A 116,686-nucleotide genomic window follows, 5' to 3' on the forward strand; every position below is an offset into this window, starting at 1 on the left:
CCCAATATGTAAAAAAAGGAGTAGAAGAAGAAAGAGATGGGAGAGAGAGGAGAAGAAAAGATAAGAGAGAGAGAGAGAGATGCAAAACTTTTTTGAGAGTTATACATGTGAATAACACTCATAAAAATTCTTGAAAGTTTTCTTTATTTTGTAACTTCCACAATTAATTGTTTGTTTCCATTCATTATGTTTTGAATCACCAAAAAAATCATGAAAATTGGAGAAGGAGGTCTAGTTTCCTAAATTGAATTTTGACCCTAATTGAGTTTCTTATTTTAGAATTTTTGACTATCCTTCATAAATAAAAACATGTAATATTGCCATTTAATTTCAGATTTTGTCAAAAAAAAGAAATCATAGTGCATCCAATAAAAAACTTGTGTGTGTAGGGGGGGGGGGATTTGAACTCAGGTCACTCCCCAAAGAGGCAATGAACCTTTCACAATACTATTGTTCATTTCATTCTAAATTGAGTTTTTGTTAATTTATTTTATATACATATAAGCGTTATAGGTTTTCGTCAAAAAGAAATGTAGTGCGTTCTTACCAAATCATGTATATGTGTGGTGGGATTTGAACTCGCACGAATTCCCAAAGAGGCAACGAACCTCTCTACAACACCACTTTATTTTCTGTTGCAAATATGTCTTCATTAATTTATTTATATACATACGAGTTTGCTAACGGATCTCAGATTTTTGGGTTGGATCTCCAAATACCATAACTTTATAAAACTCCTCAAATGGTTTTCGGATCTTGATTGGGATTATATAATATTTGGATCTATTAAAAATCCAATCAAACTTCAACTGAGTTTTGAATCCATCCGAGATCCAAATCTGCTTGATATATTCAAATCCACATATTGGATTCGATATGACCCTATTCGGATCCAAGATCCATTTATTTCCAAGATATTTAATATAATATTATATTATCCTATCCATTCTAAACAAAATTTCTCTTTTATTTATTTCTAAAACTTCTAAAAAAATTGGGTTTTACATTCTTTCCCCCTTAAAAGGAATTTCGTCCATGAAATTCGCTACAATGACTAAACAAATAGACTGGGGTATCTTTTCCAAATTCTAGATCTAGTTTTTTCTCATCTGTTCTTCAATGAAAATCTTTCATGTAATCTCAAGGGTCTAATCTATTTCATTTATTCTATATTTTTTTATTGTTAGTTATAATACTATGAGAAGAGAAGCATGTCCCTTTTTAATAAATAATGTTCTCACTTATGGCTTACGCAAAATCTTGTAATGCCCATCTATGCAGTATCCTTATAACTATACAAGGGATCATACTATGTGAGTTATTTCAAATGAAAACTTTAAAACTAATTAAAATTTAAATCTCATGTCTTATTTAGAGTATTTAGAGTCCTATTCAGGATATCTACAATCCCTTTCTGAATCCATAATTGCATTGCTTTTATCTAACAGAAAGTTAAATATGACATAAAGATATCAAATAGGTCTGATATTATTCGGTATTTAACTCGCATCTAAATTTGATTCGTCATATCCTATACCTCTGATAGGATCCAATTAAAGTTTCGAATTGGATTTAGGATCCATCTTTGAATGAGTGGAGACTACGTTTCACTAAACTTAGATATTGATGCATAAGACTATAAGAATTTTAAATTAGTCAAATCCAAGTGCTAAGACTTATAATCACTCAATTGAAATTCAAATCCAAAACATTTATCCTTATTCCCAAAGAACATAAATAGCAAAAAAAATCTTAGATTCTATATCTATTCTAGTTCACCCTCTAAAGATTCTTCGTTATTCATCCTAACTTATCGTTGTGGTTGCTGCCACAACTACTAGCGGAGCTGACCTTCTATGGTTGCCTGCTCTCTGCCATTTGTTTGTCTTCTTTGGCTTTCAGTGCATTCAGACATATTTCATTTGGGTAACCCATGAATTGCTTGAGGTAATCCCTCCTATTGCCCATGCACCTCGGCTTTGGCAAAGCATCCTTTACTTCCCTTGTGTTACTCGGAAGGAGTTGTTCATCCATCACTTCACGTTTTGTAAATCTATGGAGTTCGAGGCTTTGGTGGTGAGGTTCTCCACCATGATCCACTTTCTAAAATTGGTCTGCTTCCTGCAACTCTCACGAATGAAGTGACCCATCTTGTGGCAGTAAAAATAGGCACCCGTGTCTCGAGGGTACACTTGTCCCTTATCGACACGATGATACTTCTAAAAACATTGATTTAGCTCTAACTGAGGTCTATCTCCCTTATTACGCTTCTGCTCCTTAGCGAATATGATTAACCTTTTACCACTGATCTTGTTATACTTGCCCTTTTTTCCTCTAAAGTTCTTCTTGTGAACACCCCCCTGCAACAATTATTGTAGGTTGTTCCCTAAGTCTCATATTGTGGTTGTCTGTTGTGTCACAGCCCTAGTTAGGTTGTTTAGCGAGTCAAGGATATCGTTACACCTAGCTTCCCAAGCCATCTAGTCGAGCAAACAAAATATCATAAGTTTCTCGATCTATCTTGACCACAATGTAAATCAAATAGTGTTCCTAGTAATATATCTAGGTTCTCAATCTTCACACAATAAATAAATAAATTTCTTAACTTAAATACCATATACTTACAAAGCTCTTGCAAGGTCACTGGAAGGACCATGAACCATATATTCTTGTCTTGCTTTAATACTATAACTGTAAATTCACAAATATTTAACTCAAAATTTTTGGAATAATTTGTTTTTTATAAACCACAGCGAAAATATTTGATTAATTCCGTAGTCAAATAATTGGACAAGTTACAAGTGATAACACAACTTCTACATCATTAGGCAAAATAAAGCCTTGTCTTAAATTATTACAAGTCATACAAATAATACAATTAATGAATTTAGTCAAAGTTTCTCAGAACATTCACAAAAGATATGATCTCATGGCATCGCCCGCTGCAATGACCGCAATTGCTCTGATATCTTTGTTTGCTACCTAAAAAATAATAATTCAGATGGGGTCAGACTACTCAAGTCTGAGTAAGAAGCATACTATCAATATGAATCTGCTCAGTGTCATGTATACAAGTATATGTGCAACACATTCGAATAATAATAATAATAAAATGATAAAATTCATATAAGTTTTATGAGATTCACCCAATACGAATAGCTTATGGTTTGGTACATAAAAAGAACATTACTGAACTATGCATAACATAAATGAACTACAACTATACTATAACATATGCAATATCAAGCAGTGTACGTACTTAAAGACAATTAAAAGTAAACAGACTTTATGTTTCTCTTGTTAACTACCCTGTGGGTGCACACAACATTCAAAATCGTAGCAAACCAAGACCACACGAAGGTCTGTTATACTTTTTTAATTAATACACCATGTGACTAGACGTACGAATACCCAAAATGGACGGTTCAAGACCAAGAGAGTACTCTCCAATGGCAAGAACTAGAAATATGATGCATCTTGAAAATTTTTGTAGAAGACTTGAACCTAGGACACATTGGTAGTCCTGAACTTCTAACTCTGATGACTAGAGACCATGTGAGACACTTCACTCTCACAAAAACATAATTGTCCCATGGAGATTGTACCATCTACCTTCTTTAAGATAGAACATGGGTCTAGTAACATATATCATCTCATTACAAGAAACCTGTGGATTAGCGACAACCTAAATTCGTCGCTAATTCGACGCTAATCCGTCGCTAAACAGTTTAGCGATGGATTAGCGTCGAATTAGCGACAGATAACTTTCATCGCGAATTTTGCGACGCTAAGTAGTGCCAGAACTTATCTGCCGCTAATTTCGTCGCTAATTTGCGACGGGTTAGCGATGGACATGATTCATCGCGAGTCCTTCGCTATTTTAAATTAGCGATGGATAATATTCGTCGCTAATCGATCATTAAATTTTAAAAAAAAAAATGCTCACTGCTGGCACGTTCTCCGGCAGGGAGCATTTTTTTTTCACAGAACCGGCGCGTTGCGACATCGGGACGCTCTTTCGCAGCGAGCTAGTTACGACGGGAGAAGGGGTCGTAGTGGAGACGAGATCTGGCAAAGGAGAGGCGGGATGGGCGGTGGAGACTGGCGAGGGGCACCGTCGGGAGGAGCGGTCAAGGCAGGCGACGTAGCCAGGGTTGATGGGGGAGAACTTGCAAAAGGCATCGGGTTGGACGATGACGCGCAGGATGGAGGTGTCGTTGGTGCCCGAGCAGAAGGAGACGGGGACAGAGGGATCGCTGCAAAGCGGCACGCAATCTGAGACGAAGCAGGGCCCACCGGAGTCGGTAAGGATGTTGGCATTAACGACGATGATGTAGGCCATGGTGAGGAACGTGGTCGTCCCTGCCCTGATCTCGGTAGTGAAGTTGGACCTATGCTCCTGGAGCTTGAAGTAACAGCCCACTCTGCTCCTGCCCACGCCGTGGTTCAGTCGGCTCAACGCCCTCTTCCAACTGCCCTCCGTGGTGCGAGAGGCTGTTGCGCGTCGTCAGAGGAAGGGTGGGGCTTCTGGCATCCTGAGAAGCGCCTCAGGTGGGGACGGTTTAAATCGAACGGGGGGAGGGAAAATTTTGCGCCTCAAGTGGGACGGTTTAAATCGAAAATTAGCGACGGAATTAGCGAGGGAATTTTTTCATCCCTAATCTATCGCTAATTAGCGACGGATTAGGGACAAAAAAAATCCCTCGCTAATTTTGTCGCTAGTTAACATTTCTTTTAGTGTTTTGGTGATGGAAAATGTTGTCGCTAATCCATCGCTAATTAGCGATGGATTTAGCGACGGAGATATTTTCGTCGCTAATTTTGCAAATATTTCGAATGTTAGCGACAAATAGTTTTCGCTCGCTAATTCGTCGCTAATTAGCATTTTTCTTGTAGTGTCTTGTAGGTGTAGCCAACACTTTGAGAAACTGGTAACATATACCGTCTTTCAGGTATACCCAGAATCTCGCGAAACCGTTAACATATATTGTCTTCTATGTATACCCAGAATCCCACAATTTAGGTTATATATGCATATATTAAATTTTGTTTGTTTGTATGAGTCATTGCACCACAAGTGATTTCCATAACCCCAAACCTACACTCGAGTGATCAAGTGTATGCACATTACCAACCTACTGCACAATAGGCACCGACAATAATTCTCATAATCATAGCTCAAATCTGAGTTGGGTACTTGTACTTGCATTATTTTAAATTTTATTTCTGAGCTAGGGTGTACATATCGTACCCCACTGATCGTGCAACCACCTAGCATGTCTCAAGTACAACATTTCATAAGTGCTCATATGGCACTATAAATGTTCTGTGAAACCGCAAGTTTAGTTTCAAATTTTTGCATAATCATAACCATGTAATTTTTATTATTGTGCAAAAGTTTATAAGAATATAAAATTTCTATCAAACAATCCATACATTGGACATGGTCAAAACATTCTCATGCAAATCACATTCATATTTTATAAGTGCCTATATGGCACCACAAGTGTTCTGCAGAACTGGAAGCGCATTTTTTTTTAGCTTTCGCATAACTCATGACCCTACAATGATCATAACTGTGCAAATATCCATATTATGCATTTACAATAAGCGGTCCATGTACTAGACGTAGTCATAGCATTCATATGTGAATCACATATTTGGTTTACATACGAAATAATTTATAACATGGATATCTCATTCTTTGTCAAAGCACAGTAATAGCATAACATTATTTTCATGTGTATGCGATAAAAATTACATTTTTGCAAAAACACTCACATGCACACTCATTCCAATAACATAATGGCAAGAACCATGAAATAGACATTATTTTACCATTTAACCAGGTTTTCAAAAGTAACAACTACCCTGTTGAGTGTGCGACAACAAATATACTAAATTTGTGTTTTGTAAAACTATGCTCATGTATGTTCATTCGATGGACATCAATCGGTTTAAATACAACCTTTCTGCATATCGATAACATTTAATTAAATCAATAAAATACATTAATTTTAAGTTATGAATGTATAGGTCATGATAGAATCCCTTTATTTATTTATTGGATTCATTCTCTAGGAGATACAGATCTTTCTCCAGAACTGGTCGAGTTAGAGAAATCTGTCCAGTCTAGCAAATGAGACAGAAACTAGTCCTCTATTGCAACAGACTTATCTCCTACGATACAAATTCAATTAAATCAAACTGATATACAAAATTCAAGTTCTAGATGTATAGATAATGATAAAATCCTTATTCATATTTATTGAATTCATTATCTCAGATATACAAATCTTTCTTCGAAACTAGTCGAGTTAGAGAAATCTGTACAGTTCTACAACATGGCAGAAACTAGTCCCCTGTTGCAATAGATATATCTCCTAGGATACAGATTCAATTAAATCAAACAAATACACCAAATTCAAGTTATAGATGTGTAGATAATGATAGAATCATTGTTCACATTTATTGGATCTGTTATTTTGGAGATACAAAGTTTCTTCCAAAACTGGTCAGGTTAGAAACTTAGTATATTCTTGCAGATATAACAGAAATTAGTCTCCTATTGCAATAGACATATCTCCTATGATAAGAATTCAAATAAGTTAAATAAATACATTAAATTGAAATTTCGGATGTGTAGATTAGGATAGAATCCTCATTTATATTTTTCAGATTTGTTGTCTAGGAGATACAATGTTTCTTCCAAAACTAGTTAGGTTAGAAACTCTATACAGTCCTGCAAACAGGACAAAAACTAGTCTTCTGTTGCAATAGACATATCTCCAAGGATACAAATACAGATAAATTAAATAAATACATCAAATTGAATCGAGCCCTCATTTATATTTTTTGGATTTGTTTTCTCAGAGATATGAATTTTCTTCCAAAACTGGTTGGATTACAACATCAGTACAGTCTTGCAAACAAGAGAGAAACTAATTCTTTGTTGTAACAGACATACCATCTAAGATATAAATTCAAATAAATACACTAAATTGAAATTCAGAATGTGTAAATTAGGATGTAGTCTCCTTTTATATTTTTCGGATTCATTGTCTAGGAGACATGAATTTTCTTTCAAAACTAATAGGATTAGAACATCAGTATAGTCCTGCAAATAGGACAAAAATTAGTTTCCTATTACAATAGACATATCTCCTAGGATACAAATTTAAATAAATTAAATAAATATAACAAATCGAAGTTTAGGATATGTAGATTAGGATAGAGTCTTTATTTAAGATTTTTGATTGAGATACGAGAGAGATCCAGGTAGTTTTCTGAGATTGGTCGGTATGAATATATAACACCAGACACACACATAGAGATATAACGCCCCTTACCAATCGATAAACCGAGATCCCGAAAAGGAGATCATGTGGGTAGATGGCTGGTCGATTGGTGGTCACCCTCCTCTGAACTATATACCTCTTTAATGTATAACTGCTATAGCTTGAACTCATACCTCCCCAATGTGTGAAAGGAGGAGAAGAAGAAAGATACGAGAGAGAGGAGAAGAAGAGATAAGAGAGAGAGATGTAAAACTTTTTAGAGAGAGTCATGCATGTGAATAGCACTCATAACAATTTTTGAAAGTTTTCTTTATTTTGTAACTTTCACAATTAATTGTTTGTTTCCATTCATTATGTTTTTAATCACCCAAAACCACGAAAATGTGCGGGCTACTTCCCACTTACTAAAATTCATTTTTTTATTTCTTTCATCGTTACCCAATCTTTCATATTTCAGCCATGATTATATGACAACTACTCTAAAAAATGTCTAGACTATCTCTTACCATTAAAGTAATTATATGTGAGTTTTCTCATTGTTGTTTAAACACTTACTTTTTTTCTTTTCACTATGCACACAAGGCAACCTTGACTCTATCCAAAAAAAATCATGAAAATGGAAGAAGGTGGTCTAGTTTCCTAAACTGAATTTTGACCTTCCACTCTCTCTTTAAATTCTAAATTAAATCTTGTACGGGAAAATGTGTGCTAAATAGAGAATTTTATTCATGTTTCAAAAATCAAGATTTGAATCTCAAAACCCTAATTGAGTTTTTTATTTTGGAAATTTTACTAGCCTTTATCCTTCATAAATAAAAAAGTGTAATCTTGTCATTTAATTTCAGATTTTATCAATAAAAAGAAATCATAGTACATCCAATAAAAACCCATGTGTGGGGGATTGGAACTTGGGTCACTCCCCAAAATGGCAACAAACCTCTCCACAGCACTATTGTTCATTTCATTGCGAATTGAGTCTCTGTTAATTTATTTATATACATATAATCTTTATAGGTTTTTATCAAAAAGGAATGTAGTACCTTCTTACGAAAATATGTGTATGTGTGTGATGAAATTTGAACTCACATCAATTCTCAAAGAGGCAACAAACATCTTCACAACACCATTTCATTTTTCATTGTAAATATGTCTTTATTAATTTATTTATATACATGTGAGTTTCTTAATGGATCTCAGATTTTTGGGTTGGATTCTCGAATACTATAACTTTATAAAACTCCTCAATAGATTTTTGGATCTTGCACTACAAGAAATCTGTGGATTAGTGATGGTCGTAATCCATCGCAAATCTGTCGTTGAACAGTTTAGCAATGGGTTAGCGATAGATAACTTTCATCGCAATTTCCTAGTCACTAATTAGCGATGGAAAACATCTATCGCTACTTCTGTCTCTAATTTGTGATGAATTAGCGAATGCCATGATTCATTGCAAGGTTGTTGTTAATCCACAAAGATTTGGTTTTGCGACAGATACACATCTGTCGCAAATTTTGTCGCTAATATAGCGACAGAATTATGACGGATTACAATCCATCGCAAAACATCGGTCAATTCAGTTTTCCGATGGATAAATATCCGTCCCTAATTCATCGCTAAATTGAAGGCCGATACTAATTAGCGACAAATAATATACGTCGCTAATCTGTCACAAAAAATAAATAAAAAATAAAAAAATTTGTTTGAAATATAAATATCAAGAAAAATTATTTTGTTATACAATTTATATATCATGTGTATAAAAAACAAAGTACACATAAAAAATACATATACAAAGCAGCTGAAATAATTTATTGATCCACTATAATCCTCGCCAAGTTCTAATTATTTATAAGTGAACATTTATAAAGAGTTTTGTTTGAAACAACAAAAAGGTACAATAAATTCCACACATGAATCTAATCATCGTCAAGATTCTGAGCATCATCTTCTTCATTGTCCCGATCTAACCCTTCATCCATGCCTCCATAAGCTCCTCTACGCTGATTATCTCCAGCATCCTACAAGAGAAAAGAAAGGTTAGTATTGATAAACAAAATATAATGAAATAAATTATATGCAATGCACCTAATCTAAGGCAATCAAAGTAACATAAATGAATTACATATAGACTAGCTAGCAATAAAGTGAAGGACATTAACAGAATTCAGATATATGTTCTAAGGCTGACAAAAAAAAAATCATAGTGATTCAATCATGCATATATGTGTTCTAAGGTTGTCATAAAAATATCATAGTGATTCAAGCATGCATATATGTGTTATAAGACTGTCAAATAAATGTATTATGTATCACAATCATGCTTATATATGTTATAATGTTGTCAAAAAACTCTCAGTGATTCAATTATGCATATATGTGTTCTAAGGTTGTCAAAAAACTTTCATAGTGATTCAAGTATGCATATATGTGTTCTAAGGCAGTCAAACAATTTCAAAGTGATGAAATCATGCTTATATATGTGTTCTAAGGTTGTCAAAAAACTTTCATAGTGATTTAATCATGCATATATATTTGTGTTCTAAGGTTGTCAAAAAACTTTCATAGTGATTCAATCATGCATATATGTGTTATAAGGCAGTTAAAAAACTTTCATAGTGATGGAATCATGCTTATATATGTGTTTTAATGTTGTCAAAAACTTTCATAGTGATTCAATCATGCGTATATGTGTTATAAGGCAGTCAAAAACTTTCATAGTGATGAAATCATGCTTATATGTGTTCTAGTGTTATCACAAAACTCTCATAGTGCTTCAATCAAGCATATATGTGTTCTAATGTTGTCAAAAAACTTTCATGGTGATTCAATCATGCATATATGTGTTATAAGACAGTCAAAAACTTTTATAGTGATAAAATCATGCTCATATATGATGAAATCATGCATATACTAGCTTGAAATCTAACGACATGAAACAAATGACATGAAACTTTCATACCTGACAGACACCTGTAGATGAAATTCTCCTGTCCCAAAAAAAGTTGCACAACTCATTATGGACAACGTCGAAAATTGCTTCAAGTAAATAGTCATGCATTGTGTCCTTAACAAGCTGGCAGACACCATCCCAAGAATTAGTCGGGTCAATCAAACGCTTGAAGTTGATGCTGGTGGGAGAATTTTGAGAGCCCTGGCTAGAGGTGGCAACGACTAGTGTGGTGTTCATATTACTCCCAAACCTGAACACACGACCTTTTTTGGGTTCATCGGTTGCAGTCACCCATGCTGCAGGATCAAAAGGCGGATGCTGAGTGAAGTCATCGTTATATCGTATAACTCCTGCAAAGTAATGATTACAGTATGGATTGATAATTAAGAATTACAATGTGCATGGTAACTTGTATATTATAATATTTATTAATATAATAAATACATACCGTTGTCGCTCTTGCCTTCTCTGATACGAACTCTCTCGTGCTCTTACTTTTATGTGTTTCAACAAACACATCCTTGTAAGGCACAATGCCTCCCTTTTATGCTTCCTGCGTGGTTAAATGATAAAAAAAATATTTAAACAGTATGCAACAATACTTATAAATTTGACATTATATATATATATATATATATATATATATATATATATATATATATATATATATATATATATATATTGATATGTTACCATTTTCTTCAGGTGGCTCCCAAAAGTCCTAGATCCACCTGTGTGTAGATGGGCATCAGGCATCTTTGCTCAGTTTTGTGCAGCCTTTGCTGAGCGGTTTCGAAATTCATGCATCACCCACTTGTCGCACATTGCATCCTCAAAATATGACCTAATAGTAGGAGGGTCATGACCCTTTCACTGCAGTGGATCATCTATCCCACCAGATGCTTTTATTGCTGCAGTCTTCATATTGTACATCATGTCTGCAAATCGACTAGCAGCCACCTTCTGTCACACCCGCCTCGCATCTCGCTCCTCCATCGCAGTCGCAAAGCGATTCGAAGCCTACAAATAATTTTAGAAAATTAATAGACATGACTATAACAAAAAATTAAATATGAAACACATTATCTATAATAAACGATTGTATACCATGAATGAGGATCACAATCTGTCCAACACCTCCTTCGAGTACTCTTTTCATTGAGAGACCGATTTTAAAAGATGTCGAATTAGTGATTGCTTAATTTCTCGTATTACTTCTTGTGGCTCAAACCTTGCACTGCACATGAATTGGTACACATTAACTATCAATATACATTATTTATAAGATAAGTATTGGATAAGTGAAAATGAAATACTTATGGTCGATTATCAATATACACTATTTGAATGAGTCATCGTGTGTCAGACTGAGAAGATCCTGCATCCGGCGTTGTCTCGTAATGTGTGTGAATAGCTGGTGTAGGTGGGTCATGTGCAGACAAAACATCATCTATAGAAAAATAAGTTAGAAATTCATACAATACACATTTAAACTAATCAAGTATATAATTAATTAAATAATATACCTATCGAAGCAGCCCGTGAAGATGAAGGCTGAGACTAGCTACCACTGGGTACTCGACCACTGTGACCTCCACGAACCATATTATAACAAATAAAATTTTTATTTTGATCAGTTACACAACTCTATATCTTCATGGATACAACTTCATGAAATACATTCAAACATTGCAATACATTCAAATCATTCAAATCATTGCAATACATTCAAATCATTCACATTAAATATTGCAATACATTCAAACATAAGGTATGTATTAGCTCGAGTATGCTTCCTCATCACTTGTTTGACTTTCATATTTTTCTTCTTCCTCCTCCTCATCTTCATCTTCTTCTTCTTCATTGGATGCTCATCCACTTGGTATATCATTTGGATCACATTTTTCCATGTGTGTGCCATCAGACAATAGAGATATGACATGCATATCATGTGCGACATCGTGACCATAAGAGAAGTCATACATATCATCTGATTGATAGTAATCACCCTCTTCAGCAATCTTGTCTTTCTGTAACTGATCATACTCAGGGTATAGTTTAGATTTCACCTTGCAAACTGCCCACCATTCATTTCTATTTGACTTCCTTTTATTCGAATATGAAGTATAGTAAATTTGTTGAGTTTGCGAGACTAATATGAATGATTCATATATTCCAAACCTTGATTTATGATTCACCTCTACCATGCATGAGGCTTTGTCGACTCTTGTTATTGTGAGATCAAATCAATGACACTTGAATAAAGTTACCCTATTATTTATGCCTAAGTCAACTCCATTATTTCTTCTATAACATCGTAGTAGTTATGTTCATTTTCATCATAGCTGCTACCCTTGACACACACATCACTATTCATCATTGTCTTGTTTACACCGTAGTCTTTTGCATGAAACTGATAACCATTTACGATGTACCCATTGTAACATTGCACAACTTTGGTCAAACCATTTTGTAAATCACATATTCCTTGGTCATTAACATTCCCATGGTGGACCTACAAGCATAAACAATGACTGTGATCACGACCAATGAAGTAACTTATTGTTGTTTTACATGGAAAGAATCTATGTCATCGTCTTTACCAACTCTTTCAATCATGCTATAAACTTATTTTCACGTTCTTTTTGTACTTCTGAATCAGTGAGATATGAAAGTTTTTTCTTTGCAACTCCAGATCAAATTGTCTGCACTTAACAAAGATTTATATTACCGAACCATGTACACACATATAGAACTTAGTGTTATATATTAAGTATACTCACTCGATGTAGGGGTCGATCACTGAGCAATTAAAAAGGATATAGATTTGTGTTGTGTCTTGCTCTCGATCTTCCAAGAGTCTTGACTGACAACTACCAAAGGCATGCCCAAGTGGTTGAAATATCAATAGTTTATCAGCTACAGTAAATTATTCTCTATCATCATTATGAGGTAGGCAAGTGTAACGTGTTGGAATTTGAGAAATTTGAAATCTCTTCTAAAGTGTACGCCTCACAAATAGAACTCGTGCATCAAAATTATTCTAAAATTCTTTACCATAAAGCGTCCAATTCTAATAATCACTCATAAAACCCTTCTTGTATAGGTAATATCTAACGCCATAAGGTTCTATAAATTGATTATTCTTACACATCGTAGAGAGACACCTGATCCGACCTGTGAGATCCACTGTATTGACACTTGCCATTGCAAATTCAATAAAACTGTCAACACCATCTATATATTCAAGCAATACCTCATTGTCAACTATCCTACGATACATTAATTCATGGTTTGTAGCCATTTTATCCTATGATGTTACGAATACTATCCTAACCAGTTAAAAGAGAATAATAAGAATGCTATGATGAAGAAAATATCTAATTTATCATGCATTCACGGTAGATGTAATGATTTGATATATCACACACACACAGAGATATATATATATATATATATATATATGATGTCATTCAATCACAAAAACTATGATGCATGCATTGATAACTTAATATTTTCATGTGCAAAACCATTCATTTGAAGCATGTTTGAAGTATTGATAACTTGTCATTCATTTTCATGTGCAAACCCATTCATAACACGATACATTCATTTGAAGCATGTTTTCATGATACAATTTTGCATGGAAGGCATAATCAAATTGAAAATAACTTCATGCAAGTATAGTTACAGTCACATCAAACATTGCAATACATTCAAATTATTCATATCAAAACAATGTCAAACATGTACCTGCAACAAAAAATTCCAATATCCCGCTAACTACTACCATGACTAGCATGGAATCTGAACTCCAAAAATAAGAGCACTTCTATTTTCATACATTCAAATCATGCTCAACATGATCTCCGAACTCCATCAAAGTGGTCCTAGATGTCCACAACTAAGTGAGTGTGTGAATGAAAAAGTATTGCATCCAAGAAAATAAATAACCTGTGATGCACTTACATCACTTACTCACCACATGTATTTACTCGATTTGCATGCTATTGCCTTTGCACTTTTTTCTTTTTTTTTTTTGCATTGCATTTTTAGCCGCATGCGATGTTTAGCACTAAGCATCGTACAATTAGCTCAGTTACGCATATACAAAGCACATTTATATATGATCACGGGCCGGCTACGGAGTGAGGCTACCAGAACAAGAGGATGACAAGGTCACTGGCGTGGGTCAGTTGCGAGGCAAAGCCCAGCCCCAACCTCAACCGAGAGGGAGGTGGGCTCGGCTACCTGGTCGAGCCTGACCCATTAGAACAGAGAGAGAGAGAGAGAGCAAAGAGAGCAGAGAGGGCCCAAAGGAGAGGGGGAGGGGCGGTATGGGGCCACCTGCCAGACCCTTCCCGCACACAGAGAGAGGAAGGAGAATGCGATAGGGGGACTGTCGACCTCCCATCGGCTCTCCAATAACCAACAAAAGGGGGAGGGTGCCGCAGGGGCCACCACCACCCTGTCGGCTATCCAGCAAACCACAATAGAGAGAGGGAGACGACAGAAGGGGAGTGTCGGTAAAAATCCACTATATAGAGTCCCATCCATGAACAAATTGATCATTAGTAAAAAAATGCCATCAATTATCATGGGTTATATATTTTAGACCTTCCTTTGATTGATGGTCCCCATTTCTTTTATATATATATATATATATATATATATATATATATATATATATATATATATATATATATATATATATATATATATAGTGCTCGAGGCTTCACTTTTTTTTTGGCAGCTACCCCAAAATCAATGGCATGTGATCATCATGCCATGTCAAAATGTGGGGGTGCGAGGGTGAAGCTCATGTGGTATGAACTAGATCAGTTTTAAGGTTTTCTTGCTTATGTAACTTTTGTGAGTTTGGGTGTTAATATTTATGTACGGTTTTAGGTTTTCTGTGAGACAACCATCATCTACTTTTGCAATCTTATTTTTTGACATAGTGAAAATCTTTGCTCCTTCACAGCCCGTGAACTCTGTAAGCCATTGACCGAAACACTTAAATAGTGTGTCATTGTATTTGCTTATTTTCTTTTCTCTCTAGCACAGCAAAATAAACAAGAGAGAGAGAGAGAGAGACTTTTTTTTATAAATTTTTTTTTTTAGATAACTTAGTCCAGGTGCTTTTGCAAGAGCACTTCATTATTTTACCTAATCTGGCACTTCAACTTTGCAGAAAGTAAAAAAAGGAGAAATCGAAAAGGAGAGGTTACATGAGGACTCCTAAACCCAGTCACCATAGATTAGTTAGGTCCAAATCCAGCTGCTAGTGATGTTAGGCAGACCTTACAAGTCAACGACTCATGTATAAAACTATTGAGTCACCATGTATGCTTTCTTCTTTTATTAGGGTGTTTGTACCTGCCCTTTTTAAACTCACAAGAACTGACCACATAGTGCTTGTGTGGCTCCACCACTACCAACAGAGGGAGCAGAAGGGCGCGACAGGGGTTGTCAGCCTCCTACCGTCCTCCCAATGACATAACAAAGGGAGCGAGAGGGCGTGACAGGGGGCCGTCGGCCTCCTGTCGACCTCCCAACGACATAACAGAGGGAGAGGTAGGGCGCGGCAGGGGGTTGTCGACCTCCTATTGACATCCCGATGAGCCCACAGAGATAAAAGAGTGGGGGAGGGTACGACAGGGGCTGTGGGCCTCTTGCCGACCTCCCGACGAGCCAACAGAAAAAAAAGGGGGGAAGAGGGAGGGCACGGCAGGGGCCATCAGTCTCCTGCCAGCCTCTCGACGTCGAGACAATAGAGAGAGGGAAGAGGGGGAGAAGAACTAGAAGACGGGGGAGAGGAGGAGAAGGGAGAGGCACGACAGGGGGTTGATAGCATCCTGCCAGCCTTCCGACAACAGAAGAAGAAGAAGAGAAGAGGTGAAAGAGCGTACTTGGGAGGGGATCGGCGTTGTCGCGCGTAGGGTACGAAAGAGGTGCGGGCATATCGGTGAGGTGGCCGACCACTGCCGCTTCATGGGTTGCGAGAAGGGGGCGCCGACGTGAGAAGAGCGAGCAAGAGGAGAAGAGGAGCATTGCTGAGAGAGAGATGAGAGAAAAGAAGAAGGGAAGGGAGGAGGTCGCCGGAGATGGAGGAGGTCACCGGAGAGGGAGGCGGTCGTCGGAAGAGGGAGAAGGGAGGGTGATCAACGAGGCGAGAGAAAGGGATGAATAAAACAGAAAGGGGGCTCGCATTAGGGTTTTACGAGAAATTTAGCGATGGATTAGCGACGACAAAATTCTGTCATAAACGTCGTCACAAATTTGCGACGAAGTAGCGACGAAAAAAATGGTGTCGCTCATCCATCGCGAAGTAGTGACGGAGTGTGAGACAAAATTCTTTCGTCGCAAATTTGTGATTGCATTTGTGACAGAATTTTTCTGTCGCAAATTCCGCAACTAATTCCAATTTTAGGAACGGATAGTTTTCTCTCGCTAATGCAAATTTCCATCGCTAAATAACATTTTTCTTGTAGTGTTGATTGGGGTTATACAATATTTGGATCTATTAAAAATCCAATCAAATCCATTGGTGATCCAAATCCACTTGCTATATCCAAATTCACATATTAGATTCAATATGGCCCTATTCGATCCATTTGGATTCAAGGTCTATTTGGATCCAAGATATTCAATATAATATTATATTGTCCTATATATCCATTCTGGAAAAAAAATCCTTTTATTTATTTCTAAGACATCCAAAATCTTTTGGGTTTTACATGATCAATCAAGGTGTACCTGAACCTGCCCAAATAACAAATTGTTGGGGTCCGGTTTTGTCGGGTTATGAAAATAAAATCCCAAACCCGTATTCATATAGTTTCATTTTACTGTTAATAATAATACATATAAAACACTAGAGTCAGGTTGGGTGCCTGAAAAAAAATCATAACCCAAACATGGTCCGCATATTGCTTGGGTTGGGTTCAGATCGTCTCAAATATTATTCGTGCCAGCACTTTTTGTTCTCATACTCAGAAATTTTGGTTGGGGTCAGGTCGAACACCCCCATACAAACCCGACCCATTGACAGCCCTACTCTTTTTTTTCTCAATAGTTTTTTTGGGCATTTATGATTATTAAAATCATAATGATTTCTTGTCAAGTAGATACCATGCACACATTTAATGTAAGTATCATGACTCCATCGCTAACTACTGCCAGTTATATAAAACTTAGAAACATTAATTTTTGTTAGGATATGTTAGGGAGCTTTGAAGTGAGATGCAAACACCATTTCCATGTGTTGCTAAAATATGGTTTTGCTAAAAACCCGGTGGTGTACAAACGGGGCTCCACTTGTTTGGTAGGAGATGTTAGTGCAGGTCACCATGTGTTGGGACGTTGCAAGTTCAAAACCCAATGGTATGTTGTGTAACTGGTGGGGGTCTGCCTAACCCCAGCTTGCCTATCAAAACAATAATCCAGTGGTGTAGACTTATAAATAACTTTGAAATGCATTGTTTGGGCTGCCAACACTATTCTCAGTGTTTTGGCAACACCTCTACTGATCCCAAACAGCAGAGAGTATGAGAGCACTGAGGAAAACTGCAATTTGCCTCCAATTCAAAGCTCCCGAACAGAGCCTAAATGTATTTAAACAATAGTGACAATATGGACCTCCCAAAGTAACTACTGTCATCTAGCTGGAGGCCATGGGTCTAAGCTGCATCTGCCTAATGTAACCTCATAAATAGATTCAGCACAGTCTGGTTGTTAGAAATCACGTGTTGAATCATGTTTTCTTGATGTAAAAACATGATTTTCAAGTTCATTACATTTTGGTATATTGTGGGCCATTGATTTTTGAAGCTCTTAAAAAAACTTGTATGCACATCACAATCTAATGATCCAAAATCCATTTCTCATAGCAATTAATTTGTGTAACTCAAAAAACATGAAAATTTATAGCCTTCACTAAAGAGAGTAGATTCTCCATGAGCACCCTATTCTTACTATTTAAGCAAAATATTACATTACACCAGTCAGCAACTAGTTGTCAACACTTGCTCTATCAATTTTATATGTAACTCAGTTGTTGGTATAAAAAATGTGTGTGTGTGTGCGTGCAATGGAAACACCATGTTCTCTCTATTGTCTAGTTAGGGTTTTGCCAAAATGAAAGGTTACCAAATGCAATATATGGAATAGTGTTACTAAAACATTCTCTTGTGAATGGCGTTGAAATGTATATTTACTTGTTAACTTCATCCCCGATATAGTGTTTTTGGCAAACATCACTGCTCCCAAACAACAAAACGTAGCAGAAGCTATTTGGAAAACAGCAATGCGCCTCCAATTCAAGCCTCCCAAACAAACCCTAATTAATAGCATTGTGTTGTTTTTCTCACATGCAATTTACTGAAAAATTTTCTCCAAATGTCTTTGCTTTTTTAAGGGCATTATTGAATGAGCAAGTAATAAATTCACTCAAGACATTTTGTTTCATTTGGATGTGGGTCCCACCATCACCATCATACACATTATTTGTTCTCCCTGTCATTTCACTCAGGCTGAGATTTTTTCTCAGGTGAAAAAAAAACTCTTCGGTTATCAAACACACCCTAAAAGTCTGTTAGAGAAAGCTGCAAAACCTATCCCTATTTGCAAAAGACTACCTAACTTTTCAGTTATTGCATTCAATTGCATGCCTTTTTAAGACAAGGTCAATATTGGTATAAGGTATAAAATTATTTGTTTATCTTTTATTTATAAAATGATTTGCATTCTCAACTAGCATAAAATTGCCAAACTATCTTTGATATTGTAGTACTCTAAAAATTAGTTGTAAGGTCAAGAGAAGTCACATTTGCTCTTATCAAACAAAAAATACCAACTTTTATCACTTTTTGAAAATTTTATTTTTTTTGTAAGGATTAGGGATAGTTTGACAATAAAATATTAGTTTAATAATTTTATTTACTAATTTTCTTAAATAAAAAACTTTTTATATATTATGGATTAGAGGCACCACCCAAAAAAGAGGCTTAAACAAATTTGAGATAGGTATGCCAAAGCTTTGCTTTTCAGAAGCTTCAAACTTTGAAACAAGTTTGATATATATGAAATATGGTTTCCGGAATCCATAGATTAATTAAGAAGCTTTCACTACACAATGAGCAACAATATATGATTTATAATTTAGCAATGGTATGGTTGTTTGCTAATCATTAGCCTTGGAAAATGAAAGATAATTATAGAGTTTTTTTTTTGGTGCAAAGCTAGCAAAACACCAAGATTCTCATCCAAGCATGATTTGTCTCCATAATGAACTTGTTTGAGCTTATTAAATGGGCTTCTATTTAGCTAAGTATATGCTTAACAAACTAACCCTAAGGCAAAGGTTGCTTTGCTCAAGTAGGCTTATCAAGATTAAATTGGTTGCATATATTTTTTATAAGAAATTATAATATTAAGATGAATTGTTACTATGCATATTTAGATACAAGAAGCAATTCTTCACTTTATCATCCTCTTAAAATAATTTTATAATTAAACAAGCTTATAAGTTCGATTCTTCTATTTGCCTCTTGGAAATATCTTTTTATTCAAATAAGCTTGTTCTGGTTCAACTCAAGCTTCTCATGAGCTGCTTGGGCTTGGCTCAATCTCATGATGAAGTGACTTTGTTTTTTAACTTGAGCTCATATTGTGCCAAAAGAAACTTATTTGAATAAGGCAAAGTTGACTTCTTTGGCTTGTTTACCAATCGTACTTACACAAATAAATGTATAGATATCTAAAATTATTTGCACAAATATGTAGAGAATTGTAAACACATCAATTTTGATGAAATAGTTTTCTGGGAAAAACTTTCTTTTGAAAACAAGGTATTTCGAGTCATTTTCAAGTTAAAATTAGATTCAAGTGTATTTTGACTTTCAAAACGATATTTTCAGAGGCTTTGACCAAAAGAGGAATTAAGCTAGAGAATATTAGCTTTTAAACAAGACAACTCTAATTAATCATATATTTCAATAGAAAGTTATGATCAAAACAATGTGACTTGTTCAGTAAAAATTTTGTTTTTCAAATATGGTCCATTTTTAGTACATTTTTACCCTTAAAATTATCGAATTTGATTTTTCACTTGAAAGATTAATTAAATTAGAAGATATTATATTTTCAACATATCAAATTGTGTCTCAATCTGACACTCGGATAGAGAGTTATGATCAAAACAATTTATTTTGTCATAATGGATTTGAAGTATGATCAGATTTGAAATGTTGACATCTGAAATTCCTATATTAAATCCATAAGAAGCCTTTAGAAACTCATTCTATGATCTTAGATCCTTATCTTCTTAAAAACCCCTAGAAGCTTTCCTTCTTGTCTTAGAGATAAGTCATTCATGTATCATGATTTCAGTAACCATAACCTCTAAGTAAGGTAACTCCAACCAATAAGAATTAGACTTGCAATATGCAACATTCTCATTTAATCATATTCAAGTTGTTGCACAAAAGATGCATTTGCACCTTTGGATCACAAATAAATAGGATTATGATTTATACCCATTTTAAAATCTATAAATAGAGATACACTCATCTAGAACTAGAGTAAGGAAGTCATGTCGCATTGAGAACCTAACCCAACCTAAGTGTCTTCACTCTATCGAACCTACTTGCCAAATCTAGGTTTAGATCACCTACCCTAGGACCCATTCTGCTGTATTTGAACCTTCTTAAGCTTGTGCCATGTAGATGTGTTGTCGAATCAAATTTCTTGCTCATCAAAGTCATCTTAGGAAGGCTACCTAAACTCATGGTGAGTTTACTTTCTTTTTATTTTTAATTTATTTAGTGTGTTTGTCTCTAATTTTGTATATTTGTCTTTATTTTATGCTTTTTCAAGTGTTGGTGATGCTCACATTATCAACCTCACTTTTTTTATAGGATTTAAGTCTGCAAGCCACGTTGTAAGTCATGACCTAGTTATTAAGGATTTTGAGTCTCTGGTACAACTAATCTCTACTCAGTATAGGAGAAAAGGCACATAACTTGAAGAGCAAAGCCCACATCTCTCTTTAATTTTGTTTTCAAAATCCAGATCCATTTTAAATTCAAATCTATTTTCTAATTTACCGGGTTTTTCTTTTTAAAAACAAAAATACATCTAATTCTACGAGTGTATATGTACTAAAATGGCTATTGTAGACAAATATGGCTATTTTTTTACTATCCTGGACTTTAGACAATAATAGAACACGCTATCAACACTTGCCCTAAATGGCTCCGCAAATCTCTCATGCAATGTCAGTATACTTCTTCCTAGTGGCACACACAAACTCGCGCGTTACCCACCACACGATAAGGTCGAATATTGAAAGACATACAATTACAATAATGCCCTTGTAGGTTAACCTAGAGAAAAAAATCAAAGTAAATAAACAAAAATGACCATTTCAAATTTTTCAACATAGAGAACATCATGGTACCTCCTCTATGTCTATTCTTCAAATACATATATGCACAACAGCACAAGTACAACCATAAAAATGCAAAAAAAAAAAAAAAACATTAGCTCACATGAAGCATACAAGGCCATGTTTGAGCATTAGGCAAACAAGAGAGAAGTGAAGTGTATTTAAAGCAACCCTTCTATTTGAATTTGTTTTCTTGAAGAGAGAGATGTAAGCAAATAAGAGAAACAACGCCCTATCAAATGTCTAAGTGCTAGCTCATACCACAACTTCAAAAAATAACCAATGGTAGCGATAGAAGAAAAGGTAAGTTTTATGTATGAGAAGAAGAAATGCAAACAAGCAAAGTCAATAATTTAATTTCCATACCCTTTCAAAGAAACCCTGGTGCAAATTCAAATTGGGCACCCTTCACACAGTTGCCAGAGTACCCCTACTGTATGCCAACCCCATTTTTGGACAACGTCTTAAGGAGGGAAGAGGCCCCCAATTATCTATATAAGCCACCTCTCACCCCCTCATTTTCTTCACTTCTCTCCCTTGGCATTGCCTCCGTCCCTCCCAAGTTTTCTTTCAGTTCTCTTTTCCTTTTTTTTTTTTTAGGTTTTGGAAATGGCAGCTGATATGGCTGGCGGGTCCAATGCTGAGAACGGTGCTGCTGCTGGTGCTAAGAAGACTAAGAAACCGAGGGAGTCAATCAAAAAGCTTTTCAACAAGAAGAAGGAGATCATCAGGCTTGCTGAGGGAATTGCTAGGGACTACGGGGCTGAAATCGGCATAATCATGTTCGGTCCGGACGGGAGCGTTCATGTTTACTCTAGCATTGGAAAGTATGACTTCTCTCTCTCTCATGGATTGTCATTATCGTTTTTCATCTGCATGGATGATGGTTCTTTTTTCACCATCACCACCTCTGCCTATCATGCATGTACTGTTTACATACCGTTTGAATGCCCGAAATTTTATAATTATTTTATCATCTTCATCTCTATCTGCTCAATGGGGTTCTGTGTCAAGCTGAAGGCCCAGGATCCAATCCTGCTGATGCATGGGGGAACTGCCGTTGCTTTATCAGGGTTGGGGCATGTAAGGATGGATCTGAGTGTCCTAAACTCAAAGCTTTATCTCAGGGGGAGGTGGGCCCATTAAGTGACACCGTTATCGTTGTTTCTTCATAAAAAAAAAAAAAAAAATCATCATCTCGCCTACAAGGGCTCCGCTCATCTGGTAGGGATGACTTGTGATTGTCACAAAGTTGACCGAACACAAGTTTGAAACCCACAGGTTGCATCCCTTGCCACAAGATCGAAGCTGGGTGTACTCGCCTTTAGGCAGAGGAGACCTTAAGGGTTTTACCAACTGGAGGCCAGCCAAGGTGCGGTAGGTGAAGGGGTTTTTTTCTTAAAAAAATCATCATCTCTCTCCCCCTCATGGTCTTACCATTGAGGTATTGTTTTTTTACCATCATCTTTCATATGGATTGTCTCATCATCATTTATCATTTCCATGTTAGACGACCATGAGACAGACAATCCATAAGAGAGAGAGATGATGGTGGAGGAGAAAAAAACATCGTACGTGCACATCATAGTCTATCTGCAGCATGCACGTTCTTTTTCTTCACCATACCATCATCTCTCTCTCTCTCTCTCTCTGATGGTCTCAGCATCATGCACGATGTTTTTTTCTTACCATCATCTCTCTTTCATATGGATTACGGATTATCTCATCATCGTCTATCATCTGCATGTTAGACGATGATGCATGAGACAGTCCATATGAGAAAGAAAGAGAGATGATGACGGTGAAAGAAATGATAGACCATTATCTTTCATCCTTTGCATGCATGGTGCTTTTTTTTAATCTTTTTCATCACCCCGACACCATCATCATCATCATCGACACAAAGTCCCATCTCCATGGGATCATCGATGCTTGACATTTTTTTTTATTCTCATTGTGTTCGATATATGAAACTTTTTTAAATATAATGCTCTGATGTTTCTGGCTGCTCTTCTAATTTTCAGATTATATTGATTTTTTGGGTATTTTATAAATATGAAGAAAAGTTTCATAAACTTTTTAGAAATAAACTCTTCAGCTTTGCTTGCATATTGTTATCAGTGATGTTTCTTTGGTAGTATATGGGAAGATATGGAAGCGATCACTTTCTTTCAGTTTTAGTTCAAGTTTATTTACATAGATCAGTGTGCATGTTTACAGCATATGAATGAAATCTTTTGTTTCTTCGCAAAGCCAACCTTTCTTGCATTTTTTTTGCTTTTTTCTTTCCGTATGTTCACAGTTGTGTCTGTAATCCACATGCATGATCAGCTTTTTTTGCTTTTAACGGGATTGAAGACCTGATCACACTGGCTCAACCTGCCATACCTATTGTCTCAAGTGCATAAAACTTCGAGGCTAGGACCCTAGCCCCAGGGGTACTCTGTACTTACATTCTTTTTAACTGTTCTAATAAAGATTCCCTGTTACTCAAAAAAAATAAAAAATAAAAAACTTTTAGACGTCACATTTTTTGGGGAGTTTCTAATTGATGCCTTACTGTTTAAGTGCCTATATATTTTGTTGTCCCTCTTATAGTGGTGTGAATGGTTTGGGTTTGACAGAGATCCCACACGTACCAAGCACTATAGGGTCAGGGTTTGGTGATGAAGAAGAAGGTCCAATTAGAATCTGGGTGGGATCCAAAAGGTCTGATTAATTAGTATATGGAGCTGGGTATGGTTTGTGAAATTTCATACCAGACTCAGCTTTGATCTGAGTTCCGGTTAAGATCCATGATTTTCAATGTAAAAAAGATTAAAAAATATATTGTTTTACTGGGTCTGGTTCATGTAATCCTTATAAGAATCAGATATTGTTTCTTCTGATGGATGCAATCTGACCCGGTACCAGCACGTCAAAGTCAGATCTGGGTTTAGACTCATCTGAGTGCAAACCAGATCCCGACCCGTTGACACCCTACCTTATTCATTTATTGGGTTGGGGTTGCCTATTAATGTTGGTTTCTTAATTTTTGTCGTCTCTCTCTATTAATGTTGGTGTTTTAGTTATTCTTGGATTTATCACTTGAGACATCTTCAATAATACCGAGGCAACCCCCAACCCTGTTCACAAAATAGAATCCTTGTGTTCTCTAATGCCCAAAAACACCGCACTTTAATCTCTTTCAAAATCATAGAGTCGATTAAAGAATCCCTTATTTTTTACTTTTGGGTTCTGTTTGTGAAACTCTCCACTTGTGATGCAACATAAGAGAATCCCTTGTTTTCTTTAAATGCCCATACCTCCATCCTTCCCCATATCACCATTACAACACTTAACAAGATCACCACTAACACTTTAACCAACACCAATACCATCTTCTGGTTGTCATTTTGTCTACTGCTATCACCAGGTCCAAGGCCCAAATTAGGACCATGTCCACCAACCAGCAACAACAACAATAACCACAATCACAGCCAACTACCCCAAAGTCTACAACCTCGCTGCCATTACCATCATCTTTACCATTATGGGCCTTCCAAATACTATCTCATACCCCTAGTAGGGTTGCAAATCGTTTGGATTCAGGAAGGGGGTTTTGCAAATTTTGGTTGTTCCGGATCTGATCTAATCTGACTCTCCAATGTATTTTCCAACTCCAAATCCAAATTGTTTGCATCCCTAACCCCTAACCATGACAACTATCACTACCGCCAATTTTGCTTACCACATTTATCACCACACAGACCATGGATTGACTCTTGGATGCAATAGGAGAAACAGGGCAACCATCAGCTGCCTTGTATTGACAATAAGTCCCACAATCCAATCCATGGTTAGCCTCACCAATTAACTCCTGGATGCCAAACTTAAACAAAGCTCTGGCTTTTGGGCTCCACTAGCCACATCATTTGGCCCTGTTCTCAAATCAGTATCTCTTTTATGAATTGTCCTAAAGTCAAAATCGAAAGGCTAGGCAGTCTGGATATAGATAAGAACCAAGTATCAACCGGTTGAGATATGTGATCCCTCCAGGCCAACCACTTTTTATTAAATATGCTCACTGCAATCATATTAGCAATGATGAAACCAATTTTACTTACTGCACATTGTGGTTGTTGTTCTATTACATGTGCTTGCACACATCATGCATGTGAAAGGAAATTACTTACTAAAATGTGTTATTGGAGTAAAGATGTGATTATTTCATCTTTTGTTCTCTCAGTTCTCGTTGAGTTCCAAAAGCTTTTTAGACATCCATATTGTTAGAATTGATATTTGTAATAAAAAGTTTGACATGCTCTTCTATTGACAGCATATATAGCACAATTAATCGCTTCTATGAATCCCTGAAAACAGAAGCCCCGCTGCATGAAGCCAAGAATGATGTAAGTCATATATCTTAACATGTTAGGTAGATATGCTTTACTGTTATATAAGTTAAATTTAAACCAAGTTCCCACTAAAAGTTTTCTTTTCCTTTTTCTTTGTAACTCTGTATGTGTGTGTGTGTGTGTGCATGCAAGTGTGAACTATAGATCTGCATGAATCACATTCAATTGGGAGCCTTTCTGTGATTAACTCCCTTACTGTCCACCTTTAAGGCCTTCCTCTTTGACATGGATGGCAGCTAACAATGTATGTGGTTAAGGGGCAATAGAAAGTGCTTGGTAGGGCATTTTCTTTCTAATGCCCCGTCATAGTAATTGCAACAAGTACCACTTAAGAAAGCACCAAGTGATGCCCGGAATTTGGAAGAACTACAGACTGTACTGCAAAATCTAGCCATCAAACACAGAAAGTGTGAGGTGGCAGGAATTAGAATGCTCAGTGTTGCAACTCTGTCCAAATTCCAGCATATCCAAAGATGCGAAAAAGGAAAATGACACAGTGGCATGAAGTATCTAAACAAACACAGTTTGGGAAAATATTGAACTCATGGATGAAAAGAGAACGGATAAACAAAGTATATGTATTATATGTATTAACATGTCACGTAATACAGGAAACAAAGACTCGAGATATAGTCCAGATCTAGGCATATAATCAAATCCAGCCTGATGGGAACTTAATATCATTCAATCCATACATGGGCAACAAGTGAGTGTCGCATCTAATATACTTAGCCCTATTGGACCTAAGTTAACACGTAGAGCAGCCTTACCTGATCCAGATCTTTACCAGTTAGCACTGAAACTCATTGCATCAGTTAGCACTGGAATGCCCTGAAGCTCAAGTGGTGAGTCCTCTTGTAATATGAATTTCCACAAAATTCAGAAGTCACAGGATAATGTATTTACAACCATTTTAGTGTCATCTGAGTCTTCCAGTTAACCAAGAAGGTTAATGACATCAATATGGTTACTGAGATGTTAACTTTATTGTGACTTCCAGTTGATTGAACTTATCCTAGGCAATAGAAGCGATACTTAATCACAAGGGAAGTAGTTTTGACAAGATTGACTCTATTTCTTGTTAGATTTTAAATTTCCTCAATATATCTTTCTTCTAAATTCATGTTGTCAATTTTCAATCTGAAAATCAGTTAACAATTAAGAAGTATTCAATGTATGCATAACATCCAAAGTAATTCAATAAACAAATGATTTTGTACGTGGAAGTTATTCTTTTCATTATTCTAAGACTAAAAGGCATAAACAAAAGGGCCAGTTTGTGATGGCAGGACAGGATAACTGTTCTATTTCTTCCAGAATTCGTTTCTGCACTTTGGACATTATTATCATGCAATTTTTTAGCTCTTACTGGATATATGAATATTTTTTAATGAAAACCAGATTTTTTATAAGAACTTTATCTATCTGCAGGCAATGGAAAATACCTTCAAAGCTAAAGAAGAGGAGAAGGCTAAAGAGGTATGTAACTCATTTTTACTCTCTGAACTGCTTGGGCAAATACTGAGCATTTATACAACATTTTCAACTGATCAGAAAACAACTCCTTTAAAACAATTGGTTTACTCCAAGTGATATCAGATTATTTTTCTTGGAGTATTGCTTTCAGTCCTATCACATTTTTGGATTAATATTCTCCACCTCACACCCATGAATTATGGATGCCCTTTTCTTCACTGATCAGGAAATCTAGGAAATTGATAATTAATCCATATGGTTCCCTCATACATGAGGATCTAGCATATTGTGCTGTCTGCATGCATTTGGCAAGAAGCCTAGTCAGGCCAGGTGAATGTTAAAATGACTTCAAGCATAATATTCTATAAGCTCATGATGATAATGAAAAACACAATATGGTTCTTACGAAAAGGTGCAAATGGATAAACAAAGAAGCATGAATAAAATTCTAACTTCCTTGTGTTCATGCAGGAGAAGGATTCTGAAGATGGGAAGATGAACTAAGCATCTGAAACATTGTCAAGAGGTCCGAAGATCATATATATCTATTGAATAAGAGAAGATGAGGAGCTTCCCATCTCCTATAATAAGTCCACATTCTTCATGATGTTTCATGAACTTTGGTTACCAGGAAATGCATTTTAACTTCATGATGATTTGTTGGCGTGTAGGAAAACATTAAAAATATATTTAAAGAAAGCTTTTATCAAATGGTGGATTGTGTATGTGCTTGTTTGTTTCTCTTATTGGAATCCTGTGATACTGTGAAAAAAAAGGATTACACCAGCACTGCCAACACATCACACAGCTCGTTCATCCTTAGCCTATCACTGTTGGTGTACAAAATTGTGTGGCTAGCTTCAAAATTCTAGGCTTGCTCAATAAATATGCCAGATATTGAGCCTACGTTTCACTGAGTGGAGCAACAGAAATGTGGCGGTTTGTCTTTCTTTTCATTGATATTATATGTTGAATACTGTGTTCACTCGCATGGTTTGCACTGGGGCCTTATTGGCCATCAGATCAGCAAGCTAGGACCTTGGACCTAATCTAACAATAAGCCAGTGTTGGAACAAAGTTGCTAGGTTAAGGCCTCTTCTCAGCCAGAACATGCCATGGCAACCTGCACACATACACGCACATCAAAAGGCAGAAAAGATGCATTCTGCTCAGAAATTTTAAACCTTATAGTAGACCTATTCAACCTATTTATGCCAACCAAAAGCGCTTTTTCTAATCTCATGACATTAATTAACCTTACGAGCAGGGTGTTCCATGATTTTCCCAGTCAAACACAATGTTGTTGCACATGAACAGGAGTCCTAAAAGAAGTCCATATGATCATTAGATATCATAATGTCAATTTTCTTAGCAATCAAGTAAGGAGTTTCTAGAGAAATTTTGATGGGCTGTGTGGTGTCTCAATTTTGCTTGATCTTCAAGGACTCAGAGATATCAGTAATGATTTAGAACAAAAAATGCACACTTTATCTTTGCGATGTTGAGCAACATACAGTATTTAGTCACATTTGCAACAGCAATGAGGCAACACAAATAACAGAAATGTAAAGTACCTACACAATCTTAAACATTTGTATCATCACCATTCTCTAAAAGCAGCACCATCACCAATAGATTCTTATACCAGAGTCATTGATTGAAAACACTGGGGGGGGAAAGTTGGTCTACTCAATTGATATCAACTGCTGCAATTCTACAACTGATCAGATATAATTGCAGAACGAAATAGCTGGAACTAAAATTCATAGTATTTTCTAATTTTTTTTCTCAAGGTGCCACATGGCTTCCATCACTGATCAGTTTTGAAAGTTGGAGTTCTCCAAGCATTAATTCATCCATTTCACAGGGCAATAATTGATTTTGTCTTTTTCTTCCCTCGTCTTTGAATTCTTCAACTGACCTATGGTAATTGGCGTAAAGCTGCACGTTACTATAGCAATTATTCAGTTAACTGACAGCAATAACCACCCATATACTTAATGGCCAAGTAAAGCCTTCATTCATGGATCCAAAAGTGAAAAATAGTGGTTTTCACTCTAACTCAAATCAAATGCCCAAAAATGGTTTTATTCACGGAAGCCACCAAGTATCTTTCTCCTTTTCTTTTTTCGCTTTTCCTTCATTACAAACACCTATACATAAATTTTTTACATTTTTCAGCTTTCTGAAATAAAGCTTTCTACTGTGAACACTGACAACAATTTTGCTTCCCTAGCTTTCCTTTAGGTAATATGTTACATACCCCTATCCACTAGATATTAATATGTATACACAACACTTGTCATCTTCATTCCATATTCAATGGTATTCCCTAATGTTTTAATACGAACCATGGAATTATCAATCATCTTTGAAGCAAAAGGATAAAGATTAGTTGTACCTGCTACAAAACAACATAGAGGGGATTTCCAATTTTGCCGAAGAAAAATCATTTTTATTTTGTCAATTGACATAGCAGCACATGTCCAAACCCCATCATAACACCAAACTTCAAAAGCGTATCTTTGTTTCCTGACTACCTATTTCTCCAAGGAAAACTTCAAACTCAGTTTTTTCTTTTATGGTCTCTTTCCTTCTCTCTTCCACTTATAAATTTTTCGTACTGATGAGCCTTTATCAATGTGGTTCAAAGGAAGTTTCCAACACTTTTGATGCACCCTTACTCTTCAGAGTAATCTATTGTTGCATGCATGAAGATAAAGATCCTGATGTACATGCAGATAAAGATCAAAACATCACTAAATCACGTCCTTGGCACTTGCAGTCTCTCTCAAAAACTGAATTGTGTGAGAATAGCATTGTCACATCAACCTCTGACATTGTCAACGACCAATTCAACTATCGTGGTGATTCACTATCTTGGAAGGTCGGATAGAAACCTTCCGCACATCAATGCAAAGTATACATAGTAAATTCAAATAATACTTATCTGAATTTGCTAAGAGTTCAAGGACTTGAAATATTTAGAATCAACTTCATCAAAGTGCACAATGGGCAATGCATGCTTAATTCATGTCACAAGAAATAAGAACTCACAGCACCTCATATTTTGAATAGCAAAGAGAAAAGTTTAAACAGCACAAGTTGTGAGACATCCTACTGTATTATATACTTCTAACCAGAGAAGCTCATTCTTTATAATTAGAAAAAAGTAGGAAAGGAAAATAGTACAGAGATCAGAACCATCATACAATTCAGAGAAGTCCACCATCACAACGCTTTAATCAGAAAGTTTATAAGTTTAATTATTCAGCATTACATCACAGATAAACTTCATGATGCCCTAAAGAACAAAACATTCAAGAATGGCCTGAAAACATCACCATATTACGGACCAGGAGAGACACCATATCCCTGCCCTTCAGAAGATTGTTGCCCACTTCCAAATGACTGCTCCTCCTGCTGGTTAGGCTGCCATAACTGCTGCCATGGCTGCCCCGGCACGCCGTACTGCATTCCTCCAGGCCGTGGCTGCTGCTGGTAATAAACTGAAGGATCCACAATCGGCATTGCAGGCCTTCCGATCGTCACCGGCGAACCCATCTGTGGCGGGTAGTAGTAGGGAACGTCCGCAAACCCTGGCCTCGCTAAGCCCAGCCCCTCATCTTTGATCTCATCCCTCGGGACTATATCGACCAAGAAATCGAAAATGTCGGTCCTGGTGATGGCCGAAGCTATGTCGTTCTTTTGCAGAGTCCGGCGCTTGTTCTCCTCGGCGTGGAGCCACGACCGGATCGTCAATTCGAGGATGAAGAGCTCGCAGGCCTTGGCGAAGAGCACCGGAGCCTCCGCGGAGATCATGCGGACGTCTTCGTCGGCCTTCATGATCTTCTTGATGCGGGCGAGGGGGAGCTGGTGATTCTTGAAGTCGGTCACCTGCTCGATCTCCTGACGTTGGTAGCTCCAGAATAGCTGGAGCTGCTGCTGCTGCTGCTGAAGGAGGTGGTGGAAGGTTTGCTGGCCCACCATTTGTGGCTGCTGAACGCCTTGTGGGTATCCTTGAGCTTGCTGTTGGCTATCCATCTGAAACAGGGGAGTGAATAACAGCTCTTGGTTCTCAACAAGTTGGTGATCTAGAACACCGAACTGGTGGTTTTGATTATCGAGAAGAAGAATAATTGGGCTCGAAATTTGTCTAAGTTATGGAGGAGAACAAGAGAATTCAGTTTAGGAACGATGGTGATGTTATCTGAAAGATGGCTTTTTGTTAATATGCACGCAGCAGTTTTGTTGCTAGACAAACAAGAAAGAGAGAGCTCAAACTACAAAAGAATGCTGGGTTTTTTTATCCCAGATATGGGAATGTGGACAATTGCATGATGAGAAAATGGTCAAATTTCCAACTTCGGAGATCTGCAAAATGCAAGTGCAGATAAAATAAAGAGAATTATACAGAACAGAGTACTCTTTTCTTCTTTTTTACTGAACACTCAGATTGTTAAAATTGGTTTTCATAAAGGAAGAGATGCTCCAAGAGTCGTTAACATATATTTAGTAATACCAACATGGTAATTTTGGTGAACCAGAAAGAATAAGAAGAAGAATAGAACAGTAAGGAAATAAATGGGTTCAGTTCAGAATATGGTTACCAGATTCATGGGATTCAAAACGAAGAAGTGGCAAAGTTGATTAAAAATAGAGGGAGAGATTTCTTCTTCGGAGCCCAGAGAAGTGGAAGATGATGTTCCTAAGCTTCTAAGTGTGGTGGTGTTGGGTGAAAGTTATGGAGATATTTTCTTATAAGCAGTGAAAGGTGGAGATGAAGGAAAGAACCCCACATCCCCCTAAACCTTATCCTTTACATCCCAAGTTTCGGGGTATCCTGAGTGATGAGGATGAGATTCTTTTTTCCTCTCCCTCATAGTTTACATGAGCATGCAGCTAAAAGAAACCACAGTAAAACCGGAGGCAGGAAACCAAAAAAGACAACCATCCTTCTTTTTCTTTGGCTTGTATTTTGTTATCCAACATCTAATCCAAACACGTTTCTGGACACCTGGCCACGTGGGTGGACTTTAAGGCATTTGAGTTGAAAGATGTTGCAAGTTCGATACCTTGAGAAGAAGGATCAGGTCCAACTGTGATTGCACACTTTTATTGTATTGGGCATTTGATCGCCCACCATCTGCTGACAGTATCCAAAAAAATGGTGAGTGATCAGGTACAGCAGCACAATTAAAAGTATTGCAATCATATTGCATTTGATCTCAATTCTTTTAGAAATTTATCTTTTGACGAAAAACTATCACAGGCAGGTAAAGAAGAATACTCATGGAGTTTTACACTACAGACACCAAAACAAAGTCATAGTCTACATAGCACCTGAGGGCTCATAATGAAAATTCTGAATCAGACTGGTGAATTCTCCTTATCAGAAAAAACAATTTCTAAAATCTAAACACCTAATTAATCTTTGTATCTTTAAACAGAGGTCAAAAAAAATTCAGCATGCTTCATCAGACAAGCTCAAACGAAAAGCAAGACATGTAAACGAGCGGGAATCGGATTGTTCGGATGCAGGTGTTATAGAATTCAACCTGACCGGATATTGTTTACTCGGACACCTTGTGGAATTTGGACTCTGATAAAAAAACTAATACTGAATTCGTGAGTAGGGGTTAGCTACCTATGCCGATCTGTGCCTACCGTCAATCTATTGGGCTTCAAAGTTCATGTTTTTTTCAAATCTGACCATACAGGTGTTCTACATGCTTGATTTTATCCTAATAGACTTTTGGATCATCCTACTCTTACGGGATTTTATAAGGTTTGAAAATGGATGATCTATAATGTTTATAAATTAAGCAAAAAATTTATACATGGTTTAGTTATACACTGTCGGTCCCAAGCCTGGATAAAGGACCAGGGTTGCGGTAGGCCAGTGACAGCCAGCATAAAAACTTAGTCATACCTTATGAATATGAACCAATATGAGAATTTTGTTGGGGTGTTCCCTACAGAGCGACGCGTTGTACTCTATAGGCCCGGAGGCAGTGATAAATGGGCAAGGGTTGCTAGGTCGTCGTCCGGAAGCGACGCGTTACACCGGCGCCCGGGTGTGGTGTCAAATAGGCAAGGGTTCCCTCACTTTGTTGGACGGGTGGGGGTAAAGAAGTTAGTTCAAGACCATAAAATTAGGTTAGCCACTTGGAACATAGGGTCTTTAACTGGTAAGTTGGTAGAGTTAGTAGATGTTATGTGTAGGAGAAAGATTGATATTTTATGTCTACAAGAGACTAAATGGGTAGGTAAGAAGGCAAAAAAAATAGAACCTCAAGGATATAAGATTTGGTATACAGGAATAAATAGAAATAGGAATGGAGTAGGGATTGTTATGAGTCGTGAGTTTATAGATAAGGTAGTTGAGGTTCGTAGGATGGGTGATAGGATTTTACTTATTAAATTAGTATTAGCTACAGATATTATTAATATTATTAGTGTTTATGCACCTCAAGTAGGCTTAGATGATTGCCTTAATCATTAATTTTGGGAAGATTTAGATGGAGTAGTACAAGGGATATCTTATGGTGAAAAGCTTTTCATCGGTGGTGACCTTAATGGACATGTAGGCATTAGTAGGGATGAATTTGAGAGTATCTATGGAGGCTATGGTATAGGAGAAAGAAATGAAAGTGGAGAAAGGATTTTAGATTTTGGTTTGTCCTATGATATGATCTTAGCAAACACTTGGTTTAGGAAGAGGGAGTCTCACCTAGTAACATTTAAAAGTGGGGTTAATACGAGTCAGATAGATTTTTTTCTACTTAGAAAGAGAGATAGGGGTTGTTGCATCGATTGTAAGGTTATACCGGGAGAAAGTGTAGCTACACAACATAGAGTCTTAATTTTAGACCTTAGAATTAGACAATGCCGCAAAAGGGATAGGCATAGGATAGATCCTAGAATTAAGTGGTGGGCACTGAAAGGAGCTAAACAAAGAATGTTTGTAGAACAGGTAGTTAAGGAAGTTGATTGGTGTCTCGAGGAGGATTCAGACTCAATGTAGAATAAGATAGCGGGTGGCATGAGAAAGGTGGCTAAAGAGGTATTTGGGTGAGTCTAAAGGCGGTGCACCGCTAGGTAAGGATACATTATGGTGGAACGAGGATGTCAAATTAGCTATTAAGGTTAAAAGAGAGTGTTATAGAAATCTAAGTAAGAGTCGTGATAATGAGAATTTGGAGAAGTATATGATAGCAAAGAAGGAAGATAAAAACATAGTTCGAAACGCGAGAGATAAGATATATAAGGAGGTTTATGACAAATTGGATACCAAAGAGGGCGAGAAGGATATTTATAGGCTTGCAAAGATGAGAGATAGGAAATTGAGGGATTTGGGTATGATTAGATGTATCAAAGATGAAACACAAAGAGTTTTAGTCAAAGATGAGGAAATTAAGGAGAGATGAAAATATTATTTTGATAAGCTATTTAATGAAATTCATGCTCAAGATCTTGGAGACTTTTTCATTCCTTTTCATGAGATGAATTGTGACTTCATGCGCAAGATTCAAAAGAAAAAAATTGCAGAGGCTTTGAAGAAAATGAAATCAAGAAGAGCATTTGACCCAGATGGTATACCTATCGAGGCTTGAAAATGCTTGGGAGAGAAAGGTTTAGAATGGTTGACAAATATTTTTAACAAGATTTGGAAGACAAATAAGATGCCTAATAAGTGGAGAAAGAGTACGGCGGTGCCTTTATATAAGAATAAGGGTGATATACAAGATTGCACAAACTATCGTGGTATAAAACTCATGAGTCATACTATGAAACTTTGGGAGAGGGTGATTGAGTCTAGGTTGAGGAAGATTGTCATGATATCGGAGAATTAATTTGGTTTTATGCCTGGAAGATCAACTATGGAAGTTATACATCTTCTTAGACAACTTATTGAGAGAAATAGAGAGAGGAACAAAGATTTACATATGGTTTTTATTGATTTGGAGAAGGCATACAATAGAGTACATAGGGACGGTTGGGTTACATCAAGGATCTGCTTTAAGCCCTTTCCTATTTGCTATAGTGATGAATGAGCTTACGAGATCAATTCAAGAAAATGTGTCGTGGTGTATGTTGTTTGCTGATGATATTATTTTGATTGATGAGTCTAGAACTGGAGTTAATGCTAAGTTAGAATTATGGAGACAGACATTGGAAGCAAGAGGTTTTAAGTTGAGTAAGAGCAAGACATAATATATGGAATGTCAGTTTAGTAAGCAACGAAGTAGTGATGGGAGTGTAGTGAAGCTTGGTGAGGAAGAAATATCGGTGGATGATTGTTTCAAATATTTGGGATCTATTATTCAAAAGTATGAAGAAATTGATGGAGATGTAAATCATAGGATAGAGGTTGGGTGGATGAAATGGAAAAGTGCAACTGGAGTATTGTGCGATCGTAGAATGCCATTGCGGTTGAAGGAAAAGTTTTATAGGACGACTATTAGGACCGCTTTACTATATGGTAAAGAATGTTGAGCTGCCAAGAGATATCATATTCAAAAAATGAGTGTAGTTGAGATGTGTATGCTTAGATGGATGTGTGAAAATACAATAAAAGATAAGATTCGGAACGAAGAGATACGTAAGAAAGTAGGTGTTGCACCCATTGAAAATAAGATGAGAGAGAATCGTTTACGGTGGTTTGGACATATTCGGCGAAGGCCTAATGATGCTCTAGTTAGAAGGATGGAGAAATGGAAAAATATATTAGTTAAAAGAGGTTGGGGTAGGCCTAGGAAGACTTGGATGAAGATGATAGGAAAGGATATGAATGCTTTGAACCTCACCGAGGACATGGCATTGGATAGAAATGATTGGAGGAGAATGATTCATGTGGAAGACCCAGAATGATTTTCTTTGTTGGTTCATATCGCTGACCCCAATTGTTTTGGGATGAAGGCGTAGTAGTAGTAGTTGTTGTTGTTGTTGTTTGTTGTTGAAGCAAAAAATTTACCTTTTTTCATAAAAAATAAGATTCAAGTGTTGTTTTCTAGCAAATCCACCATGCCGAACTTATCTGCTAAGACAGGTTTTTGAAAAACAACATGAAAACCCCTGTTCGCTCACGTAGGCTCCTAACTTGGGGAGGCACCTGCTCCCCACTCCTGAATTCGGATTTGACCAACTTAAATAGCTTATAGGGTATATTTTTCACATGTAATGGCATGAGATTTTATTCAGAAATAAAACTCTATAGCAAATCCAAGCCCAATTATTAATTAGGTGTTGCTTACTCTAGGTAATTCCACTAGACAGATTTAGATTGGGTCTCCTTTTTTTTCTCTTTAAGAGGAACGCTTGTTAGAGAAGCCAAGAAGTTTTGGCAATGTTGTCAGACTCAGTTTGAATCAACTGGTTCAGATCAAATCAGCCCTTAACCAATTTGAAACAGGGATCAATTCAACCCCCCTCCAAAATTGACCAATTTTGGCTCGAATAGGCTGAATCAACCAAAATTGTTCAATTTGAAGTAGAATAGATTTAAAATTGGCCAATTTCTGTTTTTTTTTTATTTTGTGAATAAAAAATCTTCCAATTCAAAAACAGTCCTATTCTATTTTGTGGTCTTTTTAAAGAAAACCGATTCACCTAGTGAACTGATTTTAGTGACAGTGGTTTTTTGGGTGCACTAAAGTTTAGAGCTTTGGTAAGAGACTTTTATTACGTGTATTTCTTTGCTATTGATAATGGATTTTTTGCACTTCCTTTGCCTTGGACTAGAAGACGAACCACATAGAGTTTCATCCCTTTTGGGACTTGGACTTTAATATCTTCCTTTGTTAAGAACAAACTTGAGCAGAACTTTTTATGAGCATTTCTTTTCATCATTTTGAAACAAAATAGTCTCCACCCATAACCCTCGCTGAAGCGAGTAAAACCCCAGATTGGATAGGGTTGTCAATGAATCGAATTTGTATGAGATATCTGATTCGAACCAAATTCAAATCCAACGCAAGTATCATCAGAAATTACTCTTCAGTATGCGGTTTTACATCCAAGCCCAATCCAAATCCAATGGATAATCCAAATTGATTGCATATAAGATGCATCTGATTAGCTAGCCAGAACTGGATTTGGTATCATCTTTTTATCCTCTTAATCCAAATCCAAATCTGAATCCGATTAGGCAACATTCGGCTAGTTGAAATTCAGTAGCACCAACATCTGAGCCGAATCCAACCCGTTTATATCCCTAGTCTTGGGTCATTAAAAGAGTGGGCACTGAACTGGTTCAGCCCATAAGCAGACCGACCGAATGGCCATTTAACTGACGACCATCCCCACCAAAGACCCAAGATGTGACTGGGGATAGGTCAGATTTCATGCAAGGCTAGGCACTGTTTGGTTGCTAACAAGTAGTTCAACTAAAACTACCATACAATGCTAAAATTATCTCTCGCTAAATGGACTTCAAATCGTTTTTTAAGGAACCAAACACTAAATTGCAAACCAAAACACAAAACTTGAAAATTAGTTCATGTTTCAGGCATCTGCTTGGCCATTGAGCCAAGCTGAGCTCAGACAGAAACAGGTTGTGTCACTCCATTTGTCATAGCCAGATCAAGAGAGCCTTGTCACAGACCCAACTAAGGGATTTGAGGCAGTCTTGGGCCCTGTTTGGGAGATGGTAACTGGGATGGGAGTTGAGAATTTGGACTTAAATTAAGTCAAGACTGTAATGAAACAAGAGTGCACTATTACAAAGACAATGAAAGGCTACACAAGTGCACAAATATAAAATGGTGACAAATAACAATATCACAAAGGAGATACTGAATATCACTTTCACAAAATAGCACAAGGCTCAAAGCCAAAAAGAGAATTTCATATATTCACATAAAATGCTTCCAAAAGCATGGCTTACAATAAGAAGTGAGGCTCTATTTATAGAATCTCACTTGCTCTCACAAAAGGGGGGCAGTTTGGACTGCCTCCAACGGTCAGTATTATTACCGTTCGGGGCAGTTCAACGTCTAGTTGGACTGTCAGCCCCCCAACGGCTACACAAAGTACAAAAAACAAAAAAAACAAAATAAAAGATAGAAAAATAAAAGTCTTTTCAGTCTCTAATGGACTATGCTAAAGTACAATATATGAAATAACCAAAAAAACCTTGATATACATATATTTATAAATATACATATATCAAGAATTATATATTATTTCAACACTCCTCCTCAAACTTACGGTGAGATCATCAAAAGTTTGCTAAGAAGATACTGAAATCTTGATAGAGAAAGAGCTTTGGCGGAGAAATTTGCGATCAGAAATTCAGACTGAACATAGGGTTAGATAATTGTCCCCTTCAAATACTCTTCACGAACTTAGTGACAATCCATTTCAATATGTTTTGTTCGCCCGTGAAATGTATGATTGCTGGCAATATATATGACACTTTTGTTGTTGCAGTATAATTTTGAACGCTCTGAAATATCAACTCCCATATCTATAAGTAATGCTCGCATCTACACAACTTCGATGGTTGTTATAGCCATTTCTCTATACTCAACTTCAATGAAGAATAAAGACACATTTTGTTGTTTCTTGCATCGTCAAGAGATGACAGAATCACCTAAAAAGATACAAAAACCAGTAGTTGAGTGACGGTTATTGGGGTCTCCTCCCTGTCAGAATTAGTATAAGCAATAAGATTTAAAGATGAGTAAGAAGATAAGAATAGCTCTTTAAAAATAGTTTTCTAGATGTATCGAACTATTCTCAATACAACACTCATGTGAACTGATATGGGTGCATGCTGAAATTGGTTGGCATTGTGTACAACATGTGTGATGTAAGTCTAGAAATAAAAAGATACATTAGCGATCTGATAAGTTGCCTATAGAGAGTTTGATCATATAATAGTACTTCATCTTCAGCTCTCTTTTTTGCATTTATCATCTTAGGTGTGTTCGCACTCTTTGTGTCAGTGATTCTCCAACGCGCAACAATATCTACTACAAACTTGATTTGAAATAAAATGTATCTACTTGGCGAGTAAGCCACTTCAATTCTTAGAAAATATCTCAAAAAACCAAGGTCAGTTATATCGAAAGACCTTTTAAGCATAACTTTAATTTTTTCAATTTTCTTTTGATCATTGTCAGTAATAATCATATCATCAACATACAAAAAAAGAATAATAAGTGAGGTACATGTAGATCCTACAAACAAAGCAATGTCGGTGTAACGAGATTTAAAACCAAAGTTCAATATAGTATTATTAAACAGATCATATCATACTTTAGGGGCTTGCTTAAGCCCAAACAAAGCCTTTTGAAGTTGAAGAACCATACCATTTTCAATAGTCAAACCGGAAGGAGGATCCATGTATACTTTTTCATTTAATTTTTTATTTAGGAATGCATTTTTAATATTTAATTGATAAATAAGCTATTTTCTAATGGACGCTACTACAACTAAAGTCCTAACTGTGCTACCGGAGCAAATATCTCATCATAATCTATTCTATATTCTTGAGAATATCTTTTTGCAATTAATCGTGCTTTATACCTTTCTAGAGACCCATCACCTTTTGTTTTTATTTTAAAGACCCATCTACACCCTATAGTCTTTTTTCTCTTGGGAAGAGGTTGAATTGTCTAAATATGAGCTTTATGTAGTGCATCTAATTCTATCATCATGGCTTTTACCCACTTGTCTATGTTTTTAGCTTCATTGTAGTTAGAGGGTTCATGATTGAATAGATAGCTAGAAGGTACGCTCTATAGTTTGAAGTAAAAGATTCATATGACACAAATCTAGTTGGAGGTCTATGAATTTGTTTAGATCTCCTAACACTAGTTTTCTTAATATTTGTTGATTGATTATATCTTTCAAAGGCACATCGATGCTCCTCATTACTTTATCTAGAATATTGTAAGAGATTTTGGGATGGTTCTTTTTTTTCACTAAAGTCATTAACAGACTCGACATTTTTAACGTCATTAATAATTTCATTATTTGATTTAGGTAATAAATCAAATAAAAAGGCATACTCGGCTTCTTCCTTGGGTTTTTCAAAATCAAATATGTTTTCTTTTTCAAGAAAAGTGACATTTCTGGACACATAAAGTTTGTTATTTGTTTGATCATAGCATCGATAACCTTTTTATTCTCTGCATATCCAAGAAAGACACATTTTATGGCTTTGGGAGAGAGTTTGTTATATTTTTCAAGAAGCACAAAATACTTACATCCAAATACCCTTAGTCTTTTCAAGTCAGGAGAAATTTTAGAAAGTTTTTCAAATGGAGATTTATTTTCCAAGACATGAGAAGGCATTCTATTTATTAGGTATCGGCCCAAAATTATTTTGGAATATTCTTTGAGATAAGAAGGGTTCTGGCAATCTCAATAATGTGACGATGATTTCTTTCAAAAATATCATTTTGTTGAGGAATCCTTGGACAAGATCGTTGGTGTAAAATTTTATGAGTTTTTAGATATGATTGAAATTCATTTGAGAGAAACTCTCCCCCTAAGTCGGAGCAAAAAACTTTAATATTTATTTTAAATTGGTTTATAACAAGGTTATAAAAAATTTTAAAACACGAAAAACCTTTTGATTTAAGCTTGAGGAAGGAAATTCAAGTATGTCAAATGAAATCATCTATGAATATAACATAATATGAATATCCTTCCTTTGACATAACAGGAGCGGGACCCCATACATCTGAGTGCACCAATTCAAATATTTCACTAGATGAGGAAGTTTTTTATTTAAAAGGTATCATTTGCATTTTTCCAAGTATACAATTTTCACATGCAAAATCTTTATCTTTACAAAAAAATTTATAAAAAATAAAATAATTTGGATAGACTTGGATGTCCTAATCTTTTATGCCAAAGATCTAAATCCATGTCTTTGACATGATTACAAAAAGAGTTTTTTGGTAGACATAAAAAGTTTATATAATAGAGATCTCATATTATATGGCCTTGCCCAATCAGCTTCTCTAACTGAAGATCTTGCACCCAACAAGTCTTAGATGAGAAGAAGACTTTACACTCATTATCAAAAAATTGAAAAACTGAACAAAAGTTTAAATCTAATTTTGGAATAACCCTTATGTTTTTTGGAACAATTTTTTTTTTTGAACTGTCTTTGAGATTTCTTATACTTTTGACTTTTAAATAAGTGCTATTGCCAATTGACACACATGAAAAGTATGAATTAGTGCAATCGGATAGTAGGGATTCATTATATGTTATATGAAAAGCCGCACCCAAATCCAAAATCTAAGTGGACTTACCTGGAGAAGAGGAGGAAGAGATGACGGCATCATATGTAGGAGTAGCCTTAAGGATGTGTGAAATAGCCTCCACTATTTGAGTAATTGTTAAATCATTGAAATTGTCTTCTTTCTTGATATCTTGAGTTTTTTTACTTAGAGTGGCTACCTTCTTGAATTTGGGGCAATCCGGTCTTATGTGTTCTTATTCCTTACAATGATGATAAATGATTTTGCCCTTGTATCCTTTATGATGTCCTTTCCCATTAATTTTTTTTCAAAATGAAGGGGTTTATATGTTTTTACAAAGTTTTTGGGTCTTGCCATGGCAAGAACCTCATCATTGACTTGTGCATGCTAAGTCTTGTTTCTTCTTGGCAAATTTGCACAAGAGCATCACTTATACAAGAAATTGAGGTCCTATAAAATAAAGAGGACCTAACTTATTCAAATTCTGACTGGAGGCCATAAAGAAAAGAGAAAATATTTTCTCTTTTTATTTGAGTTTTTTTCATTTCAATAATCGAACATTCTCATGTAGGTTCTAACATGGCTAATTCATCCCAAATAGGAGACAAAACCCCATAGAAATCTCTCACTTTTGTCTTCATGTTTAGCATTACATACATTGTCTTGAAGGTAATATAGTCTAGCCATATCGTTTTGAATGAAAAAATTCTTTAAGAAGATCCATGCATCGCATGCCTTCTTGAACTTGATGATGTTGGTAGCAATCTTAAATTTCATGGTATTCATAAACCATGAGAGAATTTGAGCATTGCTTGCTTTCCCATCTTTCAACTTATCTTGGGATTCTTATAAAACTTTTTCTTTTTCTTCTTCGAACAATACTTTGACTTGATCTCCTTCTTTTCTAGTCAATTTTAGTTGGAGTTTAGTGGAGCCACTAATAAAACTCCATAGCTTTTTGCCTTTGATGTGATTCTTCGTGAACGTCGCCCACATCAAATAGTTGTTCTCATTTACCTTGTATGTGATGGCTGAGGCAAAATCTCTTTCTGTCGTAATGAATTGCAAAAAAATTGATTAGAGGAGCGGCTAGCACGAGCGTGAAGGACACTACCACACGAAGGATCACTAAAAAAGCTTTTTCAAAGACCTTTGCTCGGATACCATGTAATGAAACAAGAGTGCACTAATAAAAGGCTACACAAGTGCGCGAATATAAAATTGTCACTAATGGACTAATAACAATCTTACGAAAGAGATACCGAATATCACTTTCACAAAATAGCACAAGGCTCAAAGCCAAAAAAAGAATTTTATATTTTCACATAAAATGTTTTCAAAAGCATGGCTTACAATAAGAAGTGCTCTCACAAAAGCTCCAACGGTCATTATTATGATCGTTGGGGGCAATCCAACGTCTAGTTGGACTGTCATCCCCCAATCGGCTACACAAAGTACAAAAAACAAAAAATAGAAAAAAATAAAAGATAAAAAAATAAAAGGCTTTTCAGTCCCTAATGGACTGTGCTAAAGTACAATATATGAAATGACCAAAAAGCCCAATTACATATTATTTTAACAAAGATTACTTCAGTGGTGGTTGTTTGGGAGAATGACGTTGAAAAGCTAGTTTATGGAAATGAGAAATGAGGTGGGGTGATCTCCAATTTGCAATTGTATTAAAAACTGGAATTGCTAAATACCAACCACCACCTCTTTAGAAGCTGTAGCTGCCAATTCCAACAATTGATGGCTTCTCCTCCAAACCCCTAAACCCCATCTGACTCGGAGCTCCCAAGTCCCAAACAGAGCCTTGGTCAAAATTCCAAGCTGCCCCATGATCAACTCAGTTGATTCATCCACATCCCTAGGTCCAGCCAAGTCATCAGGCCCACCACTGTTCAAGCTAGCCGAATTTGTGGCCCAAAAACTGAGAGAACCAAAGAGTACCAAGACTATTTTTGCTGATCCACATGAGCTATAGACATCAAAACTCAGCCTTCCTGGGGCAGAGATCTTTACCATCATCTTCATCGGATGCAGGTCATTTAGGTGACAAAATTGACATAGATTTAATGTATTTGACAACTACAGAGAAAACCAACATCCATGCTTAGATTTCTGATGCACAATAAGTTCAAATCAATTGTATGGGATACTGGGAAAGAATCACCAAGTTTACAATCTGAAAGTCAAGCTCAAGCAATTTCCAGACTTGCTTTCCGAATTCATCCAAGAGGGAAAATTATGCTAAACTGCAAATAAGACGGGCACAGTTCAAATCATGGTAGACCCAAATCTGAGCAAGCAGCAAATCCACATCCTAATTCAGATACTAACTAAATCCAATCAGGATCCCACTGAAATATGGTTGCATTAAAAAATTTATAAATGTTACAAATCCCGCTAGTTTCCAACCCCCCAGCGAAGAGGTTTCCAAGGGGAAGGATTCAAATGGATCGACGCAATGGGAAACCTGCCAAATGTTCTTGAAAAAACTAGATCTTGCCCTCCATTTCCACAATACATACAAGACTACAAAGTTAAAATTTTTACTGAAAAGTTAAATAAGGAAACCAATAATCAAAAGACAAGGGGAGAAAAGAGAGAGAGAAGTTGGATCCAAGTTCAGGTCTGAGTTTGACAGAATTGGACAGTAGCCATGGTCGAGTTGGATGTAAGTGTACCTTGGTACACTAACATCAATGATTGAGGTTCAAGTTTGTATAGGCAGGCCAAAGTTCACTAAAACTAATCTGTATATCACCATAACCATCATGCTTTGTAACATTTACAGGAATCAGCTTTATGAGTCATATTTCTCCACAATCAGATTTGTGAGTCATATTTCTCCACCACTTCCTATTTAAAGCTAAAACATAAGATCTCCATTTTCATAATTTATTCTCTCTCTCAAAGTCGTTGTTGGTCCACCCCTTCACCCAAATCTTTCAACAATTATATTATCCTCCCGGTCTTGTTTCAGATATATTTATAACAAAACTTGCCATTGAGTCCTATAAACAAGTCCCAACCTAGATAAAGCAGGAGCTGCAGATCATGTCATCTGGATAGTTGGTCTTTTAAAACAAAATTTGCCAAATCCCAGGAAGAAAGTGCTATTAAAGACTAGCTTGCACATAATATATAATAGATAGAAATACATAACATTTAAAAGACTCTGATAGCTGATGAGAAACTAGACGAGTTGCATACTTAGAAGTGCAGAGGTGGTCAAAAAGAATTGTCTGAATTATCTAATTAAGACAAATGAAAATGGATAATAATTAAACTTCTTCTGTTTAATTGAGATTTTTTAACAATGATATATTGGACAGCATAACTATGGTTACCTCTCCTCATTAAGATGAATGAAAATTAATAAAGATCATCTCAATGTTTATACTATGTTTCAAAGCTAATTTATGACCATCCTATTTCATTGACTGATCGACAAAGATGGATAGTGCCTAACTTTTTACTTTTTGGTGTGCGCATAGTGTAAGGGAGGGTTCAGCCAGGCTATACCTAATTAAATGAAAATAGCATATAATAATTATTTATTTAGTTATTAAACTTAATTGTCACTGTCTATTTTGGTAGCATTAACCCAATGCCCTTGAAACCAATTTTTTCCCAAAAGGGACACACCCAATAGCTAAAAATCATTAAAGCCATAACGCTCACAGAGAGGGAGGGAGGGAGATGATGACCACAATGCACTTTAGGCAGAGATTTGGGAGGTCAAATTTGGGGATTTACTTGCAAGCATGGAGGGACAGGTGAGTACAAGGAGAAGAGGGTCCTGGCAGATCTTCTCTAGTTTTGAGCTTCTAAAGTTGATTTTTCATCAATGGTAGAGGAAATGGCTTTTTAAGAGATTATGATTCCCCTGGTTCTAGCAAGTCATGGAATTTAGCATTGCATTATACATTTCTCATATTAGTGACTGCAACATGTAAAGGATTTTCTCTGACAGACTGACAGTTTATTAGGTAACTTACTATAACTAGAACTTAAGACTGGCTCATGGCAAAGTGTGGAATGTCTGTTTTATAAAGAGATTTTTTCTTTTTGCAGCTAGGCCAAGGGATAAACCAACCACCACCACCACCAATCATCGACAACACATTGGCATGCCTCTGGTTGGTAAAGCCCTTGAGGTCACCCCTGCCTACCAAGTACACCCAGCTTCAACCTTGCTGCAAGGGTCGCCCCATGTGGGTTTTGAACCATGGTCTTCCTATGACAGGTGAGAACCACAGTTGCCGCTAACCAGGAAGGTGAAGCCCTTGTGGGCTCTTTCATTTTATTTTTTGTTTAGAGCAGGAAAAGTAGAGTTTCCTTATTGGCTTTTCATCAAAGTTATGTGACAGATCTAGATTGGTTAAACCTTTTCACAATGTGGTTTACCATTTTTTACTTTCTTCCCCCTCAGATGCTATTCAGTTTATCCTATTTTGGCATTAGGTGAGGAAGAAAATTGCTATTACTTTTAAACTTTTATTTATTTGTTTATTTGCATATGTATTATGTGTTAGCCTTCATATTCAAGGTTGAATAATTGTTCTATTCTCTTACATATGTAGAAAAAAAGGATCAATCATATTTTTGCATTTAATTGTTTAATGCTATGTCACATGGGTGCGGGTGCGGCACTTTCAAAAAACTTGGGTGCGGGGATGCGGCAAAAATCTCTCTCTCTCTCTCTCTCTCTCTCTCTCTCTCTCTCTCTCTCTCTCTCTTTATATATATATATATATATAGTGCAAAAGTTGGACATAAATGACCCTGGGTGCAGTCAATGCACCCAGGGTCAGGTTGACCACACCGAGTGCCGCACCCCCATCGCGTCGACGCGGGTGCGGCACCCAGTTGGCCGAGTCCCTGTGACATAGGTTTAATGTTGTTACGTATGGCTGCCACTATATATTGTGGTTTGCAAATTAGTGGTTGGTAACAGTGGATGGTTTCCTACAGTTTTACCATTTCATGAGTCTATGATGCAAGACATGTTATATTGAATGCATTATGTTACATTATGTTATTATCTTAACGTTTGGTTGTGGATAGCTTGAAAGTTCGTGATGAATTAGATGGATTGCTTGCTATAAAAGAAGGTGTTCTCTTTGAGTTTTGGGCTTTATAAAGGAAGTATACAGAACGATAACTATTAGAATTATTTTTCTACTTACACCGTCCATTTACATGAGAAAGAGAGGGATATAAATTGCAGGGCAGGGAGCTCAATAAAACATGTAGTTTTCCAGAATTGGACTATGACCATCTCTTTGAAACCTCTATAAAAGATTATTGCATTTATGAAAATAAAATAACTATAGTTAGAAATACTAAGTCTGGTCTTCTTGAACAAGCATGTGTGCTTTTGTTTTTTGTTTTTTTTTTGTGTGTGTGTGTCACAAGGAGGCACTAACAGTACAGCAAAAGGTAGAGGAGTGTTAACTATTGATCATATAACAAAACTAGAAACATGTGAAAGAAGAAACCAATAAGAAAACAAAGTACCCATGTTAACAAGGTTTCTCCAAACTAAAATGATATATACCTTGCAATGTTCGGTGTTTCTAATCCAAGCACACTTTTCTGATGTCAAAAGGATGAAAACTTGTAAGAAGAAACAAGAAGGAAATAATCAAAGCAAAACCAATGTGGCAGAAAGATAAGGATAGACATATTGGGTTTAATGACTATTTCATTGTTAGACCCCGAACTCACATGGAAAAGTAGAAAGGAACCCAAATTAGTGCCTCATCAGAAAAGTGTAATAACATTGGAATATTTCCAGTCCTTGATTACAATATTTCTCAAAAAGGAGGCCAAGAGAAGAAGATGAAACCAACTTTCAGTGTTGTTCAACCACCAGACAACTGAGATCAAGCATAAAAAGTCTTGAATATTTGCATGTGCCTTTCTTTTTTTTCCTGGTTTGTTGGGCAAAATGATCTAGTTAAGTTGCAAATATAAAGGTATAGAGACAAGGTAATGATATGGTTACAGGAAAGATCCTAAAAGTTTCAGAAGCGTGACCATGAACACATTCCAACATGTTTGGATATGCACAGAACTTTTTAATAACAGTAGCATAAGTTTCCCCCAAATGTCAGGGTTCTTCCTATTATAATGCTATTTTTTTCTTTTAAGAAAATTAATGGCCTTGGAAGGTATCATTCCCCGTGAAATATCAAGTGATATACCATACATATATTCGCCCCATGCCTAAAGGCACTTATATTTTGAGAAAATCATCAACCAAGTAATTTCATACAAAGAAACTTCCAGACCAACATAAGAGAAGCTTTTCTCTCTGTTAGGCAATCCTAGTAAATCGTTAATAGTTCAAAAAAATTTTTAAGTTCCATCTTATGAGGTTAACATTTACAAACATGTGTTTGCTCCAGCAAATATATATGACCATTGAAAGATCATGCATGTGATGAGCAATAAAAAAGAAGTTAAAAAGAACAGAATAACATGGTGACATCTCCAATTAAGAAAAACAGGCACTTAATTCAACAAATGAACTTACAGGACAGATAGTTGGAACCCTGTAAGACTGACAACCAAAATATGTATTCAGTAACTGATTGCCTCATTGCTACAAACAGAAAAAGGAAATTAGAAGGCCAACATATAGATTCATTATATAACAGAAGAAACCCAACAAGCACATCATAGCACTATGTTGTCCCTTAGATGGCCCTATGATTGTTATTTAGAAGACACAATCTTCTATTGAACGGTTGAATCATACATGCAAACGAATAATGCACTCATCTCAGCATTAAACACAATTCAGGACATATAAATTGCCCACAGAATAAAAAAGCAATACCAAAATATGTATTCAGTAACTGATTGCCTCATTGCTACAAACAGAAAAAGAAAATTAGAAGGGCAACATATAGATTCATTAGATAACAGAAGAAACCCAACAAGCACATCATAGCACTATGTTGTCCCTTGGATGACACTATGATTGTTATTTAGATGACATAATCTTCTATTGAATGGCTGAACCATACATGCAAATGAATAATGCACTCATCTCAGCATTAAAGACAATTCAGGACATATAAATAGCCCACAGAATAAAAAAGCAATACCAAAATTCTAGCCAATGTTAACCAAAATCATGTTAACTATTTTGAAATGACATCGTCTTGTAGACAAATTTGAGGTTAGATCATCAGAAAAGGCCGTGTGACAATATTTGAAATCAATGACCAGCTGTCATGGTGAAATGTCCACAACATAAGCTAGTCAATAGCAAAAAAGAAACCTCACAGAGGTGCTCTGATTATGTCAAAACCAGCAAATGCTCAAACTGCTAGTTCAGCATTATGAGAGCAGTTAATCCATCCATGACCATCCGAGCCTCTGAAGAAAATCATGTCCAGGCAATCCGGTATTAGATCAAGCTGTCACTGTTTGGCAGGTTCCCCCATCTCATCATTCTTAGCTTCTGTTATTACCTGCAGAAGTTCCATAGGTGTTGCAGCTGGATCCAGTTCCAGGCAAGCCTTTGGTGCATTTTCAGCTTCTTCACCAGTCAGCAGCCGAGAAGGAACCTGGTGTGAAAACCGAAACAACTCTTCTCTAGGAATTTTTCGAACTTTCTCAGGATCCATATTCCTCTGAAATACTGTTTTGAAACCAGGAACCTTCACTAGAGGAGCAATAGATACACCGCAGTCTTCTACAAAATCATCAAGCACCTCCACCATGTCATACTTATGTACCACCTCATCCGGGGTTGATTCATTCCAGTCCTTTGACCAGTTTCTGTAGAGGGCACACACATCGCCTTTTCTAGGAAATATTCTGATGACCCCTCGTAACCCTTTCTCCCATCTGACCTTGTGAGAGAAAACATTGACGTTATCATTTACCTCATACCTACTCACCCTGAACTCTCCGTTGGTCTTGGCAAAACCACATGCAACCCAATTCATAGGGCCCAGTTCACTGTTGCTTTTGGAGCTGAGCCAACTAATTCGCATCTTGAAAGGGTGTACAGATATCACTTTCTGAACAAACGCATAAAAACGAGGCATGCCATCATCATCATCATAAGCTGCCCATACCTGATTAGCTTCAAAGGATTTCTCACACCGATCCTTGTCAAAATCATGAAAATCAGGATCAATAACATTGATTGACGACAGTCCATCTGGTTCTTCATACGAAACATCCATAGAAACATTGCACTCTTTTGATGAATTCCTTTTCTTTCCCTTTTTCGAAGACCCATCAGACTTTCCCTGATCATGCACATCACCATTGTCATTCGACATGCCTTTTTCCTTTGCATTTGGCTGGGCTTTTTCGCTTTCTTTGGCTTTTGCTACAGCCCCCAACTTCCAATCTTCTAGTTTTTTTTTAATTTCATTTCTAGCCTTCACCATTAGTATGCTGCGAGTATCCTGCACTGTTGAGTCCCTCAGAGAGCCGCTATACTGTTTGTAAGGAAACCGAGCCTGCATGCCCCTTGAGATGCCATTCAGCTTTTCTGCTTCATAGGCGTCCCTGCTAGAATTAGAGGTCATGTGGAAACTGTCTGCTCTATGTCCAGATGCATTCCGCACACCATCTTTGCCGTTGGCCATACCCATATATTCATTATCGTCACAATCACCAAGACTGTCTCTGTCCATGCTTCTTCTTTTCTTATCAGGCCTTTGAATGAAACTTTCACTTCCACCAGGGTATGCTTGGGAATTCCCTGGATATAATCCACTTGAGGTGCTCTTAACGTTATGGCTGCTCCTCCGAGCTTCCTCCCTTCTAGCTGCTGCTTGTGCTTCCTCCCGCTCTCTTTTGACTTTCTCATATGTTTGATGAACCACATTGGCAGCAGCAGCAGCAGAAGAAGATGATGCATTAGCGCTCGCAACACCGGCTGTTCTAGAGAATGCACCCCACTGGAAGTTCGGGTTATGAAATGATTCGGTACCTTGACCTGGAGGGAACCCGCTTGGAAGGACGCCATCCCTTCCTGGAACATGAGCATTATTTCCATGCATGTTTTGATTCGGTTGACCATGCTGTTGCGAGATCGTCCAAGGAAAAGTGCCCGAAGCTCTCGGCACAGTACCTGTCTCAATGGCCAGGAATGGTTCATGGCAATTGGGACACAACAGATTGTGATTAACGTACACACGAAGATACTCATATTGCATCTTGCACCGATTGCAACTTGTCCAAAATGTGCTCGGTTTCGATTGACGATGAGCTGGAGGGGGTGCCGGAGGAGCGCGTGGAGCTGGCTTCTGTGTTCTAGCATCAGAGCCTGTATTACCATTACTGAATTTGTATAAGCCGTTCACACCACTACCAGAGGCACCGGCTCGTGGAGCAGTACTATCTGTTATAGCATCAGAACTTGCATTACTATTAGGTATATTGTATAAGCCATTCACACCACGGGCAGCTGCACCCCTTCGCGGAGCAGCAGCAGCAGCAGCAGGCCTACCCGGCTGCGAAGCCTTCTGCGGGAACCCCTTAAGATTCCTCTTATGGTCGTAAGCCGACCTCCGAAACTTGTCCGATAGCACACTCCACGCCTCTGAAACTAGCTTAAATGCTCCCTCTGCCCCCACAGACTTGTTCTTATCAGGGTGCAGCTTAAGAGCTAGCTTTCTATACTGTTTCTTCACAGTCTCATCGTCCGCCATAGCATTCACGCACAGAATTTCATACCAGTCCGTCTCCCCATTGACCTTCTTCTCCGCTGCGGCATACACGTCGAAGGTGGCCAACATCTGATTGATGCCCTCCAATGTGGGGTACAATTGTGATGCCTTCAACGCGAATTTCTTCGCCCCCTCGAGATCTTTCGCCTTGAACTTCCGCTCGGCGATATCCTTCGCCCTAGTGGCCTCGTCCTTGTTACACTCCATCACTCTCCTACTCCTATAGCCCTACCGACTTTCAATTCTCACTGTACCCACCTACAATTCTGAAGCCAAACATCGGAAACCAACTCAAAGCAACTCAACCACCTATCAGAAATCCCAGAAATCCCCATATTCTCCGATCATCTGATCCTTTCTACCACTATCAGAAACCCTAGAAGGGAGGGGGAGAATCCAAATTCGGACGAAAAACTATCAGAATCACAACGCTTCTACTCGATCGAACAAAACTAAAAGAAAACCCTAATTTTCTCCCTCCCAACCAATCAAAACCCCAATTTCTTCTCGCTCTTCCCCAACTAAGTTGAAAATACAAAACAATCACAGAAAACAAAGGAAAAATCAAGGAATCGAGAATCGGAAAAAGGGGTGGAAAAAACGACCTAGATACGATCAAACGGCCAGAAATCACACCCGAGAATTCTCAGATCGGGATGGAAATCCAGAACCGTTTGATCTAGGACATAGGAGGGCAGTGTGAAACAGAAACTAAGGCAAATAAAGGACTCAAATGCAAACACAAACTGAAGAAATTAGGGTTTACCTGATCACAGAAACAGATTGAGGAAGAAGATGAAAAACTTTTAGGTCAATTCCTCCATTTTTTTTTCCATCCCATCACAAAAAAAAAATTTGGTGTTTTTACAGGAGACCTAAACCAAAAGAATCCTTAAAATAAAAGACCCTTTATTTTTTCCTTACCCCATCATACATAAATACGTAGATTGGAATTTTTGATTGGTTGGAATTAATATTTAATTATTTTTTGTATGCCCAAAACATAACTAGGGTTAGTTTTTAACCCTAGGTGTGGTTAGGGCATTAAGGCTAAAAATGGAAAAAAAAATTAGTGGAGGGATTTTAAAGGGGCTTGATAATGGAAATTTTTGTTTATTTATTTATTTTGTGTTTGTATATATTTTTATAGAATTATGAGCTAGGGCTGGATGTTAAAGTATGCAAAGTTATATGTATATTTTCCTATTAATTATGGCCGAGGAAAAATAATACTAGGGGTGGGATCCAGGTCTTAAGTTTAGGGTTTTGCCCGTGAGTAACCATGGTTACCAGCATGGTTAGGCTAACTAGACCCATGGTTAAGGAGAATTACATGGACCACCCGAAAATAAAACCTATGTGATCCCCTTCATTGTGGGACCCACCACCTAGCATTTTATAGAACCCCTCCAACCACAAACATAAACCCTAACATATACAATGATAATTAAAGCTAAAATTTACAGTAATTCATACTTAACAACAAATGTCAAGTAAAATGACTAGGCTTATATCTCTTCTAACAATTCTCTGAAATTGCTCTCTCTCTATATATCTATATCTATATATATTGAGTTTGTTAATGTTTCATTCATTCAAATGCAGATTCAGTACATCATACTAGAAATTGGAACTTGGCTTGATCCAGATCTCTTGTTTCATGTTATCCTTTTATTAGTTTCAAGTCATCCTTTATTCTAGCTGTATCTCTCAACTTGATAACCAGCATAAATTTTATTTGGATGGTGAAGGAAAACCCTAACCAGAACTGGGACACTTATTAAGCCTGCCTCTACCTCCAGGTTGAGAAATCGACCACCCAACCTTCCATGCCCCAACCGTGACAAAGCAATGGCAACCCCCATGTGCCAGCCGGAATTGATCCCGGGGATAACCAACTTAAAGCTGGCCATGATGTTATCCTTAGGGGTTAAGACTTATCCATGCAAACAAAGGTTATGAGCTTGTTGTACAAGGCATTCAACTTTAGCCAGTTGTTACCGATATGAAACAAGCTCTCTTAGTCTCAATGGAATATGCAGGGTATTGATTTTTACATGCATCATGATTAAGAGAAAATTGATATTTCCTGACTTTGGTTTGTCATCTATGAAACATAATAGAGTGAATTAGATTAGATTATTGTCACGGGCCTATTTCCTTCAATGGGCCAGCGCGGCGCGACGATCCTTCCTTACCGCCGCAAGCCTACTCGTCAGCTCGCTTGCCCGTCGCGGAAGCTTGTAATCAGAGTGCAAGAGAGCAAGAGAGAATAGAGGGAGAGAAATTGCAATCACAAGAAGCAATCACAACGAGGGTGAACAAAAGAAAGCTCAACGCATTTAATTCATTCACAATTTTGCCCGCAGGCTATTACAGTTCAAGTATACGGGCTGCCCCTTCGGGGTATTGATTCACCTGAACCGGGCAACTTACATCAGACTCAACAAAAGCAAAACAGACTCTAAGTGCAACTGTACACTGTAAGTCGCAAGGGAACATGCTCCCCCCTTCAAATCATGCGCCGTCCTCGGCGCCATCTGTTTCGTGGTAAGCCCTGACTTCAGCCGGGTAGCGGCTATTCATTCGAAATGCAGGCTCCCACGTTGGTTCCGTTGTTTCCTCCCACTGCACCAAGTATTTCTTCGCTTGCCCCAAGTAGTTGACCTTGTGGCGAATGATCTAACTGAGGTGTTTCTCGGCCAGTTGTGCTGCCGGGGCCCTCTGCATGATGGGAGCGCGTTGCGGCACATTGCGTTCCGGGTCTTCATCATCTGGATGGAACTGCTTGAGGTTGCACACGTAGAACACCGGGTGCACCTTGAAGTCTGGGGGCAACTCCAGCTTGTATGCCAGCTTGCCCACCTTCTTTGTGATGGTGAAGGGTCCCTCATACTTTCTGAGTAGTCCGCGGTGCCGCCCGCGGAAGATGCCTGTGCGACCAGGATATAACTTCACCAACACTTGGTCCCCAACTTGGAACCCTGCGGGCCGACGGTGTTTATCCGCCCACTTCTTCATTCTCTTTGCCGCTTTGTGTAAAAATGCCCTCGCTAACTCATTTTGCTCGTGCCAGTCGCGAACAAACTGATAGGCGAATGATGGCCTTCCCTTTTCCTGTGTGGCAAGAGTGTGCGGGGTCAGTGGCTGCTGCCCCGTGGCTATCTCGAATAGACTGTGGCCTGAAGACTCGCTCTTCTGCAGATTATAACAAAACTATGCCACATCAAAGAGCTTCACCCAATTTTTCTGATTGGCACTAACAAAGTGCCTAAGGTACTGCTCCAGGATCCCGTTGATACGCTCTGTCTGCCCATTTGTCTGCGGCTGGAAGCTAGTTGAAAACAGCAACTCAGAGTCAAGTAGCCGAAATACTTCACGCCAGAACTTGCCCGTGAAGCGAGCATCACGATCACTCACAATGCTCTTTGGTATGCCCCAGTGCTTCACCACATGCTTTACGAACAACTCTGCAGTCTTCTCTGCAGGGCACTCCTTAGAAGCTGGGATGAAGGTGGCATACTTTGAGAAACGATCCACCACGACCAGAATAGAACTGAGGCCCTCTACCTTTGGCAGACTAACAATAAAGTCCATGGAGATGCTATCCCAAGGACGTTCTGGAATTGGTAGAGGCTCAAGGAGACCGGCAGTCTTCTGATTTGTCCCTTTATCCTGCTGGCAGATGAGGCATGTCCGCACATACCCCTCAACGTCGTCTCTCATCTGCAGCCAATAGTAGCCGCGCTCAAGGAGTGCTAAGGTCCGCTCCTGACCAGGATGGCTGGCCCATAGTGTATCATGGCACTCCTTGAGTAGCTCTCGGCGAAGGCTTTCCCACCGTGGTACAAAGATGTGTCCCCCTTTTGTTACGAGGAGGCCATCTTGTAGCCAAAATCGCCGAGTCTTCCCTGTCTGCACCAGAGAAACAAGGTGTTGTGCGGTCGGATCCTGCTGCGTACCCTCGCGGATGCGGCTCAGCAGTGCACCCTCCAAATGCACTTCAGAAGACTCCGCACGCGCAGTGGCCAGTTCAGCCCTACGGCTCAGGGCATCTGCCACAACGTTGGTCTTTTCAACCTTGTACTCCAAGGCAAAGTCGAACTCAGCCAAAAACATCTACCATCGAGCTTGTTTAGGCGTCAACTTCTTTTGTGTCTGAAAATAGCTCGTGGCCACATTGTCCGTCTTGACGACGAACTCGGCACCCAAAAGGTAGTGCCGCCAGGTCCTGAGGCAATACACAATGGCGGTCATCTCACGTTCGTGCACTGTGTAACGCCTCTCTGCATCCTTCAGCTTGCGACTCTCATATGCGATCGGATGACCATCTTGCATAATAACTCCGCCAATGGCAAAGTTTGAGGCATCAGTGTGGACGTCGAAGGGTCTCGAATGATCAGGCAGTCGTAACACTGGCTCCCTCACTAAAACTTTCTTCAAGCCATCAAAGGCATCTTGGCACGCTCCTGTCCAGAGCCATACCCGATTCTTCTTTAACAAATCCGTGAGGGGCGCAGCAATGAGGGAATAACCTTCGATGAAACGCCGATAGTAGTTTGCCAAACCAAGAAATGACCGCAATTCTGGCACTTTGCTTGGTGGAACCCATTCCTGGATGACCCTTATTTTCTGCCCATCCATACGCAGCACACCACGCCCCACAACGTGGCCAAGGAAGCTGATCTTCTCCTGCCCGAAGAGACACTTCTCTCGTTTGACACAGAGGTCATTCTCCTTCAGCACCTGAAACACTGTTCGCAAGTGCCCGACATGTTCCTCCATGTTACTGCTGTAGATTACGATATCATCCAGATAGACTACCACAAACTTGTCTAAGTAAGGGTAGAAGATCTGGTTCATTAAAGTCGTGAACGTGGCTGGAGCATTTGTCAACCCGAATGGTATTACTAGAAATTCGTAAGCACCATAACGGGTGACACAAGTTGTTTTCGGCTCATCACCTTCAGCAATCCTCACCTGCCAGTAACCCGATCGCAGATCTAACTTGGAAAAGATATGAGCACTGCCTAGCTGATCGAACAAGTCCGCTATCAATGGCAATGGGTACTTGTTCTTCACCGTGACCTTGTTCAAAGCACGGTAATCCACACATAACCGTTTAGAGCCATCATGTTTCATCTGGAAAAGGACCGGGGCACCAAATGGGGCTTTTGATGGACGAACAATGCCTGCGTCCAACATCTCGTCTAGCTGCCTACGCAGCTCCTTCAACTCTGCTGGCCCCATACGGTATGGAATCATTGCGGGAGGCTTTGCTCCTGGGGTCAACTCAATCTTGTGGTCGACCTCGCGTCTTGGCGGAAGACGTTTTGGCAATTCCGGAGGCATCACTTCCCGAAACTCCTCCAGTAGAGGGGCTAGGGTCGGCGGCACTGCTGCTTCTACCTTCCCTTCATCTGCACGCACTGCAACTAAGAATGTCTGCTCCCCATGCTTGACACCCTTCTTCAGTTGCATTGCTGATAACACTGAAGACTTGCCTTTCTGCGTAAGGCACTGCACTGTGTGGGACAGGTCTGATCCCATGATCGTCAACGTGTTAAACTTTGGCAGCATCATCACATTCTGGCTTCGCAGAAACTCCATACCTAGAATCACCTTGAAATCGTCCAGGGGCACCACAGAGAAGTTGGCTTTGCCGACCCAACTCTCCACTTGAGTAGCCACATCTCTTGCTTCACCAAGGATGGGCTTGGCCTCAGAGTTTACTGTTTTGATAGTCCTCTGCTTTGGCCCAGTTTTCAAGCCCAACCGCTCTGCCTCTTCCCGCGAGACAAAGTTGTGTGTGGCCCCAGAGTCTACCATTACCGAAGTAGACTTTCCATTCATAATGACTTCTACGTACATAAGTTCCTTACTGACCTGCATGTTCTTAGCTACGCAACTTTTAGCTGCGTTAATCGATCGCATGGCGCCCATCCTCGGTTGCATGGTCTCAGTGTCGCTGCCTTCAATATCGCTGCATTCTTTCTGTGCAGCATTGGCTTGCCCGTCGTCCTTTACAAGGCGCTTTGGGCATTGCTGGGCGATATGTCTATCACCACAGAACCAACATGTCACAACTGCACCCTTGTTGTTGTTGTTATGCTTTGTGTAGTTCTGTTTCTTTTCGAATTGATGGTGTGTCGACGTCTTACCTTTATCGTTGCGCTGCTCATCCTTCTTGCCTTCGTGGTCAGGCTTCTTCCCAACTTTGGTTGATGGGGTGAAAGGCTTGCGCTGAGTGTCAACTAAGCGCTCAGCCGCCACATATGCATCTTCCAAAATACGGGGGTTGCACCTTTCCACTTCAGACTGTGCCCATGGTTGAAGTCCCACAATGAACCAGTTGAGCATGTCGTCTTCTGGCATGTTAGGTATCTCCAGCATAAGCTTCTGGAACGTTCTGACATAGTCTTGCAACGAACCAGTATGTTTGAGCTCACGAACCATCCGATAGGCCTGTCTCTGCGCATTTCTTGGCATGAAGTAGTTGCGCAACTCTACTTTGAAGTCGTCAAAGGTGTCTATCACACATTGACCCCTCTCCATGTCATTGCGCTTCCGCCTCCACCAAGCGATAGCATCACCATCAAGTAAGGCCGCTGCAGCCTTGATCCTCAGATCTTCGAGGGTCACATTCTAGATATCCAAGTAGTCTTCTACTTGGAACAAGAAGTTCTCAATGGCCTTGCTGTCGCGAGAACCATTGAATTTTGTGGGTCTAGGTACATCAATCCTTGATGGTCTCTCACCATTTCCGCCATTCAGGGTCACCGTCCGCTGCAACATACGGTTCCTCAACTCAAGATTGGTCACTGTAGTCGTCAACGAAGTGACCTGCCCCATTAGTAAGTTCACCTGCTCTTGCAGGCTCGCCACCACATCATTCAATCCATTGAATGATTCACATGCGCGTGAAATCACTTCATCATGCGAAGTCACATCTTCCACCAGCTTGTTAACAGTTGCAACCAACTCTTCTTGGCCCCGAGGTGAACCCATCTCCTCAGCTTCGGCAACTGCCTTGCCTTTGGTGTTGCGCAAGTGTTGATAAGGCGCCACGATGTCTTGCTCACAAATCGCAGCCTGTCGGCGTGTCTATCGACACCGACTCCGGAGTCCCTTCCCCAGCACGAGAACGGGCTCTGGTACCACTTGTCACGGGCCTATTTCCTTCAATGGGCCAGCGCGGCGCGACGGTCCTTCCTTACCGCCGCAAGCCTACTCGTCAGCTCGCTTGCCCGTCGCGGAAGCTTGTAATCAGAGTGCAAGAGAGCAAGAGAGAATAGAGGGAGAGAAATTGCAATCACAAGAAGCAATCACAACGAGAGTGAACAAAAGAAAGCTCAACGCATTTAATTCATTCACAATTTTGCCCACAGGCCATTACAGTTCAAGTATACGGGCTGCCCCTTCGGGGTATTGATTCACCTGAACCGGGCAGCTTACATCAGACTCAACAAAAGCAAAACAGACTCTAAGCGCAACTATACACTGTAAGTCGCAAGGGAACAATTATAGCATTGAGTATTAATGATGTGAGTGATAGTAGTAGAACAAGTATTCATTGTCAAGTTAAACACCTTAGCAAACGGTAGCAATGATGCTTCATGTGTTTGTAGGTTGCCATATTAATAGTTTTGGCGTTTCACATTTGGAGGTGCACTACAACCACTTGGGATAGAAGAACCTATGTGTTTTTTATTCTAATAGATGAAAGAATTTTCATGCCTCAGTCACTTGGTACTCTCTCTCTCTCTCTCTCTCTCTCTCTCTATATATATATATATATATATATATATATATATATATATATATATATTGCGAGATGGGAATTGTCATTTTTTCATCAATTTACTATTACCAAACTCTAAGATAAGCAAATAACAATTATTGAACCGTCAAATATTTACTTAAATGACTATTCTTTGATTAAACATTGATAGGTTAGTATTACTTCGAGCAAGCCATGATGGTGAAATCAGTAGAAACACTGCTCTTAGAAAATAATGCTAAAGCATATCAGTTCGAGTATGAGTGGTTGCATCCTCTAAAACTAAATAGAACACAATAGATCTTAGAATTTGATCCCATATTTACAACCAGTAGTTAAGGGACTCATTTTTTTATAACAAAAAAAGTGATTCTTTTTTTATGTTATTTGGAACTTTAAAACATATATTAACTCACATAACTCTTTCGATAATTTCAATTGTGATTCCTATTTATATGGTGACCTTGGTCTATGAAATTGTAGGATTATGTGATTCATAAAAAAAAAGTCTTGATAGCTACTTTTTTTTGTATAAATTATTAGTTACCCATTGGATTTATTTAAGACATGGGCCATTAAGTGATTTATATGAATAATGTTCCTTTCATGGAGTTTCTTTCATATTCATATATATAGTTTCATATTTTAGAAACTATAAGAATTGTTTCAGAACAACAACCACTCCAAGCGCATTTGTATGATTAATTTGATTTAAAACTAGTTATATAAATATTAGTAGCATTCAACTAATTGAAATACTAATGACATTTTATATTGTTACTTATTGAAATCAAATATCATTTTCTCTTTTCAAATTAAGCATAACTTATTAATTTTTTAAAAATACATTTGATTTTTTATTTTCTTCCATAACAAAACACACTTTACCTCTAAAACATACAACACCACTTTTTGTTCGCCATATGTATATCTCTTGAGATTTTCTATTATTGGACTACCTCAAGATTGCAAGTCTTCTATTTACTTCGACTAACTTATGTGATGATGAACCCGCTCCCTTGATCTACGATTGCGTATAAGTTCGATTAAGGATGTAGGTGTAGTTGTTCCATATTTGAATCATTTGCATCTCTAAGTCCTCTAGATATAATAAAAGGCACCTTAATTTGACATTCATCTGTCCAATGGTCATTCAACCGATCTAACATTATTTGTTGACCCATATGCAAAACCAGATAACTCTTCCAACACTTTTTGAAGATGTAAAATGAAACCAACAAGAACCCAATTAAGGGGTCATCAATTAGTGAGGTAAAACAACTTTACTTTCAAAATAACCTTTTATTATCAAATTGTAATAAAAAATTGTAAATCTGGTATTCCAATGCTAGACTTTAGGTAATGTTAACCGTTAAAATAGTTTAAACAAACTTTATTGATATTTTCAAGTCTTACCACATATTATACTATGTGTATAGATAAACTTTAATATCATAATAACCATTATTTTGCAAAAAATGAATTTTCACTCTATTTTAATGTCATGCAATTATATTGCTACCGTAATACTTGGCCGGTTTTCAGCATCCTCATTTGATACACTTAGGCAGGTTTGTGTTTGAGTCGAGTACTACCAACATGTACTAATCATCTCTTCATAAGAACCTTTATTCTTCTTATTATTCCTTTCAGTAGCTGCCTTGCTGAGATTCAAACTCAAATCCCTCAATTAAAACAATGCAATTATAAGTTGTGTTTTGATTACTCAAATCTCAGATTTGAGAGAACGGTTTCCCAGTGAGGCCCACACAAATCTAGGGGCCTCATAATCTCCCTCCCTAACACAAGGATCTATTATCTCTAAGACATGAATTTCAAGATCAAATCTCTTAAATTTGAGACCCACTGTTCACATATCCCTGTGTTTAAAAGATGGAGGGAAGGGCATGACACTTGTCTGCAAGGACTAGTACATCTAGGCAGTCAAACACTCTTTTAAGGCATGTTTGATGCGCCGTTCTCAGCGGGATTCGGACGGAAATTCCGCTAGGAACAGCGAAATCAGACAAACGTTGGACGCGGCGGATGACGTTCTGCAAGTCCGCCGCATCCATAATCGTATGTAATTTTTTATCCACCTCCCCCCCCCCCCCCCCCCCCCCGTTACAAAAAGAACAGGAACGAAAACGAAAAAAAATGCATCGACGGGTGCATCGCGCCTGTCGATGCGTCTCTCTCTCTCTCTCTCTCTGTGCAAGGGCTCCGTCGGGTGGCTTCTCCTCCTCATCTGCCGCTGGCCACGGCAACTCCGCTGCCCCATCGACGCCCCTCGGCCCCTCCCTCCATGTCCAGAGCCTGCCCGACCCTCTCTTCACCGTGGTGGAGCTCGATCGATGGAGTCTGGCTTCCCAACCTCTCTCTCTCTCTCTCTCTCTCTCTCTCTCTCTCTCTCTCTCTCTCTCTCTCTCTCTCTCTCTTCACCGCAGCGGAGCATACCCGATCATCTATTCAACAAGTTGAAGCTTGGCTACTCAAGTGTAAAAGATAGAGGAACTTCGAAGTGAGGAAAACGAGAAAGCACAATGGTTCTCCTGCTCCTCCTCTTCTGTGAGTGCTTTTTTATATTTGAGTGAGCACTTGGTGAATAAGCATTGTTGGTTTTGTTTTGGGGATTTCTCTTCTGGATTTTTTTTTTCATTTGGCAGATGTACTCGTAAGAGCTCCTACATAGTTAATTTTCTTATGCTCTGTTTAATTGGATTTTTTTTTGTGTTCATTTCAATTGAAAAAATTGTGTTCCGGTTGGGTTTTGTTTTGGTTAGAATCATGTGATTGGTTTTTTTAATTCTCTTTCATCAACCCGGGAGATTCTTTTGATGAAGATTCTTCTGTCATTTTGTTTCCAGGGGCTATGGTTTGCTTGGGTTGAATGGATGTGGAAAGTCCACCCTTCTTACAACAATAGGCTGCAGGGAGCTTCCAATTCCTGAACACATGGATATCTATCACCTCAACAGGAAAATTGAAGCTTCAGATATGTTTGCCCTTGAGTTTAGTGGATGGATTTGATATTTTATCTTGGTCATAGGATAGGGTTAAAAATATCAATTTCAATTTTGTGTTGGTGGTAGGAAAATGTTGTGAATGGCATTGCAATGAATTGCGGGATACGGGAGAAGTTACTTTTTGAAGATGTATCATTGAAAATAGCAGGATGAGAATGCATAGTTGCCAATGAACCGTCATTGAAATAAGAGTGTTATTGTTTTTTTATAAATGGGTGGTGCAGAGAGTTGGTGATATGGCAAACCTTTGGAAATTGTTTGGGGTTAATAACAACTCTCTTTGATTAGGTTGGTTGTTTGCCATTCTTAGAGCTGCCAATGAGCCATCATTGAAATAGCTAATATTTGAGTGTTATTGTTTTTTTATAAATGGGTGATGTGGGGGAGTTGGTGCTATGGCAAACCTTTGGAAATCGTTTGGGGTTAATAACAACTCTGTTTGATTAGGTTGGTTGGTTGTCATTCTTGTAGCTGCCAATGAGCCATCATTGAAATAGCCAATATTTGATTGTTATTGTTTTTTATGAATGGGTGGTGTGGGGGAGTTGGTACTATATGGCAAATCTTTGAAAATCATTTGGGGTTAATAACAACTCTGTTTGATTGGGGAATTAGTTATTTTCCATTCTTAGTTGATTTCTATCATGCAGAAAAAAATATGAACAATATTTCTGTCTTTGAGCATGGTTGGATAGACCCTCTATAATTATGCTATAATAAGATATTTAATTGGATTTTAGATCTAATTTCGTAATTGGATCTATATCCGGGCAAAAAACCATAATAAACTTGTTAAAACATGTTAAATTGTGAACGGATCGGGTCATACAATCCAAAATGAAGTAATTCAACCCATTATCCATGACTGTCCAAGTTGTCCGCACATCATCATCAAACAACGGACATTTGAAACATAGCATTTGAGTACGGTCCAAACAAACATTGGACTTGGAACAGTTATTAGAGTTTTTTGCTCATTTTGTCCAACCTTGCACAAGCCATCAAACGTACCCTTAGGGCACATTTGGAAGTGAGAAAATAGTAGGAAATGTGAAAGTAGAAAAGAAAAAAGTATATCTTTTTCAACTGTTCCAAACGAGAGAAAAAAATTTAAAAGAAAAGTTTTTCTAAAAAAAATACTATTTTTTATAAAAAAAATTCCTTCACCCTTTTGCATCCGATGGATTATGCGTCTATCCCACCCGCCACCATCATATGGATTATGTGTCCGTCCCACCCACCACCATTGGATGGCTTATGCGTCCGATGCCCGATTAGTCCTCGGGAATGAGATGTGGTTTTCGAGCTCCAAAATCAGTATTTATATGGATCTCTTGCAGAAACTCATGGCTGGAGATGGTTGGAATGTGGACGCTCCTGCACCATAGAAGAAACACTCAAAAGATCTCAAACTCAATCTTGGCCTTTCATTAGATGGTTGCTTCTCAGCTGAGCAGAAGCTCCCAAAACAGTGTCCATTGCCAATCTAGCCATGGTTCAGTCTGCTAAGCCAACATCCTCCCACACAAAAAAACTCAATCGGTAGTCCTCCCCCCCCCCCCCCACCCACCCACCCACACCCCGACAAGGAAATCGTGAATGAAATATTCTCTAGAAACCAGATTTTTGTCACCAGAGGCAGAAAATGATGGAGTTTGGTGCTTTTGAGAGAGTGAAAGCCAAGAGGCAGAGATTGGGAGAAAGTTTGATGAGTCCCTGAGAGTATATTTGATGGTTTGTCTAAGATTAGATGGAACAAATGAACAAAACAGACAGAACACCAGTTTTGTCTGTTCTTTAACAATTGTTCTTCATCTAACGTTTGTTTCGACTGTACACTAAATCTGTGTTCTAAAGTCCAATGTTTGTTTTTACGTTGTGCAGGCAACATAGACACACATGGATAATGGGTCAGATAACTTCATTTTAGATCGTACAACTCGATCGGCCCAACTATATAAGTGTTTTAACATGTTTATTATAGATTTTGACTTCGGATATAGATCTCGGATTGGATTTAAAAACTAAAAAATATTTAAAATTTGGGTAATTTGATAAAAAAAATAAGAATTGATATTTTTTATATATAAATGCTTTAACCAGGGTCATATTGGATCTAATTATAAAATTTATCAAAAAAAATATGGATTTTAACCCTAAATATGGATCTCAAATTGGATCCAAGTACAAAAAAATATTTATTTTTTGGGTAATTTGAGAAAAAAATAAAAATTCATATTTTTTTATATACAAATGCAAAAACCATAAATAAATTACAAAGACTTTAAATGTAAGAAAATAAATCATAAAAGATAAGGTACAGGGCCATATCATTTACACAATCTTTATGAACAAAATAAAATATTCAGAAACAATGAAAACATCATCTGTGGTTGATGCATTTATCTCGATGAAATGTATGCTCTGTTCCCTTTCTCAATAGGACAGACTTTGACTTTTGTTAGACAGCTCAAACAGAATAAATCTATGAGCAATGTCTCTGTAGGTGCAAGAGCTGTCAATTGGTACTTATTCCAGTGAAATATCATAGTGCAGGTCACGTGATTGATTGAAGCAACCTCAACTTCGGATTAACTCAATTCAATAGGTATGCTCCTGTTTGTTCTTCCTCCACCAAGTGCTTCATGAACGTGATTTCCCATAGAGACTAGAATACACAACCTTGGTCCCATAGACAAGAATCATGCTCAAGATAACAGCAACAATGCATAGTCCTGACATGATTATTGATGCAAGGAAGAAACAAACATCACCATCACATTTGAGCAACTCTTCTACATTGAAAGCACCAAGCAACATCTTCACTAGGATGGCTGATGAACCCCAGGGATGGTGATGCATGTGAGCCTGCTTCTCTGCCTCAGAATCATAAATATTGCTTGCGATCAACCCAGAAAAAACCAATGAACCCGCAGGATTTGCCAAGGTGAGGAAATTGTACAAGGCACCAAAAATTTTCAATCCAAATAATTCAGAAGCAGCAGCAGGCACAATTGCCCAATGGGCTCCATACCCAAGACCAATCAACAAAGTTCCTGCATACATGGCCCCAGGCCATGCCATTCCAACAGAAAAGTGACCAATTGCCATTACTGTCTGTGATACACCCAATGCCACTGGCCTTGGATATGCATAGTCCCTGCAATTCATAACATTAGCTTAGAAAAGGAAAGTATCGATAGATATGGATGCAGATAAGCTGATAATCCTATAACAAAAATTAATGACAAAGATCTTGAACAGTAAGCAGTGCACAATCTTAAGAAAAACCATCACATTCGTCTTAAATAATATATGCAGTTATTAAATTTCTCACTTGCATGAACGCTTGATACAGAAGAAAGATATTAAGAAAAGCACGCAAAAACCATCAAGTATATAATTGCATCAGCAAAAAAGTTGAAATTTGTTTTGCATGCTGGTGGATAGAGAACTTGTAAATGTCTATCCTAGTATTGGAGTTGTCCAGGCAAATCAGTTCAATAAACTATAGAGATGAACAATGAGATTTTTGCAAAATATACTGATGGATCAATGAACTTACCTAGCAATTTCAGAGAAGTACCCTCCACCAACACGTCCAATAAAGTTCCAGATGCCAATCATTGATACAAATTTGTGTATTATCGTAACCCAAGGACTGGCTCATCTGACCCAGATTATTGATGACTGTCAAACCTGATCCTGAACCCAGAAGAAGATAAAACAATATCAGCCAAAAAATCTGCCTTGATTAATGTCTGCATCAAGGTAGAGTCTTCTCCTCTCTGTGGCACTTTTCTCCTCTTGACCCTTACAGCCCCATCAGCCGCTGACTGAAGAAGACGTGTCTGCAATTGCGCAATTCTCTTTTATCTCTCCAATGTAGGGAGCAAATCCACCTCCCTAGGCTTTTCATCCTCAACCTCACTAAGTATCGCCTCATTGGCATCCACAGATTGCCTTGCATTACCAGTCTTCTTTCTGAGGCTGTGTCAGTAGACTTTCTTCAACATCTGATCCTATCTGTGAGTAAAAGCTCAACGACAATGGTATGACAACAGTAAGCAATAGAAGCACGAACAACAGAAAAGTGAATATAATCACTACCAATCTACTCGCATCCACCAAATCTTCCAAGAGCATGACACCCATCAAATAAGCTGCTAGAAGCACAAGCTTGTCTGTGCCCTCGAACAGGCCGGACAATGAACATTAGGCCAATGCTTACCATGGTAGGTCCAACAGCAACCATAAATATCATTGTTGCTTTATCAGGAGAATTTATCAATGCATATATCTCAGTTAAAATAGCTCCGCTTAGGCCTGCAAATCCTTTCAGAATTCCAACTATCGGACCTCTGTTCTTTGGGAAGTTTTGTACGCAAGAAACCAATGCCGCCGTATAGAAATGGGTCTCTCCATTTGTTCCAATGAATATAAGTGCATATCTGCACCAAGCGAGAGGCATCAATGCCAAAGATAACCAATCAACTCTCTTAGACCAACCACGTAAGATCTTACTGGATCACACCACCTTGAAACATCACAACACCTTGATCATGGTTCACAAGCATCAAGACAATTAAGGCAGATGCCACTACATACGCAATAGGAGTGAAACGGGCTAATCATAGTAGCAGCATAAATGAACTCTAACAATCCAAACATAGAGAGAAGGAATCTCTACATTGAGCTCCCAGGAAATGTGCATTTCATGAATCAGAGAATGTAATAAAACACTAAATAACTACCACCGAGTATTTCTACTGATCCTAAACTCAGAAACACCAGGTAAAATCAAGCCCAAATGTTACTAGATATAACAGAAACAACACCCATTTAAGAATCTAACTTTGTTCATCCCAAAATCGGTAACATAACAACGACTGAACGACGGGAACACACACACACACACACACACACACACACAAAGTTTGTTCAATATTAACATGAAAATGAGTCCAAGACCCCCAATCAAAATCTAAAAGAGCCCAACTCCTTCAGAAATCACACGTCCCATTTCACAAAAATCTACTGAACAGCATGCAATAAAAGAATCAAGCACTACCCAAAGAGTGGGAAGAAAAAAAACATCAAGTACCTTACAAACACATTGATGCAGCTTACCTGGTCCCCATTTTTATTGGATCCCTAATGATCCATATTATTCTAGTTTGGATATTTTTTTATTTTTTAGATGATGTGTTGGATATTGAATTATTATACTTGATCCATATCTTAATTAAGATAAGTTTTATCTTTTTAAGAGTTTATCAAATTAGGTAGTTTCCTTGAATTAGAATCACTACAACAAAGCAGTAGATTAGCGACGACCACCTTCCGTCGCTAATCCGTCGCTAACCATGTTAGCGACGGATTAGCGACAACGCGGCGACAGTATGCTTACGTCGCGAATATTTCGACGCTAACTGGCGACGGAATAATTCCGTCGCCAAGTCCGTCGCTAATTGCGACGGAATAACGAGCGCTATATTCCGTCACCAATCCGCCGGTACTAAACGACGACCACGGCGTGGCGACGGATTTAATTCCGTCGCTAAGCCGTCGCTAGATTAATATGAATAGCGACGGAATCATCCGTCGCTAATCCGTCGCAAAAACGAAAAAAAATCAAAAAAAAATTATTTAAAAATTAATTACGGAGAACTGTACAATTTATATTTCCTGTACAATTTATATTTCCTGTAAATAAAAAACAAACCACACAAAAAAATTCATATAACAAGTATCTATAATAATTAATCGTTCCACCTTAAAACTAAGAAGTTTAATTATTTACAATTCAACAATTACAATTAGGAAAAATAAAAAAAATAGAACTTCTTCAACAAAGTCCTCTAATCATCGCCAAGATTTTGTGCGTCTTCTTGTTCATTGTCTTTATCTGTCCCTTCAGCTCCACTACCCTGATTATCGCTAGCAGCCTACACAAGAAAAGAACAGTCAGTATTGATAAACAAAATATAATGAAATAAATTACACACTATATGTGATTCTATCATGTGCTCATGTGTGATCTAAGGCAATAAAAAAACTCTATATGTGATTCTATCATGCTCATATGTGTGCTAAGGCAGTCAAAAAATTGAATATGTGATTATAGCATGTTCATATGTGTTCTAAGGCATCTAAAAAAACTCTATATGTGATTCTACCATGCTCAGATGTGCTTTAAGGCAGGCAAAAAACTATATATGTGATTCGATCATGCTCGTATGTGTGCTAAGGCAGTAAAAAAATTGAATATGTGAATATAGCATGCTCATATGTGCTCTAAGGCAGGCAAAGCCAAAAATTTTATATGTGATTCTATCATAAATGATATATAACATGTTCATATGTGTTCTAAGGCAGTTAAAAAACTCTATATGTTATTATAGCATGCTCATATGTGTGCTAAGGCAGTCAAAAAACAGAATATGTGATTATAATATGCTCATATGTGTTCTTAGGCAGTCAAAAAACTGAATATGTGATTATAGCATGCTCATATGTGTTCTAATGCAATCAAAAAAACTTTATATGTGATTCTATCATGCTCATATGTGCTCTAAGACAGACAAAAAGTTAAATATATATATATATGTGATTCTATCATGCTCATATGTGTGCTAAGGCAGTCAAAAAATTGAATATGTGATTATAGCATGTTCATATGTGTTCTAAGGCATATAAAAAAACTCTATATGTGATTCTACCATGCTCAGATGTGCTTTAAGGCAGGCAAAAAACTATATATGTGATTCGATCATGCTCGTATGTGTGCTAAGGCAGTAAAAAAATTGAATATGTGAATATAGCATGCTCATATGTGCTCTAAGGCAGGCAAAGCAACTTTATATGTGATTCTATCATGCTCATATGTGTGCTAAGGCAGTAAAAAAATTGAATATGTGATTATAGCATGTTCATATGTGTTCTAAGGCATCTAGAAAAACTCTATATGTGATTCTACCATGCTCAGATGTGCTTTAAGATAGTCAAAAAAACTATATATGTGATTATACCTGAGAGGGACCTGGAATCGAAGATCCCCTATCCTGAACAGCGGCCTTGATCTCATTTCGGAGAAAGGGGGCGACGGTGTATTGGAAGTAGTTATTCAGTGATTCATTAATGATCTCGCGTACATCATCACCGGAAAGAATAGTCGGCTGCTTGGAGCTTATGTCGGCGCAAGAAGTTGGTGAGCCGTAACTGGAAGAACCAATAACTGGTGAAGTGTTCATATTACTCCCAAACCCGAACACGCGACCTTTTTTGGGTTCACCTGCTGCAGTCACCCATGCTGTAGGATCAAATGATGGATGCTGAGTAGCGTCTTCACCATATCGCTCTACCATTTGTTGCTCATATGCCTCCTACAAAATAATGTTTAAAGTATTCATTAATAATTAATGATAACATTATGATGACTTGCATATATATTGCAATGATTATTAATAGAATTAATACATACCGTTGTCGTTCTCGCCTTCTCTGATACGAAGACTCCCGTGGTCTTCCGTTTATGTGTTTCTACAAACACATCCTTATATGGTACACTGCCTCCTTTTTCTGCTTCCTGCGAAGTTAAATGACAAAAGATTTAGTACACAAATTTGCAACTATACTTATAAAATTAATATTATATATTGATGAGTTACCATTTTCTTTAGGTGGCTCCCAAATGTCTTAGATCCACCTGTGTGTAGATGGGCTTCGGGCATCTTCGATCGATTTTGTGAAGCCTTCGCAGAGCGATTTTTAAATGCATCTCCCGCCCACATATCGCACATTTCATCCCAGTAATCTCTCCTGATAGTAATAGGACCATGGCCCTTCCACAATAATGGATCATCTACTACGCCAGATGCTTTTTTTGCTGCAGTCTTCATAGTGTGCAGCATGTCTGCAAATCGATTGACAGCCACCTTCTGCCACACCTTCCTTGCATCATTTTCTTCCACCGTAGTTGCAAAGCGATTCGAAGCCTACAAATATTTTCAGAAAGTTAGTAGACATTGCTTAAATAAATTAAATATGAAACACATTAACTATGAGGAACAACTGTATACCATGAATGAGGACCACAATCTGTCTAATACCTCCTTTGGGTACTCTTTCCATTGAGCAACTGGTCCTGGTAGATGTTGAAGAAGTGAATTCCTAATCTCCCGTACTACTTCTTGTGGCTCAAACCTCGTGCTGCACATGAATTGTTACACAGTAAATATCAATATAAAATATTTAAAAGATATGCAATAATTGAAAACAAAATACTTACGGTCGATTATCGATATACACTATTCGAATGAGTCTTCTTGTGCCAGCCTGTGAAGACCCTGTTTCCTGTGTTGGCTGTTGACTTGTGCGATCAACTGGTGTAGGTGGGTCGTGTACAGGCGCAACATCATCTGTAAAAAAATACACACCAAGTTCTCAGAATGTGCATTTGAACTAATCAAGCATCTAATTAGTTATATGATATACCTATCACAGGAGCCCGTGAAGATGAAGGTTGAGCCTGGCTACTACTGGATGAACGACCACTATAACCTCCACGAACCATATTCTAACAAATAACATATGTCATACAATACATTCAAATAATTCACATCAAGTATTACAATGCATTCAAGTCATTCACATCAAGCATTGCAATGCATTCAAATAATTCAAATCATTGACATCAAGTATTGCACTAATTCAAATCATTCGTTAATTGCATAAATTATAATACATTCAGATAATTGAAATCATTCACATCAAGTATTACAATGCATTCGAATCATTCGTATCAAGTATTACAATACATTGAAATAAAATTTTTAATCATTCACACCAAGTATTGCAATACAACTCACATCAAGTATTACAATGCATTTAAATAGAGGTTTCTAGTATAAGATTTTGCTCACTAGCTTGAGAATTCTTCCTCGTCACTAGTTTGACTTTCTTCTTCTTCTTCTTCTTCTTCTTCTTCTTCTTCATTGTTTGCCCATCCACTTGGTACATCATTTGGATCACATTCCTCTATGAATGTTTCATCAGCCAATGGAGATATGACATGCATATCATGCGCAACATCGTGACCATAAGCGAAGTCACAGACATCATCTGATTGATAGTAATCACTGTCTTCAGCTAACTCATCTTCTTGTAACTGATCATACTCGGGGTATAGTTTGGATTTCACCTTGCAAACTGCCCACCATTCATTTCTATCTGACTTTTTTATACTCGGATATGAAGTATAATAAACTTGTTGAGCTTGCGAGGCTAATATGAATGGTTCATATGTTCCAAACCTGGATTTATGATTCACCTCCACAATGCCTGAAGCTTTGTCGAGTCTTGTTGCAGTTGGATCAAACCAATGACACTTGAATACCGTAACCCTGTTATTCATGCCTAAGTAAGTCAACTCCATTATTTCCTCTATAACACCGTAGTAATCATGTTCATTTTCACCGTAGCTGCTACCCTTGACACACACGCCACTATTTATCGTTGATTTGTTTATACCGTAGTCTTTTGTATGGAATCGATAACCATTTACGATATACCCGTTGTAGCATTGCACAACTTTGGTCGGACCATTTTCTAAATCACATATTCCTTGATCTTTAACATCACCATGGCGAACCTACGCACAGACATAAACAATTATTGTGATCACGATCAATTAAGTAACTTAGTGTTGTTTATAAGTACAAAATTTATGTTAGCTTCTTTACCAACTGTTTCAACCACTCCACAAACTTAGTTTCACGTTCTTTTTGTACTTCTGCATTAGTGAGATGTGAAACTTTGCTTTGCAACTCCAGATCAAATCGTCTGCAAACCACAAATACTTATATTACCGAGCCATGTATCCACATATAGAACATAAAAGGATTTATAATTGAGTTGCATATACATATACTTACTCGATGTATGGGTCGATCGCTGAACAATTAAAAAGAATATAGATGTGTGTTGCATCTTGCTCTCGATCTATCAATAGCCTTGATCGGCAACTACCAAATGCATGCCCAAGTCGTTGAAATATCGACAGCTTGTCAGCTACAGTTACTTGTTCTCCATCATCGTTACGGGGCGGGCATGTGTAACGTGTTGAAATATGAGGTTCGAAGTACATAGATGAGAAATTTGAAATCTCTTCTAAAGTGTACGCCTCACAAATAGAGCCTTCTACTCTTGCTTTATTACGAACCTTTTTTTTTAGGTCGAACATGCATCTGACAAGAATATACATTTCAAATTTTAAATATCTGTCATTAAAGAGACAAATATAAAAAAACATATACCTTTCAAATGGGTACATCCATTGATATTGCACAGGGCCACCAACCCTTAGTTCATATGGCAAATGTATGATCAAATGTTCCATAACATCGAAAAATGCTGGCGTAAATATCTTTTCTAACAGACAAACAGTGGTGATGACAGAGTCCTCGAGATTCTTTACATCTGATACAATGACCTCCGATGCGCACAATGTTCTGAAAAATCCGCTCAACTCAGACAATACCCCCCATATAGGTTTGTCTAACATATCATGGAATGCTAGGGGTATCAATCGTTGCATAAAGATATGACAATCATGGCTCTTCAACCCATATAACTGTCCATCGTCAATCTTCACAGCCCGAGCAATGTTAGAGACATATCCATCTGGAAATCTCAGTTGTCTCAACCATTGACATACATGTTTTATTTGATCAGGTCCGAGCACGTACTTCGCCTTTGGTTTCAGTACTTTGCCATTATACTCTTTGAGTTCCAATTCTGGTCTTTTACATATTAATTTTAAATCCATACGGGCCTTCGGATTATCCTTCGTTTTTCCTTTAATATTCATTACTGTATTGAACACATTATCAAACACATTTTTCTCTACATGCATCACATCCAAATTATGTCGTATCAATAGGGTCGGCCAATACGGTAGTTCCCAAAAAATAGATTTTTTCGTCCAATTGTGTTCCTTCCCAAATCCACGGAAGGGTGTAGGACTGCGGGCATCTGTTAATACATCTGGAAAGTATCGCAATCTTCTTAAAATCTCTATGCCAGACAATCTTGAGGATGGACCATCCATTTCAGTTGTGCCTGCTGTAAATGCATTCTTTTGACGTCGGAACGGATGATTGCTGGGTAGAAATCGACGATGGCAATCAAACCAGCAAGGCTTCCTTCCATGCCTCAATCTAAAAGCTTTGGAATCCTCCATGCAGTACGGACAAGCCAACCTCCCATGTGTGCTCCAACCAGATAACATACCATATGCAGGGAAGTCACTGATTGTCCATAGAACAGCGGCCTTCATGTTGAAATTTTGTTTTTTGTGGGCATCATACGTGGTAACACCGTCATCCACAGTACTTTTAATTCATCAATCAATGGCCTTAGATATACATCAAGATTTTGGCCAGGTGAGGTCGGACCAGGGATCAACAGAGACAAGAAAAGATTTGGACGTTTCATACACAAGCTTGGTGGAAGGTTGTATGGAGTTACAAATACTGGCCAGCATGAGTATGGAGTTGATCTACCCCCAAATGGATTAAATCCATCTGTACATAGACCGAGTCTAACATTTCGCACTTCCATTGCGAAGTTCTGATGAGTACAATCAAAGTGCTTCCAAGCTTCAGCGTCAACAGGATGCGTGATCTTGTTTTCATCGTGTCAAACTTTATTTGCATGCCATCTCATGTGTTTAGCTGTCTTTGAAGACATATACAATCGCTGCAATCTAGGAGTGATAGGAAAGTAGCGGAGCGACTTGTATGAAACTTCCTTTGATCTCGTGCTACCATTGCCTCTTGTCTTTGGCTTGAACCGAGGATGCCCACATGACGGGCATGATATGTCGTTTTCCTGCTCCTTGAAATACAACATGCAGTGATTTGGACAAGCATCAATCTTTTTGTAACCCATACCTAGAGCGTTGACCATAACTTTCGCACGATAGAAATTTTGTGGCAATTTCTCATCTTTAGGCAACATACTCTTCACAATCATGCACAAACGGTCAAAACATGATTGACTCAAATTATACTCGGACTTCAAATTCATTAGTTGAAGAACTGCAGACAAGATAGTGTGACTCTCACAACCGTTCCAAAGTGGCTCATCAGCATCTTTAAGTAAATCATAAAATCTACTAGCTGCATCGTTTGGTGATTCTTCATCTACGCCAGTTCTTACATCACTAGAACTCATAGCAGAACCCAGTTCTGTTCCTGCAGCATCAAATATCAAATTCGTATATGGATTATCGTGCACCACATTCACCCGTGCATCAAAATCGTTTCTAAATTCTTCTCCATGAAACGCCCAGTTCTGATAATCACTCACAAAACCCTTCCTGTATAGGTGATGTCTAACGCCATGAGGTTCGACAAATCGATTATTCTTACAAATCTTGCAGGGACACCTAATCCGACCTGTGGGATCTACCGTACTGACACTCGCCGTTGCAAATTCAATAAAACTATCGACACCATCCATATATTCATGCAATAACTCATTGTCCACTATCCTACGGTACATCCATTCACGGTTTGCAGTCATTCTGTCGTATGATGTTACGAATAGTATCCTAACGAATTAAGAAAAAAAGAATCAGAATGCGACGATGAAGAAAATATCAAATTTATCATGCAATATACTATGTCAAACAATAACAAGAATTTTGATGCATGCATTGATAACTTAATATTTTCATGTGCAAACTATTAATGACATGATACAATCATTTGAAGCATGCTTTTATTATAAAATTTCACATGGAAGTCAAAATCAAATTGAAAGTAACTACATGCAAACATTGATACAATTACATCAAACATTGCAATACATCATAATCATTCATATCAAATAAATGGCAAACATGTACCTGCAGCAAACACACTTCAATATCTCACTAACTACTACCATGCTTAGCATGGACTCCGTACTCCAAAAATAAGAACACTTCCATATTTCTACATTAAAATCATGCTCAGCATGATCTCCGAACTCCAACAAAGCAGTCCTAGATATCAACAACTAAGTGAGTGTGTGAACAATAAAGTGCTGCATTCAATAAATTAAATAACATGTGATACGTTTGCATCACTTACTCACCACGGGTATTTACCCGATTTGCATTGTTTTTGTCATTTACTTACCACAGGTGGCCGAGCACGAGTTGGTTCCGTTGAAAAATCTGCACAAAAACAAAACAAATTAAGTAACAAACTAACTAATCATGAAACAAGATGAAACACTAACTAAAAAAATTAAAACAAATTAAAACAACTCTAACTAATTGAAAGAAGAGAAAAGAAAAATAGTATATATGTTAAGCCAAATCTAACTAGAAGATGCTAATTTAACAAACCAGCTATAACATGTTGAACCAGTCGACTAACATAAAGTCATAGACAATTTCTAATCTGAACTACTTAGCAAAGGAATAGTAAATCAATCAATTAGTTTACTAGAAAAGATGTGAACTCCGTTTAACCACCACTATCATAAAGAATTCAAATAGCCCTAATCTAACTAACTGATTGTGAGAACATTAAATACCAATCTATCTAAGAAAAATATAATTATAAAAGACTAATAGATTGAAATACTCTAACTAACCAGATTTCAAGAAAACAAATTGAAGTAAAACTAACTACCAGTAGACATTAACAAACTAACAAATTGAACAACATGGACAACTTGTATATATACATTACAAAAAAAATTTCAACTTAAAATCCATATGGACAACATATATGCAAACTACACTTAAAACCATATGGACATCTTATATACACATATTACAAATTTTTTTTCAAGCTAATCACATGGACAACATAGGGATCACATAATAACTTTTTTTTTTTTTAAAAAGAGATCACATGGGCAGCATAGGTATCCATAACAAAAATTCTTTTCAAAACAGATCACATAGGCAACGTAGGTATCTCATAACAAATTTTTTTTCTAAAAACAAACACATAGGCAACATAGTATTCCTACTAAAGATTTTTTTTTCAAACTGATTTACATAGGCAGCATATGCATTAAAAAACAGATTTTTTTGAAATCAATTCACATAGACAGCATAATATATCTCATAACAGATTGTTTTTTTCAAAAGCAATACACATCGGCAGCATGTTATTCCTACTACAGATTTTATTTTTCAAACGATTCATATAGGCAGCATAGGCATTCAAAAACAGAAATTTTTTTTTGACAAGTCACTTAGGCAGCATAACGCAGGGGGTCGACCCCCCCTGCCGGAAAGCACGGCAGGGGGTTAAACCCCCTGCCTTTCCGGCAGGGAAGGGGGTTAAACCCCCTGCCGGAAAGGCAGTTCCGGCATGGGGGGTTGACCCCCTGCCGTGCCTTTACGGCAGGGGGTCGACCCCCCATGCGTTTCCGGCAGGGGGTCGACCCCCCATGCGTTTCCGGCAGGGGGTCGACCCCCCATGCCTTTCCGACAGGGGGTCGACCCCCCTTGCCGGAAACGCAGGGGGTCGACCCCCCCTGCCGGAAAGCACGGCAGGGGGTTAAACCCCCTCCGTTTCCGGCAGGGAAGGGGCGTACCCCCTGCGTTTAGAAGAAGAAGAAGAAGAAGAAGAAGAAGAAGAAGAAGAAGAAGAAGAAGAAGAAGAAGAAGAAGAAGAAGAAGAAGAAGAATATTACCTGCGCTTCGCCGGACGGTGGCGGGAGGTTGACGGGGAGCGGCAGCTGGCGAGCGCCGGCTGGCGAGCGGTGGACGGGGAGCGGCGGTGGCCGGACGGTGGCGAGAGCCGACGGGCGGCGGGAGGGAGCAATACAGCGAAACAGGGAAAAGAGAAAGAGGGATGGGATTAGGGATTTACGCGACATTTAGCGACGGAAAAATTCCGTCGCTAAGCCGTCGCGAAACCCAAATACCAAAAAAGCGACGGAATATATTTTGTCGCTACGCCGTCGCTAATTAGCGACGGATTAGCGACGACAGAGTTCCCTCTCTAAATCCGTCGCTAAAATGGTGTTCTTGTAATCAAAAGTAGCGACAAAAACATGCAGTCGCTAATCCGTCGCTAAGTAGCGACAGATTAGCGATAAAAGTCGTTTCTTCGCTAATCCGTCGCAAATTAGCGACAGATTCTATCTCTAGCTAATCTGTCGCTAAGTAGCGACGGAAAAAATCCGTCGCTAATTTCCGCTAATTAACAATTTTCTTGTAGTGAATTGGGAGACCTCACCTATAAAAAGATAGAGCCCCATGTAAATCACACTTTAGAGTTCAGAGAATTAATGGATATTATTATTTTATGTTTTTAGTTAAATTTTTTAGCATTTTTGTTATTTTTTCTGTTTTTCTAGTTTCTTAGTTTCGTAGCTACGTTAGGGTGTCGAATCTTGTAGGGGACAAGAGAGATCCTTATGTCTATTGCATCAATTTAGTATCAGAGCCTTAGGTTGTTCTCCTTAATAATCGATATTGTGAAGTTCGAGGAAAGATCCTTTTAAGAAGGGGAGGGTTCACCTCGATTCATTCAATCCAACATTTTTAAGGAACAGTCCTGCAAGATCCTAGATTTATCAATGGATTCAACTCAGAGAGCAGTGAAGGATGGTTTTCCCTACCCCATGTCAGATCGTTGGAGTGCTCATGGTCAACATGCTGAAATCCCCTTCGATCGGACAACACCGCAACTACAACAAGCGGTACCTCTCCCTCCTCATCTTTACTTTTTTCGGCAAAGCGGATGTAACACCCTAATTTTTATAACTTGAAAAATAGTGGATTTTTTTTTTTGAAATACTTTAACAAATACAGCGAAAAAACTCATCGGGTCTAAAATTTGGCATGCTACTTCACATGAACATTTACAATCGTACAATTGTGGAATTAAAAATTTAGCGAATGATTAACCATGCATAAAATAACTTAAAGTCCACAATATCCATAATTCATTACATTCATCCTTAAATTAAAATTTAAGAATTAATCAGAGTCCAAAATCTTCGGAGGTATAAGAAAGTAGGCTCAGTTCCCATCGCAACCTCTTGCCTTCGCATGTAAGCTTCTACTCATCACCTGAAAAACATTAAACCACATAGGGTTATACATAAAATGTCTCAATAGAGTAAAATATATTAGACTTGTAAAATAGAATACGAGGTAGGTATTCCATTAGACTTTTCATAATTTAAAATTAAAAATTAACTAAAACACTTGCACAACTAACATACGCATTCAATTTACTAAATTAAACAAGTGTGTGTCAATCCATTAATCCAAAACAAATAAAATGCATGAACTTACCAAATACAGAAGCCATTGAATGCATGCATAAATTTTTATCTTTAATTAAGTATTTTTTCTTCAATGATGCATGCAATGCCTAACTAATGCACATACATCTTAAGTTATCACTTCTTAGCTCCATGGGTATAACACAGGCAGAAAACTAGTTTATGACCATGGCTCATGCAGTGTTTTACATATAGGGGTGGCTTTGGCCTGGCCAGGCACCTTTCACTAGTATCGGGTGCAGGACGACAAGAGCGAGAGAGACATCTAATACCACCGACCCAATGCGTCAGACTTTCACTCATGAGTTTCTTACCCTCTTCGTTGCAGTCTACTGCAAAGGTTTCTCCTAACTTCGTGGGTGTGGAGGAGCAACCTTTTGTGCTAAAAATAGAGTTCCACGAAGCCGGATGTACAACTTGCCCTCTCTTTGCAAGCCCTTACTTTAATGTCACATGTTTTTCTTAATTACCATAATGGCTTACATGCAACATCATGATAGAATCAGTTATAAGAATTTGGCCACTTTTGGGAAAATAAATGCATTCTTTGAAGTATTGTATTCGATTAAACTTTCATTCTCATGCTCGGGCTAACACATGTGCATGTATATGATAATGCTATAAAGAAACATGAATTTTATGCATCCACATAATTACAATATCAACATCATCGTTATCATCATAATATGATCATGCAAGCAGCCAACACAACCTTTGAAATTAAACAATATGCCTTGCATGTTTGGACCCTTTGGTCCCTTAATTAGCGCTTAGCCCCCTTTTATGCAACATATTTAGTCTTTTCAATATTCATCAATGCCTTATGATAGGCATGTCATGCCCTGCATAAAATCAGACCTAAATATATACATACACATTTTGTATGCTAATTATAGGGGAAAAATTATGCCAAATACATGCACACTTTACAAATGTCAGGATTCGGTCCTTAGCTCAGCTCAAATTTATGAAACTCCTAACTTTATCCGACTATTATAGGATTAATAACAAATTTTATAATCGGTGAACATAGCTAAAATTTTTGCAAATTGAATAAAACTTTTTCAGCTTTTCGTAGCCATAAACTGTTCGTAAAAGTTCTTCCATATGAACAAGTTATGAACGTTTTACCATAAACATGTCCTTTTTTGTTTCGACTGCCATAGAGCCATGCTTATTTCATGAACAAAGCTTAAAATTTCACAGAAAGTAGGAAAATTTATTAGCTTTTCAACGCAATAAACCGATCATCAAAAATTTTTCGGACAAGAGAGTTACGAACATTTTACTAGCCGAATGTTTGGACGAAAGACAATAATTTCGAGTCTATGCATTTGGGTGGGCCCAAACTGGGTCACCCGAATCCATACACCAATATTTATTTGATATAAATTTAATTAAAACTAAAATAAAAATATACATCTAAGTTTGATATACTCTAAATGAGACAAATCATGTTTTTTCCTAGTCGTTTGACCAGAAAAATGTATTTGTCTCACCCATGCCTTATTTTCTCAAAAAATAATTTGGTAAAATACATAATTAATTAACTAATTCATGGAATTTACATGCAAATAAAATTTATAAAAATCTACAAAAAATATAGAATATCTACATAAAAATAATATACCAACTATAATTAAAAATTGCATGGATCTAACTATGAAATTCATGATTTTTCCTAAATTTACCAATTTTTTTTCTTAAAAACCCGATATGACTAAAATTGCGATATCTCAAAATTTTGACCATGGAAATTCACCAAATTTTTATAGAATATCTACAACAACCTACTCTACTAATCCAAATCAATATTTGCTGAAAACCCATAGCATAATTTATGTATTTTTGAAATTTATATATTTTTTTAAGAAATCGGTTTTTGAGCAAAACAAGTTTTCAAAAGAGGTTTTCTCTCGAAAAACTATTTTTTTTTCTTTAGTTTGATAGCCCTAAGACAAACCCACATATATGAGGGTTTTTTTAGGGTCTATGCTTATGAAAAACTCATGGAATTCATACCACAAATTATGTTTCATAAGAGGAGTATAGATCACCTACCTTTTGTCAGAAAAAACTGTTCCTACGCGAGTTTGTGGGTCTTTTTATATGATCTGGTCATTCCACACGTGCCACGACCTCGTATACACCCTCCTTAAGCATTCTCAAACTACGTGAAGCCCTCTCTTGTTGGCTTAAAAGAGAAAACACTAGGGATCGAGTATGAAAAGGAGAGAGAAAGAGGAGAAGAGGAAGGGTTTTGAGAGTGAAAACAAAAGGCTATAAAAAAATCTCAAATAGGGGGGCAGCTTGAGCCCCTCCTCTATATTTATAGGGTTTATATTGAGGTCAAGAGATGGAGTAAATCTCAGCTCTTGATCTTAATCAAGGGTTACCTTCCTAAAAGAATTAAATTTATTTCCTTTCCTTTATTTTTTTCTAAGCTCTTTTCTTTTTTTCATATCTTTTTTTTGTATTACATTTAATTTACTTAGTTTAATACATTTGTTATGTATTATATTATATAAATTACCTATATACTGTGTAATATGCTCTGCATGGGCTGGTCGACCCATGTAGTCTCCCTCTTTCCTAATTTAAAAATGCCAACTTGCTTGCCAAGCAAGCAAGTTGACTATTCAACCCCCTTCTTTTTCTTTTTCTTTTTCTTTTTCTTTCCTAATCCCCTCATGGGTCCAGCCCTTGCTGGACCCTTCTAGGGTCTTCCAAAGTTGTCTCTTTTCTTATGGGGTTCATTAAAAAAATAAAAGGTTTTGACTTTTCAACCCTTGCTTTATTTTTTGGTAACTTTGATTTTAACTTTTTTTTTCAAGTTTATTTTTGGTTTTTAACATTTTAAACTTTAAATTAGGATGCCACATAGGATGTGATGGCCCACCTATGGACTCCTATCATTTTATAAACTCTAGTTCGTTTTTTAAATCCATTCCATGAAACTCAAGTTAAATTCATTCTAAATTAAAATAAAATGTATCATAAATTAATTTATAATCTATATGAAATGCTAATAAATGAAATTTAATAATATCATGCCTAATTAGTTTTTATTAATATATTTTTAAAGTCTTAAGCATTTTAAATCATTTATTTTTAATTAATTCCACTAAGGCTAACTCCAAATTTTACAAAAACATATGATTCAAAATTTTAAATTCACCTTAAATTGTACTAAAATTCTAAATGTCATTTAAGCCTAAATTAACTTTAAATTTTAATTAAATTTAAATTCAAATCTTTACAAATTCAAATGTAAACATCCATTTATGTAATTATTTATATTTCTTAAGGGTTAATTCAAATTCTTCAGAAATTATTTCTGGAAAATTTGAAACTCAATGGGGTCGATGAGACCTCGGGAAGTGTAGGGGTTCTTTTCGACATTTTTAATTTTTTCTAAACCCTACAAACCCTCTAGTGGATTTCTTGGCTAGAACTTGAGAATTAAAATTAAAATCCAAGAATTTTAGAAAAAAGCCTTGAAATTCTCGGGTATTACATCCAAATTCAAATCCAAATCTACCCTAAATTCATAAATCGAAATCCACTTTCAATAAACTCTAGAAACTAAAATCAAAATTTAATAAGACTCCTAATTCAAATTCAAATTCAAATTCAAATCCGATCCGAATTTGAATTCTCGAATCGAAATTCAGATTGATAAAACTTCAGAAATTAAAATCGAAATTCAATAAAACTTAAATTTAAAATACACACTTATTTTGAAACCCGTTTAATATTTAAAACTCAAATTATGATTCGATAAAAATCAAAATCCTGATTCAGAATAAATTCTCAACTCAAACTTTATTCTGAATCCCAAATAATACTTGAATTATAATTAAATTTATAGCTTAATTTTAAATAATATTTTAGCCTTAATCTATTATTATTTCTCATAAAGTATCAAAAAATTACAGGTTTTAAAGCAGGGGTCAACCGTTGGCACGAACCCATCTGTTGACCAACCTCTGGACGTTATGGATCAGTAGAGACCAGGCCCATCGATGGTGAGCCCTTCCTCGATGCCTCTCAGCTCTGTCATGTTCAGGTTAATCCCCTCCTCGCTCAAACTCACCAGCCACACCGAGACCTGCACATCTCATTTGCCCTACCTCTCCTTTTTTTTGTTGGCCTAGACATTGTCGCCCAATCCTCTGTGCTTGGCCCTTCCTCGCCTTCATTAGACCCTACATATTACTCATCCCCACCTCACTGGACCTCCAACTTTGATCGCCCTGCTCGACATTAGCCATCCACCATTGAGCACCACCTACCTTCATCCATCCCCTTTTCCCTTCTGGTTATCATTTCTTATTCTTCCTTTGGTTCCTCTTGCTCGACCACCACCATCGGCCCTGCTCCTTCTTCCTTGTTGTCCACCCTTTTTTCCTTCTTGACCACCCCTGCTTCTGCTTGATCCTCCTCTTTTCGGATGGTTGTCAGCATCAAAGGACTTGTTGAGAACCACCTGCTTGTTGTCCAGCATTGGCTGAGTGGTACCTAGTTAGCCAGACGACCCCCATGATATTGATGCCATAGATGGCTGGGAGGGCCTCTTTGTGCCCTAACACTTGTGGGAAAACCCCACCTGATGCACATAGTTGGGGGAACCGGTTTAAATTCAAACTGGTTCCATCTAATGACTCGATCAGAGGCCAGTTCAAGAGCCTAGGCCCAGTTCCAATAGGTTTGGACCTAGTTTCGATCTGAAGCCCACCATTTGTTGTTGGGTTTGATCTGATTTTTAGTTTGGATTCACCCCAACCTAACTATTTTGGTCCTAATACATTAAATTCAACCCAAATCAGACCTTATCGGACCCACACCAACTCTAATCTTGTTTTGGGCCAGATCAAGACCAAACCCTTGCAACTTATGGATCTGGATTGGATTTAGACCATGCTCATATACCCCAAGATCCATTCCAAGGTCCAACCCATCCTTATCTAGGTTTAATGAATAACTCAATACCCAATCTGATTGCGGTTCAACTAGATTTTAACCAAGTCCGGTATTATCTAAACCTGAACCCTAACCCAAACCAAGACCCACAACAAAACCAAAACCAAAATTTGAACTTAACCCAAACCCAAACTCCTTTCAACCACCCAAAACATGTCCCAAAATTTTCCTCTAGCGAGATTCAACACCAGCATGCCACACATGCATGTTAAAAGTGGAGTTTCTAGAGTTCATAACCCATTGGATGTAAAGATATTCTTTAATTGAATCTATGTAGTGTGGCCATACTTTGAGTACCATCATATTCTAGAGCATTGCAGAGTTTTGTTGGCGGCAACACAATTTTGAGATTCAGCTCAAGTATGGTGGGATGAGTTGTATAAAGATCATGAGAACCATGGTTTGGAAAAAGTTTAGACATGGGAGGAGATGTTGTGTCTGATGCAAACCAAGTTTGTTCATTCTGATTATGCCCAAAAAGCCTTAAAGAAGTATATCCAAAATAGCTCACCTATTCTAAAACCCATTACTCAGACCCAAGTAGCTGAAACCGATTTAGAATTTAATCCAGGTAGATATTCATTAGAGTCTACCTGAAATGAGTCATCATTTGAATCCATTCAAAAGTCTATCTTAGAACTCATCCAGTCCACTCTTAAAGACCTGTATCCAATTAAAGAGGATTTGGACCCAAATTCATATCCTAAATTCAAATATCGTATATTGGATTCTCCTAAACCCATTTTGAGCCTGCAATACTTGCAAATTTTCTGGAGTCACAGTTAGTATGATTTTAAATTTTGATTCAATTATTTAATTAGGTTTGAAATTAAGGGAAATTACATTTGGATTTGAATTGCAATTTTGAATTTATTTAGTTTGAATTGGAATGTCATTTCATGAGAATTGAATTTAAATTTTTAAATTCAAATTTCAAGGCTCTTGGTTTTAAATTGAGAATTTAAATGGATTTAATAGGCTTGAAGGTGGGACCCAATCCACGGGGGATGCCCCACTCTCTTCCACAAGCCTAGTTATGATGTAATTATATCACCTTTTAGCTTAATTGTAGTGGCTCAATTTAATAAGCTTGTAATTAACCTAAGCTAGTAAGGGTGATGCATATTATATATGGTGTAAGAAATATTCTATAAGAGGGTACAAGGTGGCACATCCCCACCATCTTCCTCTCTTGTGTACTATATGGTAAGGTAAGGATTAGAATTTTTTATGTTTGGCTTAGTTAAGAATGTTAGAAATAACCTAGTTGATAAATTACCTAATATGCTTGGAGAAATGTATATAGCCTATTCTATACAAGATATAATATTATATAATATATATTATATTATGCTTATGAGAAATCATCATGCATATATTTTTTCATTTTATTCACACTATTTTATACACGATTCATAGAAAAATCACATTAAAAACTCATTCTTATTGTTATTTCGAAAAACTGCATTGAAATAAAAAATATGGGAAAATTGCACATTTCAGAGCCTGCCATGCGTTTTTCAGTGTTTTAGTTAGTTTAGAATTTTTCTAATTTGTAGCCTAATTAAATTAGGAGTGTATTACTAATTTTAATTAGTTTAGAAAAAAACTTAAAAACTTCTTTTGAAAAACACGTTTTTAAGGAAGACCTATTTGAATTTTTTTTAAAAAAAATGGACTTTCATAGAAAATTGTGTTTTGACCTAGGAATTAGTATAAATAATAATTTTAGAGCTACAGTCCACATTTTTTTTTCCTGACAAAATGCAGGCCTCTTCTCTTCTCTTCCGGTTCTCCCTCGATCTCTTCCTTTCTCCCTTTGATTCATCTTGCTTTTAACATTTTTCTATTGCCAGTTCTTCTTGCCTTAGTCGATAGAGGCACATGCAGCTCAAGAAAAAATCATCTTCTTCTTCTTAACTCCTCCATTGGAGGTAAATCATATGGTTTGCTTCTTCTCCCCTGTTTCACCATAGTTTTATAGTTTTAGTTTTCGCATAGCAAACATCATATCATTGCATGTAGTTTTTTCTTATTCATGGCATATTCATCACATCTAGTTTAGATTCATCATCTGAAAATATAAAAATAAAATATATATATATATATATATATAATATTTTAGTTTAATCAATTTTCATGATTTGCATATAGAATAATAATATTTTATTTAAATCGATAAATTTAGCATAGCATTTTCTGATATTTGAGTGATTTTTAATTTAGATCATGTTAGATCTAGGTTTAGATCGAGTTTAGCTTAATTTAAATTTAGTTTTTAATATTCTGTTTTGCATAGTTTTAATTAATAGAGGTTAGTCAATAAATCGTTTTAGTTTTCTTTTATTTAGCCAACTAGAATAGAGTTAATTATTGTTTTTGTTGATTAGTTAATGTTAGTTTTAATTCCAGAATTTTTAATTTCAATAGCTAAAGTAGAAAATAGTTGCTTAGTGTTAAACATCGTTATTTTAATTAATTATTTAACGGTTAGTTGCATTTAGTCAATCAGAAATTCTATCTTTACTCATTTTTTTTACATCAGTTTATGTTTTCAAGTTAGTTAGATCAGTATTACAATTAGTTTAAACACATTAGAACGTGAATTAGATCATTTAGTTATTTTCTAAATTAGATTATCTAAATTATTTATAGCCGAATTTGTTCTCTTGATCAATTATCGGTTTAACTTTTGTTCAATAGAATAGTTAATTTTTTTTAGAATAATTGTATTTGTTGTAATTACTTCTAGTTTAATCCTTTAGTTAAATTTAGTCAGTCATTGACGTTAATTTTGCTTAGATTTAATTTTAATCTGTATTTATTTGTGTTAAATAGACATAGTTTGATAATTAGCCAATAGTCAATTTCTTATACAGTGTTAATTAAATAAATTAGTTAGATTAGATTTTTTTATTTTATGGTTCCAAATTAATGTAGTTCAATTCATTAGATAGCTTAGGCTTAGGTTATTCAGTGGTTTAATTAGTTTAATCTTAACCTTAGAAAGTAGTTTAGACTATAAATAATTAATCAGCCGATTCTTGTTTCTTGAACTAGATCAATTGATTTTTGTTATTTCGGCTAGTACTCTTTTGATTAGTTTAGATTATATAATATAGTTAGTTTGTTCCAAATTTTGTTAATTATTTAGTTTAGATTTTCGTACAACAACTTGTTAAATTAGTTATATTGTTGGTTAGTTAGTTAGCATGTTTCCTTATTCATTAATTTGTTTTACTATTTTGTCATTTAGTATTTAGTTTTTTCATGTTAGTTCATGTTTGTTACATGTTAAGTTAGTTTGTTAGTAATAGTTAGATTCTTGTTTTGTGATTTTTCTTCAAAATAACTTTGAACTTTTGTCTAGTTTTCGTTGTTTTGTTTTTATTTTCTGTTTGTGTTTTGCAGGGTAGCGACTGATCATGAGATGAGCCCTCAAAAGTACCCTAAAAGAGACCTCCGAAGCCCCAAAAAGGTCCCCTCAAAAAACCCCTCAATCCCTTAGAGAGTCCCTCAAACAATCCCAAAAAGACTAAAAACTAAATGGAAGGGACTAGAAGCTCGATCACTGAAGACATTTTCTTTTCTTTTTAGCTTAGGGTTTATTTTATTTGATTCAATTCATTGGGTTTGTAATAAGGCCACTCATTATTATTTTTATTTGTTTAAGCCCTCCACAGAAGGGCCACACTCTCATATATTTAATTAATTATTTTTATTTTCAATGCAATAAAGAGTAGTTTAGCTTTTGTGGAATACAAAGTACTTCCTCCCATTCTCTAAGATCAGCCCGGACTCCATCACTCATGCGAGCCAGTTTTTAGTATTTGGTGTTGGGCTTTCACACTATTTCTATTAAAAATATTGTTTTAAAAAACTATTTCATAAAACTTACACCAAAATTTTGGCGCTGTTGCAGGGTCCCTTGTTAGGCAAGCCCGCAGACCCGGCCCCATGGCTGAGGATCAGCAATTGACATGTCCTTTCAGGGAGTACTTCATTCCCAATGCTTACACTCTCGTCTCCTGCATCACAAGACTTGATGTAGGATCAAACTATTTTGAAATTAAGGTCAGTGTCATTCAAATGCTTTCATCTTTTTATAGCTTTAGCAACGAATACCCCTACAGTCATCTCGATGAGTTTCTTGAGATCTGCTCTACAGTGTGGATCAACAATTTTGGAGATGACGCATTGAGGTTGATGTTGTTCTTGTTCTCCCTCAAGGATAAAGTCAAGCATTGGCTGAAGGTCTTAGATATGGTTTAAATTACCACTTGGGAATGGATGCAAAGAGAATTTCTCAAGAAATACTTTCCAATTGGTAAGACGAATCAGTTTTGAAAAGTCATCACCAGTTTTTTACAGATTAAGAGAGAGCAATTTCATGAAACATGGGAGAGGATGAAAGATCTTTTCTGAAAGTGTCCCGACCACCAGGTGCCTCGTTGGCAACTGGTATTGTATTTTTATGATGGGCTGACCAAGAAGAACCATCAGATGGTTGATGCAGCCTGTGGAGGCACTTTTATGCTGAAGAGTGAGGATGAGGCATGGGCCTTGTTTGAGACCCTGAGCGAGAATTTGATGCACAACGCTTCAGCCTCACGATCTGAAAGAGTTGCACCTGCACAAGATGGAGCAAAAAGGTTGGCATTTACGAGATAGGGACACACCTTGAGTTGCAAAATAAGGTTGACATGCTGACCCAAAAATTGGGTCAGTTATTATCAAATCCCTCACTAGTCGTGCAAGTATGTGCTTGTTATCGTCGCAAAAATTTATCTTCCCTTCCCTGCGGGAGAGAGGGTAAAACGTTTCCGCGAGTCAAACTTTGACCAGAGTTTTGAAAATTGTTTTGAAATACTCGCCTCCGTTTTTTAAAATAGCGGAAAAATCCATAGGATGTGGCTCGACCTGTCGGTACGAGGTTCGATCGTTCCTGCCACCTTTAACAAGGGTAATCAAACCAATGATCAAATATGCGCTTGACTTAGTTAAATTATCAAAATCATGTTCTATCCTAAATGCATAGAGAATTCAGGCATGTGCTATGAAATTTTGTAAAATGCGGGTTGAAATACATGATGTATGCTTGAAAATGCTTTGGAGTTGAAAAATGTTTCTAGGGCAAAAGATGGAAATCAATTTCTCAGGAAAACTCTGATAAAAGGATTTGAAATCTCAGGAAAGTTTATAAAGATTTGGGAAAATCATGAAGGAATGAGAATCTTGAGAAAATAGAAAGAAATTTTGAGAAAAGGGAAACACTTGAAGGGAAAATGCTTGTCAGAGAAAATTCCAACTTTGAAAATTTTCTTTGGAAAATGATTGAAATTTATTGGAAAACTCTTTAGAGAAGGGAAATCAAAACTCAAAAAATTGAAATTCTAAGAATCTCAGCCTTGAAGTTTTGAAAATCAACTTTGATTCTTGAGAATGATGAGAAACTCCTTTTGAAGATGAATCTTAAGAAAAGAACATTTTCTAGGGAAAATCGTGGAAAACTTAATTTGAGAAATCCAACTTTGAAAATTTTCAGAATTTCTTGAGGAATCGATTTCCTTGTAATGAAATTTTCTTGAGAAAAGTTTGAGAAATGCAGATGATTTCATGATGCAAATGATTTGAATGGATGAATGTCCTTTTGTGAAAACCTCTTTCCAGGAAAATATGCAGTTTTAGAATTAAACTAAGTAGAATTACCACATATTCCGACTATGGCCGTGAATACACTTGTAATTTTCTTGGTTAATTCTAAAATAAAAATTGAAGATATGCAGTGAATTTTGGAAGATAGCCTAAGAGTGTAAGCTCGGTGTGACTAGTAGAAAGATGCTGAATCCGGGTCTCGTCCATATCCCGACTAGGGCCGTAAATATGGACTCCACCGAGTTCATCAACTCCCTAAGAGTTGGTGCATGTGCCATTCGTGTACATCCATAGTGATTTTCAAAATAAAAAAAATGCATAAATCACATGATATTTCAGAAGTTCAAACTATATGCATTCTAATCTAGGCGGTAAAAGTAAATATTATTCCAAATTTGATTATTACATCTCTGACATAAAGTAAAAATAAATGAAAAAAAATACATAGTTAAAAGAATCAACATCCTCCAGATTTTCCCTGCAAAAGTGGGTTAGTACAAGGAATGGAAATACAAGATACACGAGGAAATAGATATATATATACATGTACAACGAAGATATATATATACATATACACACACATATATATATATAAATACATTCCTATAATAAAAAATATATGTGATGGTCAAATTTGCGCCTAAATACACCAATGCAATGTACAATAATACATAGGAATACAGAGGGCTGGGAATATGCAAGTGTGCTATGGAATGCACGGATGACTATATCAAGGTGGCAGTAAGTGCATCAAGACTGTGGAGGAAGGTGCAATTCGTTCTCAATGGCTTCAGTAGATGAACTGTATTGTGGCAAACAGTGATGATCATATGCTATAGACATACCGCAGATAAAATGTATGTATATGTTATTGATAACATGAGACATAATATCAATGTACAAGTGTAACAACAGCTATATAGCCTACAAAGGGGAGATCAAGCTGACTCACTGGGGATTAATGGAATGCTACGGGTGGATTAAACAATATGATGCAATGAGATCTAACCTAATACACATATGCAAGGGGTTGTTATATTATGGGAAAATGGAGATGGCTCTAAGTCTAAATGTAAAAGCCTGTATGCAACCTTCAACACAGAAAACAGGAACCAATAATGGTGATAAGCCGCTGAACATGAGGGTAAACAGCAGGAAATTGTTGATGCTTCAATGTGATAAATGGCAATATGAACAGATGAGGGTAAACATGTTGCAAACGTGTGGGGGTATTGGGATGACTAATGTGATAGCTACTATATGTAATGAATTTCATATATAAATGTAGAGTCTGGACTAATATGCAGGTGCATAGACACTATTACATATATGTATATATATATGATGCAGGAACAACGTACAGGAGGGAGTGCTAATGTGGTGTAGTGAAGACGTCAATGCTGAAATTTTGCAATAAATGCAAGAAATGACAGGTAAATGTGTAATGATAAACTTATTAGTCATTGTGGAATGCGTGGGTGGCTGCTGGGCACGATTCACATGAACTACCGCCTATGAATTGGTTCATGTTTGCAATTTTTGCAGGTTACAGTGCAGACCTATGTCCCTATTTGCAATTTTGAAAAGCCATAACAGGCTCATACGTGCATTTCTATATGCAGCATAATCTCTTGGCTTTTAGCAGCTACGAACAAAGATTCAGTAACGTAATGACAGGTAATGGGAATGCAATGGTTCGGTGAAACAGAAATAGGAATATGATGAAGTATGCAACACGCAGAAGCTATGCCTTATATGAGGATTAACAAGTGAAAGACAGTAAAAGAAAATGATACAAAACTATCTTGACTGGGTAACTGTAAATGCTTAACATCTAGATATTAGTATATTGCCTAAATGTTCACACAGAAAGGTTTGAATGTTATATCACGACTGAAAGTTCCACCACTCTGAGCAAACATAAATGCTATTTTGCCTAAATAATTATCTTTGATGGGTCAAACTCCCACAGCAAACATTACAGTAACACAATTTCATACAACAGAGGTTCAAACAATAACAACCCCATTCATCCAAAGTTTTGCAGAAATAATTGTATCTAATGTTGTAATTGATCTGATAAAAAAATGGCTGTGGAAATTGCCAATAAAACAAACAAAAAAAATTATTCTTCATATAGCTGATAACGGCGTGCCTGCGCCACACTAGCTACTAGTGAAAGCTGGAAACAGTACCCCTTTATATATCCCTATGAGAAGAGTAAGAACAGGGGCTGCACAAATGGTAAAAGGTAACATTATATATAAAAGAAAAGTGAAAGGTGTAAATATATAACAGGGTACTCCACCATAAAGCAAATAGGACATGATGCTACAGGTAATAGGACTTAACACAGGTAAAAAAAAATTATGATAAGCTAATAAATACAAAACATATGCCGAGTAAAAGAAAAATGTAAAAGTGCAGGGGTTATGCCTAAGTTGATAATACGTGCACATTAGATGGTATATCGTCAGATAGTTTAATGAACCTAGATCGTGAAGCTCATCCAATGTATATACAGATGTCAACACTGATATGATATTATGAGAAACCAAACTCGAGATTGACACCGAAATTATATATAGTGCCCTGGTTAAAGGTAACATGATAAGCCTTGTTGGCTATCATTTTACTCCATTATATGGAGACATTTTCAACGAAAACCATATAAATCTGCGAAAACTAATGACATACCGAAGGTTTTAAAACTAACTTTAAGTAAGAAAGTCATATGATGATGAGAAGGTTATCACAACTAACACATGAAGTCTTAGCTGCTGCACTTACAAAAGACTGAAAAACTGAAATTTATTCTAAAAAAAAAGATCTTCTTAAATAAGGATAAATCATGGGTGTGTAACATGATGAGTTAGATATGCATATGAAAATCTTGAATTGAAGTGAAGAGGTTACTTTGAAATATTTATGATGCCGTAATGAATCATATAAGAGTCTTGAAGGAAAATAAGGATTCGATGAAACCATGCTCTTCAAACTGAATTGAGAATGGCATTGAGAGGCATTATCACTTCTTGACGCATTGACTAAATTGAGATGTAAACCACGTCAGCCATTGAAACGGGTTTGCAAGGCATATGACATGAACATGATGTCTAATTCCTATAGATGCAGAGTAAAACAAAAAAGGGGGCCTTTACCTTGGCTCAATGGAAGTTGATGATGGTGTCTCCTTTGGGGGTGTGTCAGGCCTCAAAAAGAGGAAGGAGGACCACACACTCCTCGGTTATCCTTTGGATCTTCCTTTTGCTGGCTGATAGAAGAAGCCGACTATCCCCAATCAGAAGAATGGAGGGCTCCTTTAATCCCTGCTGAAGAAGAGAGTTAAAAGGGGAAGATACAGGAGGATTCAGAGAGACTTGATAGAGAGAGAAGAAGTCGGCATTCAAGATCCGCCCCTTTGGTGATCAAAGGGCCTCTTTTTAAAGATCCGAAAGGCTTTCATCCGAAAGATCGGCAATTTTGAAGCTTTTCAACCTAATCTTTTGAAAACATTTGAAAACTTTTAAACAAATTTTTGAAAATTTTTGAAACTCGTCAATCCTTGAAGAAAAAGGGGACGGCTGGCTTATTTTGAAGAAGGATTCTGAGTTCACTTTACCTAAAACTTAGGTAAAGTGGAAAATTTTGGGTAGGGTTTCACGGTGGCTCCTTTTGGGGTTAAAAAAAAAAGTAAAAGAAAGAAGAACCGGGTAAAACGAGTTTTGTTTTCCTCTTTTTTTTTTAAGGTGTTGCCACCTCAGCCGGTCTAAGAGAACTTTTTGAAATAAAAATATTTATTTGTTTTTCTTAATGGGGAGTTCTAGTGTGGCGCCACCTATGTGTGGGCCCACTGATTATTTTATAAAATAAATAAATGGAAAATAAAAAGAGGGTTTTATAAATTGGCGCCACCTCCGGATGGGCATTGTTTGAAAATAAGAGAAATACTTGAGAATTTGAGTGTGACACCATTTCAGGGTGGGTCCCACATCATTTTGAAGTAAAAGCGCAATAAATTCTTTTTGGGATTTTTATAATTGTAGGCTAGTTTAGAAAATACGAAGTAAAAATTGGTTTGGTTTCAAAATTTTAGAAAGAAAGTGGTCCTTCGTGGGAAAATTTAAAAAGATGCAGAGATTTTATAAAGAAATTCATAGCCCTTTTGCAAAAGTTTGAAATAAAGTCTTCTAAATTTAAAGTTGCATCCCCTTCTTTCCAACTGACGAAATTTTAAAATCAATATCAAAACTATTCAGATTGTTTTCTTGAGAAAACTTTTGTAATTCGGAGTCCTGGGGGTTAAGACGAGGGAAACTGACTATTTTGAAAAACCCAGGGATTTAAAATCAATTTTGAAATATTTAAAACTTGAATCCGGATTGATAATTTTGAAAATCAGGGGTTCTGGATCTCAAAATGACATGTTGTGCAGTGAAATGATATGGAATGCTTATGCGATGATATGCAAAGACATGTCTCCTGAAATGCCACTCTAAATCAGGAATTGGAAATTCTAGCTTCTTGTCAAGAATAAGATTTTGAAAATTTGTAGTTTGAAGACATTTATGAGCCTAAATAGAGAAAATTTTGAGAATCGAGAATGAATTTTGGACTTTCTGCAAGGTCCAATCTCAGAAAATGACCATTTTGCCCTCTGGTGATTTCAGAGAACCGAAATGTGAGGATTGGTGGGGATGTCAGGGAGGTGAGTGAAAATTTGGGGTGTTTACATTGCTTTGTGTGCTAGCTTAGCACACCATGTGTTTGACTGCTCTGCGGTTCCATGATACCCTAAGTTTGTCTAGAAGCAAGCTCAGATGGTGCAAGGTTTTGCTAAACCCATGCCCAACCCATATTCTAGTACTTATAACCCAGGTTGGTGAAACCATCTCAATTTCTCATAGTGGAATCCATAGCATCTCCCTGTACCTTTCCAGAACCCGCCTAGGTAAGGCGATTATGTGTCTGGTTTTCAGCGGTCTAGTTTTCCTTCAACCCAGCCTTCGTTTAGTCAACCTTCATCCTAGGAGCCTGCATCCAGTCAGTCCTTTTAGGACAAGATATTGCAGACCTTCTCAGATATCAAGGCAAATATGAGTTCTCATACGCAGTCTAGTGCCAAATTAGAGACGCAGATATGATAGCTCACCGAGGCGCTTAGCAGGCAAAGCGAGGGGACACTGCCTAGTCAGCCGGTGGTTAACCTTAAGGGTAAGGAGCTAATGCATGGCCTACACATGACAGGTGCCCATCAAGAGAAGGCTCAAGCAGTTATAACTCTTAAGAGCAGGAAGCAATAATGCGCGAGGGAAGATGCAAAAGAAAGCGCGAGATCTAGTGTTAAGCAATCGATCCCTACTGTTATACCTCAGAAAAGTGGGAGGGCTCTCTTATCTGAGCCTTCCAAGTCCTATATACCCAAAGCCACATTTTCTGAGGCACTAGAGAAGCCAAAGTCGTTCGGTAAGTAGGGAGTGAAAATGCTTGAGATACTCAAGCACGTTCAGATAAACTTTCCTCTGCTTGATGCCTTCTAGTAGGTCCCTGCATATGTAAATTTTTTGAAGGAGCTTTGTATGCAGAAGTGAAAGTTGAGGTCCAATGTACCGAAGAAGATTTATTTGACCGAGCAGATGAATGCAATGCTACAACACCAAACTCCACCAAAGCTCAAGGACCCAAGGGCTCCTATTATCTCTTGCGTCATAGGAAACATTATAGTTGAGTGTGCTTTGATCGACCTCGAGTTAAGTGTGAACATCTTGTCGGGTTTCTTTTATAATGCATTTGGATTAAAGGAGATGAAGTCAACGTTGATGACCCTGCAGCTAGCAGATCGCTTTGTCAAGGTCTCGTAAGGAATTCTTGAGGATGTATTGGTCAAGGTGGAGAATTTCTATTTCCCTATAGACTTTATCATTTTGGATATGGAGAGAGTGGATGATGTGAGGCAGACACTCATTATTCTTGGTTGCCCCTTCCTATCTACTGCCAACGTGTGCATCAATTACCGCATTGGTGAGATGGATATTCTGTTTGGCAACATAAAGATAAGGTTGAACATTTTTATTGTTGTGATGGGCCCTGCAGGAGCGGATACTTCTTTCCAGGTCAATTTTATTCAAGACCTAGTGAAAACAGAGCTGGTATGGATGTTGAGTAATCCACCTTAGGACGAGGATGATGATTCACTCATGGGAGAGGACCATGGTCTGCTTGATAGATTTACTGGATAAGTGCAGTGGACCTGGCAGTTCGAACCACTCTCTAATTTGACAGAGAAGCTTGCCCGACCTTCCATTGAGTGTCTGCCCGAGCTTGAGTTAAAGCCCTTACCGGCTTCGCTTAAGTATGTCTTTTTAGGCAAGTATTAGACTCTCCCCGTCATCATTTCTGCAGACTTGACTGACACTCAGGAGTGTCGGCTTCTCCAGGTTCTGCATGAGCATAAAGTGGCGATTAGATGATTGGTGGCGGATCTGAAGGGGATAGACCCCTCCTTTTGCATGCATTAGATCATCATGGATGAGGGTGCCAAGCCCTCAAGAGAGATGCAAAGGAGATTGAATCTCCATATGAGGGAAGTAGTGAAGAAGGAGGTAGTCACGTGAATAGATGTCAGGATCATTTATCCTATCTTCGATAGTCAGTGGGTGAGCCCCACCCAGATTGTCCCCAAGAAGTCTAGGCTCACTGTTGAGATGAATGAGATGGGAGAGAGCATTTCCATGAGGACTACTATGGGGGTGACGAGTGTGCATCGATTATAGAAAGTTAAACAGTGCAACGAGGAAGGATAATTTTTCGTTGCCATTTATCGACTAGATTTTGGAGAGACTCACAGACCAACATTATTTTTGCTTTCTGGATGGTTATTCAGAATATAATTAGATGGACGTTCACCCCAAGGATGAGAATAAAACTACCTTCACTTGTCCCTATGGCACCTTTGCGTTCAGGAAAATGTCGTTTGGGCTTTGCAATGCCCGGCTACTTTTCATAGGTGTATGATAGTCATTTTCTCACATATGATTGACGACGTCCTAGAGATATTTATGGACAATTTTTTGGTGTATGGCTTTTCATTCTATATTTTTCTTCAAAAATTATCGCGAGTGCTTAAACGATTTATGGAGACAAATCTCGTGCTTAGCTGGAAAAAGAGTCATTTCATGGTTCGTCAGGGGATTGTTCTTGGATATATTGTATCCGATAAAGGGATTGAGGTCGATAAAGCCAAAGTGGAGTCGATTACCAAGTTATATCCACCAACCTTTGTGCGGCAGGTGCGTTCATTCTTAGGGCATGCAGGTTTCTATCGATGGTTCATCAAGGATTTTAGCAAGATTTCTAGATTGTTATACAACCTGCTTTCTAAAGACCAGTCATTTTGTTTTAATGATGCCTGTCTAAAAGCATTTTTGTCTCTGAAGGAGGCCCTGACCACTGCACATATTCATCGATTTTCTGATTGGTCAGTACATTTCAAAATTATGTGCGATGCTTCGGATTATGCGATAGGAGCCATTCTGACCCAGAAGATAGAACGGAGGTCTCATGTCATTTATTATGCTAGCAGGATCCTCTCTGATGCTCAGATGAATTATATGACTATTGAGAAGGAATTGCTAGCTATAGTATTTTTCCTCGAAAAGTTTCATTCATATTTATTGAGCTCCAAGTTTATCATTTACTCTAATCATGCCGCTTTGCAGTATTTGATGAGTAAAAAGGATGTTAAATCGCGTCTCATCCGGTGGATCCTTCTGCTATAAGAATTTGATCTCAAGATTCGAGATAAGAATGGATGCAAGAATATTAGAGCAGATCATTTGTTCAGACTGACTGTGTAGACATCCATTGATCAGGGACAGATTGATGACTCATTCCTAGATGAGTAGCTTTTTCATGTCAAGTGTCTGCTATGGTTCACGCATATCATCAACTTCTTGGCGACAGGAGAGTTTCCTTCATATTAGAACATGAACGAGAGAGATCACTTTATGTCGCAGGTGAAATATTATTTCTAGGAGGATCCAGAGTTGTTTTGATTATGTCCTGACCAGATAATTCGAAGGTGCATCCCCGAGGAGGAATTCATATCTATTCTGGTGTTTTGTCATTCTTTGGTCTGTGGAGACTACTTTTTTAGCCAGAAGACTGCTGCAAAGGTCCTCCAGTCTAGATTTTGGTGGTCGACACTATATAGAGATGCTCATGAGTTTTGTAAGAGGTGCTTACGCTATCAGTAGACATAAAGCATTTCCAAGCGCGATATAATGCCCCTTCTCATTCTTGTCATAGAGATTTTTGATGTTTGGGGCATCAACTTTATGGCCCCCTTTTTCGCCATTGTTCGGTTTTGTTTGTATTTTAGTGGTGGTCGATTATTTGTCTAAGTGGGCCGAGGTCATGGCCACCCAGACCAATGATCATAAAGAGGTGCTTTGATTTATCAAGTATAATATCATTAGTAGGTTCGAAGTTCTGAGATCAATGATTAGTGATGGGGGTAAGCACTTCAAGAATGTGTATATTGCTTCCTTACTCAGAAAGTACTCTCTATAGCATCGGATTGCTACACCATACCATCTACAAACGAGTGGCCAGGAAAAGGTCTTCAAAAGAAAGATCAAGCAGATTCTTGAAAAGACAGTCCGACCATACTAAAAGGACTGGTCTCAGTGCCTTGATGATGCATTATGGGCTTATAGGACTGCTTTCAAGATTCCAAATGGCATGTCCCCTTATCGCTTAGTTTTTGAAAAGTCATGTCATCTTCTTGTTGAGTTGGAGCATAGGGCATATTGGGTGATTAAGAAGTTCAATTTTGATATGGCCCAAGCTGGCGCAGAGCGCAAACTGTAAATGAGTGAGCTTGAGGAGTTTCAAAATGAGACTTATGAGAGTGCCAAGATCTACAAGGCTCGGACTAAGCATTTTCATGATCATCATATTTTGAGGAAATGGTTTCGAGCCTGGTCAGAAGGTATGGCTTTTCAATTTGCGACTCCACCTGTTTCCAGGAAGCTGAGGTCCAGATGGGATGATGTTCTCACATGGCACAATAGTTATTTATGATCCTCGTACAAATGAGACCTTCAATGTCAACGGGCAATGGCTGAAGCCCTATATTTTTGAGGTCGTAGTTAGTCTGGACATTGAGGTCATTGACCTCATTGATGAGTGAGGCAGTGCACAGCGTTTGTATGTTATATTTTTAGGATTAGATTTTTTGTTCTTTTATAGTTTTCTTAGGATGTGTTTGTTATTTTGTTGTTCATGAGCGTGAATGTTAGATCATGTATGCATTGCAATTTGTGCATTTTTATGAGTTATAAGCATTGAGATAGGTGGAATCTCTGTAGAGTTAGTATAATGCCACATCATGTAAGATTTCACAGTATGAATCACGTGATTTCTATTACTTTTCTCCTATTTTTTTCTATTTCTCATATGCATTTGTATAGTTTCATGCAAGCATGGAGGAGTGCTACTGAGAACAATGTCATTCAAGCATAGGGGTGGGTGTAGTTTGCACACCAAAATCTTTTTTTGTCTTTAAATTTGCACATTGATGAAAACTCATAAAAATTGGGCTTTTAAGGAATGAGTTTGACCTTATATAAATGCTTTACATAATCTAATGTTTTTAGAGAATTTTTAAGCCCTATAAAAAAAATGCTGACACTAATATAGAAAAATGTAGTTATTTATATGAATTTTAAAGAAATGGCGATAAATGCATGTTAGAGTTTATTTTGAATCACAAGTATGAATATGGACAATTTATTTTTGAAAACTAAGCAAATAAACAAACATTGAAAATTAGAGCTTAAAAAGTGAAAAATAACATATGTTTAGTTGTTTGATCTCTTCGTATTCCCTAGTAGCTGGGCTCAGACACAAGTTGAAGCGATTGATTTCCATGTCAAAAAGGATAACGAAGAAAATCACTTGTGTCTAAGTTAATATTAGTGGCCTATTTGGTTCGAGCAAGTAGAGTCTAAGGGGTGTTTACACTTGGTGCCTTAAAGCCATCTAGTTTAAGAGCCACCGAACCGAAAGCCCGTTATATGGATTTTATAAAGAGTCTAATAAATATTGACATTGCACATGACATGAAGTAAGATATACGTAAAACTATAAAAATAGAAGGTCTAGTGACTCAGGCGATTAAGTCCAAGAGATACTTTGTATCTGGTACCCTAAGGTCGTCTAGCCTGGGAGTCTCTGACCCAAAGCTTGTTACATGGGTCATGAAAACTGGAAATTTGATATAGTACTCAACAAAAAGAAAGAAAAAAGTGTGGAAAAATTGAAAATCTAGAAAAAAAGAAAGAAAATCAAGAGTATAAAGATAAAGTTCACTGCTTAGAAATAAGTATTGAGAAAACCTGTGCAGAAAATATATAAGTGAAGATAAATAAACAATGACATGTGTGTACTTGATTTTTCAAAAATAAAGCATAAATGATTATGGTTTTTCTTAGAAAAATAAAAAAAATAGTTTTACTTTGTGGTGGCATGTAAAAGACTCTAAATATGTTTGGAAAGTATAATGGCATAAAATATTCGTGAAAACAAACTCCTTAACTGCCTAATACTTTTTGAAGTTGATTTTTTATGCATACATGACAGAGCTGTTTGTGGGTAGCATCACGACAAACCTTCATGAGGCCTTACTCATCCACTGGGGTAACTCAGGGGTTTAAAAAGCTTCTTGCATATGCTAAATGCGACCATGATTCCTACGAAAGTGAGTTAGGTTTTTATTTATTTTTAGTTTATTTTTGTTTTTTTTTGTTAGACCGGTTTGCTTGAGTACTAGCAAACAATAAGCATGGGTGAATTTGATCATGCATATATTTTTGTATTTTATTTACACTATTTTATGCATGATCCATAGAAAAATTGCATTAAACCCCCATTTTTATTGATATTTTTGAGAAACTGCATTGAAATAAAAAATATGGGAAATTTGCACATTTCAAAGCATGCCATGCATTTTTCAGTGTTTAAGTTAGTTTAGAATTTTTTTAATCCGTAGCCTAATTAGATTAGTTATGTATTTACTAATTTTAAATAGTTTAGAAAAAAACTTCTTTTGAAAAATATGTTTTTGAGGAAGACCTGTTTTGAAATTTCTAAAAAAAAAAAATAGACTTCCATAGAAAATCATGTTTTGACCTAGGAATTAGTATAAATAATATTTTTAAAACTGCAGCCCATGTTTTTCCCTTTTGAGAAAATACATACCTCTTCTCTTCCCTTCTCTTCTCTTCTCTTCTCTTCTCTTCTCTTTTCTTCCTCCTTCTCCTCCTCTTCGTTCTCAGCCGGTTCTCCCTCGATCTCTTCCTTTTTCTCTTTGATTCATCTTGCTTCTAACATTTTTCTATCGCCAGTTCTTCTTATCTTGGTCGACGGAGGCACATGCAACTCAAGGAAAAGTCACCTTCTTCTGCTTAACCCCTCTATCGGAGGTAAATCACACGGTTTACTTCTTCTCTCCCGTTTTACCGTAGTTTTATAGTTTTAGTTTTCGTATAACATACATCATATCATTGCATGTAGTTTTTGTTTATTCATGGCATATTCATCACATCTAGTTTAGATTCATCATATTTTTCATAATCTGAAAATATAAAAAGAAAAAATATATATAATAATTTAGTTTAGTCAATTTTCTTGACTTATGCATAGAATAATAATATTTTATTTAAATCGATAGATTTAGCATAGCATTTTTTGATATTTGAGTGATTTTTAATTCAAATCGTGTTAGATCTAGGTTTAGATCGAGTTTAGCTTAATTTAAGATTGGTTTTTAATATTCCATTTTGCATAGTTTTAATTAATAGAGGTTAGTCAATAAATTGTTTTAGTTTTCTTTTATTCAGCCAACTAGAATAGAGTTAATTATTGTTTTTGTTGATTAGTTAATGTTAGTTTTAATTTCAAATTTTTTAATTGCAATAGCTAGAGTAGAAAATAGTTGCTTAGTGTTAAACATCATTCTTTCAATTAATTATTTAATGGTTAGCTACATTTGGTCAATCAAAATTTTTGTCTTTACTCATTAATTTTTTTACGCCAATTTATGTTTTCAAGTTAGTTAGATCAGTATTATAGTTAGTCTAAACACGTTAGAATGTGAATTAGATCATTTAGTTATTTTCTAAAATAGATTGTCTAAATTATTTTTAGTCGAATTTGTTCTCTTGATCAATTATCGATTTAACTTTTGTTCAATAAAATAGTTGTTTTTTTTAGAATAATCGTATTTGTTGTAGTTACTTCTAGTTTAATACTTTAGTTAAGTTTAGTCAGTCATTGACGTTAATTTAGCTTAGATTTAATTTTAATCTGTATTTACTTGTGTTGAATAGACATAGTTTGATAATTAGCCAATAGCTGATTTTCTATTCAACGTTAATTAAATAAATTAGTTAGATTAGATTTTTTATTGTATGGTTCCAGATTAATGTAGTTCAATTCATTAGATAACTTAGGCTTAGGTTATTTAGTGGTTTAATTATTTTAATTTTAACCTTGGAAAGTAGTTTAGACTATAAATAATTAATCAGTCGATTCCTGTTTCTTGAACTAGATCAATTGATTCTTGTTATTTCGGCTAGTACTCTTTTGATTAGTTTAGATTATATAATATAGTTAGTTTGTTCCAAATTTTGTTAATTATTTAGTTTAGATTTTCGTACAGCAACTTGTTAAATTAGTTATATTGTTGGTTAGTTAGTTAGCCTGTTTCCTTATTCATTAATTTGTTTTACTATTTTGTCATTTAGTGTTTAGTTTGTTCATGTTTGTTACATGTTAAGTTAGTTTGTTAGTAATAGTTAGATTCTTGTTTTGTGATTTTTCTTCAAAATAACTTTGAATTTTTGTCTAGTTTTTTGTTGTTTTGTTTTTATTTTGTATTTGTGTTTTGCATAGTAGTGACTGATCATGCGGTGAGCCCTCAAAAGTATCCTAAAAGAGCCCTTCGAGGCCCCAAAAATGTCCCCTCAAAGGCCCCTCAGACCCTTAGAGAGCCTCTCAAACAATCTCAAAAGGACTAAAAATCAAATACAAGGAAGAGACTAGAAGTTTGAGCACTGAAGACCTTTTCTTTCTTTTTAGCTTAGGGTTTATTTTATTTGATTCAATTCATTGGGTTTGTAATAAGGCCACTCATTATTATTTTTATTTGTTTAAGCCCTTCGCAGAGGGTCGCACTCATTTATTTAATTAATTATTTTTATTTTCAATGCAACAAAGAGTAGTTTAGCTTTTGTGGAATACAAAGTACTTCCTCCCGTTCTCTAAGATCGACCCAAACTCTATCACTCGTGCGTGCCAGTTTTTAGTATTTGGTGTCTGACTTTCACACTGTTTTTATTGAAAATATTGTTTTAAAAACCTATTTCATAAAACTTATACCAAGGAACAACTAGGTGGGACGCTTCCACCATCCTCATCTCTATTTGGATTATGGTAAGTTAGTGAATGGCTTGAGTTGCAAGTTTAGTAAGGTTCTTAAGAACAAGTGTTAAAAAGGTTTTAGGAAAAAATATTTTAGAAAGTAAGTTTCGAGAGAGGTTTTTGGAAACTTAGAATTTCAAGGGATCTTTGTGATTTTGAAAAACTAGGGAAGTATCCCCCCAAGGGGGGGCATCCCACCCACTTACCATTTTATGTTTGGTCAGCTAAGGCATGTCATTGCCTTAGCTTAGAATTAGCCCATGAGCCTATAAACTGGGACCCCAAGAAGGGCGTCTCACCCTTTTGGCTCTTCTTCTCTCTTGTTTGGGCAAAACCGCCCCACCCATTTTGGTGTTCTTCTTCGTCTTCTTCCTTCACCAACAAAAAGGTTGGTCTAGCAGCCATTGAAGATGTACCTTGAAGTTGACCAGCTGCTACATAAATGTACCTTGGTCATGTGCAAAGCTAAGAGACGAAGGACCTCAAACTAGAGCATCGTACAATATAAGTGCATCAAACGCACAGGCGTCGGTAAGTCTAGACGCATGGGTTATGCGTAGGGGTTGTTCCAAGATTTGAACCAAGGGTGGTTTCCATCCTAAAACAACAAAAAGGGATTGGTTGTTGGCTTTCAAAATCGTTTTTGGTGAATCAATGTCACTACATTGGAATTTAGAAAACCGGTTTAACAAAAGAAAAAGTAAAAAAAGAACAAGTTTTGAAGCATTAAAGCAAAAATCAGTTTTGGAGAGGAGTAAGATATGTGATTAGGTGTTAGATTTCAATTATTTTCAACATATTTAATGTGTGAATGATGGACTTTTTTTATGCTGCAAGCATGAGTTATAAGTTCTAAAATTTTGTTGTGCTTAAATCTATGTATAAAACCATGCGAAAATGTTTTAAGGCAAAATCATTTTTTTGGTTTTTGTAATATGTTAGATCTGAATCGTATTAGCATGTTAGATATTAATTTCATGTTATTTAAATATTACCTCGCATGAATATATGTCTGCAAATTCGTTTGAGAGTAAATAGATGTGTATCTTGTAGGACGATCTTGTTTGAGTATGGATCATGAATATTTTTATGTATGTTGTTCATGTTTTTACCCTGACCAATTTTAGAATAAAATTTGGTTCTCTCATACTTTTTGTCTAGTAAATAAAAAGAAAATTACTACAGTATTCTACATATCTGGGCATATTTTAGAAATCTAGAGTGAGTCAATTCGAGTCAGATTTAAGAGAGATACATTCATTACAACAAGACATAGTATTTTTGTCCTATTTGCAAGATTGTATCGACCCACATGTTTTGTGAAATTGAGAATCCTATGAAAACAACTCAATTATGATTGGAAAAATTCTAAGAGATAGCTCTCATATAGGGGAACACCCAATAAATAGGGCTTTGACTGATTCATTACATGTAAATCCCATAAATTCACCCAAGTTAGGAGAGTTTTTATAATTATAGAAAATGGATCTGTAATTTTTGTTGAATTGGGGCCTGATAAAAGATTTTTTTGAATTTTTAGAACAAGATTTTAGTATTGAGCTTTTGGGGTTTGGCTGTTGACATGATTGGGCAACCTGTAAAAAGGAAAAGCCAAATTTGTTGGATATGATGTTCGACAGATGTTACAATATCTGACAGAAATAAAAATAGGAAGCTAAATTTCTCTAAATGCATGTATTAATGCTTAAACATTTTTGTTATGTTTCTAATCATATTGAGTGATGGCTATAACCTACTCAATGTTTTTTTATACATGTTAAATGAATGTGTATCACGTTGAATTATGCATGCTTAGAAGCCATGTACATGTCACTTGAGAATGTGCATTATGTATAATTAAGCATGACCTTAAGATATGATGGATGCATATATGGCATTATTCAACAGACATGATAGTGAATGAAATTATGCATGTTGCCTATATCTTATTGTAAGCATGTGGGCATTTAAATTAATGTATGCACGATGGCAATGTAAAGCGGTATGTATGACTTGAAAGGTGTAGCATGTTCAATGAACCTAATGAAGCAAAATTTGCATATGAGATGTATTGCTATTCATTAATGGCTCAAGTTGTGATTTTATAACGTCATGCATTGAATGTGTATTATGTGGCATGATATGTGATGTGTTATAAGGCATAAAAGGTTATGGATGTACATGGCTCGTGGGTGGGACCGGGTTCAATGCAACCCAAGAGTGCTTGTTGGGCACTAAGCAAAAAAAAAAGAGAAACATAGTCAAACATGCACATATACGCATAGGCCTCGAGGAAGTAGAGCTCAAAGTTATCCAGAGGTGGGGTATAAACTACGACCTATCTGAATGGGTTAGTAAACGGCCTTGTGTTATGAAAGCATCCTAGAGTATAGCTTGAGCTAGGGAGCCCATGTGCTGAGAGTACTTGAATTTAAGTTATGAGCCCAATTTTAAATAACACCTAGTGCCCTATTTAAACTTAAGGACCACCTTGGAGAGGGTGGAGGTACACTCGATCGATCGATTGTTTATTGTTTTGAAGAAAAAAGTGTCTTCATGAGTCTTCAATCGTCAGTCGTAGGGGGTTAGACTACCGTGTGACCTAGGTGGTATGTCCCAAATCTCTCAAGAGTAGCAATTGATTTTGTATGGACCACTAAGAGTTTATTCGGTCACGGACCGGTCGAGTGGGAAGCTCCAAGGAGAGTTTGTAAGTTATTTTAATCAATGGGTATAATGAAATACATGACATAATAGACACCCCCATTGGATTGGTTGAATCAAAATTAGAATCCCTATGTGTATACCCTTCAGGGCAAGAAAAAAGACACAAAACATTATAATATAAATTCGTTGGCATTAATTCAATTTATACATGCATGGAGGGTTTATTCTGAATTGTGTTTACCTATGAAAATTGGCATAGTAGGATACTTATCATGTATATTACCTGTAAGCTTAACTTGGTTAGGGATTTATGAAATATGCTCATGTTTATGTATTATGTTGCACGATTTGATTATTTATATGTACATTGACATATGTATATCTTTTATGTTTAGACTCTATCCATGTTTATATCTTTTTGGTGTAACCTATGGGGGTCATAGTTTAATGCCCCCTATAAATTTTTATAGATAATGCATGAGCTGGCATGATGGCGGGTTGCTCAGTGGCGTGATGGATCATCATCATTCTCTTTCCAGAAGATCCAACTTTGTTTTGGATATTTTTATATTAAGTTGGATTGTTGTTTGAGAGTTGTAAACTCTGATTTTATTTGGGTACTGGTTTGAACTAATCTCATAAATTAAGCTCTTTATATCCAGTTGTGTGTGTATTTGAGTTTATTATAACTCATCCAAAATTTGAATTGGTTTCAAATCAACTATTCCGTTGTGTTTGCAAATAAATAAGTCAATTTTTTTTTAAATTCCTTAAAAAAAATTGGTTAAAGTTTGAGGCATTACAAAGCCTAAATCTAAGTCCATTGGATCAAATATCAAGTAGACCTCCTCAAGACTCACCCATATCTAAACCTATTTTGGTAGATATATTAGAACCCACCAGAGATCCCACAGAACCAACCATATACCCACTTGACTCAATTCAAAGTGCCCTTCCGCTTACCCTACCCATTCTCAAACATACTCAAGATCCAAATACTAATACCCAAATTTAAGATTATCTTGTATCCCAATTCTATAACCCAAACTCATTTAAGACCTTGGACTTGCTCAAATTGGGTTAATATGAGCTTCTATAAACAACTATGGATAAGATTCCTTCAGAGTGGGTTCACATTTTATTTCAGCCCTCTTCTCCAGATCCAGTTAACTTGTTTCACTTTAGAGGCATCTCATATGACTTTGGTTTGTTTGGAAAGAATGATTATGGTTTCAACATGCATGTTCTGTAAGATCTTCCTCAGTCTATTCAGTTGATAAATCAGCAACAATATCAAGTTTCATATTGTGGGCCCATAACCCATAAAGTGGAGTGGAATTGGAAAAGGCGTAAGCGAGATCCATACTTAAGAGCAAGTCATCTCCAACCTAGGGAGAATAATATAGGAGATGATCCACACATATCCGGGTCCCTATCCTTATTGGATTCCTAGTGATCCATATTATTCTAGTTTAAAATTCTTCTTATTTTTGGATAATTGTATTGAATATTGGATCCTTATGCTTGATTTATGTCTTAATTACGATAAGTTTTACTTTTTTAAGAGTTTATCAAATTAGGTAATTTACTTAAATTAGAATTGGGAGACCTCACCTATAAAAAGATTTGAGCCCTATGTAAATCATAGTTTAGAGTTCAAAGAATTAATGGATATTATTATTATTTTCATTTTTAGTTAAATTTCTTGTAATTTCTGTTATTTTTTCTACTTTCTTAATTTTTTAGTTTCGTAGTTGCACTAAGGTGTCGAATCTTGCAAAAATAGGAGACATCCTCATGTCCACTGCATCAACTAATGATGTAAGAGGGTAACTACATATATGTGTCTCCATCCTTATTAGATCCTTAGTGATTCATATTATTCTAGTTTGAATATTTTTTTATTTTGAGATCATTGTATTAAATATTGAATTCTTATGCTTGATTTATATCTTAATTGATAAGTTTTATCTTTTTAGGAGTTTATCAAATTAGACAGTTTACTTAAATTAGAATTAGGAGACCTCACCTATAAAAAGATGACAGTCCCGTGTAGACTACATTTTAGAGTTCAGAGAATTGATAAATATTATTATTTTTCCTGTTTTCAGTTAAATTTCATACAATTTTTGTTCTTTTTCCTGCTTTCCTAGTTTCTTAATTTCGTAGTTATGGTAGGTTGTTGAATCTTACAAAGAACAAGAGAGATCCTCCTGTCAACTCAACTGCATCACCCATTAAGGAAAAAGGTATCATCTTAACAAATTGGCTAAGAGAGAGAGAGGGAGATTGTAACGATGCAAGGATGAATGTAATACGTTGTTTCTCAAAAAAAACTAACAAAAAAAAGGATTCACACAGCCCATATAGGCAAGGTGGGAAGCCTTGTGTGACAACCAGCCAAACCCACCACCCATACCCAATGAAATTCTGAAGGGCACCAATGGTGATAACACCCCAAAGCGGGAAATAACTCTCATAAGCTCTCTGCAAGGAACCCCACACTATCCCCCAAATCCTTGGGGTACCCAACCTGGCAATCTGCCACTGGTTGTAACACAGAGAGCTCTTTATAACCGGAGACAGACTCCAAAAGAGGTAATTGAATCCTGCACAGGACTTCTGCCACATCGACGTTACAAAAACAAGCCATCTGATGTTGAAGAAACCCGCCACTCTCCCCTCCCATTCATCTCTTAGCCGTTCTAGAGGGTTAAGAATATATAATCTGAAAAACCAAGACCGTTCAAACGAAAATCTCTGACCGTTTGATAGTGACGTTGATTGCTTTTTTAGATAAATCATGGTCTCTCTCTCTCTATATATATAGAGAGAGAAATGGATGGTGCCAAATTGATATATGCTAAATGGGTTTTTCTGCAATTCTAGTGTTTTTTTTCCAGTTCCGACCCCATAAATGTGTTGGGCATGGTCAATTTACGAAGAATCCACCTGGATCATGTGTTTTCTATGAAAAAAATAATATTTAGAGCCTTAAAATTTTACAAAGATTTTGGACCATTGATTTTTTGAACCTTATAAAAACCCACCCATGTGGGTCAGATTTGAACACTTCAAAAGCTGATCCTTATAAAATCAAGCATATAGATCACAACTGTAAGGTCAAAATTTAAAAATAAAACAAAAAAACCCCTGAAAAACTCATTTAGCAACTATCATTTAGAACTTACCCATCTCTCTCTCTCTCTCTCTCTCTCTCTCTCTCTCTCTCTCTCTCTCTCTTTAAGGATTTATATTCTGCTTCGTTAACTGTGGAGGGTGTCTTTGGTAATATCCTAGTTGGGTTAATTCAGCATGAGCAAGCCAGATCTATACAAGGGAGGTTCTCTGACGATGAGATTTTTAGGGTCATTAAGGATCTGTCGGGTTGGAAAGCGCCTGGCATTGACATGTTTCATTTCGACCTTTTTAGAATCTTTTGGGATTATGTTAAATCGGACGTAGTGATCATGCTTGATGAGTTTTATCATAACTTCAGGCTGCCTTATTATTTTCATGTAGCTATTATTTCGCTCATTTCGAAAGATGATGAGGCCACTGATATTTCTCGGTTTCGCCCAATTTCATTTATGTGTGCTCTCTATCGGATGTTTGCCGAGGTTTTGGCGAATAGGCTAAAATTGGTGGCTAACCAGATTTTTTCAGGCTCTCAGTTCGCCTTCATCCGTAATAAGAGGGTCCAACACTCGTTCATCATGGCGTTCGAGGTTGTTCATTCCTTGCAGCATAGCGGTCAGTCTTACTTTTTCCTTAAATTAAACTTTCATAAAGCTTTTGATTCCATGCATTGGCCATTCTTATTTCAAATGTTAACAAATTTCGGTATTGGTCATCATTTTTCTGGTTGGGTGAGGGAGCTGGTCTCAAATGCTCAGGCCATGTTAAATATCAATGGTGTTAGAGGAGACCGATTCAAGCTGGGGCGGGGTTTGCGACAAGGGTGCCCTCTCTCACCTTTGTTATTTAATGCAGTTGTTGAGGGTCTTGTGGTCTTGCTTAAGCGGGTTGCGGTATCACGTTTCATTGATCCTTTGCAGATTCCAGACTGCCCGGATCATATTCTTACTTATGCTGATGATATAATCATTTTTTGTCGTCCAAATGTTCAGCAGATGCTTAGGTTCAAGCTTATCATTCAGTTCTTCCTCTCCCTATCTGGGCTTTCTCTAAATGAGACCAAATGCTCTATTACCATGTTCAATGTTCATGCCAATATGCTTGCAGCTGGGAAGAGAATTTTTAATTGCACTATTTCTAACATGCCTATTATGTACATGGGCTTGCCGTTACAAGTGAAGCACCTCTCTTCTGCTGCGTGGGCTCCGATGCTTCAAAAAGTGAAGCGCAAATTGTTTTCGTGGCAGTCGTCTTATCTCTCCATCGCTGGTCTTCTAACCTTAGTCAAACATGTTCTTTCAACTATTCAAAATTTTTCATGTCTATGTTTGTGATGCCTGTGGGAGTAAAGAAGCAGCTGACGCACTTGCTGACAAGTTTTCTATGGTCTGGGTGTCAACTCAAGGGTAAGCATCACTTGATTGATTGGCGTTCGACGGTCTTACCTCAACGTATGGCTGGTTTAGACATTCTTGCGCCCAGACTGTGGAGCATTGTTCTTATCGCCAAGCAATATTGGTTGGCCCACCAACCGGATAACCATTGTGCTCATTTGCTTCTTGCTAAATATGGAGCTTCTGCTCTTATCCCAGTTCGTCTGGGAACCCGGGGTTTGGCGCTCTCACACTTGCGTAAATCATGGTTGAGGGCTTTAGCCTGCTTTAGAGACCATTTTGAGGACTCTAAAAATTTTGGTCAGTGGTTAAAGTGGGCGCTGGCGCCAAGCAGAGAGTTTCTCACCTCAAAAGTCTATAGATTGTTGCTCCCCTCAGAGGCTGATTAGTTGCCCGAGAATGTGCTTTGGGCGAAGGGTCCTTCTCCCCGTTCTCGAGTCCTGGCTTGGTTAATTTTGCACGATAGGATCCAGACCCACAATACTTTAAAGAAGTGGGGCATTCAGCTCCCGAGTTGGTGCATGCTTTGTCAAGCTGCAGAAGAATATACGTTTCACTTGTTCTGGTCTTGCCCAATATTTGTGGAACTCTTTAGCAGGACCTAGAGGCATCCAGAAGTGTTTGTTAAGGAGGAGTCCTTTGCGCTAGATCTGATCCTGGGCCCGGTTTGTATTAGGCGTAGCACGAGGTGGAGGTTTATCTGACGGATGTGGTTGCTTACTTCTTGGTGGTTTGTTTGGATGGCGCAAAACGATGCTCATTTTCGTCAAATTTCAGTTAACACTCAAAACCTGGTGCATAAAATCTTGGTAGATGTTTATGCGATCTTGCGTATGCATCTTAGTGATCTTCCGCTCCCTCCTGCTGATGCTACCTCTTTTTTGCCGCAATTTGGGCAAGTGGCTCTTGCGTGAGCCCGTTTTATCTGTCTAATCTTCTTTTTCTCTTCTGCTTTTTTTATTTGTTTTGGCTTTTGCTCTTGTTTAGTTCATGGGTTCAACATTTTGTTGATCTTCATGAGTGGTAATGTTGAATTTCTTTGTCTCTCTCTCTCTCTCTATATATATATATATATATATATATATATATATATATATATATATATAATGTGTGTGTGTGTATGTGTGTGTGTGAACGTTCTGAGTCACCTGAAAATATAAAAGGTATTCAGATGGTTTATTTACTATTTAATAGGTAATTCCTGATAGTCCCGATTTTTACCTGAAATTTAATATTGGGTATCACATTTTAAAAAAAAATTGGTAGTCTCAGGTTTTTTTACTAGAAGAAACTGCCCCAGGTGCAAAGACCTAGCCACCCTAGCTCAGCCCACCCTACTCATGGTTTATGTTCATGTCCGAGTAAAATTCTGAGGGGCTACCCTTCTATCCCAGAGAGTCACCAAGTTTCAGCTTACATAAGAGGGTGACACCCATGAGATTTGAACCTAGACTGCGTGTCAAACAAACGGTCTACGCCTCATCCCACTACGCCAAACCACTTGGGTCTGGTAGTCCTAGGTTTTGCAATATGGTTATGTCACAAAAACAGGTGGGCACCAAGACGCGTGATGCTGGTTTGACTCTCATGTTCTAAATTTTTTGAAAATAGGATATGAGGCCATGAAATTTATTTTATTTTTTATTTAATAAAAACTAACTTTGATATGTTAATGTTGAAAATATATTTTTTTTATTAAAATAAAAAATAAAACATTAAAAATATTAAAATAATATAAAAATATTGTTCATACATGTCAGTGTCCATGTCCATGTGTCGGCTTGGGTCACCAATGACGTGCCCTTGTGACATGAAAATAAGGACATACATTGATGTACCTTTACTTTCACTTAGCTAACTTGAGTTGAATATGTCAAAATATCATAAATACCCTTCAACTTTATTCTCAACTCGTTAACTTGGGTTCAATATTTTTAAGCATTTTAGTTGGAGAGATTTATCATCGATTTGACTCCAAACATGAATATATGCCATCTAAAGCTGAAAATATGGGCAAGAACTATTTTGAACTTGGATCATAACTCTCATCCATTTTAGTTATTGGTAAGTTAGTGAATAAAGGGAAGCGTGATGACTCGCGGGTGGTGAGGGGTAAGCCCTCAGAGTTTTACGCCTAACAGGATAGTGATCGTAAGTAGGACAGGCAGAACCAGCGTTAAGATGGTTTCTTCGATTAATAAAAAAGTGAATAAAGGTAAAATAAAGATTTTAGAACACTTTAAAAACATTCTCTATGGTTGTGTGTGAGCAAGGTTAACTCAAGGTTAATTTTTATTTGACAATTGTGAAGAAAATTTAAGATTAAGCAACTCTCTCTCTCTCTCTCTCTCTCTTTATATATATATATATGAAAGTGGTAACTGCCTAACAGCTCTTGAGCCAACCCAAAACACACTTCTTCTAGCCTTTGGATTTTATTTGGATCTCAATGTGAGAATAAATGCTATTTAAATCCCCTTTTGAACCCTAGTTTTTCTCTTTCCCCCCTTTGACACCTTGAACAAAAGTCACTGTAATTTCCAGAAGAAGTGTCAAGTAGGGGAGGGGTGAGGAAAAGGATTTAAATAGCTTTTATTGTATCCGTTGAATCCAAATTACATCCAATGGCCAGAAGAGATGTATTTTGAGTAGGCCAATGGGCTGTTAGGCAGCTATCACCTTCTCATGCATATAATTTTTAAATATCTAGTTTTTGTTCTTTTCTCTTGAATCTAATTGGTGACGATTTTGAAAAAAAAAATAAATCAAGAATTGTGCACCAGATAATAATTTAAAATCCAGTTCTTGCACTCGTTGCAAAGTAGCAAGTCAGATCGTCTCCACAGGGATAACTCTGAGCTTAACTTTATTAATAACTGAGAAAAGAAAATTACGCTATTTCTTAATTATAAGCTAATACAAATAAAAAAGAAACAAAAATAATAAAAATCCTAATTATGCTCGGGCCTTCAGATGAAATTCAGGAAACTTTATGATTATCTTCTTTGTTTGTATCCACCTCAGCCCACCCTTCCTCTTTACGCTGACATAGTAGGGACCTGTAATATAAAAATAAAAAGCCAAGCGAACTACTACCTAAGAGGTTTATAAAATTAAGAAAACTATGAGGATTATAAAATAAAGGGGCTACTAAAGGGCCTCTGAATTAAAAAAGAAAACTATGTTAAGGAGACCATATAGAAGGTTTACAAAATTTTGGAAAACTAAATTAAAAATAGCGCTTAATTAAAAAGGGACATTAATTATTCTAATTAACTACACTATTGAAATTAACTAAACTAACTAAATTCAATCAAATAAATTAAAAAAATATGAATTCAAAGAAAAAATATAACTAACACTTTAACAACTAAAAGCTAAAAATTAATTAACTTGAATGACACTAACTAACTAACAAATCAAGAAAGAAATCATGCTAACTTATGACAAGAATTAAAATTAACTAAAGCTACTCACTAAATGACAAAAGCAAATAACAAACTAACTAAGCTAACAACTAATATATTGTACGGTTAACAAACTAATAACAAAATAAAAACTAACTACCTAATCTAACTAATTATTTAACTAATCAAGAAACTAACCGAACAAGCAAAAGAATTAATTCTATCTACTAAATAACTAAGCAAGAAAAAAGAATAATCAAAGCAATGAGTAACAAGATTGAAAGATATAAAATAATAAATTAACATACTAGCTAATCTAATGAACAATGAGTAAACAAAAAAAAAATAAGGATCAGCTATGATGTATTTTAATTGACTAAATAAGACAAAACCAAAAATCTGAACTAATCAATCAAATAACGTGAATTAGTTTTAAACTAAACTAACTAAATGAATAAAAAAATAAATTTAAGCTACAACAATTCATAATTGGAAAATAATATAAACTATGCTAAAAATGATAATTGAGAAAAAAGAAGGAAATCAGCTAGACTAATTAATCTAAATTAATTTATGTTAAACAAACTAATTAATCTAATTGCTTCTAATGCAATGTAAACTAATTACAACTTATCTAATTAAACTAAAAACAAAAAATGACTTGAATTAAAACCTGTTATATTAAAAATTAATTGCAACTATTTGATCGACTAATAATTAATTCTATCTAAAAATGATAATTAAAACATCTAATTCTAATATAATTAATGAACTAAAAAAAATTGGAACTAAAAGAGTAATTAGCTATTGATAAATACAGAACAATTAAATATCCTATTTGATGCAAATAAAAATTAATTATAATATCTAATTATTCTACCGATTAATCTAATTTAATCTAATAATTAAATAAAAATAATTTAAACAATTAACAAAAAGCAAGAACATGAATTAAGCACTAACTAAACTATTATAATACTGAAAATAAACATAAGATATTCAGATCTACTTACAAAAATTAAAAAGAAATAAAAAAGATTTATAAAAACCTTAAATCAGTTATTAAAGAAATCTAATTAATTAATCTAAATAATATTGAATAACCAAAACCCAATTTAAATTAAATCTACATTAAATCTGAACCTAAACTAAATTAAAATCATGTGAATCACAAAATTATTCTAATCTAAACCTAACAATTTCAAGAAAAAACCTAAAACTATGCCTGAAAATTCAAGTAATTCAATAAAAACTAATTTTGCCTAATTTATTTTTAGAAAAACCTAAATCTAAAAATCAAGAAACTCATATATGATCTAAAACTACTTTAAACTTAATCTAATTAAAGCAAAAATAAAAATATACCACGCTACGAATTTATATATACATTTTTTACAAACCAGAACTTTTTTGATGGGCCTTTTTGGTTAAGTTCTTTGAGCCGGACGAAACAAGACTCAAACAAAACACCACCAAGAAAATGATCAGACCACATAAACGTATTATAGACACTAAATAACACCTAATAACAAAAACCTAAAATAAAATGAAAAAGAAAAGGAGTCAAAATTGAGTTCTTTAAAAAAAATAAAGGGTTTAAAGATTGAAAAGTAGAGAGGGGGAGGAAGGTGCACCTCAAGGGCTGCCCGACGAATATGGGGGTAGAAGAGAGCAGATTTACACATTAGTTTTTATGTCACAAACATCTTTTTGTCACTGAAATTTATTTTTGGTTGCAGCACGTTGGAGACCGAGTTGACAAAGAGGGAGATCAATGGTGGAGAAAAGAGATCAGTCGGTTGCAAAGGGAGAGTTTTCTCAGTCGGCCGATCGTGAAGGTAAATGGTGATTTGTACCAAATCCGAGTTAAAGCCTTCAACTGTGTGTATCTGCAATAAAAAAAAACCAAAACAATGAAAAAAAATATAAAAACAATGGAGGAAAAGAAGATTGAAAATCGCAGGAGAGGAAGAACAAGAGAGAAGAAAAAAAGTCAGAAAGCAAAAGGGAAGAAAGGGTTTGGGAGAGAGAGTGGCATGAAACCCTAGGGAAAGACAATGAACAATGGCTGAATGTTTTCCTTTTATAAAAATAATTTATGAAAATTACAAAATAGGTCCCTATTTTAACTATTTTTAAATAGTACCCGAAACCTTCTAAAATTGCTAAAAAATGCTTGTGCCATTTTCAAAAAGGATTTTTCTAAAAGTATTCACATATAGATCTTGAATTTGGGTTTAAGAGGACGTTTGAACCAGATCCCAATGCTATTTGCACAATTTTGGATTGGATCTAGATCTGATTCGCATCGGTACAGACCCGATTTCTCAGAAAATACTCTTTCTTGTTTTAACTCTGATTCTGATGAAATTCGAACCGTAGCTTATTCACACCTAAAACAACATAAACATGCATTTTTATTCTTGAAAATACATACAAATGCATGAATTATTAATTAAAAAAATATGTATTTCATGCATCATCACTAACCATACAGATGTGATCTACATGTTTGGGTTTATAAGAACTTGTCTTGAATCATCCAATTTTGATGCACAAAAGTGATTTTTTTAAGGTTTTAAAATCAATGGCTAAATATTCAAGCATTGAAAAATTACATTTTTGCCATCAAAAATACATGAATGGTTGATTCCTAGCAAACTCACCATGCCAAGCACATCCACATGGTTGGATTTGCAAAAAAAAAGTGTTGGAAATGCCCACATTTCTAGTTCTCATATATATATATATATATATATATATATAGAGAGAGAGAGAGAGAGAGAGAGAGATTTTCATTCAAGCAAACCGTAGTGCATTACCTCATACAATTTAATTAAAAAGTTGAACGGATTTGGGTGGTGGAAGCACATGAAAAACACCAATAAAGTTTGAGCATGTAGGCATAGCATATTGATATCAATAAAATGTCAAAGTTAGCAAGATTTACAATGATGCATGCTGCTTTTTTACCTTAAAAAATACAATGATGCATGACGCTGGTTGGATTAGAAAAAGAAAGAAAGTAGCAACAGCTGCTACTTTTGTGTCTTTTCCCCTGATTTAATTATTCTGTTTTTGTTAATTAGCCTAGAATTTCTCTATGGGACGTGTTCTACGACACAAATATAAAACTAAGCCTCCTAATAATGGGTTGTTTACTCACTAGGAATACAGAAAACATAGAAAACTAAAAATTTGAAACTTCTCATGATTGCAGCATGGTTCATCTGTACTTTTGAGCTTAAGCGGGTGGGTGAGTGCTTGTATGAGAGAGAGAGGGTCGTCTTGGTGTTGTTAAAATCAAATCGAGTCAGCTGATTCACCAGCAC

The 116,686-nt window shown here is 36.8% G+C and overlaps 2 protein-coding genes and 1 pseudogene across 3 annotated transcripts; all 3 read right to left on the bottom strand.

The window, feature by feature from the left end:
- Positions 1–30,708: 30,708 nt before the first annotated feature.
- Positions 30,709–32,295, bottom strand: LOC149840478 (nuclear transcription factor Y subunit C-1-like). Of its 2 annotated transcripts, none has more exons than XM_090004450.1 (2): positions 32,181–32,295; positions 30,709–31,944 (listed from the first exon to the last, which is right to left on the bottom strand). In XM_090004450.1, exon 2 carries the CDS (start codon positions 31,612–31,614, stop codon positions 30,919–30,921), a length of 696 nt encoding a protein of 231 aa, XP_089860576.1. In that variant the 5' UTR covers positions 31,615–31,944; positions 32,181–32,295; the 3' UTR covers positions 30,709–30,918. The 2 variants fall into 2 exon arrangements, with proteins under 2 accessions (XP_089860576.1, XP_089860575.1); XM_090004449.1 differs by having other exon boundaries at positions 30,709–31,614; positions 32,181–32,287.
- Positions 32,296–48,161: 15,866 nt separating this feature from the next.
- Positions 48,162–52,413, bottom strand: LOC149840479 (uncharacterized). The gene has a single exon (XM_090003173.1). It carries the CDS (start codon positions 51,713–51,715, stop codon positions 49,238–49,240), a length of 2,478 nt encoding a protein of 825 aa, XP_089859299.1. The 5' UTR covers positions 51,716–52,413; the 3' UTR covers positions 48,162–49,237.
- A 12,544-nt stretch (positions 52,414–64,957) lies between these two features.
- On the bottom strand, positions 64,958–110,096 carry LOC149840480 (protein NUCLEAR FUSION DEFECTIVE 4-like; annotated as a pseudogene).
- Between the last annotated feature and the right edge of the window lie 6,590 nt (positions 110,097–116,686).

The sequence above is a fragment of the Nuphar pumila genome, chromosome 4 (genome assembly GCF_984573655.1).
Source record: "Nuphar pumila chromosome 4, dmNupPumi1.hap1.1, whole genome shotgun sequence".
Classification (NCBI taxonomy): domain Eukaryota; kingdom Viridiplantae; phylum Streptophyta; class Magnoliopsida; order Nymphaeales; family Nymphaeaceae; genus Nuphar; species Nuphar pumila.

What these genes read in the sequence shown, in the direction of transcription:
- LOC149840479 (XM_090003173.1), bottom strand. Translation starts at nt 51,715, where the DNA reads ATGGAGTGTAACAAGGACGAGGCCACTAGGGCGAAGGATATCGCCGAG.